Source organism: Coffea arabica, chromosome 1e (assembly GCF_036785885.1).
Source record: "Coffea arabica cultivar ET-39 chromosome 1e, Coffea Arabica ET-39 HiFi, whole genome shotgun sequence".
Classification (NCBI taxonomy): Eukaryota; Viridiplantae; Streptophyta; class Magnoliopsida; order Gentianales; family Rubiaceae; genus Coffea; species Coffea arabica.
Genome location: NC_092311.1, coordinates 9,759,563 through 9,903,741, shown reverse-complemented (window position 1 = coordinate 9,903,741; position 144,179 = coordinate 9,759,563). Strand labels below are relative to the sequence as shown.

Genomic DNA, 144,179 nt, shown 5'->3' with positions numbered 1-144,179 from the left:
AGCTGCCAAACTGCAGGAGAGAAACCTGAGGGCTCTACAGAAAATCCACAAAGGCCCTTCCTATAATCCCAGCTACCAGAAACCCCTGTTTAAAGTCTCGCAACACCCTAAACTCCCTGACAAAACCCCAAGCTACCCCAAACCACCTGATAAACAGATTCCTAAAACTTCCAATAGCCACTATACTTCCCAGAACCAATTCAAAAGACTCACACCAGCAGAGCTCAACCTTAGGAGGGAAAAGGGACTTTGCTTCAAATGTGCTGAACCATATACTTTTGGTCATGTTTGTAAGCAATCCCATCTAAACTTGTTAATTATGGAAGAAGAGGAGGTACCAGCCACTGAGGAAGAAGGGGGGAGGAAGGGGGAGACTGAGGTATTCTGTGACTGTATTGAGGGAGAATTAGAAAATGAGCATATAGAAGTTTCTATTCATGCTTTGGCAGGGGGGAGTGAGCACAAAACTATCAGGATAAAGGGGATGATTAAAGGGAAGACCATTACTGCACTGGTTGACAGTGGCAGCACACATTGCTTCGTGGATGAGCAAATGGCTAAGGTTCTGAACTTGGAAACTAAAGGAGGGGCTCTGCCAGTTAAGGTGGCCAATGGAGAAAGATTGCAGTCCAGGAGCATCACCAAACCTGTGACATGGAAGATGCAGGGATATGAATTCCAGCATCACTTCAATACTCTAAGACTAGGGGGGTGCGATATGATACTAGGAGTTGATTGGTTAGCTAGATACAGTCCAATGGAGTTTGACTTCAGAGGACTAAGTATGAGGTTCAAAAAGGGAAAGCAGCAGGTTGAACTAAAGGGGGAAGGCAATGCAGTACAGTTGAAGCTGATAAGGGGGAGTAGGCTATACAAATGGTCCAGGAAACAGGCTTATGGAATCATGGCACAGGTGAGTGCAGTGGTGGATCAGGATTCAGACCAGAAGCCAATCCCACCAGAAGTAGAGAAGCTACTGCAGGAGTTTAGAGATGTGTTCCAGGAACCTCAGGGATTACCCCCTGAGAGGAGCCAAGATCACCACATCACCCTTCAGGAAGGGGCAAAGCCATTCCAAATCAGACCATACAGGTGCCCTTACATCCAGAAAACTGAGATTGAAAAGCTGGTACAGGAAATGCTCCAGACTGGGATTATCCAACTAAGCAGCAGCCCTTTTGCCTCACCAGTACTTCTAGTCAAGAAGAAGGATGGCTCCTGGAGGTTCTGTGTGGATTATAGGCAGCTCAATGATCTGACAATCAAGAATAAATTTCCATTGCCTCTCATTGATGAGCTGTTAGATGAGCTGCATGGATCCAAATACTTCACCAAAATTGATCTCAGAGCTGGATATTTTCAGATAAGGGTAAGGGAGGAAGACATTCCCAAAACAGCTTTCAGGACACACCAGGGTCTATACGAATTCAAAGTCATGCCATTTGGGCTGCATTGGGCTGACAAATGCCCCTGCAACCTTCCAAGGCTTGATGAATCAGGTTTTTCAAAAACAACTCAGGAAATATGTTTTAGTGTTTTTTGATGATATTCTGATCTACAGCCCTACTCTAGAAGAACATGAGAAGCATGTCACTGAAGTCCTGGAGATTCTGAGGCAACACCAGCTCTATGCAAAAGAAAGTAAATGCTCCTTTGCTCAACAGCAAGTGGAGTATTTGGGACACATAATCTCAGCAGAAGGAGTCAGGGCAGACCCCCAGAAAATTACCAGCATGTTGCAGTGGCCAAAACCAGTGAACACCAGACAACTAAAGGGATTTCTTGGTCTGACAGGTTACTACAGGAAGTTTGTCAAAGGATATGGAGCTATTGCAAAACCATTAACCACCCTCCTCAAAAAGGATGGCTTCAACTGGGGGGAGGAAGCTGAGGATGCTTTTCAGAAGCTGAAGTTGGCCATGTGCAGCACCCCTGTGCTGGCCCTCCCAGACTTCTCCCAGCCCTTTATAGTGGAGACAGATGCTTGTTATGGGGGAATAGGAGCCGTCCTAATGCAAAACAGAAGACCCCTAGCCTATCTCAGCCAAGGCTTGGGACAGAAGAATCTGGGGTTATCAATTTATGAGAAGGAGTTGCTGGCCTTGGTCACAGCAGTCACCAAGTGGAGGCACTACTTAGAAGGACATCATTTCATCATCAACACTGACCATCAAAGCTTGAAATATCTACTGGAGCAAAGGATCACCACCCCTCTCCAACAGAAGTGGTTGACCAAGCTGATGGGCTTGAGTTATGAGATTTGCTATAAAAAGGGGAAGGAGAATGTAGTGGCTGATGCACTATCCAGGAAGGGAAGGGATGAAGCTGAATGTGCAGCCATATCCACAGTCACTCCAGAATGGATGAAAGAGGTAACAGATAGCTACCTGGGTGATGACTGGGCACAGGATATCATCAGAGGACTGTTAACACATCCAGAGCTGAACTCAGATTTCACCTATCAGAGTGGAATCCTAAGGTATAAGGGGAGAATTGTGGTAGGCCAGGGGGGAGAGATAAGGAAGAAACTCATCTCCACACTTCATGACTCTCAGCTAGGAGGTCATTCAGGGATACAGGCCAGTTGGATGAGAGCAAAGCAGCTGTTTCACTGGCCAGGCATGTTTAAGGAAATCAAAACAGCTATACTACAATGTGATACTTGCAGGAGGTGCAAAGATGAACGTGTGGCTTATCCAGGCCTCCTCCAACCACTACCTATCCCACAACATTCCTGGAGTCACATCACCATGGATTTCATAGAGGGACTGCCTAAATCAGAGGGGAAGGACACCATCATAGTGGTGGTGGACAGGTTCACCAAATATGCCCATTTCCTGGGCCTCACTCATCCTTTTGATGCTTCTAAGGTAGCTCGACTTTTCTTAGACCATATCAGCAAACTGCATGGCATGCCCCAAAGCATAGTCTCAGATAGGGACAAAGTCTTCATCAGTCATTTCTGGACTGAATTGTTCACATTACAAGGAGTAAGGTTGGACATGAGCACTGCTTACCATCCACAGACAGATGGCCAAACAGAAAGGGTCAACCAAGTCTTGGAAATGTACCTCAGGTGTATGTCCCACTTGGAGCCTAAAAGATGGAACACTTGGCTGTCATTGGCAGAATGGTGGTACAATACTACCTACCATACTGCCATCCGGATGACCCCTTTTGAGGCCTTATATGGATCTAAACCCCCTCAACTAGCCTTAGGCCCCTATGAGCAAGCTAAGGTGGCAACAGTGGGTGATTACTTAAGGGACAGAAAGCAGATGGACGAGCTGCTACAACATAATCTGAAGGCTGCTCAAGAAAGGATGAAAAAATATGCTGATGAACACAGGAGTGAGAGAGAATTCCAGGTAGGTGATTGGGTCTACTTAAGGTTACAACCTTACAGGCAGTCGACAGTAATGATGAGGAGTAACACCAAGCTATCTGCTAAATATTTTGGCCCCTACCTCATTAAGGAGAAAATTGGTAAGGTGGCCTATAAGCTTAAATTACCTACTGAGTCCAGGGTACACCCTGTGTTCCATGTCTCCTTGTTGAAAAGGAAACTAGGAGACAGGACCACACCTATCTTACAGCTTCCAGATACTGACGAAAGGGGACTGTTCAGAGTTGAACCAGAAACTTTGCTTGGTAGGAGAATGATCAAAAGAGGGAATGCTGCTGTTTCACAATGGCTAATACAATGGTGGGGAACTGAACCTGCAGATGCAACTTGGGAGGATGCTGTGACGATCAGAGAGAAGTTTCCTCAATTTCAACCTTGAGGACAAGGTTTGCTACGAGGGGGAGGTATTGTAATGGAATGGAAAGCTTATCTAAGGACAGGGGCAGGAACCAGCTAATTGAAACAATGAAGGCGTGAAGATCAGCAGAAGAAAGCGTGATCACTGGACCAGAAGTCATCAAAGGCGTGAACCAAGAACCACGCCTTTCCTGGGTTTCAGCCTTCATAACAGAAATTCAAAACGCGCAGCAACTTGCAGATGCTTGAGACACGTGTAGCGCCCTCAGTGGTCTAGCTAGAATTAGTTAGGATTTGTTAGTATTAAAGAGCAGGCATGTCTGCTCTGTGAGGTAGTTTTTTTGAAATCATTCTTACGGATTCATCTGTATTGGCTTGAGGAGCAATCCTCAGCTTCCCTCCCAATTTTCCTTCAATTCTTTCCCCTTCTTAGCTTTTACCGCCATTTCTGTTCTTGAAATTGTCATCAGAATTTGATTAATAAAGTTCAGATTCTTACAGCAAATTATTCTATTGATTCATTGTTTATTGATTCATCCAATTGGATTCATTCTCCCTAGTTCCTGCAAAGGGACTCTGGCTTCTCTGGTTTCTGGTCCATAACAATCTAGTGATACACCTATTCCACGTAAGAGAGTTAGGGGTAATCATATTGCTCAATTTGACAATTTTTTATTCTTAAATGAGGAACGTGAATAGTGGTATCGAACCCGCATTAATGTTAAAGTGATGGCAGAAAAGGCTCTAGACCATGTAATTGAGGCAATTTTCCACATTAGAGAATCTTTTCGCTCCTTGGGGTGGGAACCTATTCTAGATTTACCATCTGTTTACTATCCTCAACTTGTTCGACAATGTTACGCTAATATTATTGATAAACAATTCCGAGAATCTCGTTCTATTGAAAGTTATATGAAAGGTATTCGAAAAAAGGTTATTCAGGATCACTTAGCTGATTAGTTGTAGGTATCTAAACTAGCCCTAATTTTGCAATAAAAAAATATTCTGCTATGAATGATGTGAACTGGGATGCCTCTGTAGCTATACATAGGCTCAAGGTTAGTCATACTGGAAAAATCGGTCATAAGACTTATTTGGTCAAGGTTCTCAATATTAAGAGGTGTCTTTTGTTTTACTTCATTTGTCATAATCTCCTGCCTAAGGAGAGTAATAAGCATGCCCTTCGTTTTAGTGATATGTACTTCATTGATAAGATGGAGCCATACTATGGTCCATATATATATGGTATTCCACTTGCTTCTATTATCATTGGGGAGATGCAACATACTTGTAGAACTTTACGAAAGTTGTAGGTATTTGGTCATGCTCATGCCTTTAATTGTATTTTTCGAGCATGTGAAGTGGATCTCATAGGGGAAAAGTATATCAAGCTTAACTGCAGAGCATGTTTCTCTGATCACACTTGCTAAGCTCAACTATGAATCTGTTGGTAGTGTTTAGAGAAACACAGATTGCTATCCATTAGGACCAAATGAGTTTGTGGATGTCATTCTAGGACAATCATAAGCAGCAAGGAAGGTTTCTTCTACTGATTCAGATGATTTCCATGCATCCAAAGAAGGTAGTGAAGCAACTCTTGGTGCCCGACCTCATGTTCCTACTAGCAGCTCTACTGTTTCTTCATCATTGACTCATGCCATGCTAGACATGTTGCAAGGTTTGCATTTTGATGTTCAAGTTAATACTCAAGCTTTTTATCATTTGGAGGAGCGTGTGATTGCCTGGCTTTACTTGCAATTTGCCCCTAAGAAGCATAAAATCTAGTGATGCACCTGTTCCACCTAGAGAGTTAGGGGTAATCAGGTTTCTCAATTTGACAATTTTCGATTCTTAACTAAGGAATGCGAACAGTGGTATCAAACCCACATTGGTAATAAAGTAATGGCAAAAAAGACTCTAGGCCATGAAATTGAGGCAAATTTCCATATTCTTCTTCATGTAGGAACCTATTCTAGATTTGTTGTCTATTTATTATCCTCACCTTGTTCGATAGTTTTACACTAATATTCATGATAAGCAGTCTCGAGAACCTCCTTCTATTGAAGTTATGTGAAGGGTGTTTGAATAGACGTTACTCAGGATCGCTTAATTGATTGGTTGCAAGTATTTAACACTAGCCTGATTTTGCAATGAAAAGATATTCTGCTATGAATGATGTGAACTGGGATGCCTTTATAGCTATACACAGGTTCGGACTTAGTCACATGGGGGAAATTGGGTGTGAGGCTTGTTTGTATTTTCTAAGCATGTGAAGTGGATCTCATGGGGGAAGAGTATATCAATGTCTCACCTACAGAGCATGTTTCTCTGACCCCATTGCTAAGGTTAACTATGAACCTATTGGTGGTGTTTAGAGAAACACAAATTACTATCCATTAGGACCAAATGAGAGTGTGAAAGTCATTTTAGGATGATTATCAGCAGTACGGAAGATTTCTTCTACTGATTCAGATGAACTTCTTGCATTAGAGGTGGATAGTGAAGTAGTTCCTAGTGTTTGGCCTCATGTTCCTGCTAGTAGCTCTGGTGTTTCTTCATTTCGACTCATGCCATGCTAGACATGTTGCAGGGTTTGTGTCTTGATGTTCAAGCTAATACTTAAACTTTACATCATTAGGAGAAGCATGTGATTAGTTGTGATGCATGGATGTAGCATTTGGAGACTCGATTGGATGAGTGGAGTCAACAATGGCAGCCTCCTCTTCAACCATAGTTTTTTTCCCTTTCTTTCTTTTTATCATATTTTTTATTTCTTTTCTTTGTCTAGAGATTTCTTGTGATAGTACTTACACTGTTATCTTTTCTTCTAGTCTTATTAGGTTTATGTGTTAGTATGTTTTCTTTACGCCAACTTCTCATGGCCATGTCTCTTGACAGTTTTCTTAGGTGAGTATACCATTTTTTTGCCTAAATCATTGAGTACAATGCTTCCTTTAGGTGTGGGTGGAAGTTTGGTGGAGTTTGTTATGTTCCTTTAGTTGTGTCATTTATGTTATTTATTTTTTTGGTTATTTAAAGTTGTCAAAATAATGTAACAATCATGTCTAATGCCTGGCACAATGTTGTGGTGATATTTTGAAATCTTGAGTTAATTGATGCAATGGATGTTTCTACTCTAGGGTTGGCCTAGTGTGATAAATGATACCCTTGTGAGTTTGTGAGGATCCGAATTTTTATCTTACTTACTTTTATTTTATTTTACTGGCTTATTTAATTATTTATTTATTCGTTTACTCCAATTAATTTATTTCATCCATTTTAATTTCATTTGCATGGAACAATGTCTCATTTTACATTTTAAAATGTTTCGCTAGTAAAATTGATTTTTCTGCAACTCGTTTAGTAAGAAATAGCGATTATACGTTTTTCGAGGTAAAGTTCGGTCTGAGAGTGCATTAATCTTGGAGAATTAAGGATGATCAATAGTAGACTAAGAAAAGTTAATTGAGGGATTAGAGGTGAGTGCGTTAAATTAAGCTCAATTAGGAGCACTAATTGCTCACTATTCAATTGTTGATTTTTGGGTACCAAAGCACCTTTATGCCATTCTTCCTTTCACTCCATCAAATCACCAACTAACTGTAGACACCAAATTTTTAAATAATTTGTATGTTGCATGTAATTCATGATTTTGTTTTAGATTATCTGCATTTTAGTTGTTACCTTTTTATTTGTCTTTTATTTGCTAATTATTTGTCATATTAATTTTGTTCACGTTTTAGTCTTAGTTTTAGTTTTAAGTTTTAACGTAAAATTTGTGAAAAAAAAAAGGAAAGAAAAGAGGAAATTGATGAAAAATGGAAAATTGTGCTTTCGTGGATTCTAGTTTATTTAGATTTAGTTTCTATCCAATGTTAATTAAATTTTTTTTGTTGTTTTTGTTGTTTGTTATCTATTTTTATTATCTGTTTTATTTAATTAATTAAAAAAAAATCAATCAAAAAAATCACAATCCTATTTCTGCCGAATCCATTTCCACTTCACATTCTAGTATTTTCTATCCTTAGTGCCGGTTTCTTTCTCCACTACCACACACTACTATATCAACTACTAATTACCACAACACTTCCGGATCTCTAGAGGACACACATCCATTTCCATTTGCTGCCGTGAGCTAGGGAGAGAGCAGTGTCATTGGAATTAACGACTGAAAGAGAGCCGAGCCTTTTGTTTCTTTTTTTCCTGTCCGTGAGCTAAAAAAAGAAAAAAAAGAAACCTGCTGCTTTGTATCCTTGTACCCGTGAGCTGGTGAAGGGTCTGAAAACCAGGCCTCCTCCATCCTAGTCGCAAGTTGGAGCAAGGGAGAGGAGGAGCTGGCAGGCGGCATTTCTGGATAGCCGAGAGGAAGAAAAGATTGCAGCTGCTAGTCGTGGGTTTTAGGCTTCAAGCCAAGGTAAATTCTGGACTTAGATGAATTGTTTATGGGTTGACGCAGCTGTCTATACGCATGCATGTGGGTTTGTGAGGTTAGATGAGGAATTGAGACTTAAGAAATCTGGTTTGGAAGAATTGGAGCTGCCGAAAGTTTGAGCTGGAATTTGTAACTCTAATTAGCTAATCTGTGATAATCTGAGCCTAGATGCACATTTAATCAACTAAAACCTGGATGATTAAGATTTGCATGAAGGTAGTTAACCTTGATTAAGTCAGAAAATTGAAAAGATACAAAATCAGGTTGCATGCAAGCCAACCGGGAGCAGGATTGTTTGAATTCTGGTTGAGTAATGTTTTGATGTTGTCCGAATTTGCTTATGGATCAAAATTGATAGATAGTTTCTTATTTGATGTTGCATGTAAGCTACGTGGTCTGAATTTCGGTTACATGGCTGGAAATTTTAATGGAATTTGATGGATTGCTGAAACAATTTTTCCAGTTTAGCCGTTGAAGTTGTTTTGGAAATTGCATGGGTATTTTAGCATGAAATTTGCTGGAAAGTGGTTGATTTTCACTTGGTTAGGTGTTTGACTAATTAAAATTAGATGATTAAGCTTTGCAGGAAGTTTATTGGTTCGGCTAAGCAAGAAAAAAAATGAAATAGTGAGCGGCTACATGCAAGTTCATCCAAGAATGGTGAACAGAATTTCTGGATTTGTGGATGTTTATAGTAGCTGTCCGAATTTGATCTGAACTAGAAATGATAGTAATTTCATTAAGTAGCCTTGCATGTTAGTTTTGGGTACTTAACACAATGATTCAACCGAGGTAAATTCGGATTCATGCCCAAGCACTTGCTGGAAAATGCATTTCAACTTGCCAAATCAGTTTTATATGTTCCAGATTTTTCAACTTGCTGAACGTATTTTATTTGTGTTTGCACTGGATTTTGCTCAGTTTTTCTTTCTATTTGTTTGGATGATGGCTTGCTGCCTAGTTTAAAGCCTTGTGTTTGGATTTGATTGTGTTTGAAAGCTGGATTTTGTAAAGTGCCGAATTGCAGAAAGTTTGCTGCGTTTTTTTTCTATTTCATTCTTTTGCTGTTTAGGCTTTGTTTGGATTGCCCGTTTCCGTCGAAAAATTACGTCGTTTTCCGTGATCACATTTCCCTATTACCTTTTTTCCTCACATATATCAAATCGCTACAGTAATTTTTCCATGAAAAATCACGGAAAATGCAATCCAAACACAACCTTAGTTTTCTTTCTACCTTTGATGATTAGCTCCTTCGTTGTTCTTGTTGGTTTGGAGTTAAGTTAAGCAGCTTGTTAATTAGTTAGAGTTAAGATGTTGTTTTGAGAAATATCTAATCAAAGCTTTGTATTTGAATTATAAATCTGGTTTGCACGATTGAAATGGAAAGAAAAGCTGCGGCTGGAAAAATATGCTGAATGCATGAGCTGCCTTCTGTCTTTGCATCAGTTTTCTTCTATATTTGAGTTTGTTTGATTTCTGAATGTGTGTGTTATGATGTTTAGATTAACTTTGAATGTTTGGTTGAAAGATTTTTGATCAAAATGAGTGTTGAGGTTGATATCTGTTCGTGAGAATGCAAGTTGCGATGGTTTCTTGGCTGCAGAAATATTTGTTTTGGTTGCAGAATGTTTGCTCACGTAGCTTGCATGAACCTGCATGGAAATTGTTTCAAAATTGCCTTTGAACCCCCCAAGTCCCCCCTAGCTCACTATGGCCCAAGTAATTTGAATACTTAATCAATTTAGTCCCTCAAGCTTCTCCATGTTCCACAAAAGCCCAAGCATGTTCTCATTTCTTTACAATTAGGTCCTAAGGTGGGTGTACTTTGAGTCATCATTTGGCCTTTCATTGTTTTTTTGGGATTTTTGAAGCTTTTAAATTTTTCAATTAGTTTTATTTGGTTGATTAATGGTCGCTATCGAGTTTTCAAAATGCATGTTTAAATCATTCATGGACCCTTGTTCACTCTTGGACCTTCAAAACTCCATAATGTTTGTTTGAATCTTGTTATTTACTTGGGGAACTTTTTGTGTTTTTAAAGGTTTCAATTAGGTTCAAATGATTGAGTAGTGCTTGCTTTTGGGTCTTTAGTAGATGTTATGCTTAGGGATCGGATGATCATGCCTTTTGCCTTGGTCTTTAAGTAGTTTTGACTTCATTGAGTTGCAATTGAGGGAAAGTTTGATGTTTTGATGGATTCAAATTGTTTAGTTTATATCTTATCACTAAATTGGTGCATTAATCTTTTGTTTTTGGTGATTTTAGCCTAAGTTAGTCTTTTCTTGGTTGAATCTAGCCAAGTTGAGTTTGTTTACTTCCTTAGTATCACCAACGGGGAGGTATAATCTCTTTTACCCCTTTTGTTTCTCTCCTATGTGGACTAATGTGCTAATTGAGAATTACATGTTTACTTGGCTTTCTTAAATTTGCTTTAATTCCTTTCATTTTAAGTATTTCTTTTATTTATTCATGGGGTATGTGTACACCTCTTGGCTTGTAATAGATAGGGCGTAGCAAGTAATTTGGTCCATTTTCCCTTTCCCTTTTGTTTTAGTTAGCAAATGTAATGGTTGCATGCCTATGTGTTATATGTTAAATGCTTTATTAGGATTTTGCATCTAGTCAAGCATGCTAAGTGTTATGTGCTACGTGTTTATAAGTGATTCGCATGTCTACTCGCTTTTTATAGTGTGGATGAATGGAATGAATGAATGTACGTCACCGCACTAGTCCAACGCTAGTTGTGGCTTCTTTTATCGTTTCCACTAGTCCAACGCTAGTCGGAATTCATAGGAGGGGCTAGTCCAATGTTAGACCCAATAGATTTTTTTCCTTTTTCATGAAGTGCATGATCACCACATATCACGCATTTTTCCTTAGTTTATCATTTGGTATGTTCCTCAAACCCCTTCCCCTTCACTTTAGGACTTGCATCTCATGCTAGTTATAGGGTTCATTTGCGTGAAAACCCCCTTGGGTAAGGGAAACGAGCGAGTGTGGCTTCAAAATAGCCTTAGCACGCTAGTTTTCCCTTCTAATCAAAGGGAAAATTGAAATCACAAAAAAATAGAGGTCATCCCCGTACCCGACCTGATGCGTTCCTCTAAGTTCATGCATTTTCATATCATTTTCTCACTATTTCTCTCACTAAATATATATCTTAAATCCACATGCCATAATCACACACTTCTTCACTTTCTTTATTTTGTCCTTTCACACATTGCACCCATTTTACTTATATTTACTATTTTCGTTCACTTACACACGAGCACTTATATTTTCATCCATTTGCACACAAACACTTTTCTCAAATTGCACACATGCACTTTTCTTACATTTTTCACACTTGCACATATTTGAGTCTTCATTTGCATTATTTGCGATTTCTATGAGGGCTTTCCTTATTTGGCCGTCACAATTCATGTGAATGGGACCAAAAGCCTCATAAGAGACATTTCTTAGATTTAGGATTGCATTTCTCATCCATTAGTCATATCCAACTTGCAATACATACCTTGGGTAGAAAAGTTTAGGAAAATTGGCTTGAGTCGCGCAACTAGCCTTGGCTAGGTCAAAGGGGTGCCTTGGATTCTATCCTTGCCTTCCCCTTTGTCAAACGTGATCCCCGAACCTTTTTCTTTGGCTTACGTGGACTAGGAGTCGTTTTAAAAAGGGTTTTACTACTTTGTCTTTAAAAATCATTTTTTGGGTGACTTGGTACACCCTAACTCTATACCAAGTGGCGACTCCATTTTTGATACAAAAAACCCTTTTGAACTTCACTTGGCCAAATCGTCGCATTCTAAGTCCCATGGCCTTTCGCTTTTCATTTCGCACACGTTCACATGTATATCACGCACACTTACACCACACACCACAACACACAACATCACACACTCGATTCGAAAAGTGGGGCGCGACAGTTGGCGACTCCACTGGGGACTTCCTAAGTGGGTCCAAGCATTTGACTTAGCCATTCGTTTCCTTTTCTACCCTTTTTATGCATTGCACTTGGATATTAGGTTTGCATTTTCCATTTTTAGGGCCTGTTGCCTCGCGCGCGTATCAAACTTTTCCCTTACTCACGAATGTGTGATTGGTTGATTGGATGTATGTTTACTTGTTTATCTCGCGCTTGCATTGCATTTGGGGGGGGTGTGTGTCACCTTTAGAGCCCCGCGTGGTTCTCAACCCCTTCCCTCAAAATAGGGGAACACTTCATACGTGCACGTTTACTTGCTTTTATCCCATTTTATTTTATTTTTCGTGGGCGTTTCCCACACCGCCTTGTAGGATTAGGATCGATTGCCTTGGGTAGGCGGCTGGTGTGCTCTGCGCCCATAGCGCTACCTAAGGGATCACTCGAGCCACCGATCGAAGGCCCTGGGAGTGATGACCCTTCGCCTTTAGGTCTGAAGGCTTGGGAGCCGAAGCCTTATCGAGTCTAGTCGCATTAGCGAACCCCAGCCTCATGCATCCATTATAGAATTTTCCTAGGATAGAGTCAGCCTCACCCTCTTTTAAGCACATTAGGCACGAGGGAAGGGGTTCCACCCCTTTTACCTGCTTTATTGTATTTCTTTTTTTAATTGCTCCCAATGTGTTATGTGTACTATCAACTGCACTAACCATTTCTTTTGTTTTCTTGGTTTGCATTCATGTGCCTTAGCAATAAGAGGCCTCTTGGGCACTCTTTTAGTGACTCACCCACTAGATAGCTCACATGTCTAAATTTCAGTCTTTGCACTTACTTTCCAGTAAATACATTTCATGTTTAGACCTTTTCCCCCCGTTGCATTATTTATGTCCTTTAGCTCACATTTCATGTTTGTCACATATTTACATAGCTTTAATAAACTGGCATCATGCATAAACCCTAGAAAGGGAATGCCATTTAGGGGATCCCGTGTTAGGAATAAACCACCCCATGTCTCGGATATATAATCCAAATGAGACTTGCACGTTTACCTTTCTCGTACCGTCCGAAGGGGTAGTGCACAAGGTAAGGTAGGATCCGATCATTTTCATAGAGCGATCTTTGGAATATGAGCGTCTAATAATCACCTTTTGGCCACTTTATCAAAATTGGTAAAAATCCCTTGCGTAAAGGACATTAATTTGAAGAAACCCAAATAATTCTTCACTATTGAGACGATAAATCAATGGAGGCCAAATCTTGATTTTAGGAGGCTCATAGACTAAGGCATTGTAATGATTTCTTGAAACTACCCAATGGGTAGAGAACTCAATCGATTTTTGAACAAATCATCCATTTTATCCAATCCATTTTTGTCAATTCATTCAATTTTAGTAAATTCATTTCATCCAATTCATTTGACCAATTTACCCTTTTTTAGGGTCATCCGGTCAATTTTTGAATAAATCAATTCATTTGACCAATTTACCCTTTTTAGGGTCATCCGGTCGATTTTTGAATAAATCATCAATTCATTTGACCAATTCACCCTTTTAGGGATTTGGCCGATTTTTAAAATAAATCATTAACTCCATTTCATCTCTTTGGCCAATTTACCCATTTTAGGGCGAAATCAAGTTGATTTTGAAGAGATCATCAATTTCATTCAATTCAGTTGACCAAGTCTATCTATTCGATCAATTTTGAATAAATCGTCAATGTTATCCGGCTTACCTATTTTTAGGTAAATCGGTCGATTTTGAATAAATCACCAATTTTATCCATTTGACTCGCTTTTTCCCCTTTAGGGTTCATTGAATAAATTAATCGAGACATGGCAATCCCTTTCACAAATCATTTTATGTGTAGATCAAAGCAAGCAATCCGTTCCGACTTCGTCCTCATGTTTTAGGGCAAATGTCTCTTCTCACTCCAAGTGGCCAAAATTTTCAAATCATTCCTCACACGATCAGTCGATCGGATCCATCAGGTATTGTATAGTGCCTGCTCTGGAGGACTGCGTTTTCATGCTAGGCCTGCCCTTGGCACAAAAGGGTTCCCCCATAGGACATGCATCCGAATTTTCTGAATATCTACTAACTCTTGTTTTTTCTTTTCTTTTTCTTTGTTTTTATTGGAATAACTAAGCGAGGGTTAAATCTAAAGGCAATCTTTCAAAATTTCTCAGGTAATATTTAAATATAGCTTCTCGTCGAAGCCCCATCATAACGCGATCCCGTAGTCAAGCCCAGAGGAGTCGTGTAAACATGAGTTCTCAACCGGAACAGTCAGATAGGTCTGCTACTACCGCTCAACCCGAGACTGCAAGTTTGGGGATTCAGTTGACTGAGATGCTTACCAAGTTTGGAGAGATGGCGTCTGAGATGGCCGCCCAAAGGAAGTTGAATGATGAGCTAATTAGCAGCGGGGTTCAACCCGAACCTGTACCCGCCAGACAGCCTGAGCAAGAGCCGTTTGTCCTACCTTCGGCCCATACCACTGTTACTCCATCATTTCCTATTGCACCCGAAGAAACTTTCACCTATCCCACCACAAATTTGCCATACACTTACCCTCCTCATCCTTCATTTTTTCTTACTCACACGCGAGGTCCACCACCCCAAATCATTTCAAATGTACCACCTGAGCCACATACCTTTTATCACCCTGTTGCTGAGCCATTCCTACCAGACCATATTGTTCAAACCAAGGCAGAAATGGGGGAATCTTCTGCTCCCGTTGATATAAAGCTGCTCAAACGCCTTGATCATTTTGATGAGTTTATGAGGAAGAGTCAGGGGTTGAACAAGCAAGGAGTCCTGGACTACGATGAGCTTTGTCTCTTTCCCAATATGCAATTGCCCGAGGGGTTCAAAACCCCTAAGTTTAACAAGTACGATGGGACGGGTAATCCCAAGACACACCTCCGACTATTTGCTAACAAGTTGGTAAAGCCTGTAGACGACGAGAACCTGCCTCTAAGGTTGTTCCCGGAAAGTCTGGAGGGGGATGCCCTCGACTGGTACTCAAATTTGAAGTCCGAAGAAGTAAAAACCTGGATTGACTTGTCCAATGCTTTTGTAAGGCAATATGAGTATAACTGCGAGCTGGTTTCGACACGAACCACGTTGGAAGGAACAAAAAGAAAACCCTCCGAGGATCACAAGACTTATGCCAAGAGGTGGAGGAAAATAGCTGCCAAAGTCGAGCCACCGATGACTGAGGACGAAATCATACGCACTTTCATTAAAGCACATGATCCCCCGTATTTTGAAGAAATTTTCCGCATGACTGGATGCTCGTTCGCCGCCATTGTCAATAAACTTGAGGAGTATGATGATTTCGTAAAGGCTGGAAAGATTGTTAATGTGTCTACCCTGAAAACTCAAGTGGAAGCTTTGCAAAGCCAAGGTAGTAATGGAAAGAAGCAGCAATTCAAAAAGCAAGAGGGGGAAACTGCTTTTGTCTGGGATCGAAACCCTGTCCCAAGACCCAGACCTCGACAATACCCTACCTACTCAAACCCTTACTCCTACTACTCAAATCCTCATCCTGTTTACCACACCAATATCACTCATCCTCGACCTCGCCCAAATTATGCCAACCCGCCTACAACCCCTTTCCAAATATCTCAACCAAGCTTTCAACAAGCTCGTCCTCGGCCTCCTTACCACCAAAGATTTCCCCCACCAAATAGACCCACCTACAACTATCCCCGACCCACTGAAACTTACAATCAAAGCCGTACCCGAACCTTCACCAACCTAGGCAGGCCTTTGGACCAATTGTATGAGCAATTGAAGGTTGCCAACAAAATAGGCGTGATTCCCCCTCCAATTTACCTTCATGGCATGCCTGCTGGGTACAATCCACATGCTATTTGTGCCTATCATTCGGGAGTACCTGGCCACTCAACCGCCGATTGCAGGGCACTTAAGCACAAAATCCAAGACATGATCGAGGCAGGGGAAATATTGCTAAAGAAAAGAGGTGAACAAGGGCCGAGCATAAGTACAAATCCTTTCCCTGAACACAAGGACACTTTTGAAGCATCCACTACAAATGACGAAATTTGAAAATCCTGAAGGAATTCTGCGCAATTTGGATGGCTAACTATCTTCCCTCACAAAGGGAATTTCGATAAATTTAGGGGTTGTCATTTACTAAAGTTCACGAAGACTTTTTCTTGCATATGTAAATAGTTTCATGAAAGCGTTTTTTTTTGCAATCAAGTTTTGTTTTGTTTCTGCTTTGATTTGGAGTTTCATGAAATGCTCATTTTGATTGTTTGTTTGTCTGGTTATGATTCTGATTTTTGAGAGGGCCAAAGGTGAGGTTATTTGACTCTTTGAATATCACTGTTCTGGAATTTGATGAAACCTTTTATTGGAAATTCCTCCATTAAAAAGCCCTCATTGAGAATGCCTTCATTGAGAAATCCTTCATTGAGAAAGCTTTCATTGAGGAAAACCATTGAAAAATCCCTTCATTGAAAATCGCTTCACTGGAAAAATCCCTTCATTGATGAATCCCTTCACTGGAAAAATCCTTTCATTTGGAAATTCCTTCATTGATAAATCCCTTCATTTGAGAAAATCCCTTTCCAGCCAGGTTGAAAGTTGATTGGTTAAAGCAGTATCATTAACGATTGATTCTGATTAATGGAAAGCAGTTGAATGCTATATACCATGACTAATTTTGTCAAAATTCATGGCCTATGTTCATAACAAAAGGATCTGCCACCGATCTTCTGAAAAAGGAAACAAAGTGCTAAAGCGATGAAAGATGAAGTCGAAGGCAAATTTGCTTCAAATTGACAAAGCTTATTGGGTGTTCAAAGGAGGGATGGAAGGACAGACATTCCCTCAACCTATCAACTCGGACATGTGTAAGAAATTCTTTATTTGATTACGCAAATTTCTTTTAGGAAATCAAGCAAGAGACGAGGCAAAAGTCAGGCCATCTTCCTTTCCAATTGAAACATTTTATCCCTAGTCACCCCTTTTGAGCTATCAGAACAATAATTTTCGTTTGGCAGCCCCTGAGGATTGCAAACCCTACACTGGGGCAAATTCATTTTGAAAAAAGAAAAGAGAAAAAGAGAAAAGAAAAATGATCAAGGCAAACCCCACACTGGGGCAAATTTATTTTTGAAAGAGAAAAAAAAAAGAAAAGAGACGACAAGAAAACCCACACTAGGGCAAATTTAGCTTTGAGGAAAAATGTAAAAGTGAGGGAAATGCAATGAAAAATGCAAAGAGAGAGAATTCAATCAAACTGGGGCAAATTTCCCTCAGTTTCGTTCGAAATTGAAGATGATTTCAAAATGATGCAATCTCAGGTTATTTCACACCTTTCATCATACCTGCTTTCAGGCCTCAACCTTTCTTGAAACATCCCACCTGACCTCATTACAAAAGACAAAAGTCCTGACTTTCGTCCCTTGCTGTATTTCTATCAAGAAAATTTGCTAATCAACTGGCAAGTGATGTCCATAATGCCTTCGCTTAGGTTTATAAGAGAAGCGCATTTTACTGATGTCAGCAATCTTCAACTTACCTTCCTGAGTCGATCATGGTCAAGCTCTCCCATTGCTGCCGTAGGTGAAAATCCGAGAGTGCACCTCAAAAAAAAAAAAAAAAAAAAAAAAAAAAAAAGTGGGGGCAACCTTGGTGAAAACCCGAAAGGGCGCTAGGTAGGTTTCTTCAATGAGCAAACACGAGGAAGAACAGTTGATGACTTGGTTCATTTGGAATTTCTCTTCATAATACTTCTGCCAGTGTCGAATTGCAGAACAAAGATATTCAGGGACTCGAATATGACATCCGTTGGCCAAAACTGTGTCGTTTTGTAAAAATATTTCTTTAGCAAATTCATTCTTAGGAAGCTCATTTTTTCTCAATTGCTTGTATTCATGGCATTTTTGTAGGCTTTAAGCACAAATGGTTTGTGTTTGCGTTCTTTCACATATTCATTTCTGCATGATAGGTGAAATTACTTTTTAATCATCGAATTTTGGTGAATGATAACCTCATGGTTTATTCAAAGCATACTTGGGTTCAGTCATCTTGCGAAAATGGTTGAAATTCAGCAAGGTCGGTTACGCAAGCTTCACAATGTGGCAAAATGCACGCTTGGTTAGTCGGGAAAAATCAGAGACGTTTAGAAATGACAAATCCAACCAAGTCAGATGCCACGGTCAACTTTGACGAAGGCATCCAAAGACTCATGTTTACACGATTCTCAAGGACAAACGGATCAAATAATGGTGGCAATTTCTTTGTTTTTTCTCTTTTGCAGGAAATTTCATGCATGGATGAAAACAATCACACCTTGCACTGAAATCGGTGTCGGAAAGAGTCCTAATGAACAAAGGCAGATTGAAAATGTCGCAAGCAAATTTCATCCAAAAATGCAACAGCATGGCGATACAGAATCAACTCTGGACTCAAATAGCAAAAATTCATCATACTGGGGCAAATTAATTTTTTGTAAAGATTTTCAAAAGTCAAAAAGAAGCAAAAATCATCAATCAAAAACCAAAATCGAATCAAATTTCATCACGGCAGGATCGGGTTTAATCCCACTGACCGATTGTCAAAAGCATTTTCGGGTCAGTCCCTCGATCAAAAGCTCATTCGGGTCAGTCCCTCGATCAAAAACATTTTCGGGTCAGTCCCTCGATCAAAAGCTCATTCGGGTCAGTCCCTCGATCAAAAACATTTTCGGGTCAGTCCCTCGATCAAAAGCTCATTCGGGTCAGTCCCTCGATCAAAAGCATTTTCGGGTCAGTCCCTCGATCAAAAACATTTTCGGGTCAGTCCCTCGATCAAAAGCATTTTCTGGTCAGTCCCTCGATCAAAAGCATTTTCGGGTCAGTCCCTCGATCAAAAACATTTTCGGGTCAGTCCCTCGATCAAAAGCATTTTCGGGTCAGTCCCTCGATCAAAAGCTCATTCGGGTCAGTCCCACGATTCAAAAGCTCATTCGGGTCAGTCCCATGATTCAAATATTATTCGGGTCAGTCCCACGATTCAAAGCTTATTCGGGTCAGTCCCGCGATTAAAGCTTGTTCGGGCCAGTCCCATGATTTGAATTTCCTTCTCTAGTCAGTCCCAATTTTAAATTTCTGCTCGGGTCAGTCCCGTTTTACTTTCCTGTTTGGATCAATCCCATTTAAAAAAAAATCAAAAAAAATCAAAAAAATCAAAAAAATCAAAAAAAATCAAAAAAATCAAAAAAATCAAAAAAATCAAAAAAATCAAAAAAATCAAAAAAATCAAAAAAAAAAATCAAAAAAAAAAAAATGTTAAAGAGGTCGATCCTCATTTCAGAAGCGTCCATTGCAGCCGAATAACGCAGGTAAGTATTTGGTGTCTACTTCTTTGTCTCAAGTTTTTTCAAAACTCAGACAAAGAGGGGCAAACTGTAGACACCAAATTTTTAAATAATTTGTATGTTGCATCTAATTCATGATTTTGTTTTAGATTATCTGCATTTTAGTTGTTACCTTTTTATTTGTCTTTTATTTGCTAATTATTTGTCATATTAATTTTGTTCACGTTTTAGTCTTAGTTTTAGTTTTAAGTTTTAACGTAAAATTTGTGAAAAAAAAAGGAAAGAAAAGAGGAAATTGATGAAAAATGGAAAATTGTGCTTTCGTGGATTCTAGTTTATTTAGATTTAGTTTCTATCCAATGTTAATTAAATTTTTTTTGTTGTTTTTGTTGTTTGTTATCTATTTTTATTATCTGTTTTATTTAATTAATTAAAAAAAAATCAATCAAAAAAATCACAATCCTATTTCTGCCGAATCCATTTCCACTTCACATTCTAGTATTTTCTATCCTTAGTGCCGGTTTCTTTCTCCACTACCACACACTACTATATCAACTACTAATTACCACAACACTTCCGGATCTCTAGAGGACACACATCCATTTCCATTTGCTGCCGTGAGCTAGGGAGAGAGCAGTGTCATTGGAATTAACGACTGAAAGAGAGCCGAGCCTTTTGTTTCTTTTTTTCCTGTCCGTGAGCTAAAAAAAGAAAAAAAAGAAACCTGCTGCTTTGTATCCTTGTACCCGTGAGCTGGTGAAGGGTCTGAAAACCAGGCCTCCTCCATCCTAGTCGCAAGTTGGAGCAAGGGAGAGGAGGAGCTGGCAGGCGGCATTTCTGGATAGCCGAGAGGAAGAAAAGATTGCAGCTGCTAGTCGTGGGTTTTAGGCTTCAAGCCAAGGTAAATTCTGGACTTAGATGAATTGTTTATGGGTTGACGCAGCTGTCTATACGCATGCATGTGGGTTTGTGAGGTTAGATGAGGAATTGAGACTTAAGAAATCTGGTTTGGAAGAATTGGAGCTGCCGAAAGTTTGAGCTGGAATTTGTAACTCTAATTAGCTAATCTGTGATAATCTGAGCCTAGATGCACATTTAATCAACTAAAACCTGGATGATTAAGATTTGCATGAAGGTAGTTAACCTTGATTAAGTCAGAAAATTGAAAAGATACAAAATCAGGTTGCATGCAAGCCAACCGGGAGCAGGATTGTTTGAATTCTGGTTGAGTAATGTTTTGATGTTGTCCGAATTTGCTTATGGATCAAAATTGATAGATAGTTTCTTATTTGATGTTGCATGTAAGCTACGTGGTCTGAATTTCGGTTACATGGCTGGAAATTTTAATGGAATTTGATGGATTGCTGAAACAATTTTTCCAGTTTAGCCGTTGAAGTTGTTTTGGAAATTGCATGGGTATTTTAGCATGAAATTTGCTGGAAAGTGGTTGATTTTCACTTGGTTAGGTGTTTGACTAATTAAAATTAGATGATTAAGCTTTGCAGGAAGTTTATTGGTTCGGCTAAGCAAGAAAAAAAATGAAATAGTGAGCGGCTACATGCAAGTTCATCCAAGAATGGTGAACAGAATTTCTGGATTTGTGGATGTTTATAGTAGCTGTCCGAATTTGATCTGAACTAGAAATGATAGTAATTTCATTAAGTAGCCTTGCATGTTAGTTTTGGGTACTTAACACAATGATTCAACCGAGGTAAATTCGGATTCATGCCCAAGCACTTGCTGGAAAATGCATTTCAACTTGCCAAATCAGTTTTATATGTTCCAGATTTTTCAACTTGCTGAACGTATTTTATTTGTGTTTGCACTGGATTTTGCTCAGTTTTTCTTTCTATTTGTTTGGATGATGGCTTGCTGCCTAGTTTAAAGCCTTGTGTTTGGATTTGATTGTGTTTGAAAGCTGGATTTTGTAAAGTGCCGAATTGCAGAAAGTTTGCTGCGTTTTTTTTCTATTTCATTCTTTTGCTGTTTAGTTTTCTTTCTACCTTTGATGATTAGCTCCTTCGTTGTTCTTGTTGGTTTGGAGTTAAGTTAAGCAGCTTGTTAATTAGTTAGAGTTAAGATGTTGTTTTGAGAAATATCTAATCAAAGCTTTGTATTTGAATTATAAATCTGGTTTGCACGATTGAAATGGAAAGAAAAGCTGCGGCTGGAAAAATATGCTGAATGCATGAGCTGCCTTCTGTCTTTGCATCAGTTTTCTTCTATATTTGAGTTTGTTTGATTTCTGAATGTGTGTGTTATGATGTTTAGATTAACTTTGAATGTTTGGTTGAAAGATTTTTGATCAAAATGAGTGTTGAGGTTGATATCTGTTCGTGAGAATGCAAGTTGCGATGGTTTCTTGGCTGCAGAAATATTTGTTTTGGTTGCAGAATGTTTGCTCACGTAGCTTGCATGAACCTGCATGGAAATTGTTTCAAAATTGCCTTTGAACCCCCCAAGTCCCCCCTAGCTCACTATGGCCCAAGTAATTTGAATACTTAATCAATTTAGTCCCTCAAGCTTCTCCATGTTCCACAAAAGCCCAAGCATGTTCTCATTTCTTTACAATTAGGTCCTAAGGTGGGTGTACTTTGAGTCATCATTTGGCCTTTCATTGTTTTTTTGGGATTTTTGAAGCTTTTAAATTTTTCAATTAGTTTTATTTGGTTGATTAATGGTGGCTATCGAGTTTTCAAAATGCATGTTTAAATCATTCATGGACCCTTGTTCACTCTTGGACCTTCAAAACTCCATAATGTTTGTTTGAATCTTGTTATTTACTTGGGGAACTTTTTGTGTTTTTAAAGGTTTCAATTAGGTTCAAATGATTGAGTAGTGCTTGCTTTTGGGTCTTTAGTAGATGTTATGCTTAGGGATCGGATGATCATGCCTTTTGCCTTGGTCTTTAAGTAGTTTTGACTTCATTGAGTTGCAATTGAGGGAAAGTTTGATGTTTTGATGGATTCAAATTGTTTAGTTTATATCTTATCACTAAATTGGTGCATTAATCTTTTGTTTTTGGTGATTTTAGCCTAAGTTAGTCTTTTCTTGGTTGAATCTAGCCAAGTTGAGTTTGTTTACTTCCTTAGTATCACCAACGGGGAGGTATAATCTCTTTTACCCCTTTTGTTTCTCTCCTATGTGGACTAATGTGCTAATTGAGAATTACATGTTTACTTGGCTTTCTTAAATTTGCTTTAATTCCTTTCATTTTAAGTATTTCTTTTATTTATTCATGGGGTATGTGTACACCTCTTGGCTTGTAATAGATAGGGCGTAGCAAGTAATTTGGTCCATTTTCCCTTTCCCTTTTGTTTTAGTTAGCAAATGTAATGGTTGCATGCCTATGTGTTATATGTTAAATGCTTTATTAGGATTTTGCATCTAGTCAAGCATGCTAAGTGTTATGTGCTACGTGTTTATAAGTGATTCGCATGTCTACTCGCTTTTTATAGTGTGGATGAATGGAATGAATGAATGTACGTCACCGCACTAGTCCAACGCTAGTTGTGGCTTCTTTTATCGTTTCCACTAGTCCAACGCTAGTCGGAATTCATAGGAGGGGCTAGTCCAATGTTAGACCCAATAGATTTTTTTCCTTTTTCATGAAGTGCATGATCACCACATATCACGCATTTTTCCTTAGTTTATCATTTGGTATGTTCCTCAAACCCCTTCCCCTTCACTTTAGGACTTGCATCTCATGCTAGTTATAGGGTTCATTTGCGTGAAAACCCCCTTGGGTAAGGGAAACGAGCGAGTGTGGCTTCAAAATAGCCTTAGCACGCTAGTTTTCCCTTCTAATCAAAGGGAAAATTGAAATCACAAAAAAATAGAGGTCATCCCCGTACCCGACCTGATGCGTTCCTCTAAGTTCATGCATTTTCATATCATTTTCTCACTATTTCTCTCACTAAATATATATCTTAAATCCACATGCCATAATCACACACTTCTTCACTTTCTTTATTTTGTCCTTTCACACATTGCACCCATTTTACTTATATTTACTATTTTCGTTCACTTACACACGAGCACTTATATTTTCATCCATTTGCACACAAACACTTTTCTCAAATTGCACACATGCACTTTTCTTACATTTTTCACACTTGCACATATTTGAGTCTTCATTTGCATTATTTGCGATTTCTATGAGGGCTTTCCTTATTTGGCCGTCACAATTCATGTGAATGGGACCAAAAGCCTCATAAGAGACATTTCTTAGATTTAGGATTGCATTTCTCATCCATTAGTCATATCCAACTTGCAATACATACCTTGGGTAGAAAAGTTTAGGAAAATTGGCTTGAGTCGCGCAACTAGCCTTGGCTAGGTCAAAGGGGTGCCTTGGATTCTATCCTTGCCTTCCCCTTTGTCAAACGTGATCCCCGAACCTTTTTCTTTGGCTTACGTGGACTAGGAGTCGTTTTAAAAAGGGTTTTACTACTTTGTCTTTAAAAATCATTTTTTGGGTGACTTGGTACACCCTAACTCTATACCAAGTGGCGACTCCATTTTTGATACAAAAAACCCTTTTGAACTTCACTTGGCCAAATCGTCGCATTCTAAGTCCCATGGCCTTTCGCTTTTCATTTCGCACACGTTCACATGTATATCACGCACACTTACACCACACACCACAACACACAACATCACACACTCGATTCGAAAAGTGGGGCGCGACACTAACCACACAAAACCTTTCTTCTTCCTCTCCTTCTTGGCCGGCTCTCCCTTCACCCATTTCTACCAAAAATTTCAGCTAGCTTTCTTCCCTTTTTGCTCCAAGAAGACACTCCAAACTTGCTTCTTTTCTTGGTTCATTGCACAAGCTTGAAGGGTGACTTGGAGGAGGAAGGAACTTTGGTGGTTTAAGAGCTTATACACTAGTGGTTTGTCTTCATTCTTGGAAGCAAGGTAACCCTCCAAGCTCTCATCTTTTCCTCTCAACTTATAGTAGTTAGATAGTTATATCTAGTTAATCTTTGGGTTGTTGATGGGTTCACAAGAACTTTGACACTAGGTAGAGGACTTGAGGTGGTTTCATAGGTAGAGGCCTTGAGGATTTTTGTGTGTTTACTTGTTTGTTTGGTGTTTGTTTTGAGGAATTATGGCTTAGTTTTAGTTGGGAAGCTAAAAAGAAAACTTGAAGAATGATAGAGGCTTGCTGTCCAAAATTTGGCTGGTTGAATCCCTCATGTTAATTTCAAATTTTGTTCTTGTTTTGGTGCTATAATGTTTGTTATATGGTGGTGTTTATGTGGTGTTTCTCCCAAAAAGCTTTACAATTGGTTGAGTTAAAGTAGGGGAAAGTGAGGTTGCAAATCTGTAAAATTTTCTGATCAGGAGACCCGACCAGTATTCACGTTTTGGCCCATAACTTTTTTTCTGGGAGTTGAAATCAAGTTCCATTTCTGGCATCTGAAACTAGATTCCGAGAGCTTTCCAACGCTATAAAATACATCTCCTATGAGCTGTAGTGAACCGGCAAAGATGACTGATTTTCCTCACTGTTTTCATCCGAGAAGCAAGCATAGCTGCAATTTGTAACTCAATTTCACCTATCTTGCAAAATGAATTTTAAGATAGTTCCTTCTAATGACTTTTACCATTTTGAATCTAGTTTTCAACGCCACAAACCATGATAAATTTTGAGTTGTGTAGCTTTAGTTATGACCAGATTTTGAAACTCTGTCAAGTACTTCAGAACTGGAAATTCCGTGAATCAGGTTCCAAAAATCAGTTTTCTTAAAACCGTTGTATCTTGGTGTAGAAAGGTTTGAATTGAGTTTTGTTTGTTGAATTTGAAACTAGGTTTGCATTTCTATTAGTGATATAAATTTCAAGGGCTGATTCCATTTCTATGAATTTTTCCGAATTTCCAAATTTTACTGAAATTGCAAGCCTGTTTTGCCCTGTCCTGTCTGGAACAGTGATTTTGAGCTAAAATTTGAATGATTTTAAATTGGAATCTGGAAAAAGTGTCTTCTAGAGAGTTTTAGTGCATTAAATCTAGTTTCCAACGGTATAAAGTTTCCAATTTTTGGACTTATAAAACTCAAGATATGATTTTTTCAAGTAGTGTCACACCAAGTTGGAAATTTTCTGGTTTCAAACAAAGTACTCGTTTAAGCACTTTCAACCTTCCTTTGAGATTGTTGGACCGTTTTAAGTTTAGTTTCATGGTTGGATACAAGGTCTCTTTGAACTTTAAACCTTCATTTTGAATTTTAGTTTCCAAAGGATTAATTCTCTTTTGATGACTCTTCTTGGTTGCCTAACTTCCTTGGTTAATGGCACTTTTTTTTCATACTTGAGAAATGGATTTCAACCCCTAGTCTTATGCCCTCGATTCCCATGAGTTTGAACTTTAAAAAGGGAGCGTTTGGACTAGAGTAATTCTTGGAGAATTTCACTAGTTTTATACTCGAAACTTGGAACCTTTAGCTTTGATATTTACTATGAAAATGAGTGAAATTTTGGATGAGTTTTGACTCCGTTAGTTTGGAAAATGTGAACGCTCTTTATATTCTAAAGTTTGGACATGAGAATAGAAGTTTTGAAAGATGAAAACCATCTACCTTTTTCTCGATTTTCGTGCCAAAAGTGAATATGGTACTTTCTTTTGAAATTAAGATTACTTACCATGACTTAAATAAAAAATGACCTTTGAGTTCTCTTTGAGCATTATTTCAATAATTTAGCGAGAAAAACTCCTTTAACTTGACTCGAACTTGTGACCTTGAGAGTGGGTAGCGAGAAAATATTTTCTTATTAACCTTGGTCAAGTACCTAAGTAATCGTGATTGTGCATGTCTCAAGTGGTCACGAGGACGCCGAAGAGCTCGTCTGACTTCTCGTTTTGCTCTTGTTTTGCCCTTGACTTGTGGTGAGTATCAAGTGCATGTTCAATGCTAATGTGATTGAAATGATATTTGTACAAGTGCTATATGATATGTGAACTTGCCAAGGCGAGGGTGTACTTTATCGCCCTTGTCCTCTCTCTCTTGTAATTGAATGATACTTGTTAAATGAATGTATATGACTTGCACTTGTACTCGAAATGTTTTAACTCGTGAGCACTGAGCGGTAGAATGTATCACGCCCAATTCGAGTGGGAGGTACCACTCATCCTGACTCAGTGCTATGAACGATTTTAAGTCGATTGGAGCGATGTCTCAACAACCATCATGCTTGTGGGGACGCCCCAACCCATTGGCTAACCTCGTAATTCGAGCCGGCAAGGGATTGGTTGAGAAGCTTGGTGAACCATGAGAAATTTTATAGCTTGATCTTTTGAGATCTTACTTGGCATACTCGATTAGTATTGCCACTTCATGCGTGTTTGGTTCTGGATCCAAGAGGGTGTTATGTTGGATGGAGGAAGTAAGTGGAGCACTACGGTCATATTATTACTTGAGTTGACGGAGAGTCAACCCCGGATGGCTTGAATCGATCGAGACGTGGAAATAGCTCTGACAGCTCTTGTATCCTTCTATATGTTTTTATTTCTTACTTGTGCACTTAAATGAAAGTTTATGTTAAAGTTGCTCTCAAGAATGCTATTTGATTAATTGGTGCTACTTGCTTACTTGCTTGATTTTTTTGACCTCACTGAGCATTAGCTCATCCCTTTAAGTTTGTTTTCCTTAACAGGCTTGGAGATGGAAGTTGGAGATTCTAGACTAGCGACTTTTGGTTGAAACTAGTATACTTTTGTATGTTATTGGAGACCATTAAAGTGTAAATTTTGTTATACTTGGATATTTTGGATTGTAATTGTAATGGTATACTTGGGAGTTTTGGACTTGTATATTCGAAGTATTTCTTAATTAAGTCAATGGTTGACTTGTGGTTCTTTATTAAGTTTGAATGAATGCGTGAGTCTTGACAAGAGTTAGGCAGGCGTTCCGTTGATACCCTAGGGTTCGTTTTAGGGAGAGGTGGGGGCGTCACAGAGTTTGGGCCTTAAGATTGAGTTTTATTGTCAATCTATTCTTTCTTGTTATGTGATGTTGTTCGTAAATTTGTCACTCTACAACTTGCTTAGTATCTTTTTGGAGTTATCTTGGAATGTATATACATGACAGTGATTAGGACCATCTTTGTTTAACCATTTTGACTTGAGTAAATATACCAACCCATTATTTTGACCCTAGTTCTAAGCCATTGAGCAATGTGACCCTCTTTCTTGGTTTTGTATTTGTGTTTACCTTTCACCAATTTAACTTTCTAATATTTCCTGTCTTTAGTAACTGGTAGAGCATTGTTATGTTGAAGGGTTGAGGTGTGGTGGTTGAGTTAAGTATTGTTATTGAAGGCATATTATGTTGAGATATTGGGTAGGATTGTAGTGCTTCAAATCAAGGGGATTGTGTTTAAAGATTAATAAGGATTTCACCAAAAAAAAAGAGAAAAAAAGGAAAAAATTTTGGCAAAAAAATGAAAAATGAAAAAAAGAAAAGAAAAGAAAATTTGTTTTTCCCTTGGCGTTATTGCAATTGTTGTGTTGTTTTGTCAATTGGGAAGGTTTATGGTTGAACAATGATTCCGTGTCTGTAAGGATATGTTTGGTTGGGTTGTGAGGTGCTTTAAAGAGTGATTTATTCAATATTCTTTGCAAAGAGTTGAGGGAGTTGCCTTTGGCGGATAATTGCTTAGATGCTCTACTAGTTCCAAGGATTATTAGCCTTTGATTTTCTTGTTATCTTACCGTAAATGTTAACTTCTTGTAACCAAATTCAAAGTCCTTATGATTCATGTAATGCATGTATTGGGGTGACTAAGGGTTAGATTCTTTACAAGTTTATGGTAGTGCACTTTTATGTAATGCACTTGAGTGAAATTTTGCCCTTTTTTTGTGGTTATTGCATGTGCTTGAGAGAGTGTGAGGATAAATCTGTGAAGTCTATCACTTAGGTTCACTATGTGTCGGGTGCATTTATTGTGTTAAGAGATTCTCGGTTGTGCAATATTCCACTGGCATTGTTGTAGACACCAAATTTTTGTCAAAATTTTAATGTTTTCTTGAATTTTTTCTATTTAGTAATTTATTTATTTTCTTGCATTTTAATATGCATTTTTCTTATTTTTGCAAGTTTGTTTAGAAAAAAAATAAAAACAACAAAAACAAAAACAAAAACAAAAAAAGAAAGAAAAAAGAAAAAAAGAAAAATCATAATCATTTTGTTTCACCAAAATCACTATTAACCCATTTCACACTCAATGGCCATGGACTTGTCTTTTCATTAGTTGAAATCATCAGACAAGCCACAACAAAAGAAACACTCCATTCTCTCCCTCTCTCGGACTAGGGCAGAAAAAAGAAAACAAAGAAGAAGAAGAAAAATTCCCTATCCCTCTCGGTTCTTCTCTCTTTTTCCCCCTCTCAATCTCACACACACACCTACTAGCAAGTCAAGCATATCAAAAAGAGGACAGCTATCGGTCAAGGCTTGGAAACTTCATCAAAAAAGCTTCAATCGAAAGATTTCCATATTTATTGAGGTATAGTTTTAGTTTTTGTTATATTAAATCAATGCTTCATTGTTTAGTTTTCTTTCGTTTCTGCTGGCTGCCTTGCATTGTTGTTGTTGTATTGTTAAACAATTGGGAAATGGCATGAACTAGATTGAGGAAAATGAAATGTTTCTTATGCATGCATATTAACCGTTTGAAAAAATGCCAAGATAAAAATTCGATTAAATGCTAATTTTGTACATGTATTGTGGCTAAAAATGAATAATCATGACTAGTTAATGGTTTGGGGAGGTTGTTTGATTAAGTTTTGTGTCACTTTTGTAGCATAAAAGGCAACAAAAAATAAATAAATTTTAGGGGCTGTTTTGCTTTATTTTAGCCGTTTTATATTATTTTCTTGTCAAAATAAAATCATATTTGTATTGTAGGAGTTGTAAGGGTGTTGTAGTATAATTTTCATGATTTTTGGGGAAAGATAGGGTGATTTGAAGAAAATAAAAACTGGTCTGTTTTTTGCTTTTTTGGCCACTTTAAGGTCACTTTTTGTTAAAACTAAACCAAAAAATGGAATCTACGCGAAAAATCGAGTGGGGGAATAGATTTTGGTAATTTTTCACGACCGGAGATGTTGCCGGTGACCGGCGGCGGCGACGGTCCGGTGGCGGAGGCAACCATGGCCGCCAGCAAGGAGAAGCTTCAGCTTCTTGGTGGAAGAAGAAGAAAAAAAAGAAGAAGAAGTAAAGAAAAGAAAGAAAAGAAGGAAAAAAAAATGATTTGGGCTAATGTTTTATTTCGGTTGGGCCAAGAGTTAGTTTTGGTTGGGTTTTGAAAGTGAGTTTTGGTTTATTTCTTTTGGGTTTCGGTTGGGATTGAGGGATAAAAGACGGGCTGACCTGCTCTTTTCTTTTGGGTTTCGGCTGGGTTTAGGAAGCATCCGGCCCAAATAAATAAAAATGATGGCCCGATAGCTTTTTTCTCCCAAATCAGAAACCGAAATTTTCACTTTAGCCCCTGATCTTTGGAGTAGTTTCACTTCGGCCCAGAACATTTTAAATTTGTTTCACTTAGGTCCTTAAATTAATTTCACTTTGGTCCTTGAATTTTATCTTTCATTTAATTTTGACCTCTAAACTTTAGAAAAATATAATTTTTATCCCCAAAAGTTTTTCGATTTTTGCAATTCAGTCCCTGATGAATTTTGACTCTCTTTATTATGATTGTTTCTTTTCTTTAATAGCTAATTATGTTACTTTTGAGTATGTTTAATTTGTAATTTTTAGATATTTTTAAATTTATTTACGTTTGACATATTAAGGTGAATTTTCATCATTATTATTATTATTATTTTAATTAAATTAGTGCCATGATTCTTTTGTTCATTTTGAGTATAAATAGGGCAATTTGACTCCGTTTAGTCACCACTTCAAAAGGGAGGTACCCCATTATTATTATTTCAATGTCAATTACGTGCTCTTATGTGCTCTTACGTGTTCCTATGTATTTATATATTTTTATATGCTTTGTTTATTTGATTTGAATGTTCATTTAAATTTTCTTATGTTTGTTTAGTTAATTTTATAATTATTTGAGAGGCATTTAAATACCTCAAAAATGTAATAGATAGGATAATTAGATTTGTTTTATTTTATTTTCCCTTTTAGATTGTAGTTAGGCGCTCCCCGATGTAATAGATAGGTTGTGTGCTTATGTGGTTTATGTGTTACGTGCCTTACCCGCTTTCCTTAGAATTTTTTGCATTTAGATATTATGCTTATGTGTTTCGTGCTACGTGCTCTTATGTGTTTATTTGTTTTAATTTATGCCTACTTGTCTTATTATGTATTAAGAATGCATGACGTCACCACACTAGTCCAACGCTAGTTGTGGTTTCTCCCTCCGTTTACTTGCTAGTCCAACGCTAGTAAGGACTTTTAGAAATGGACTAGTCCAATGCTAGACCCTTGGATCATTCTTGCGTTAGACTCATTTTTGTGTGATATTCATTACATTTTCACGCATATTTTCATTTTTAGGATCTTTTCCCATTTGCATGATATTTCCTATTATATTATCCCCTATCCTCTATATGTGTTAATCATGTCATTTAGAATTGCATTTCATTTAGGACATTGTATAATAAGTTAACTCATTTGCTTGTGCATATTAGGAGAATTATTTTTCAAACATGGAAAATGGGTGATTATAACTTTTTAGTTTAAATATCTCATTAATCCCTGTACAAGAAAATTATTGTCACGAGTTTTTGCCTCCCGTACCCTTTATGTTGCATTTCCTTTTTCTTTGATCACTTATATCTATGTACATAATTTAATTTCTTTTCTTTTAATTTCATCATTCGCATACTCGTGGCACATTCAAGGAATTATTTTGATCTTCGCGATCATTGCGATTGGTTCAATTAAACCCTTGAATGAACATTTTGTCCCTTGCGATATTTTTATAAATTTAGATTTGCATCCATGTAGGAAACATCCAAACATGATAAAATTAAGGGTTAGATTAGGAAAATTTTGACTAAACCTCGCAACTAGTTTAGACTAGGTTGAAAGGGTGCCTTAGGTTTGAGTTGATCGAACTTTTGCCTTTCCTTTCTTCAACCGTGACTCCCGAATCCATTTTCTCTTGTTTTTCGAAAATCTGGAGTTGTCAAAAAGGGTTTTGTTTTATTTTATTTTTATTTTTGTCAAAAAATATTTTTGGGTGATTTGGTACACCAAAACTCAATACCAAGTGGCGACTCCTATTTTTTTTCTTAAAAACCCTTTTAGACTAAATTTTGGACCCAAATTGTCGCATTTTTTTTAAGTCCCATTCTAGGTCCTTTTCATTTATTTTAAAATAAAATCACATCCCTTGTAAACACCATCTTTTGTAAAAATCTTTTATTTTTTCATCGCGAAAAATGGGGCGCGACAATTGTGTTTTGGTATTTGGAATATTGATTGTTTTGTTGGGAGCGGTCTAACATTCTGGTTTTGGAAGTCGAGTGAGATAGTCATTTAGATTTGTTTTTAGGCCTTCTACTTGAGTTTGCTCGGGGACGTGCAATTATATGATATGGGGGAATTTGATGTGTCATGCTTGATATCCTTTTATGTTCTGTTGTCGCTATATTTTATAGAGATTTTATCTTTAAAAGTGCTATTTAGGTGTTTCTTATGGTTGGACAGGTTAAAAAGCACTTGGAGAGAAAATATTGTGAAAGGAACTCAACTAGAAGGAACTTGTCGAGTTCAAGAAGTCAGCAACTAATGGGTGCTAGAATGGGGGCCAAACACAGGGCTGATTTATGGTTGAAACTGATTTTAGTTAAGTTGATTAGTTAAGCAATGATGGGTGCCCGTCATAGAACTCAATTCAGGACTCGATAAGGTCTGGACGAACGATCTTTAATTTTAAGTGGACTACTCGATTCCAACCTAAAAACCCTACTTCAAGGGGCTTTATAAATATGTGCACTATGAGTCATTAGAAGAGACCCGTGAGAAGAAGCAACAACTTTTCTTTGCAAAATTGTTCATTCTCTAGAAGTAGCGTAGAATAGTTTAGAGATTAGTTTTTTTATTCACTTATGAACATTTCTCTTGATCTTATAATGATGATGTCTAGCTAGTTTCTTTATTCAGGTCAAGGATAGAAGTGGTGACTCCAAGATTTGTGAAACAAGTTTGATCTTTTCAACTTTTAATTAACTATCTATGATTCCTTAATTACTAATTTTTGTTTATGCATATATAGTAAAATAAGTTGCAAATAATTTTCTATATGTTTAATATTCATGCCAAAATACTAATCTCAATCTGTAATTGTCTTGTATTGGTATTTTTTACGAAAAATAAGGCTAGTAATTGGTTATCACATTTTATGAACCGTTAGGGGGAATTGTGGTGTAGATTTGATGACTGCGTGCATCACGGGTTATCATCATCTTTGGTTGGTTCTTAGTTTTTAATGCTATTGTTAGATTAATTTAGGATTGCTCCAATACCTAGATAATTTGATAATAAGAATACAATTAGAGTTCATCATTCTAATTATTGAATTTAGAGAATTTGCGAGTTAATACTAGCATTTGGGTAACTTAGGCCAAATGGTTAATTAAAAGCTAGACCTTTAGGAGTTAATAATCAATCAGAGCGAATCCCTTCATGTTCTTGGCTTGGCTTTCGTTATTTGATTAAACTACTCACTTTTGACATTGCCTTCTTAATTTTGTTAGTGATTTCCTCTTAATTACTTCTAGTTAATTTCATTGATTTGACATTAAAAAACAAAAGTTTCAATTGTTCTCTTTGAATTCGACTTGAACTCTCACTACTACAAGTTTTGAATTTCTAGTAATTAATGTTTGACACTTGCGACAAATGATCAATGACAGAGTAATTATCCTTATAAACTATGCTTTAAACTTATTTCTTATGATTTAAACGTCAAAATCAAGATCATTCTCTTAATGTTGACAAGTGGTATCAGACTTAATGTCTAATATGTGGTGTCAAAGTATAGGTTTAATTACTTAGTGTCTAATATGTGGTATCAGACTTATGACTAGGTTGAAGTTAATGACTTGTAAACCAATTATGTCATTCTTAATTCTTGATTTATTTTGTCCATAAAGTTTAGGAGAAATTTATTAGAATTTAGGAATGTATTAATCTTTTATGCACTGACAGTATAGTAATTTTTTTCGCACTAGTAGATTTAGATATATGTCACATGTGTACGATTTGAATTTTAAATATGAATTCATGTTATATAACATAATCTAAACCTACTAATGTAAAAACAAAAACTTATACACTAATAGTATATAAAAAGTTATCCTCTAACAATTATTATATATATTTAGATGTGTGTATGAACCCAAAATTCGAGTATAAATTGACAGTGTTACTGCACCTATAATGGTGATATATGGTCTTCTACTGAATTTCTTTTAATCGGATAGATTTCTGATTGTTCACATGTAAGATAATTCTATGCCTCACATGAATTATTGTCTGCAAATTACATGTGATGGTCTTTTTTTTTTTGAAGGACATGTGATGGCTTCACGTAATCCTAATGAATTTCATGAGTAGGTCATTATGATATTGAAATTTTCATAGGAATCATTCAATTTGTTGTATGGAGGCCCTGTTAACCTAGTCCTTCAATTCCTATTGCTTACCTGTAGTTGACTACGGACTCGACAATTAAGTATAGATGGCACAGATGTCGCGATGTTTTTGTGGTAAAAGAATAGAATTTTTGTGTTTTTGGGGGATCAGACCTTTGGTCTTTCTGCGAACCCTTGCATTGACCGTGGGTGGAAGCCGTTTTGGACTGGGACTTTTGTCTACATTTGGCTGCATGTTTGGTCGATTCTACACCCTTTTTCCCATTTTCCCTTCTGGGAATTGACCATCGGGGGCCGGAAAGACTCGTTCAATTCTGATCAACCCTAATCCTTTTCGGCTTTTATACACCGGAATACAGGGAACGGGACTTCGACAAGGAAAGTATTGGAGGGATATGCTTTCTCGATTCCTGGCGGAATTTTGGGCAATCTCAAAGATGCCTTTGACATAGGTTCAATTATGGAATATCAATTAATCAAGTTGTGCTAGGCACCAAGTTGAGAAAATTTTTTGGGCCCAAAGGCGAGATATATTTCTTTGATTTATCATTTTTGGCTTCCGAGTTTGGATTCTATTGTTTCCGTTAATGTTATTGTGACACAAAGTAGCATCATTATGCTTTATATAAGTACTCATATATTTTAACCTGTGCAATATTCTAATGATTTATAATTATTCCTTATGTTGGCTATAGTGCTATGTTCTCTTAATTTTATGTGCAAAATTTTACTTAGCAAATGTGACCATGAATCCCATTTTAACTTATATATATATTAATATAATAGATGGATACAATTAATGGGGGCAATTAAAATATTGGGAAAACTGCACCAATCATCCCATACATATGATAGATGTGAAAATTTAGTCCCTCAAAACAAAAATAATCAGTTTTAGTCCCTAACAAACAAAAAATGATCACCTTTAGTCCCTTTTCACTTTTGTGAACAAATTTTGGCCGAAACTCACTGGGTCCACATGCAATATCCAATTTTTAAAGGTAAAAGTGGCAAATCACAGTTGACCAATTATGCGAGGGACCAACTGTGTGAGAACCCGTAATTTTCTTAATTGCTAGGTTTTATTTTCTTTTAATTGCATGCTTTTCCATATTTTATTTATTCAAAAAATTGTGAAAATAATTTTTATGAGTAAAGATGGTTTTGAAATCATTTTTTCTAGTATAAGTTAGTTTATAAGATTGTAAGAGTGTATACCGGATGTGGGACCCACTAGTGCGGCAAGTTCGATAAAATTCGGCCAATTAGGTTAAGTTTTGTATACCGGAATTAATTTACTAGGTGTTAGTAAGATAAGGGAAAGAATTGGAGGATAGGAACATGATTTGGTAAAGATTAGTGAGAGAATGGCCAAGATGGTGCCAAGTGGCAAGACACCAACCATGCAACTTATTTGACCAAAGAATTTGATGAATTAAAACCATTTTTTTGCTCCATTTCCTTCATAAGCTGGCCGGCCATCTTGGAGTAGCAAAGGAGAAGAAGAAACTTCATTTTCTTTCTTTTTACTCTTAGTTTAATTTTAGGAAAAAAAACAAAAGTGAAGGAGTGAGTTAGTGAGTTAGTGAGTGAAATCCATCCAACTCTAGTGTGTGATCTTCAAGCCTTGAAGCTTTTGGTTGGTGGTTGTTTTGGGTGACTTAATCAACTTGTAAGAGAGGTATGTGATCCTTAATCCTTGCTTTTATGGCGTTATATTAAGTATTTAAAGATTTGAGGGTAAACTAGAAGTTGTTTGGATGCTTCCTATGGCTAAATCTCTTGAATTAGTGAAGTGGTAGTTGGGTTGGTTAAGTGGCCTACCATGTGTTTGATTAATTGTTAAATCTTTGATTCATGGTTTTAGTTAGAGTTAACACTTGGCATGTTGGTTAAGAGGAAAACAATGAAAGGATGAAGCAAGAAAAGTAGTGGTATGCACTAATAGCCCAAATTCCAGATTTCTGGAAATTTCAACTTCAGTTCTGCCCGGTTCCATTTCATGATTTTAGAGACCGAGTTAGCCTTAACTCAAAACATGAAAGTTGTATATAATGATGTTTTATAGTTGCCTGAAAAATTTCAGCCCAATCGGAGCAATTTATCCTGTGAAAAGACCGAAATATCCCTGCTGCCCTGTTTCTGTCCGAAACTGATAATCAGCTTCTGTAATTGGTTAGTTTGACTGGGAATACTACTGATTTGGTTGTCTATGTCTTCTTAAGAATAATAGCCTTGTATCTTAGCTTTCAAATGGCTTTGGAATTACCTGAATCGGAGTTGTGTGTGCTGAGATATGATTGAATATCACAGTGAGCTTTGAACTGGAAAATCTGGGGTTATTTTGGTAACTTTGACCTAGTTAGGATGAGAACTGGACTAAATAGTCTTCATCAAAGTTATAGTCCTCTGTCTTAGCTTCGAAATGGTATAACTTTCACTTCAATCCAATAAGCATAGTTTCGGTTAGGTCCGATACGCTAAATAGCAGTGAATCTGCCTTTTTGGTTTCCTAGCTTAAAGCTCATTTCCAGTCATTTTCCTAGCTAAATCTTGTACTTGAATGACTTTGAGCCTATTGAATGACTGTTGTGATGAATTTATATTGCGTATAACTTTAAGATTGATTGAGGAAAATAATGAAGCCATAAGTGGCTGGAAAAATAGGTAAATACAGAGGGCATGCTGCCCAAAGTTTTAGGGCTACGCAATTTCTTCAATTGAGTTGATCTTAGTACAAATGAAGGGTTTTGGGGGTTGTTTGTAACCCTAGGACCAACTGTTATCTTTTTGCTCAAAATTCATATTTTATTCTTTTGTACTAGTACTTAACCTGGAAAGACGTACGACGTGTAGTCGAGCCTCACTTGTGCATTCCGTTTACTCGATTTTGGATGTGAAACCTTCAATTGGTTTACTTTGATGATTTTAAAGCCAGTTTGAAGTGAAAACTTTTCAAGTATCTGTACTTGAACCGGTGAGTGTACCACTCCCCTCATTTGCTGTTTAACTTGGTTTCTGCCCCTGCAATCTGCGATTTAAATGATTGCACTATCTGTTTATTCTGTTGGAGACGAGGGTGTACTTTATCGCACTCGTTCTCTTATCTGTCCATATGCCTATTTATTGTGTATAATCTGTTAACTGTATCTGAGTCTGTTCGGACGTCGTTTAGAGGTTGGTATCCAACGACCTTTCTGTGACCTCTGAGCTCAACACCTGTGGTTAGTTACTCAAGTCAGGCCAGCATGGGCCTGGTCGATTAGATAACGAACCACGGTAGTCTGTTTTGGGAATCTTTGGGTATTGATACTCTTGATTTCCGGTATACTCGAGTATTACCAGTACTGTTCCTGAATGGAGTTCGGGCCCGGTAGGGGTATGTTTGGTAGACGAAAATTGGTGTAAAGTGGAGTCTACGGATATGTTGGTTCTATTTACATTGACGGAGAGTCAACGGGTTCAGATCAAGTACTGCAAATGGAAATCTGGCTCCTGAGAGCCACTTGTATCCTTTCCTTTTGAATCACTGTGTCTAAATGCTTTCTTTTATATCTGGTATATGTATCTGATTGATTAAACGTGAAAGGCCATGATTTTACCCCTATATGTTTGGTACCTCATTGAGCGTAAACTCACCCTTTTCTGTTACCTTTGTTTTCCTTACTGGGTACAAACTTGAAAATCACGATTTTGGAAGAAAAGGGTCAAGCTAGTATATATGTCATGTTGTTAAACTCTTTTGAAAATGAAAACCTAATTGTGTTTTGTGTAGTATGAGTACCTCGGATCGCACTGTATGTTAATTTGTTCAAGATTTCAATGTAAATATATGTATAAGTGTTTAACCTTGTCTATTAAATGTATTCCATTAAGACTATGACATTATGATTTGGTAGGCATGTTCTCACCTTAATAGTTTCCGATTGTTCATTTTTTTTGGGTCCTATCGCGCGTACTATGTTGGGTTTGTGTGAATCGACTCCATAGTCCTGGCGAGAGTTGGGCAGGCGGTCCGCCGAACCTTTTGGTTCGCCTTAGGGTGAGGTGGCGCTATCACAGGTGGTATCAGAACCATTTCGCGTGGTCTCTGCGTGGAGTGAGATTGGACCAAGTGGTGTTATGGTCCTGCTTTTGTGAATGCGTCGAAAGGTATAAGTACTCTTTTGAGCATAAACTATGAACCGTGCATGTCATAAGTGTAAAGATCTTTATCATGGGACTTGAGGAAGGTAGGTTGGTATGTCGGGTAGAAATTTTTAATATGGATGATTTACGCTTGGGACCGGCCGGCTCAAGTTGTGAATTATCTTAGATGGGATTCTTGCACCCGGATACGAAAGAGATGAGAGTCTAGGTTAGAAAGGACTGGGGCGAACTAGAAATGCGATTCTATGGAATTTCGTGTGGTTTGTTCGGGTGTGGTTAAGCGTGATCAACCTTGATTAAGATATAAATGGTGTTGTTCTCGTAGATTATGGACGGAGCCCTAGAGGGGGAAAAACTTTTCGTTAGTTATTTTTGTACTTGTGACCTAGTCTGTCTATAGTACTTTTGGATGACCCCGCTACTTTCATGGATCTCTCATATTTGTATCTAATTGACTGCTACTGTGTGACTGGTTCAGTACAGTTGTGTGTATATATGCTTTTGATCTGTGTGTATCTCTTGTTATTTGCTTATGTCTATAATTATCTTTAATATTATCTTTGCACCTCGACCTTAGATTGACTTAGATCAATGGAGGGCACTCGTAGTGGACGAGGCCGTAGGCGTGGAATTAGGCAACCCACGTCTGAAAGGGGCACTGGGGAAACCTCGTCTGGACCAAACCCTGAACCTAGGGTTGATCCCAAAGTCCAAATAGCTGCTGCCATGCAGCAAATGACTGATTTGCTAGCCCAACAGGGTCACAACCCTAACCCCAACCCTGGGAACCCTGGTAATCACGTGGAGAGCGAGGACCGGGCTCTCGAGAGGTTCCAGAATTTTGCCCCATCAAAGTTTATTAGGGGACCCGATCTAGATGTAGCCGAAAGGTGGCTAGAGAAAATGGTGGATATCTTTGCTGCCCTGCACTGCACGGAGGAACGACAAGTGACTTTTGCTGTTTTTCAGTTGGAAGGGGTGGCCCGTTCCTGGTGGAACGTAATACGACAAAAGTGGGACCGAGAGCAAATGCCCAGGACTTGGGTGAATTTTATGCGAGAGTTCAACGCTAAATTCTTCCCTCCTCTAGTTCAGGAACAAAAGGAGGATGAATTTATCCGGTTTCGTTAAGGGACCCAGACAATGGCCGAGTACGAGAGCCAATTTACTCGGCTATCCAAATTCGTGCCTGAATTTATCGTGACCGAGAAACGAAAAATACGGTGATTCGTCCAGGGTCTGAACGTGGAGATCCAGAAAGATCTAACCGTAGCCTAAATTAACGCCTTCAGCGATGCCGTAGAGAAGGCTCAACGAGTAGAGAATGCTAGGCTGGAGGTGAAAAACTTCCAAGTCAAGAAAAGGGGCTTTCCTGGGAGTAGCTCTGAGCAAGAAGGTATAAGTACGCCTTCTAAGATTGGAAGGGAAACGGGGGAGTACGACAATCGGGGGTGTCGCGTGATGTCTCTCAGGGGGGACCGGTCTCTGCTACTCGCGGTCCCTGTGGATATTGCGGAGGGCCAAATCATACGGAGGCAAATTGTTGGAAAAAAGAGGGAAAATGTCTGCGCTGCGGAAGTGCCGATCATCGGATTGCTGACTGCCCAGTTCGATTGCGAAAAGGAAAAGGGACCCCGCAACCAACAAAGACTAACCCTGGACAGTCAGAAAAGGAAGGGACTGGATTAAAGGTATCGGCTCGGGTATATTCTTTAGAGCACCATCAGGTCCCTGACTCGTCTAAGGACGTAGAAGGTACGATCCGTTGGGTACCTTAGATTTTGAAAAATTCCGTTGATAAGAAAATTTCGAGGACGAAATTTCTTTAAGGGGGAGAGAGTGTGAGAACCCGTAATTTTCTTAATTGCTATGTTTTATTTTCTTTTAATTGCACACTTTTCCATATTTTATTTATTCAAAAAATTGTGAAAATAATTTTTATGAGTAAAGATGGTTTTGAAATCATTTTTTCTAGTATAAGTTAGTTTATAAGATTGTAAGAGTGTATACAGGATGTGGGACCCACTAGTGCGGTAAGTTCGATAAAATTCGGCCAATTAGGTTAAGTTTTGTATATCGGAATTAATTTACTAGGTGTTAGTAAGATAAGGGAAAGAATTGGAGGATAGGAATATGATTTGGCAAAGATTAGTGAGAGAATGGCCAAGATGGTGTCAAGTGGCAAGACACCAACCATGCAACTTATTTGACCAAAGAATTTGATGAATTAAAACCTTTTTTTTTTTGCTCCATTTCCTTCATAAGCTGGCCAGCCATCTTGGAGCAGCAAAGGAGAAGAAGAAACTCCATTTTCTTGCTTTTTACTCTTAGTTTAATCTTAGGAAAAAAAACAAAAGTGAAGGAGTGAGTTAGTGAGTGAAATCCATCCAACTCTAGTGTGTGATCTTCAAGCCTTGAAGCTTTTGGTTGGTGGTTGTTTTGGGTGACTTAATCAACTTGTAAGAGAGGTATGTGATCCTTAATCCTTGCTTTTATGGTGTTATATTAAGTATTTAAAGGTTTGAGGGTAAACTAGAAGTTGTTTGGATGCTTCCTATGGCTAAATCTCTTGAATTAGTGAAGTAGTAGTTGGGTTGGTTAAGTGGCCTACCATGTGTTTGATTAATTGTTAAATCTTTGATTCATGGTTTTAGTTAGAGTTAACACTTGACATGTTGGTTAAGAGGAAAACAATGAAAGGATAAAGCAAGAAAAGTAGTGGTATGCACTAATAGCCCAAATTCCAGATTTCTGGAAATTTCAACTTCAGTTCTGCCCGGTTCCATTTCATGATTTTACAGACTGAATTAGCCTTAGTTCAAAACATGAAAGTTGTATATAATGATGTTTTATAGTTGCCTGCAAAATTTCAGCCCAATCGGAGCAATTTATCCTATGAAAAGACCGAAATACCCCTGCTGCCCTGTTTCTGTCCGAAACTGATAATAAGCTTCTGTAATTGGTTAGTTTGACTGGGAATACTACTGATTTGGTTGTCTATGTCTTCTTAAGAATAATATCCTTGTATCTTAGCTTTCAAATGGCTTTGGAATTACCTGAATCGGAGTTGTGTGTGCTGAGATATGATTGAATATCACAGTGAGTTTCGAACTGGAAAATCTGGGGTTGTTTTGGTAACTTTGACCTAGTTAGGATAAGAACTGAACTAAGTAGTTTCATCAAAGTTATAGTCCTCTGTCTTAGCTTCGAAACGGTATAATTTGCACTTCAATTCAATAAGCGTAGTTTCGGTTAGGTCCGATACGCTAAGTAGCGGTGAATCTGCCTTTTTGGTTTCCTAACTTAAAGTTCATTTCCGGTCATTTTCCTAACTAAATCTTGTACTTGAATGACTTTGAGCCTATTGAAAGGCTGTTGTGATGAATTTATATTGCGTATAACTTTGGGATTGATTGAGAAAAATAATGAAGCCATAAGTGGTTGGAAAAATAGGTAAATACAGAGGGAATGCTGCCCAAAATTTTAGGGCTACGTGATTCCTTCAATTGAGTTGATCTTAGTACAAATGAAGGGTTTTAGGGGTTGTTTGTAACCCTAGGACCAACTGTTATCTTTTTGCTCAAAAGTTATATTTTATTCTTTTGTACTAGTACTTAACCTGGAAAGACGTACGACGTGTAGTCGAGCCTCACTTGTACATTCCGTTTATTCAATTTTGGATGTGAAACCTTCAATTGGTTTACTTTGATGATTTAGGGTTTCTTGGCGATTAAAGCCAGTTTGAAGTGAAAACTTTTGAAGTATCTGTACTTGAACCGGTGAGTGTACCACTCCCCTCATTTGCTGTTTAACTTGGTTTCTGCCCCTGCAATCTGCAATTTAAATGACTGCACTATCTGTTTATTCTGTTGGAGACGAGGGTGTACTTTATCACACTCGTTCTCTTATCTGACCATATGCCTATTTACTGTGTATAATCTGTTAACTGTATTTGAATCTGTTCGGACGTCGTTTGGAGGCTGGTATCCAACGACCTTTCTGTGACCTCTGAATTCAACACCTGTGGCTTGTTACTCAAGTCGGGCCGGCAATGGTCTGGTCGATTAGATAACAAACCACGGTAGTCTGTTTTGGGAATCTTTGGGTATTGAAACTCTTGATTTTCGGTATACTCGAGTATTACCATTACTGTTCCTGAATGGAGTTCGGGCCCGGTAGGGGTATGTTTGATGGACGAAAATTGGTGTAAAGTGGGGTCTACGGATATGTTGGTTCTATTTACATTGACGGAGAATCAACGGGTTCGGATCAAGTACTGCAAATGGAAATCTGGCTCCTGAGAGCCACTTGTATCCTTTCCTTTTGAATCACTGTGTCTAAATGCTTTCCTTTATATCTGGTATATGTATCTGATTGATTAAACGTGAAAAACCATGATTTTATCCCTATATGTTTGGTACCTCATTGAGCGTAAGCTCACCCCTTTCTGTTGCCTTTGTTTTCCTTACAGGGGACAAACTTGAAAATCACGATTTTGGAAGAAAAGGGTCAAGTTAGTTTATATGTCATGTTTTTAAACTCTTTTGAAAACGAAGCCCTAATTGTGTTTTGTGTAGTATGAGTACCTCGGATCGCATTGTATGTTAATTTGTTCAAAACTTCAATGCAAATATATGTATAAGTGTTTAACCTTGTCTATTAAATGTATTTCGTTGAGACTATGACTTTATGGTTTGGTAGGCATGTTCTCACCTTAGTAGTTTCCGATTGTTTATTTTCTTTGGGTCCTATCGCGCGTACTATGTTGGGTTTGTGTAAGTCGACTCCGTAGTCCTGGCGAGAGTTGGGCAGGCAGTCCGCCGAACCCTTTGGTTCGCCTTAGGATGAGGTGGGGCTGTCACAAACTGTGCAAAACTTTAGTTAAACATTCATAAAAAAAACACACACACATAAAACTAACCCACTATTATTTGCAATTCTTCTCAATCCAAAATCTTAATACCTAGCAATTCAAATAGTATAGCATTAGCGTATTCCACTGTGCTAGATTAAAAGAATATGCCGGGAAATCATAAAGAAAGGACTGAACTTAATGAGATGAAGACGATCAAGGAAGTAGATAAAACAAATTTTAGTGTTGGAGCAAGCACCATTACCGCAGGCATACGATTTACCAAGTTTAGATGATGACCTTGTTAGCAAGTACCACGTCGGAGCAAGAGAGCAATGTATGCCCAAACTAGCCGAAAAAAAAAATATCCCAACAGTAGTTCATATTAACAGAGAAGAGTACAAGACCAGTTCAACTAGCAAACAAACATGAGTCCATTGTTTAAACCAAATAAACCAAAAGAAAAACTTGCAAAAAAAGCCTTGGCAGCAAAAAAAACATCCTAGAATCTATCACCAGTAGGTAAATTGTGACCATGAAACGAAAATGTAGACAATTGAAGAGGTTGCAGTTAAAACTAAAAGCTGGGATCGGCCCGATCTTGACTAGACGGATTCAAACTCCAAAACAAGACTTGAGCACGACAAAATTAGCACAGCCAGTAATGCACAATGATGCGACAACCAAAAATACGGTCCGAGCTGAGCTGCCACAAGCGGGACTGACTGGGTGCAGTCGAGCTGAGAGGGGGAACCGAGGGGGCAGTCCTGCAAAGAAAGAACAACGGCGGGACTGAAGTTCCCGGAGTAGTTCCGACGATCAAGTCAGCAGAGTTTAGGAGTAAGGTAACAGTATAGAGCACTGTAGATAGCGTACATTGTGTTGTCGCGTGGTATTATATTTATAGGCTTGCGGGTAGTAGTAGTTTCCATATAGGAGTCAGAGTCCCCTTAGTGTTCGGAATTGTTCTAGGGTTTCATATGACTGCCCCTAAAAATTCGGAGGCAGCGGCCCACGAGGCATGCTTCATAGAGAAGCGGCGGCCACGGCCGAGCTAGCCCTCTCCATTTCCCGAGCTGATGTATCCAAACTGTTGAATATCTATTGCCGAGCTCGGGCACCAAGCTGACACGCGTCACGCGCGGATTAGCCTCGCTACACTAGCCCCCCTTTGAGTCTAGAGTCACCGAAGGGTCGCGTGAATTTGGACCAAATTTTGAGGCGACGGGTTGGTTCAGCGAGGGGCCCACAATCCCTTGTTCGTGCAACTGCCATATCCGCTGGCGTAACCGGCGCTCCAGGGGTCACGCTCCCTCATAATGGCGGTTGTCAGCTCAACTGTCTTTCGAGGCGACGATTTTTAAATAATAAATTTGAAATTTCAATTCAAGACTCTTTACCTTCCCGCCCAGGTGGCCTATAAATAGGCCCTTCCAAACGTCGCTTTCAAGCTTCCTTCCTCATTTTCTCCATTTTCAAATCTCCATCAGCTCGCACCTCACCTAGTGAGCTCGTACGAGAGTAGCTTCCCCTCCTAAGCACCCATCAGCTCTTCTTCCTTACCTGCCAGTAAGTCTTTTTTTCCTTTTATGTCGTCTTCTTCCACACACTCAGACATTACTAGCTCGGCACCTAGGCGTAGAGTAGTCCGACTTGCCCCCATAGAAATAATTTCTTCTTCCAACTCCTCTTCCTCTTGTTCCTCAGAGTCTGAGTACCTTCCTTCTCCAGTCCACTCCCCCACCTTAGGTATGAATCAGCCCGACCAACCTGCCCAACCTGACGCAGGAGCTGCTGCCCCAGAGAACCCTTTGGAGGCAGTTTCAGCTTGCGTCGGGGCAGGACCCTCCAGGGGGTTCGATATCAACTTCTGGGAAGTCGAGATCATCCCTCCCTTTTGGACCAAGGGGATGTAGATGAACTGGTTGGGAGGTATGACATCCCTCCCCAGTTCGAGGCTAGGGCTGCCCGGCCAGGGGAGTACGCGTGCCAACCTCCTCTTGAGTTCATGGCCATCTACAGAGATCAGCTTATGGCTGGTCTCCGCCTTCCAATTCCTCACTTCTTCTACCAAATTCTGACCTTCTGGGAAATTCGGATAACCCAGTTCGTTCCCAACGCCATTCGGTCGATCCTTGGCTTCTTCATTTTATGTCGCATCCTTGAGATACCTTATTCTTTAGACCTGTTCAGGTCATTTTTTCAAATGAAGGTGAGCGGCCCGGTCCACGGTTGGTTCTACTTCGCTCGCAGGAGCGGGAGGAAGCTCCTAACCCGTGAGCTGTTCTCACATGTACCTTCCTCTATCAAGGGTTGGAAGGCCCAATTCTTCTTTGTGAAGAACACAGGGTTTCCTCCCTTGACCTGGAGGGAGGAGACCCAAGTATCTGACCCCATTCCTTCGTCTCTGCCAGCGGTCGAGCTGGACCGTCTGGTCAGTTCGGAAACTCGGTTGAAGGTGAAGGAATTCAACAATACTCAACTCTGGTCGGCGGGGTTGATTCGGGCAGAGGTAAATGACCCTGCCCCCGATCTCCGACCTCTCACCCCAGAGGAGCTGACAACTTGTAAATTCTTGATCTCATCTCTCCTTCTTTTCATGAGCTCCACAATGTTGTTCGAACTAACCTCTCCTCTCTATCCTGCAGTGAAGAAATTTCCCAGCTGCTGAACATAGGGGGAACAGGCGATCCCAGTACGCCTGTTACCGTGCCGTCCATCGTACCAAGCAGCTCTGTCCCCGTCGCTCCTCCTTCTGTTCCAGCCCTCTAGGCCCTGCTCAGTCATCTCCTGCGGAGGGGGCTAGCAAGCAAGAAAAAGAGGAAAAAATCAACGGCCAAGAGGGCCTGAACTGAGGCCACCTCTCCTACTGCCTAGGCGCCGTAACCAGCTCCTACCACTGCCACTGTGGAGCATTATGGGGTGAATTCGGCCGAACAGCAGGCCTCTTCCGACTCACCGCCCGCCATGTGGCATGGGAGGAATGTGATACCTCTGAACCCTCCCTCCGAGTTGAGCGCACATTCGTACCCCCTGCACTTCTACCCGAAGTGGGGATTATCCGTGAATGACCGTGCCCAATTTCTTGAAGCAGCTCGGGAGCTCCTTAGGGACACGATGCTTCCCCGAGACCACTACTTCGTTCAGCTCGCATCTAACTCTGAACTGCTGGAGCACTACTACCTAGCGCAGCTCAGGTAACTCTTCAACTAGTTGTGCCTTATTGGAATTTCTTTGCCTTGTCGGTTCTCACCCGGTACTCGATCTGCAGTTTAATGTTGCTGGTGCCGAGCTGTTGCAGCTGTACGAGAACATGGGAGAGAATCTTTCCCAGGCTGATGCGGCCAAGGACAGGTTGTCCAGCCAGCTTGAGGCAGCTGAATCAGAGCTGGAAGTTTTGAAGAAACAGCTTGCCGAGGCCCAGTCCGCCTGTGAGCTGGAGAAGAAGAATGCCGCCGAACTGACCTCGCAGCTGGAATCCGAACAGAAGAAATCCGCGGAGCTGCCTGGTCAGATTGAAGCTGCTTAGGAGGGTCGTCAACTTGGCGTTAGGGACTTCAAGAAGTTTGAGGAGTTCCTGAAAGACCTGGCCTTCCTCAACGGGCCAGTACTGCATGTGAGGTATACTCAGACTATACACGACGTGCAATCCCTGAACCTGCCTGGGTTTGACCTGGGCAGATGGTCTGAGTACAACCCACAAGCAGTCCATCAGATTGACAGGATCGTGGAGGGCTATGCCCGCGATTGGTCACAGATCCTTCCTTGCCTGCGACCTCCCCCGATCCTGAGCAGGAGCAACAGGGGAAAAATTAGGTAGCTCCTAGCATAGGTATAGATAGGGTGTAGGGCAGGGTAGGATCCGAGCTGGCCAGCTCATTTTTGTATGGCCCCCTTGTGTACATCTTTTTGCCATGGAATAGATGATCTTTTAGTTCAACACTATGTAAAAATTCTTTATTTTTTCATAGAATCTTGGATACATTCTTGTGAGCCCAAGCTTCGAGCTAACAGATCACCGAGCTGACGTTTACATTTTGTTACCTAAGCCTCGCGTAATGATCCTTCTAGCTTACTCCTGGTCAGTGCGAGTTCTAACGAAAAAGCTTTAAATTCAAATTGTGCCAGGTGCGTGGAACTTCTTCCTCACTGAGATGGGCTAACTTACAGTACCTCGAGCGATCAGCTTCTCTAACCACATAAGGACCTTCCCAATTTGGGTCTAACTTGCCTATGCCCGCAGCTCGACTTACTGAATTTCTCCATAGCACCAGGTCCCCTGGTTTGAAGGAGAGATGCCTTGCTTTAACGTTGTAGTACCGCACGATCTGCCATTTGTACTTGACCATTCTTATGATCGCTTCTTCCCTCCGATGCTCAACCAGGTCTAGGTTGAGCCCGCATCTCTTCATCATTATTCTGAGTCACGAAATGTTGAACCCGGCTCAAAGGTACCCCAATTTCGGTCGAAATTATTGCTTCGGCCCCATACGTCAAGACGAATGGAGTTTCCTGGATGGCCGTCTGAGGTGTAGTCCGGTAAGCCCACAGTATGATAGTCAACTCATCCATCCACCTAGTTCGGGCGGACTCTATTCGTGTCCTCAAGCCGTGCAGAATGGTTCTGTTGGCATTCTCGACCTGTCCGTTGGCTTGCGAGTGCCCCACAAAGGTAAAGTGCTACTGAATACCGAGCTCAGAGCACCACTCCTGAAGGAAACTGTCAGCGAACTGTCTGTCATTGTCCGAGATCAGGACCTATGGTATGCCAAATCGGCAAACTATACTTTTCCAAAGAAACTTCTGGATGACTCTATTATTGATGGTGCTAAGTGGTTTAGTCTCTACCCATTTTGTGAAATAGTCAATTGCCACCACCAGATGCTCATAACCTCCCGGAGCTCGGAAAAAAGGGTCTAGCAGGTCGATTCCCCATTGGAAGAACGGCCAAGGGCTATGGAGGGGAACCATCTCCCGAATTGGGGAGTGGTGAACTGGAGCGTGCAGCTGACAAGACCTGCACCTTGCCACTAGTTCGGCCGAGTCCCGGAAGATGGTGGGTCAATAGTACCCAGACAACATCCCTTTCTTGGCTAGAACTCTTGAGCCGACGTGATTATCACAGATGCCCTCATGCAGCTCGCGCAAGACATAATTCCCCTCTTCTGGTGTTACGCACTTTAGCCAAGGCTGCAAGTAGGACTTCCTATATAACACTCCCTCTATGAGCACGTACCTCTGTGACTTGAGAAGGACTTGACAGGCCTCTATTCTGCTTAGGGGAAGCTCGCCATTGGCTAGGTACTGGACAATGGGGTCCATCCAAAAGCTAACTATTCGAATGACTGATGGATCTATTTGCTCATACGCCCGATTTTTAACGACCTCTACCAGTATCTCTCGGTTTAAGGTGCTAAATGAGGTAGAAGACAGCTTGGACAGGGCATCGACTCTCTTATTCTGGTTTCGCGGGATCTGCTCCTGTATGAAGTGCCTGAACCGATCTCTTAGCTCATGTGCCTTGGCGACATATCTCCTTAGTGGCTCTTTTTTGACCTCATAGCTTCCTCACACTTGGTTTACTATTAGTTGCGAATTGCTGTAGACTTTTATTGGCTCGGTTCCCAATCTCCGAGCCATCACCATCCCCGCAATCAGGGCCTCATACTCAGATTCGTTATTAGAAGCTCTGAAATCGAACCTCAAGGCGTAGACCAACTTTTCCCCCGTAGGACTGATTAGGAAGAGCCTGACTCCATATCCTTCTTTGCTTGATGTGCCATCCACGTATAATGTCCAAACCGGACCAGTTCGTCCTGTAGCCTCTATAGCCTTTTTGGCCTGGGCAACCCCTCTGGCCTGTTCGATCTCGACTGCTCCTTCAGCCTGCGCGATCTCGGCAGCCTCTCTGGCCTGTTCGGCCTTAGCTGCTTCTCCGGCAAGCTCGACCTTAGCAGCCTTTCTGGCCCGTTCAGCCTTAGCTGCTTCTCCGGTCTGTCCGACCTCTGCTATCTTATTGACCTGAGTAACCTCGGCAGCATTTTCAGCCTGCAAGGCCTCTACTGCTTCTTAGGTCTCCGTGGCCTTGGTAGTTTCTCCGCGTCGTTGGGTTTCGGCTGCTTCTCTGGTAGGTGCGACGTCGACAGCTTCTCTGGCCCTCCCGGCCTCAACTGCTTCTCTGGCCCTCCCGGCCTCAACTGCTTCTCTGGCCTGGTCGGCTTTGGTCTCGTGTGACCCGAAGAAAACGCCTTCCGCTATGAAGTCTGCCAACGCTTGTGCCTTGATGGCCGTCCTCGCCTGGTACCCCAGATCGTACTCCGACAGCTCTACAGCCCACTTCACCATCCGTCCTGAGACATCGGGTTTAGAGAGAATCTGCTTTAAGGGTTGGTCCGTCACTACTACAATTGGGTGAGTTTGGAAGTACGATCTGAGCTTTCAAACTGCATGAACTAGCGCCAGGACATACCGCTCTACTACAGAATACTTTGCCTCCACCCCTTGCAGGGTACGACTAACATAGTATACAGGTTTCTGGACATTGTCTTCCTCTCGTACCAGCACCGCGCTAACTGTCTCCTCTCCCACAGTTAAGTAGATGAACAGGGTTTCACTTTGTGCGGGAGAAGTTAGGGCCGGCAGCCGAGCAAGATGGACCTTCAGCTCATTAAACGCTTTTTGACACTCCGGATTCCATTCGAATTGTGGACCTCTTCTTAGGGCTTTGAAGAATGGGGAGCCCCGAACTGCCGATTTGGACCATAACCTGTTCAAAGCCTCCATCCTCCCTGCCAAGCGCTGTACCTCCTTAATATTTCGGGAAGGAGCCATGTCCATGATGGCCTTGATTTTGTCCGGGTTAGCTCTTACCCCTTTTTTAGAAATCATGTAACCTAGGAATTTTTCCGACCTGACCCCAAAGGTGCATTTCTTGGGGTTGAGCCGCATTCGTGATCTCCGAAGGACGTCGAAAATCTCCCTAAGGTTAGAGATGAACTGCTCCTGAGTCCGGCTCTTCACCAGCATATCGTCCACATAAACCTCCATATTTCGTCCGATTTGGTCCTCGAACAGCTTATTGACCAGCCTCTAGTAGGTCGCGCCCACATTTTTCAATCCAAACGGTATAGTGACGTAACAATAGGTGGCGTATTCGGTGATAAACGAGGTTTTCTCCTGATCCTTCTCGTCCAGGGCTATTTGATGATACCCTTTGAAGGCATCCAAAAAGTAAAAAATCTCATATCCCGAGGTTGAGTCCACCAGTTGGTCAATCCGCGGAAGGGGGTTGTGAGAACCCGTAATTTGCAGTTTCTAGGTTTCGTATTTTTCATGGCTTGATTTTTGCATTTTCGTGCTTAGGAAAAATTTCTAGATAACTTTAAGAAGCAGATATAAATTTTAGATGATTTTTCTAGTATCGAATAGGTTTTGAGAAATTAAGAGCGTATACCGGACATGGGACCCACAAGTGCGAAAAGTTCGGAAAAATTCAGTCAACTAGGTTAAGTTTTGGATACTGGAATTAATTTACCGGGTGTTAAGAAATAATGAGAGGAGGTTAAGTGGATTGGTATAAAAGAGACAAAAGTTAGGCAAGCAATTAATGCAAGTGACATGTGTCACTTAGAGATTAAATCCTACTTTTGACTTACTATTCATGCTTTTACCATTTTACCAAAATAACTCAAGAATTTGACCCAAAAATCCCCACAAATATCAAGCTCATAGCCGGCCCTCATTAGAGAGAAAAGAAAAGACAAGCTCTCCAAAAATTTGATCCAAACTTGCTCAATCTTCTACTCCTACCGTTTAATTTTGGTTTTGCTCCACAAAACTCCTCCACTTGGAGATTTTGAAGTGATTGGTGAAATTGTTTGAAAAGCTAAGGTGACCAATTGCTCTCTCTCTCTTGTTCCTAAGGTGAGTTGTGAAGAACCACTCTCCTTTCTTAATTGATGCTTAAATCATGATTAGTGGTAGTATGAGATGCAAGTTTATGGATTACTTCTTGATTTGTGATTGAAGTGATGAAGTTTTATAATTTTTGGGGATTTTTCTGTTTTAATATAAGCATGATTGTGTGGCTATCTATGATGATTGAAAATGGTATATAATGATTCTAGAAGGTGGAAAAAGTGATTAATTGCAACCAATTTCTGGTTTGGAAGAAATTTCAGAAAATTAGGGTTCTTGTGGGAGCATTCTGTCCGAATTTTTAGCTCCTATTTAGAGGCCGAATTGGCCTTATATTAAAACATGAAAGTTGTAGGGAATGACATTTTAGAGGGTCCTACAAAATTTCAGATCAATCGGAGTAGTGTGGAATGAGAAAAGTCGAAATTACTATTGCTGTTCTGGTTTTACCCGAATGTAAGAATTGCGCCGGTAATTGGTTGTTGTGGTCAGGATTGCTTCCGAATTGGTTGTTGAGGTCTTCTGATGAAACGTAGCCCTGTTTCTTAGCTTTCATTTGGTTTTGGAATTTCTGGATTTGGACTTGGAGAGCCTCAGTTATGATGTTTCCGCTAGAATGCGTTCTGTGAATCTATTTTTACGGTTTTGATGTAGTATCTTGCATTTTTGACCTGTTTGCACTCAAAACTGAGTTGAGTGACCTTCTGTGATGTTGTAGCACTGTCTTTTAGCTTCGAAATGGTGGGTCTTGCACCCTCATCCGATAATCGTAGTGCATTTGGTGCCATTACCGCAAAGTAAAGTCAAAAACTATTTTTTCAGGGCCAAAGCTAATTGCATGTCCGAATTTTCTGGTTTCCTCTAGTGTTTGTGTATGCTTATGGAACCCTATTGGGGTCATATTTGGCATTGGGTTATGACTCGTTATCGAGTCTCATTGTACTTGCTTGCATGTTTTAGGGCTTGCTTTCATTCCGGTCATTTCCTAACTAAATTTTGTACTTGTATGCCATTAAGCCTAGTGAACGGCTTTTGGGAATGAGATTATTTTTGTACAAGATGTTGGGACTGATTTGAGGAAATAATGAAGCCATGATGGCTGAAAATTAGGTAAACACAAGGGATATGCTGCCGAAATTTTACTTGAAGGCTAGTTGGATTTACTTGTGATTTGAGCGAAGGACTTTTGGGTTGTTTGAGCCTAGGTCTTCATGTTACCTTTTCGTTTTCAAGAAAATCATGTTTTCCACCCTTGCATTAGTATTTATTTGGCAAGGCGTACGACGTGTAGTCGAGCCTCACTTTTGCATTCCGTTTACTCGATTTTGGATATGAAACCTTCAATTGGTTTATTTTGATTATTTTAGGGTTTCTTGGCGATTAAGGCCAATCTGAAGTGAAAACTTTTGAAGTTGAGCCGGTGAGTGTACCACTCCCCTTATTTGTTGAGTAACTTGGGGTCTGTAAATGCAATCTGTAATATGCCCGAATGTACTATCTGTTCATTCTGTTTGAGACGAGTGTGTACTTTATCACACTCGTTCTCTTGTCTGTTTATATGCCAATTTACTATGCAAAATTTGAATCTGTTATTTGTATCTGTTCGGACGTCGTTTGGAGGCTGGTATCCAACGACCTTTCTGTGATCTCTGAGCTCAACCCCTGTGGCTAGTTACTCGAGTCGGGCCGGCAAGGGCCTGGTCGATTAGATAACGAACCACGGTAGTCTGTTTTGGGATCTTTGGGTATTGAGACCCTTGATTCCGGGTATACTCGAGTATTACCATTTCTGCTCTGATTGGATTTCGGGCCCGGTGGGGTATGTGAGGTGGAAGGAGTCGAAAGAAGTGGAGTCTACGGTATTGGTTACTTCTTTAACGTTGACGGTTGTCAACTATTATTTCGATCAAGTTCCGGTGAAGCAAATGGGAATTTGGCTCCTAAGAGCCACCTATATCCTTCTGATTTGAATCATGGGTTCCTTTGCTTTACATCTGGCATGTGTACCTGATTTGCTAAACGTGAAATGCCATGATTTTATTGCTATCTGTTTGGTACCTCATTGAACGCAAACTCACCCCTTTTTGTTCCTTTTTGTTTTCCTTACAGGAAAATAAACACTTTTGGACTGGATTTGATAAATGGTTGCCGAATTGAACTAGTTGGACATGTCTTTTGTATAGCTCATTGATTGAAACCCTAAGTGTACTTTTGGGTCCGTTTCTCTTTTGGATTTGGCAAACCATCCATGTATCCCCTTTTGAATCACTTTGGTATGCCCATTTGGGTTGTATATACTAAATTTTGAAATGTAAATATTTGCTTGACGTTTGTTTGGGTTTTGACGTGTCGGTTACTATTCATGGCCGACTCCGACTTCGTTTTTTTTATTTTGTGATTTTGATTTGTTTACGCGCGTTTGTATGATCCGAAACGTATTAGATCGCTCTAAATTGACCCGTTAGTCCTGGCGAGAGCTGGGCAGGCGGTCCGCCGAACCCTTTGGTTCGCCTTAGGGTGAGGTGGGGCTGTCACAGGGGGTATCGGAGCCACTTCGCGTGGTCTCTGCGCGGAGTGAGCTTGGGGTCAAGTGGTGTTATGGTCCTGCTTTCGTGAATGCGTCGAAAGGTATAAGTGCTCTTTTGAGCGTAAGCTATAAACTGTGCATGTTATAAGAGTAAGGATCATTATATTGGGACTTGAGAAAGTTAGGTATGTATGTCGGGTAGGAATCTTTAATATGGATGATTTACTCTTGGGACCGGCTGGCTCGAGTTGTGAATTATCTTATTTGGGATTCTCGTGCCCGGCTACTAACTCAATGAGAGCCTAGGTTAGAAAGGACTTAGGCGAACTAGAAAGGCGATTCTATGGAACTTCATATGGTCTGTTCGGGTGTGGTTAAGCGTGATCAACCTTGATTAAGATATAGATGGTGTTGTTGTCGTAGATTCTGGATGGAGCCCTAGAGGGGGAAAAGCTCTTCGTTAGTTATTCTTGTACTTGTGACCTAGTTTGTCTATAGTACTTTTGGATGACCCCGCTACTTTCATGGATTTGTATCTAATTGAATGCTACTGTGTGACTTGTTTGATACAGTTATGTTATATATGTATACTTTTGTTCTATGCGTACCTTTTGCTACTTGCTTTTGCCTACCTATGTTTAATATTATATTCCCGCTTCGACCCAAGATTTATTAGACCAATGGAAGGCACTCGTAGTGGACGGGGCCGTGGGCGTGGAAATAGGCAACCTACGCCTGAAAGGGGTACTGGAGGAATCTCCTCTGGACCTAACCCTGAACCGAGAGTTGACCCCAATGTGCAAATAGCTGCCGCTATGCAGCAAATGACCAACTTGCTGGCACAAGTAGTGCAGCAACAGGGCCAAAACCCAAACCCTAATCCTGGAAACCCGGGCAATCATGTCGAAAACGACGACAGGGCACTTGAGAGGTTCCAGAAGTTCGTACCACCGAAATTTATCAGGGAACCCGACCCGGATGTCGCCGAAAGGTGGCTCGAGAAGATAGTGGATATTTTTGCGGCCCTGCATTACACCGAAAAAAGGCAGGTGACTTTTGCCGTCTTTCAACTAGAAGGGGTGGCTCGTTCCTGGTGGAACGTGATTCGGCAAAAATGGGAAAGAGAACAAACCCCGAGGACGTGGGCGAACTTTATGAGAGAATTTAACGCCAAGTTTTTCCCTCCTCTAATCCAAGAAAAGAAGGAAGATGAATTCATTCGGCTTCGCCAGGGAACTAAGACCGTAGCCGAATATGAGAGTTAATTCACTCGGTTGTCTAAGTTTGCACCCGAACTGATCGTAACCGAACAAAGACGGATAAGGCGTTTTATACAGGACTAAATGTTGAGATTCAAAAGGATTTGGCGGTAGCTCAACTTAATATCTTTAGTGATGCTGTGGAGAAAGCCCAGTGGGTTGAAAGTGCGAGGCTACAAGTTAGAAATTTCCAAACCAAGAAAAGGGGCTTTTCTGGGAGCAGCTCAGAACAAGCGGATAATAGTACAACCCCTAAAGTTCGAAAGGGAAACGGGAAAGTACGGCTACCGGGGGTGACAGGTGGTGTTCCACAGGGGGAATCAGTCTCTGCTACTCGTGGCCCCTGTGAATATTGCGGAGGGCCAAATCATACGGAAGCAAAGTGCTGGAAGAAAGAAGGGAAATGCTTGCGCTGTGGAAGCGCCGAACATCGGATTGCTAACTGTCCAACTCGCCTGCGCGAGCGGAGAGGGACTCTGCCACCAATCAAGATCAATTCTCAGCAACCAGCCAAGATCAACCCTGGACAAATGAAAGGAGAAGGGACTGGGTCGAAGGCACCAGCTCGGGTATATTCTCTGGAGCCGCATCAGGTCCCTGACTCGTCTGAGGACGTAGAAGGTACAATCCATTAGGTACCCTGGTTTAAAAAAAAAAAATTTTCGTTGATAAGAAATTTCGAGGGCGAAATTCTTTTAAGGGGGAGAGAGTATGAGAACCCGTAATTTGCAGTTTCTAGGTTTCGTATTTTTCATGGCTTGTTTTTTGCATTTTCGTGCTTAGGAAAAATTTCTAGATAACTTTAAGAAGCAGATATAAATTTTAGATGATTTTTCTAGTATCGAATAGGTTTTGAGAAATTAAGAGCGTATACCGGACGTGGGACCCACAAGTGCGAAAAGTTCGAAAAAATTTGGTCAACTAGGTTAAGTTTTGGATACTGGAATTAATTTACCGGGTGTTAAGAAATAATGAGAGGAGGTTAAGTGGATTGGTATAAGAGAGACAAAAGTTAGGCAAGCAATTAATGCAAGTGACATGTGTCACTTAGAGATTAAATCCTACTTTTGACTTACTATTCATGCTTTTACCATTTTACCAAAATAACTCAAAAATTTGACCCAAAATTCCCCACAAATATCAAGCTCATAGCCGGCCCTCATTAGAGAGAAAAGAAAAGAAAAGCTCTCCAAAAATTTGATCCAAACTTGCTCAATCTTCCACTCCTACCGTTTAATTTTGGTTTTGCTCCACAAAACTCCTCCACTTGGAGATTTTGAAGTGATTGGTGAAGTTGTTTGGAAAGCTAAGGTGACCAATTGCTCTCTCTCTCTTGTTCCTAAGGTGAGTTGTGAAGAACCACTCTCCTTCCTTAATTGATGCTTAAATCATGATTAGTGGTAGTATGAGATGCAAGTTTATGGATTACTTCTTGATTTGTGGTTGAAGTGATGAAATTTTATAATTTTTGGGGATTTTTCTGTTTTAATATAAGCATGATTGTGTGGCTATCTATGATGATTGAAAATGGTATATAATGATTCTAGAAGGTGGAAAAAGTGATTAATTGCAACCAATTTCTGGTTTGGAAGAAATTTCAGAAAATTAGGGTTCTTGTGGGAGCATTCTGTCCGAATTTTTAGCTCCTATTTAGAGGCCGAATTGGCCTTATATTAAAACATGAAAGTTGTAGGGAATGACATTTTAGAGGTTCCTACAAAATTTCAGATCAATCGGAGTAGTGTGGAATGAGAAAAGTCGAAATTACTATTGCTGTTCTGGTTTTACCCGAATGTAAGAATTGCGCCTGTAATTGGTTGTTGTGGTCAGGATTGCTTCCGAATTGGTTGTTGAGGTCTTCTGATGAAACGTAGCCCTGTTTCTTATCTTTCATTTGGTTTTGGAATTTCTGGATTTGGACTTGGAGAGCCTCAGTTATGATGTTTCCGCTAGAATGCGTTCTGTGAATCTATTTTTACGGTTTTGATGTAGTATCTTGCATTTTTGACCTGTTTGCACTCAAAACTGGGTTGAGTGACCTTCTGTGATGTTGTAGGACTGTCTTTTAGCTTCGAAATGGTGGGTCTTGCACCCTCATCCGATAATCGTAGTGCATTTGGTGCCATTACCGCAAAGTAAAGTCAAAAACTATTTTTTCAGGGCCAAAGCTAATTGCATGTCCGAATTTTCTGGTTTCCTCTAGTGTTTGTGTATGCTTATGGAACCCTATTGGGGTCATATTTGGCATTGGGTTATGACTCGTTATCGAGTCTCATTGTACTTGCTTGCATGTTTTAGGGCTTGCTTTCATTCCGGTCATTTCCTAACTAAATTTTGTACTTGTATGCCATTAAGCCTAGTGAACGGCTTTTGGGAATGAGATTATTTTTGTACAAGATGTTGGGACTGATTTTAGGAAATAATGAAGCCATGATGGCTGGAAATTAGGTAAACACAAGGGATATGCTGCCGAAATTTTACTTGAAGGCTAGTTGGATTTACTTGTGATTTGAGCGAAGGACTTTTGGGTTGTTTGAGGCTAGGTCTTCATGTTACCTTTTCGTTTCCAAGAAAATCATGTTTTCCACCCTTGCATTAGTATTTATTTGGCAAGGCGTACGACGTGTAGTCGAGCCTCACTTGTGCATTCCGTTTACTCGATTTTGGATATGAAACCTTCAATTGGTTTATTTTGATTATTTTAGGGTTTCTTGGCGATTAAGGCCAATCTGAAGTGAAAACTTTTGAAGTTGAGCCGGTGAGTGTACCACTCCCCTTATTTGTTGAGTAACTTGGGGTCTGTAAATGCAATCTGTAATATGCCCGAATGTACTATCTGTTCATTCTGTTTGAGACGAGGGTGTACTTTATCACACTCGTTCTCTTGTCTGTTTATATGCCAATTTACTATGCAAAATTTGAATCTGTTATTTGTATCTGTTCGGACGTCGTTTGGAGGCTGGTATCCAACGACCTTTCTGTGATCTCTGAGCTCAACCCCTGTGGCTAGTTACTCGAGTCAGGCCGGCAAGGGCCTGGTCGATTAGATAACGAACCACGGTAGTCTGTTTTGGGATCTTTGGGTATTGAGACCCTTGATTCCGGGTATACTCGAGTATTACCATTTCTGCTCTGATTGGATTTCGGGCCCGGTGGGGTATGTGAGGTGGAAGGAGTCGAAGGAAGTGGAGTCTACGGTATTGGTTACTTCTTTAACGTTGACGGAGTGTCAACTATTATTTCGATCAAGTTCCGGTGAAGTAAATGGGAATTTGGCTCCTGAGAGCCACCTATATCCTTCTGATTTGAATCATGGGTTCCTTTGCTTTACATCTGGCATGTGTACCTGATTTGCTAAACGTGAAATGCCATGATTTTATTGCTATCTGTTTGGTACCTCATTGAGCGCAAACTCACCCCTTTCTGTTCCTTTTTGTTTTCCTTACAGGAAAATAAACACTTTTGGACTGGATTTGATAAATGCTTGCCGAATTGAACTAGTTGGACATGTCTTTTGTGTAGCTCATTGATTGAAACCCTAAGTGTACTTTTGGGTCCGTTTCTCTTTTGGATTTGGCAAACCGTCCATGTATCCCCTTTTGAATCACTTTGGTATGCCCATTTGGGTTGTATATACTAAATTTTGAAATGCAAATATTTGCTTGACGTTTGTTTGGATTTTGACGTGTCTGTTACTATTCATGGCCGACTCCGACTTCATTTTTTTTATTTTGTGATTTTGACTTGTTTACACGCGTTTGTATGATCCGAAACGTATTAGATCGCTCTAAATTGACCCGTTAGGCCTGGCGAGAGCTGGGCAGGCGGTCCGCCGAACCCTTTGGTTCGCCTTAAGGTGAGGTGGGGCTGTCACAGGGGTAGCAGTCTTTAGGACAAGTTTTATTTAAGTCAGTGAAATCCACGCACATCCTTCAAACTCTTTCTTCCTTCTTGACTAGCACTGGGTTGGCCAGCCAGGTCGGGTAGTAGATCTCTTTCACGATTTTGGCTTCTAACAGCTTGTCTACCTCGCTCTTGACAACCTCATTTCGCTCTGGTGCGAAGTTCCTCTTTTTCTGCTTCACAGGTCGGACATTGGGATCCACGTGTAGCTTGTGAACTGCCAGCTCAGAGGGGATCCCTGGCATGTCATCCGCACTCCAGGTGAAAATCTCCGCGTATTCTTCTAAGAGAGATTCTAGCGAGTTTCGAGTCAGCTCGCTTAAGCAACCCGGACTGTGCGCTTCGGTCGTTCTAGGTGGACCGGCAGCTCGATCAATCCCTCATCCGTCTCCAATCTCTTCCTTTTCTCCTCGGGCTCCTAGCGCTCCAAACAAGTTGTTTGAGCAATCAACTTCTCTTTGCCCTTGAGAGTTGCGATATAGCATACCCTAACTACCTCCGGATCTCTGAGCACTTTTGCCACCCCCACGGGCGTGGGGAGCTTCATGCTGAGGTGCAAAGTCGAGCAGACAGCCCGGAGGGCGTTCAGGGTGGGCCGTCCCAAAATCATGTTGTACGATGAAGGTTCTTTTACCACCGCGAAATTCACGGGAACAGTTCGGCACTTTGGTGACGCCCCTACTATGATCATGAGGGTTATCATTCCCTCTGGCCTTACCGGGGGACCTACGAAGCCGATCAATGGAGTTCGGATAGGGACGAGCTGTTTGTCCTCCAGCTGCAGCTCTTTGAAGGTTTTGTAGTACAGCACGTCTATGGTACTTCCATTGTCGATGTACACATTTTTCTCCTTGTAGTTGCATGTGATGACCTCTATCACGATGGCCTCGTAGTTATTAGAGGCCAGGGGTACGGTATCTTCGGGTCCATAGATGATTTCCTCGTACATTTTCAGTCGTTTACTCGAGCTCTCTCCGCTGGGTGGAGGTTGGTTGTGCCGCCGAGCTGTGTGACTATCTCCTCCAACTGGTCCTCCTGCATTGGTATTGATCGCCCCAACTAGGTTCTGAATTTCCTGCTCGGGAGTTCGGCCACGGGGCCTCTGAGGTCAGTCCCGGGAGTAGCCCAGGCTCTCCTGCTTGTGCATCCCCTGCCTCTGGTCAGCTCGTTCATCACGTATGAACTGTTCGAGATGGCCACGTCTGATTAACTTTTCAATGTCTTTCTTGAGGTGGCAGCAATCCTCTGTATCATGTCCCACATCGCGATGATATGCACAGTACAAGCCCTGATCCCGTTTGCTTTTGTCCCCGGCCGCCGAGAGAGCCCTTCTTGTTCCATCACCGTGAGGACTTGAGCTCGGGGTGTTGTGAGGGGAGTCCAGGGCTTATCTCCTCCCAGAGGCCGACTCCAAGGCTGGCGGTCATAGGTATTCTTTCGCCCCTGATTGCGCTGCCCGTCTCCCTGATCGGCACCCATTCTGCGTTTGTCGTCCCTCTGCCTTTCCTGCGCGCTTTTCAGGCGATTGACCTCCTCAGTGTTGGCCTTCTCATGAGCTCGGTCCAACATCTCCCCCACCGACTTGGGGGGTCTTTCCACGAGTTCGGTGTATAACTTCTGCTTACGCATGCCGTTAATGAAAGCGGCCATGACCACCTTGTCGTCCCGGTCAAGGACCTGGAGGGATTCGTTGTTGAAACGTACCATGTACTCGCGTAGTGACTCCTCGGGCCTTTGCTGGATAGTCATCAGATGAGCAGTGCTTCTGGAGAAGATTCGCGACGAAACGAACTGTGCTGAGAACAGTCGCGCGAGTTGGGTGAAAGACCGAATCGACCTGGGGGAAAGTCCTTGGAACCACTGACGTGCCTTTCCCTCCAAGAACATTGGAAAGGTCTTGCATCTGACCGCATCTGCGGCTGTTTGAAGGTGCATTTGCGTCAGGAATGCGAACAGGTGGTCCTCCGGATCCGTGGTTGCATCGTAGGATTTCATGCTTAGTATTTTAAACTTCGCGGGCAGCGGGTAGTCCTCAATATCGGGCACAAAGGGGGAAGCAATGTACCTGTCCTCCTCGGGGTCCAATAGTAGGTCCAACTCGTCCTGTACCTGGTGTTGCTCCTTCCGAGGGGAGAGATCTCCCCTTGAGAACCTTCGGAAAGGCTCTGGGTGCTCAGTCCGGGAGTTCTTGAGGGAGGGCTCCACGACCTCGATCTGTTCACGTGTGAGCTCCCTGCGAGCCAGCTTCGGCCGGGGCTTAGGGCTCCCTGTTCGAGATTCTGACAGCCCAAGTCCTTCCACTCCTTGGACCTTAGGCTCCTGGTCATGATGACCTCCCGTCTGCCCCTTGAGGTAGTTCATGATTGCCTCGAAGGTGGGTAGATTTTCTGCCACCGTTTGAACCAGCTGTTCAGGCGGGATTCGTGAGAGCCCCGTCCCCTCGTCCCCCGGAGTCGGACCCCGATGAGGGTTTTGGGGGCCACTTCGTTCGGTCCTCTTGGATCCGTCAGCGTTCCTCTAAGACCTAGTCCTTGGCATGATTCACAAGAGAAGAATTATATGTTTTCCCACAGACGGCGCCAATTGATGTGACAGCCAAAAACACTGTCCGAACTGAGCTGCCACGAGCCGGGCTGACTGGGTGCAGCTGAGCTGAGAGGAGGAACCGAGGAGGCAGTCCTACAAAGAAAGAACAACGGCGGGACTGAAGTCTCCGGAATAGCTCCGGCGGTCAAGTCAGCAGAGCTTAGGAGTAAAGTAACAGTATAGAACACTGTAGATAGCGTACCTTGTGTTGTCGCGTGGTATCATATTTATAGGCTTGCGGATAGTAGTAGTTTCCATATAGAAGTCAGAGTCCCCTTAAGGTTCGGAGTTGTTCTAGGGTTTCATATGATTGTCCCTAAGAGTTCGGAGGCGGCGGCCCACGAGGCCCGCTTCATGGAGAGGCGGCGGCCACAGCCGAGTTGGCCCTCTCCATTTCCCGAGCTGATGTATCCGAGCTGTCGAATATCTATTGCCGAGCTTGGGCACCCAGCTGACACGCTTCACGCGCGGATTAGCCCCACTACACACAACAACCCTTTTGAACCATGCAATCAGTATAACATATGCAAACGCTCGAAACAAGTGATGAATACTGAACAAATCAGTGCAAAGTTGTAGCAATAGCAATTAAATCAAAGAACTCACCCAGAATCTATAAAGGAAGTCACTATAGAAAACAGTATTAAAGCCCAAAAAAAAAGAAAAGAAGAAAAAAAAAACAACGTACTTACTAGCCTCTTCACGAGTCTCTTCTCCTCTCCCATTTTTGACCACCCCTTAGTAGCTTTGACTCTGTACAAGAATAATAGAGGGAGAGAAGAGAATAAGAGCAGAGGAGAGAGGCGAAACATGTGTGATTTTGTATTCTAGTGTGGGCTTTGTATTGTGTTGTTTGGGGGAATAATAGTAAGAGTGGCAATTAAGAAGAACGAATTATTATGCTAGTAACCCCAAAAAAATAAAATTCATGGTAAGAGAAAGCGACAGGACGGATTAGGAAAATGACAGATCGTGATCTTAATATATTTTGCATTACTATGTTGTTGCCTTTATAGGATGCTAAGTGCAGCGTTATGGCAATTTTGGTACTAGTATCACATTTGTGGTCAATAGTAAGGTGATTTGCCACTTTTACCCTTTAAAAATTGGACATTGCATGTGGATTCAGTAAGTTCCGACTAAAATTTGTTTGGAAAAGTGAAAAGGCACTAAAGGTGATTATTTTTTGTTTGTTAGGGATTAAAACTGATCATCTTTGTTCTGATGGACTAAATTTTCATATCTACGATATGTGAAGAACGATTGGTACAGTTCTCCCTAAAATATTTTTATTAATATGCTCAATAATTTTCGTATTCACATAAAATGTAAGTTAATTACCCTAATTTGATTGAAATCAAATTTTCATTAAAGCAGTTGTGGAATCATAGTAAATTTTGACTAAATTACCCTTAATCATTTTTGTTGACACTTATAGATTATTTTTTTTTGAAGGACTTATAGATTATGTTTGACTACACTCTTTAAATAATTATTATTTTTCTATGTAACAAATATCACATATTGAAATTTTTTAATAAATTTTTTAGCATTTTATTTTTAATCATCTCTTGAGGTTTTGAACTACTAAAAAATTTTCATAATGCACATTAAAGAATATGGCTATTATTGACAATTAACCAACTGTTTGTGAAAGAATAAGAGTGGTTTAAATTTGAAAGTTGAGATATTTAAAGTTAACATTGTCTCTCATTAATATGGAAACGCAAATAGAGGTAGTAATGATTTCATAAGAGGATGAGAAAAATTATCATTATCCTTTTGGAAAACATTGAAAGATTTGCAATGTTAACGAGAAATAATTCAAGAATTTATTGAAAGTCTTATTTTGTACTTTATGATTATGAACAACACTAGGTGAATTATTTTACATTAAACGACTTATGTCAAGGTATCTATTATAGAAAATGAAGCCTTTACAAATACACCGTGGAGTGTTTTACTCATAGAAGATAATTCATTTTCCAAAACATATTTTGTCACAATTTAGAAATCACTTATTTTAAATTAATAACTATTGAATATAATTTTTATGCTGATTATTCAATAGTCCTTTTAAAATAACAAATTTATGTTTCTAGATTTTCAAATCACATTTGAAATTGAACAAAACTCCACTTGCCTTGTATAATAACATTGACATCAAGTGTGCTATTCGAAAAAACTTATTAAATATTGCTAAAATAAAGGCCCAATGGCTTTGGATTTTACTAGCTACACTGCATGTCTAAATTACATTACCGAAAGTAGACTGGTCAAGACCATTATGGATGGCAATAAGATTTTTTTTTCTCTACTAGCGATTATAATATCAGATATTGTGAATTTTCTTTTGACATTCTATTACACATTAGCTTGAGTAATAATTCACTATTTTTTGGCAATTAGTTTATAACGAGTTATTCGTTATCCTGAAAAATTATTTCTTTCCTCCAAAGCAAGCCATTGCCTTGCACAAAATCTTGGACTTTCTGAAGAAACAAGAGATGCTGTTTCAGAGGCCTGTGTTGCTATTCCACAGTTAGAGCGTGAACTTGCGGTAGCTAAAGCTACAGGTATTTGCTAGCCATTCCATTACATAGTATGTTTAACAGCAACATTCTATTTTCTGCCAATAAATTAGTGAGGAGATACTGCCGATGCAGAAAAAACATGTTCTTCCTCCAAAAAACACTCTTGTCCTTCCAAAGTGTTTGAACTTTCTGAGGAAACAAGTGATGCTGTTCCAGAGACTTGTGCTTCCATAAGCAACAAGAAGGCAAGAAAATAGAAATGCTTGATTCCTGGTCTTCGACCACCGCAGAAGCATTTCGTTCTTATTTTGGGAATCTCTTTTGGCACTCTATTTGATAATGTGTAACCTTGTTTAACTCTGTACTGCTACAAAGAACTCTGTTCCACGTTATTTCCCAGACTTATTATTGTTGCAAGGAACTCTGTTTAATGGTCTATAGTTGATCTTTTTGCGCTTGTAGGAATTTGCCTAATTTTGGAAGCTCATTTATGGTATCACAATGCAACGCTTTGCAACAAAAAATGACCATTACGCTGCTGCTAGATTTAATGTTATCCAGCACTTTAGAGTATCAGAGTTAATGTTTTTGATACTGCAGCTGAATAATAGTGACGCTTTAAAACAAGGTACAGCCACCATTAGCTAGCCAATGAAGCTATTCATATTCAGCAACATTATTTGTCTCTGTCTATGGCTACTTGCAATCAAATGCAGCCAAATTGATGAGTTTGTACATCTATGCAGGATCTGTATCCACCTGTATACCATTTTGTCCATGATAAATATTCTGCTTGTTTTCACCCCTTCAGTCCAATAACTATTCAGCTTCTTAAATGAGGACCGCAAATATTTAGAAATGTCCTTGGTTTATTGCACAGCAGAGCCCCTTCAGTCCAATAACTATTCAACTTCTTAAAACGAGGCCTACAAATATTCAGTCCAATAACTATTCAGCTGACCATTAAATTCATCCGAAGCATCCTTGTTTCTTTCCTTCAAAGTAAGAATACCTTGATAGATAAAGCGATTTACATAATTAATGATGCTCTACTCTTGGAATTTCCAGCTGTGTACTGTATAGTTCTGGCAATTTGTTCTTGCAGTAACTATGCCTGAGATATCCCCAGTAGAGTTACAGGTCTAGCACCATAAAGCTGGACACATCCACTGCTGTTTTAGCAATAGCTCTGTACTACACCTCTGAAACTTTACTCCTTAGTACTTTCATGCAGCTACCACATTTACTCCCATCTTGCTATGCTACGATTACGGCCAGAAAACTTCTCCAACATATAAGGGCTTATAAACATGTCAACAACTGCTCTTTCCATAGCTCTTATTGTTGATCACCTCTTAGCATTTTGTTTTACTGTTTCTTCCTCTTCTGCTTTCTGACTTACCAATGGCCAGACCAAAAAATCCCGTCAAGAAATGGCTAGCCATTCCGCAAGGCAGCAAGAATAGGTTCTTTCTATGTACTTGCAGTAAAACATGTCAACAACGGCTCTTTCCATAGCTCTTACTGTTGAGCACCTCTTAGCATTTTGTTTTACTGTTTCTTCCTCTTCTGCTTTCCGACTTACCAATGACCAGACCAAAAAATCCCGTCAAGAAATGGCTAGCCATTCCTCAAGGCAGCAAGAATAGGTTCTTTCTATGTACTTGCAGTAAAACAAAGATCCATGCGGCTTATCCACAAATACTAAAACCCAAAGGAGAACCATCTTTATATTCTTTTCACTCCATTACCCAATGGCTACAGAACGTAATCAGCCTTTCTCCTGAAACTTTTATAGACACAGGTATACTTATATCTTGCCTTTTCTATGTGTATTGCTACTAAGTATCTTTTGTATCTCACACTATAGCCTTGTCCATAGATACACCCATCACTCGTTTTGAAAGCATACCAGTAGTGCAACCGTGGTGTTTTGTTCTTTTCTGTTCAAATAGAACCAAACAAGTTAGTAAATCAAAAATATTTTTTCGATTGCTTGTTCCTCGCATAATAAAATTTTCTCTGTGGGGCTTTTCCTCTATAGGAAATCTCAGCTACTCTATTTGATTCAATTGGATTCCAAGATGACATAACAATTAAATTATATAATGGCATTCACTCCTGGAACATAAGAATCAAGGATAGATGTTTTGAGGAATGTTGGGAATTGTACTGTAACGGTAATTTGATTCGTGAGAATGACATGGTCTTCTTGAGAATCAAGGGTAATTTATCCTATGATTCCATGGCTTTCTGTACTTCAGAGTCCTGTGATGGACGCTTCTTTTGCCTATGTTCCCAAGCATTACACCCAATGTTGAAGGTTGTGATTTCTTGTTCAGACAGTAGCCTAACTTATGTACTATCACCTCCTTCATAAATCAATTCCTAAAGCACGATTGCGCATCCTTTGTTTCTTTCTATCAGTTTTATACACATTGTTCTAAGTACAGCTTGGTAAGTACTTTCCTCTATACAATTTGTTATGGGCTTCATTCTTTCGTGACCTAACTAACAATGGATGCTCTTTGGTGAATAGGTCCTTCCGCAATATGCTAACCATCGACTACATGAAGACACGACACCAACAGTAATTCTTACATGCGGCTATAAAACCTATTACATTGGTATGAAACTTTCGACAAGATTTGGGCCATTATCTCCGTCGAACATGCTCTTCACCCTGGCGACATATTGCTTTTTATTTCACAATCACCCGTCTCTTTTGCTGTTATCGTATTCAAGAGAAAAGGCACTAAAAAACTGTATCCATGGCATTTTAATTTCACTATTCATCTAAATTAGTCATACTAACATATTAAGAACTGAGATAATCTCTAACAAGAAGTTGTAGTGGATAAGTACTAGAACTAGGCTCTATATCACTTTCGATTATGTATCTTGTTGCTCTGTTCAGTTCAGTGCTTTCCTTATATGAAACTTTTTCGACTATGTATCTTGCTCTGTTCGGCGCCGAAATACATAAATGTCCTCAGTTATATCCTCCCCCCAGTATTTTCCCTTGGCATCATATGCTTGTCTGGGTATTTTCTGTTTCCATGCTACTGCGCACCGTGTGGTTTAGTATAACAAGGCCTAGAAATTTTGTTGAGGGGGATAAATTGATACACCATAATGCACTTGAGTTGTTGCTAAAATGCATGTGGTCGGAATTATTGGGCAAATCATCAAAATATAAGTGTTCGAAGGTGGTTTACCACGGATGTAAATAGAATGTTGATACGTTATTTTATCGTAGAGCTTTTTTTTTTCCCTTTACCCCCTTTCTTTGCGGTTGTTGTTGACAATGAAAGGCACCAATAGAAAGGTATTTCAATTTATAAACTTATATTAGCAGGTTAATTTTGAGCTCATGGGCAAAAAGAAGGGAAAATTGAGGAAGAAATGGTTGACTATAACAAGTCAATAATATTCATATAGTTCAGTCTACATTAATTCCAAGATGTCATCATTTTCTTTAATCTTCTTCTCTCTTCTTTTCAACTTTTGGTTTTTCCATCTATTGGCTTTTTGCTTCGGCGATGGGCATGGTAAATAAGACCAGGCTTTTGATTAAATATCTCTACAAAAAGTCTCACCAAATGCAATCTAAATGGGTCTTATATGGGGCTGAAATCAGAATACTAATACCACATCTAGATTCTATTAGTTTCATGGCCCCTCCATCTCCAATTGGAGAAGTAAAAGTAATTTTTTTGGTTGGGTCTCGCTTAGCCCAAAATGCATATTCTTTAACGTGTTTGGATACAGTTAAACATCTTGTTTTAAATGTGTATAAACCTATATTAAAGAGAGTTAAATTCCACTTACCTCATATAAGATTCAATATAATTATTAAAATCTCTTATCCAATTTCTATAATTCCCTCTCCCCCCTCTCCACAACTAGGATAGCCACAATTCAGATTAAATTGAGAGTGGACCAGCGATTTATTCAATCGGAATCAGAACCACAACCATGACTAAAAATTCAAAGTCCAGGTTCATTAAAAATATGAATCAGAATCGGAAATGGTAGTATGTAACCAATTCAAACCCTCAAAAAAAAAAATATTTGCTATTTAAATTTATTTGGCTAGTTTAGAGTTCAATATCAATAGTCAGCGCCTGATACTAACAGACTCAATCCTATCCGAGCAAGCCATTGTTCCATTTCATTAGTAAGTCTAGATCCCTTAGCTAACCCAAATCAGAGATCATTACAATCTAATCAATAATGAGGTATTCTTTATAAAATTTGCATTATTTTTCTTTTTTCTTACACTTGATAATGCAATAAAGTTCTCAATTTTTGCTACATTCATTGTCATATTTTTTAAAATCTATTTTATAATAATAAGTGTTTAAGTATAACTAAAAAAATCAAAATTGTAACCCAAAAGAATTGGAACTGCAACTGGAGTAAAATTAGAACCGAAACCGAAGGTTCATGAATCATGATCACAACTGTAACGGTTTCTAGAAGGGCAGGTTCTGGTTCCACTTTTCGAAAGAATTGGAACCATCAATCTTTAAATCGGAACTGGCAGTTTTGGAATCGTGGGGGTGGCAATGGGGCAGGGGTGGGGCGGGGGACATCTCCCCCAACCCCTGCCCCGTTGCATTTTAATTCCTCCCGCGCCCGCCCCGTCCCCCACCCCCGGCTTCCCCTTCCCAGCCCCGCTTCCCCCTACGGGTGCCCCCATAGGGTTAAAAAAATTTTATTATATAATTTCATGATAATGAAATTTGAGCAAATAATCAAGTGCTAAAATATCAACACATCTCCAAATTATTATTTATTGTAACTTCACAATTGAAACTCATAAAAATAATTAAACAAAGGCTATTTGAATACAATCTAATATGATTAAACAAATATAACTAAAATAATCAAGTTTTCACTTTTAATATAAAATACAATCACTAAATTATTATTGTGTTTTTTTTAGAAAAAAGTGTTATTAACATATATAGTAAATGTGTGAATGCAATTGCCCCAATTGAACCCAATTGCTGATGTGGCGCTCTCCCATTGGTTGATTGGTGGTAGTCCTCCAATTGATTCCAATTTGATGAGTTGTCGTCCTCTGATTCGTTGATTGGTGGTAGTCCTCCCAATTGCACATGAAAATGGTGATGTGGCGAGTTTTGATTGGATGGGAGGTGGTAGTTTTCTAATTGCATGCAGGATTGTGCTAAAATTTAGCCTTTTCTTCCCTTTCCCAACAATAAATTGTGTTAACAAAAAATTGGTATCCCAATTATTCACAATTATCAATGTTTTTTTTGGTTGCCAAATAAATCATAATTATTAATTATTATTTTTTATTTATTGTAATAATTGCTTATGTTATGCTCTAATTGTATTAATTATTATTATGTTATCTTTTTTGTAATTGCTTTTGTTATGCTCCAATTGTGAAAAATTTACTCTTTATTTGATTTTTTTCCAACGACAACCTAGCTAATCTCATTGAAAAAAATTGGTGCTCTTTATTTTTGTTTTTTTGGAATGAGAGGGGAAGACATTCAACTATTATTATCAAATTTCCACGATAATCTTTATTTAGTATTAATTCTATGTAAACAATCAACAATGTGGTGCCCTTCCATTAGTGTCATTTATTATTTGGTCACGCCACACACCATGTTTAATTATAGATTCCCCACTATTATTTGTTATAATTATTTATATATTTACTTTTTATTTGGGTTCCATTTTTCGGTTACCCAATAAATCACATTTAATTACCAAAATTTTACAATTCATTGTTAATAACTAATTAATAGTGTTATTTTTTTACCTAACAAATCACATTTAATTAATAACTTTTTTGCAATTATTAACAAAAATTTTGGCTTCTTTTTTGTGTTTGCCCCAAAAAACACATTTAATTACAATTTTTTTTTCAAATTTTATAAAAAATGTTCTCTTTTATTTTGGGTTGCCCAACAAATCAAGTTTAATTATCAATTTTTTGAAATTAATTTTTAATTAATTAAGTAATAATTTCGCAATTTTATTGCCTGACAAATCACATTTAATTATCAGCCTTTTATAATTATTAATATTGTTTTGGTTACCCAACAAATCGCATTTAATTATCAATTATGTGTAGTTATTAGCCAAAATTTAGCCTCTTTTTTTTGGTTGCCAATCAAATCACATTTGGTTGTCCTTTTTAACAATTAATTGATAATTAATTAATTAATATTGTTACTTTTTTGTTGCCTAACAAATCACAATTAATTACCAAATTGTTGCAATTAATTGTTAGTTAATTAATCTACCTTGCTCCACCTTGAGAAAAACGCTTCCCTTTAGTCTCTTTCTTTCCCCCCCCCCAATACCGATGTGGGATAGAAACCCACAGGCTTCCCTTTAGTCTCATTGTCCCATTTTTTTTTTTCACTTTTCTGAATAAACATGTGGTGGGTAGACTTCCTCTCTCTGTAACAGCTTTTTCTGGTGGGATTTGACGGGGGGTTGGGCTCAATGCATCAAAAGTCTCATCTTTCCCTCTTTGTTCATCGACCGTCACTCTCTAAACCTCTTAGAACAACTCTCTCTCTTCTTCTTCATCTTCCCGCCTCTCTCTGAGAACAACAACGAGCAAGATGGTTTTCTTCATCTTCCCGCCTCTCTCATCTTCTTAGAGAGGCTCTTTGTTTTAAAGTTCTTCCCTCCCTGCCAAAACTTATTTAGCCCTTTATTTTTTTAAATTTTTTATTTGTCTAATATACATAAATTTCTGATCTTGCAGGTGAAATATTACAAATTTCCTCCAACACTTTTATTAGATTTTGTAAGTTTTTGTTGATCCCTTATTAAAAACAGGTTCTATATGGTTAAATGTGCTTTGCTGCATCCTTCATTTTCTATTACTGACTTATTCTTGTTTTTCTTGCCATATGCATATCTCGATTTTTCCCATGGCTATGAAGCATCAAAACACATGTAAGAAATTTGAGAAATTTTTTCCCTAATGCCTTCTAATGTTATGGGTCGAAATAATAGAACTATGTCTGCAGTTTGTCTTGCCTATGCCTTATTCACATATCTTGCTCCAAGAAGATTGTCACCCTGCTTCATTGCTATTCTATAAATGGTTATATGTAGGTAAATCGCTACTCTATTTAAGATTGGAGAGGTCTTCTATTTAAGATTTTTTCCCATGAGTGCAAATGTGTAATCTTTGTCATGGTGCAGGGTTTTTACCATAATATTTTGATTGGTTTATTTGTTTAGACAAAAGAAAAAGTGTGAGGTTGAATATTATATAGGTGCAGTCTTCCGATGAGTTTTTCCCTTCAACCTTCTGTTTTATCAAAATACCAGATTTTGAACAAATGTCATGAATCAGAAATGTCTATGCTCAATTATAGACTGATATGTGAAAGTCGGCTCTAATAATTTGAAATTCACTCCTTTAATTCATTAGTGAACAGTTTGATAATAGTAGCCTTCCTACCTTTTATCATGCAACTTATTTTAGACGGGTTTTCCTTCTGGGTTTATATTGTGTATGGCATTTTTAGCAATTAAAGGATTATTATATGACTAATTAAGATGTTAACAGGTTAGACAAAATAAGTTAGAGCGAGACTAATTGGCAGTGGAGTGAGAGGAGTCTTAACATGGGAAAGAACAAGTATAGAAGACATGTTAAAGATTTGTCAATTGACAGAGCAACTTTGTATGAACTTCAACTAGATGCTGCCTAAGGTATATGTAATTTGGTGATAAAACACTGCATTCTGCTGAATTATTTTGGTGGTTCTTGATTCTCATTTTGCAGAATTTAACTAGTGAACTCTACCACAAATCCTTGGAAGATGCTGCTAAGATATAATTGCTCATTATCTTTCATTTGCTAATCACTGGATAACATTTTGTTCCATGTGTGTTTCTTGTATTAGGAACAAAAAGAGGTTTACTTGAAATATCACACCTAGATAATCAGTTATTACAAAAATGCCTGGTCTGTGTGTCTATCTATTTTTTGCATATGATGTTTTGACTTGGACAAAAGATTGAAATGTTTAGTCCAGATTATTATAGACCAATGGTGAAGTATGTATATGTGTGTGTATAAAAGACTATTACATGTGGTGAGTTTATTCCTAGCATGTGTTTAGAGACCATTAACAGGTATAAGATTAGGAAATTATGGCTGCATATTTGCTCAATCCAGCAGTTTTGCTAGAGAAGTTTTGCTCAGTTATACTTGGCTTAGTGTCTTTAGATCTCGACATATTACTGTTGCTTGGGAAAATATTTTTGCTTTAGGAATCAGGGTTTTTTTATTGCCTTGAAGACTGCAGGGTGTAAAAAACATTTACTCATGTTGATATATTCACCAAGATTTATTATGGCTATAGCACAACGTATGGTAGCACAGGCGTGATGTGGATATGATTTGCTTCAAACAAGCAAATTTTTGTTTGGGAAAAAATCATATGATTTGCTTTAGTATTTCTATTTAACATGTATTTGCATTATATATGTTGACTTTTTTTTTGAGATTTTAATATTTTAGGTTCCAATCTTGGTCCTTTATGTTTTGCATTGCTGGTTAAGCAGAACCACCCAAAAGAAAGAAGAGGTTTGGCTGGTTGAAATTCATCATATGTGGAATTTGATAGTTTTCTTTGATGAAAAAATCTGGATTTGTTTTTTCTTTTCCTTTTTCCGGTTTTTTTAGTTGGCTTTTTCTTTAATTTTGGTTTCTTAATCAATTTGGATGTGAAACTTTGGAAATGCATTCAGATGTTTAGTGCTTAATGCCTATTTATGGTTTGGCAAACACAAGTTCTTTGCTTCCTGCTAATCCTCAGGCTTTTGTTGCTATTGTTTTGTTTCGTATTGTAGTTTCACACACCCTATGCTAGATTTGGTGGTCTAACATATTAATTATAATTATCTTTTATGCTCTAATATGTTCCAAATGTTTATTACAAGATATTAAGATATGCAACAAAGGATTGGAGAAATTCTTTTCTCAAAGTGCACATTATTTAGACTCTCTGTTTTTTCCCCTGGAAAAAAGTTAATCTAATTTGATTTTGTCTTTTCTTTTTCCTAATTAATTTGATTTTTTCTGCATTTGTTTGTTCTATATTATTTCTAGATAAAGGAACAAGGAAAAAGGAGGCTACTTTTCTCCATTCAACCATGAATGTGTGTTTTAATGTTTTTGTGTTCTCTTCATTCCCCCCTCTTCCTCCTTAGTAGTTTATTGTAATTTTTTTCTCGCTTTGCCCTATTTATTGGTCTTGAAAAAAGTGGAGGATGATTGTTTGGGAAGGTTATCCTATTTCCTCTAGATTTAAAGTTAGTAGATTACCTATTTCGTTTTTATTTTTTATGTTTTTCTCTCTCTCGTATTTTTTGCATCATATTGAAGCATTCCTTGAAACTGCAAAATGGATTGTAGGAATTAAAAGATTAACCTCCAAGTGAAACTTCATATATAGGGGAATATCTAACTTTTTTGCTAGCAATACAAAATAAAAAACAATTGGTTGTGACCAGATTATCTTTGCATTTTATCCCTTGGTAAGTGTTTAGTTGTAAAACAAGACATTGTACTGATGTTGGAATCTTATTGATTTTGTGTAAGTATGACTAAATATAATGTATATTGATGATATCTTGGCGATGAATACTCTTTCTTAGCTCTTTTTGATGAATCTCCTCACTACAAGAAAATTGCGTTTCTGTGACAGGCAAAAGTCGTCACTAAAAATTCAGAAGTCGTCACAAAAAAAGTCAGTGACGACTTTTACTGCTGTCATAGAGCTGTCACTAGTTCTATGTCACAAAAGGGGGTCCATGTGACGACTGTTGAAAGTCGTCACAAACGATTTCGCTTTTGTGATGACTCTTGTCGTCACTCATTGTTGTACATTGTGTGACGACTTTTATTGTCACTAAGCTGGCTAAATTCTTGTCATAGTCAACCCTTGGAGTTGTCACATTATGCTTCCGTTCAGTGACGACTTTTGTTGTCATTGTTTTCCATCCATAAAAAGTGACGACTTTCTGGTGTCACTAGTGAAACTTGTTGGCAGTGACAACTTTTTTATTGTCATTTATTTTTTTGTAAAAAGCAATAATCTGATGTTAATTACGCAACATAGCTGCCAACAATCACAAAACGTTCATTGAGTAGCAAGGAGAAAAAAAAAGCCAACATACGAAAAGAAAGCCAACATTCATTTCCAATAGAAGATCAACCCAAATACATATATATATAAATGTTGCCTCAAATGAGTCATAAACCATGCACCATCCAAAATAAGCCATTCAGTTACAATACTAGTGATTTCCCATCCACAATAGAGAGTAGTAAAGTTCTATACAAAAATATGAGCACGATTCTCATCTAGAACAAAACATGAGCACGATAGGCCTTGTAGTCTTCAATTCAAAAACCATCTTCACAGCAATGACTGGCTTCTTCTTCTTGGGAATCGTGTTAGAACCTACACGTTACCAAAATTGAAGCAATGATCACTGGTGTTAAAACTGGAACTACACTTCTAGATAGGCACCATATTATAAAAACTAATGTCACTCTAATTTGAAATTATAGCAATCTAAGTAAATTGCTTAACACAAAAATAAAGTGAAATTATAGCAAATAAGACATTGAATGTATATTCTATGAAATATAGAATAACAATACAAACACAATAAATATCTGCATGTTCACAAATATATATGCAATAACAATAACAATAATAACAATAAAATCCTAAAATCATTGAGAGCCTAGATGATCGTGAACCACACAGTATATCAAGAAAAAAAAAACACACACACAATCACAGGTGCCTCTTTTTCCTTAGCACAAAAAAGAAATTCTGATACAGAAAAATTTAGATGAGTTCGACAAAGAAAAAAGTGGAATACATCCCAACGTTCAAACACATTTGCTTTAAAAACACTAAAGTTTTGGTTGCAACATCCAGCACCTCAATGGCTGTAATTAAACATGAACAAGATTTCAAGCACCTAAATCAGCCCCAAGCAACTCAATTGCATTAAACAGGAATCAGATTTGGTGGAACCAGATTTCAAGTGCCATCAAGCAACTAAATTGACATCAAGCAACCCAATTGTATTAAAAATGAATCTCTATTTTGTAGAACCAGAATTCAAGTGCCTCAATTGTAATAACTATGAAGAGCAAACAATTTATTTATACCACAAAAGAAATTAGACATCCAGGCAAATGATGAAATACATTCCTAAGCACAATATGCCAAAGTAAAGACCATATTCATACCTCTTGAACCAGCAATAAACAAAGCAGACTGAACAAAGAAAATCATGTACCCAGGATACAATCCCTGCGACACAACAGATACATTTAATTATGTAATGAGGTGATATTCAGATTATTTATTATCTAAAAAAAGGGGGAAAATGAAAGGTCATATGGCTAGTGGACATGTTGCGTCTCAAGGGAAGGGAGAAGTATTATCACCAAAATTGGGGTAACAAAGATGCATTTGCTTTCAGATGGCAATAATACAAAGGATAATGCAATTAGGAAGAAAATGACCTGGGGACTATTATCAAAGAATATAAGCATCAAACACAGGTCATCATAACAGCCCGAGATCAGAGCATCAAAGATATAAAGGAATGTGGAAACACATAGTAAATACAAATATAAATTGAAAACATGCCTTCTTCTCTTTATTGCATTTGACAAAGTTTCCATGATGTTAAACATGGTGATAATCAGGAAGCCAAGAACACAACCAAGACTTTATCCTATTCAATCTCACCCTTGTACATCAGCCCTTTACTTCTATTCTACCCTTTTTTGGTCATGCTCTTCCATAAGCAGCAAGACCACATATTAATTAAATTACTAACATTCCACTGTGGTTTTAGTCCATCTTTTCCTCCAGCCTGCAATTGTCGTCCTATAACTCTTTCCAACATTGCAACTTTTGATTATATGGAAACATCCGGATTTCCATATCAATTTGTTAAGTTAGCTTCCAAAGATAACAACTATATTCTTTTCTTATATCACAATAAAATCAGTAAATAGGACCAAATGGATGGCACCAAAATGTGCTCCATGCAGCTCAAGAAACAGCAACATATTGCATCGACCAATATTCCTGATTCAGGAAAGCCAAGTATATAGCCAAATCATAGAAGATGGCCAACACAAGCAATCAAGTTTTATTTGCCAGTACCCTACAGAATCATGTTGTTGAAATTGTTAGCATGCACAGGTTATCAAAACTAATTAGACCATGCAAGAAAAATAAGCTGCCCTTGTTCGATTCAGCTTTTCTGAAGCTGATTAGAAAAGGTGATCATCCAAAAGGTGAACTCCAAAAATTTGGAATTACGTTTCACTTTTAAAATTTCTCCAACCTAAAAAGCTGTTTTCAAAACTAACTAGAAGACTGCTCCTCATAAATAGCCTTTCTGCATAAAATCGATTTTGTTACTCAGATGCTTTTAGCTTAAAAGAAACTATAATTAGCTGATTTTAAGAAACCAAGAAGAGAGAACCTGTATTTAGCTAATTAATATATATTTTACAATAAGGACCCATGCACCTGTTAGGAACATAAATGTTTAACTTCCATGAATACAACTACTACCAATTCCGATAGTGATATATGATCAGAAATATAATACTAAACTAATGAAACCATGTCTTCTCAAAAGAAAGGAAATGAAAGAAAAAAACTATAGCTCCCATTTTGTAGGGCAGAGCATGTCATACCCTTCGGGGAAAAAAAAAAGAAAAAAAAAGAATCAAGATGACGGGATAAGCTCAGGTTCCTATTACCATGTAGTATACGCTTTGCTTTACTGTAAAAAAAGAAGAAGATGGAAGGATCCTATTCCCTTACGCATTGTCACGGATATAAAAGGTAGCAGCCTCATGATTTTCCAGGTGTTCAGTATCAACCTGCTGGAATATTTCCGGCATTAAAAAAAAAAAGAAATTCGTCAAAACCATGTCCTTTTTCTACTGTTTTGTAACTAAATAAAGTCCAGTTGCCTACTTTGAATCTTTGCTTTATTCAAAGTGTTTTTTCGTATGATAAAATTGTGAGTTGAGTAAACTTGACCTATCGTTTTCTGGAATAAAATCGCTTTTTTGGTTGCTGGAGTCTTTTCGAGTCAATAATATGGATAGGGAAATGCAGCAATGAGCATTGAACGAATGCCCTGTTACGGCCTGCTGTTAGACCACTTGGGCATTTCAACAAACAGTAAACGAACATGAAAAATTCCAGCAATTCTTTGCTCAAATGAAGCCACGGTTGGCCCCAAAATCATCAGAAGTACAAGGGATTTCAAATTCAATCATGATATAAACATGCGCATGCTAAAATTTGAACAATCAACGGGACAATTGCAATAAACGAAGCCATGGCAGACATGCTTAGAGGACTTGGGAAGGAACTGAAATTCAAAGAAAAAGGGGCGACTTATAGTGCTCTTACTTGAGCGGTGGCGACGGCGATTATGACGAAGCTGAAGACGGTGAGTTGGAATTGGAAGATGACTAGGTCTGACTTCCTCCGAGAGCCTTCATCTAGTGTTACAGAGAACGGCAGCAGCCCAGGAGGTTGTGCGCGGTGTTGGCGATGGCAGACAGCAGCAGAGCGGACGCGGACTGGTGGTGACCTTGTTCTTCCTCCTCTGTCCGTTGCCGCGTCTTTCTCTCCTGATCTTCCTGTCAGCCGCCACTCTTCCTTCACTCTGTTTTTTTTCTTTTCACGCTCAAGGCCTCCCTTCCAAGAACCCTAGCTGCTTCACTGCTCTTCTGTTTCTCTTTTTCTCCTCTAAAACCTAGCCGCCCTTTCTCAGGCTTCCCCCTCAGCTTTTCTTGCTCACTTGTGCGCCGCCCTTTTTTTCTCCTCTATTTTGTTCTTTTTTTCTTGTTTTGTTCTTTTCCCTCTGTTTTGTTCTACTGCCAAAGCCCTCCTCTATTTTCCTTCACCTGAGCTGGTGCTAAAGAGCTCGACGCGGTTGCGGGTCAATAGAGGGGAGAAAGGGCTATCGTCAGTGGTGAAGGAAATGCTGAAGAAAAAATTATGGTGCTGGATAGCTCGGACTTCAGCGGCTGATGGTGGTGGATTGCGGCGGACTTCAGCGGCTAACGGTGGCTAGCGGCATTTCGAATCTACGGGAAGGAAGGGTTAGTTCACCATAGGAAGGAAAGACTGAGAATGAAATTTGTCTAAGTGTTGGAAGAGAGAAGTGGCGAGACTTTTATTTGTGTGTGAACAACCAAAACGACGTCGTTTTGTAGAGATTTCAGCCACCCGCCTCGCGCCTCTTTCAGATTTCAGACTGGCGCTCTTTTTTTTTTGGCATCTAAGCACGTCTTTGAGATTCCAGGATTCACGCCTTTAGCTTCATACATCTTTTTTCTTTTTTTTTTTAGCCAATTTTTTTTTTCAGGTTTCTTTTTTCATACTTAATCTCTTTTTTTTTTCCTTAATCTCATCTATAAATATCAAATAAATTATTTGATATTGGTTTCTTTTTTGTGCATGTATATATATGTGTGCTTGTTTGTGTCTATATACATCTTTTTGGGTTTGGACAACTCAATACACAAATTATTTAAGAAATTACCTTACAATAAAACTTACACAATAAAACATGTTTAAAAAATTTAACATGCATAGAATCGCTTATATACAGTATAGCACTTCTTACTCATGCTTATCCTACTCTTTGTCTATTACTTAGTTTTTATAATAAATTAAAAGAAACATGTAATCAAATATTCTGTTAAATGTGTTAAAACTCTCAATCTTATTGCACGACAGATATTTTACTGAATAATTTTAATTTCGTATATACCCATTCCATATGAAAATAATTATTACTTATGATGTATTACACGTTATACTAATCTTTCACAGTGCTAACATTAGACTACAAATTATATTCAATTACACTTTTTCAAATTATTTCAGTTATTGATTTTTGGAGGTTGTTATAAGGAATAATAAACAATTCGTGAAAACATTTTTATGCTCAGACATGTCTATTATGTCAACTTAGCAAAAATTACAAATATCTAAAAATAGTTTGTTATTATATCATTTGCATTTTGCTAATACGTAATGAATAGGGGCTAAATTATAAAATTAGGGTGTCATATCTTCGGTGTTTTTGCTCATATAAAAGAATTGGGGGCTAAATAATAAAATTAGGGTGCCATAGTAGAATTAGTGAAATTTGATGAAAATACTATAGAATTGCTTATATACAGTATAACACTTCTTACTCATGCTTATCCTACTCTTTGTCTATTACTTAGTTTTTATAATAAATTAAAAGAAACATGTAATCAAATATTCTGTTAAATGTGTTACAACTCTCAATCTTATTACACGACAGATATTTTACTGAATAATTTTAATTTCGTATATACCCATTCCATATGAAAATAATTATTACTTATGATGTATTACACGTTATACTAATCTTTCACAGTGCTAACATTAGACTACAAATTATATTCAATTACACTTTTTCAAATTATTTCAGTTATTGATTTTTGGGGGTTGTTATAAGGAATAATAAACAATTCGTGAAAAAATTTTTATGCTCAGACATGTCTATTATGTCAACTTAGCAAAAATTACAAATATCTAAAAATAGTTTGTTATTATATCATTTGCATTTTGCTAATACGTAATGAATAGGGGCTAAATTATAAAATTAGGGTGTCATATCTTCGGTGCTTTTGCTAATATAAAAGAATTGGGGGCTAAAAAATAAAATTAGGGTGTCATAGTAGAATTAGTGAAAGTTGATGAAAATACTGTAGTATACAGTGATGCAAAAAGTTGTCACAAAATTGGAATCGGGTAGACTTTCAATGACAACAAGTTATGTTGTCACTGTAGAGAGAGCGTTTGTGACGACTTTACTTGAGTTGTCATAAATTCATTTCCCACGGCATCAAATGAGATGCGCGCCAACTATTTCGTGACGAGTTGAGAATGACAACTTCCAATGTTGTCACTGATTATGCTTGTGCTGTACTCATCTGTGATGACACCTAATGTCGTCACTGAATTAGGTTATCTGTGACAAGATTTTTGTTGTCACATAAATTTTTGTCACTGAAAAACATATTTCTTGTAGTGCCTCTTGTTCCCATCATGATTCTGTTGTTTGGTGATTTCTCAAATCATTTTCTTGGTTTTGTTCTTGCTCTAGCTTTTATTTGTTTAAGCTATCATGGGACATCCTTTTTGGTTTTAACCCTTTTGATCATTTTTTTCTCATGGTAGATGGCTACCAAAGCACATAGAAATAAGGTAATTTCTTCCTGACAAAGAAGAAAATAGTTATGGCTTAAGATATGCATGTTAATAATTGTACTTCTTGCTGCAATTTAATTTGTTTTATTGAAGTGTATATAAGGTTCCTAAGCAAGACACAAAGAGCATCATCCAAAAAGCTAATTCTTTTGACTTTTGAATCTTTGAATACCTGTGCATCGTGGCAATGGTAAAAACTTGGTTCTAAATTTCTTTTTTGCTTTTCAAAATAGAAGTAAGAAAATTGTGCCCAACATAAAGGTGCAATGGTTTATGTATACGCGGTCTACTATGAGAGATAGGTAGCCAGCTATTTCACACTTTTGGATAACATTTTATAACTCAAGTAAGTGAAATTAAATTCTTGGCTTCTTGTTTTCTTGTTTTCTTAGTTTTGTATCAATAAGTTTGATTATGCCTACATAAGTTTGATTATGCCCACAATGTGCTGCTTGCTTTAGTAAGATGTTGGTGTGCTATGTAAATAAGTTTCTTAATCATTGACTTTAAAAATTTGGCTACTAAGATAAGCACAAAAATTAGGACGAGAAAATTCCTATGGTAGATTTAATATAAATTGGGAACTTAAGTGGCGTGCCACTTTTGCTGTTTCATTGGAGCACAAGGACTTGACAATTTAGGAAGTTGTTTAACTAATTAAATGGCTGAAATGGTTTAAAAAATGTCTTTTTCAAAAAGGTGAAACATATTTAAATTGTAGCACTAAAGAAGTTGTCATTTTCTTTTTATTGATTTTTTTATACAGTATGTATTATACAAAATTTTTTTTTGTCTTTCTTCTTTTCTCGAATTCGATTAAAAACTTACATACAACTCATAAGTAATGACAAAAAGATGCAGAATATTGGCCGACTAATATCTTGTCCTTTTTGGAGGGCACAAGTGGGAATGCAAAATTTGGTTTAAATCCATTTGACAAGTGTGCAGTTTCAAACCTTTAAACATGAGATACACAATTTTTATACTTAGTCTAACTCAGCCAAATAAATAGTTGTGTATCTGCTTGGTGACTTTTAAGTGTAGAGATGTTTTATTACATTTGATGAAACAAGAGTATGAAGCCTCCTTGGTGAGTTCTTACTTTATATTATTTAAATAGTCAAAATTAGTTCAAAAAATAATATTGCAAGTCTTCTATTCTACAAGTTCCTATATTCTTTTCTTTATGTGTCTACGTTTTATGAATTCCAAAGAAATTGAACTTCTTTCGTCTTTTGGTGATTTTAATTCCAAGATTCAAAAACAGTTTTGAACAAGTTTCAACTATTGTAGGAAAACAAGATTAAAGTGATAAAATTTGTTGGGTCGGTGGATGAATATTTTGGCCTCAAATGCCATTTTGAAAGGTATTAATACCTTTCTTTGCTGTTATCATGCGCCCAAAATATTTCCATTATGTATCTATTTCATTTGCTTTATCATATCTCATTTGCTATGTCAATAAGGTTCTAAACTTGAGATAATGACTTGTTTATCTTATCACAGACTGGAAGCATATGCAGCTCTCCACTCCCAATTGTGTCTGAGTCTTGTATCTCTTACTATTTACATTAAAAAAAAAGGAGTCTTCATGGGTGTTAGTAGTTGAGAGAAAAAGGGCATTTCATAGCTTTTTTGTATTTTTATAATTTATACCTTTTGGAACATTAAGAATATTGTACTGATACTGCTTTCTAATGGGAAAATCTGGTGGAGAAAGAAATCCAACAGGTCCTGTAACTTACAATTATACTATTCGTTTTCTTTCTAGATGAGAGTCCATTTTCTTAGTCTGCTAACATGGATGCACTTCACGGTTACAGTATCATCGAAAATTACTTTTACTAATTGCTTTAGAAACTTTTGAATGGATAAATACGATACAGCTTTATCTAATTTTGAATGGATGAATACAATATTTATGATTTAGCTTAATATAATTTGCAACCATTATGTACTTTGTATAACTGGAAAAACCTAAATAATTGGGCAAACTTGAAATTATGTATGATGCATAACTGGGCAAACACGAAAATTTTCACCGCGCATCGCGCGGTGTTCTCCTCCTAGTTGTATTAAATGTAGTTAAGAATTTAACATAAATGTATAAATAAATTTAGTATAAATAATTAATAATTTTTATTAATAGACATGTATAATTAGTAGTATAATTGATAATATATTATATATATAATGATGTACATATATATTTTTTCAAACGGGTGGCGGGGCGGGGGGTAGGGCGGGGGAGTAAACCCCCGCCCCCGCCCCCGCCCCGTTTCTAAACGGGGGGAAAAAATTCCCCCCGTCCCCGTCCCCGCCCCATCCCCCGCCCCAACCCCCGCCCCAATGACCCCCAATCTATCCATAACTTTTCCAACCCCAAACTGTAAAACTCAAAATTCGAACTCTGAACTTGACAGCAGAAAAACTCACGAACCCTCTTTTGGTCACTGGATCGACCCTAATGATTAGTAGATATGGTTTAAATCTCATATTGTAAATAACTTTCCCTGAATATCAATGCCTGAAAAGATATTCATATCACCCTTACGAGAAATTAGAAGTTTGAAAAAAAGTGTAATATAATTTAGAACTAGATTTTAACTCAAACATATAATCAATATTCGTTATACAAATTGCATCTTGGAATGTTGACGTATTTTAAAAATTTATTTAGTTTTTAAATGACAAATTGTCATGTCAAATTGTAATATATTTTGTTATGAAACAATTAAAAGTATGGATGTCCCTTTGTATTCCCAAGAGGATTAATTCTTGATTTATGGTTACATTATGTATAGAAGTTACAATCCATAAATCTATTCATGTAGTGGAAGAATCGTTTCATAGGTTTCTTCATATTCTTGTAATAATGGGTGTTTAATAGGATTGATTGTTCCTTTAATCTTGTAGTACCTATATATAGAGGTACATTGACACCCTTTGGAATGACTTTTGTATCTTATTGGAATATAAGAATATCACTCTCCATTTCTCTACTTCTTTCTCCAATATTTCACTTGATATTATAGTAGCTTATTTTATTAGTTTTATAACACGTTATCAGCACGAGTCTCTACTTCTGAGCAAAGGTGAAACACGAGACTCTGTCAAGATTCTGCTAGTGTCAAATCAACTGTTGGTTTTTTTTCGAGCAACTCTTGACTACCTATTGAGGTAAATCTCTAACTCAAAAACTTATTTCAATTTCTTATGGCTAATATTTGAATTATCGCAAAATACAAGTACCTACTGTTGAACAACCACTAAACACAAACATATATTGTTTGACATCTTTGAGGTAATATTTCTCCTTTTAATTCTACTTGTTTACCTTTATAATTATTCGTTATAAATACTTATATTCTGATGCATTGAGTTTTAGAGATGTTATTATAGAAAATCAATTATATTTGAGGATCTACTTGTCCTTTGAAATATTTAAAGAAAAAAATTCGACCACCTGAAGATGGTCGTTGTTTAACGAAAATATTTGCCACTAGAAGATGGTCATTATTTCAAAAGCCTGGTATGATAAATTTACCTGTGGCTACAAGAACATAATTATGCAATTTTTAGAATTACTTCTCAGTTGAAATTGTGTTGAGAAAATTTTACTTATAAGATATATTAAAAATAATACTCTCCACAATTGATTTCTCGAATATGCTCCTGTAGTATCAATATTAAGAGAAATTTTGAGAAGTATTTTGTACTTATTGCATGCTAGTTCTATTCCATTCCCAGAAGTGAATGCGACTAAATTTCAATTTATTAGTTATGGTTGTTGCCATGACTATGATTTTGGTAAATATATATTTTACCATGACAAGAGAAAAAATTACCACTTGAAGTGAGATAATAATGATAAGGACAAGAAAATAAAGGTCCTAAAGATAAATGTCCTGAAGTACATTTGACAAATCAAAATTATAATCGTATCTTCACATGGCCAATTTCTTTAAACACCCTGAAGGTGTATGATGTTTGATTTAATTTATGATAGTAATTAGCTTTTCTTCCTGAAGAAGAAATGAATGTTAAATATTTGGGATCAAAAAAAAAATTATGGTGATTATATTTGTCCCATAAGAATTATGGTGACAATGATATGTATCTCATTAATAAGTGCTACTATATACACTATATTCCAATGAGAGAGACAAATACAATCAGTTGTAGTGTATAAGTGATTGAAAGCTCCAGAAGAGCCACTACTATATTTCTCCCTGTAAGAGAAAAGTTTGTTATGAATAAAGTACTATTTTTTATCATGTCTCGAAAAATTTATTGAATTTGAATATCCGTTGAAATGGATATCAAATTGAGATATTAAATGAGACAATAATAGAGATCATGTTTAGAAATCAAATGAGATAAATGTTAATTATATCATAATAACCATTCGAGAGAGAAATGGTTATCGATATAGTTGTCTTCATTCTCATTTGATTTATAATTATCACCTGCAGTAAACCAGAAGTTTACTGATCCCAATGAATACATGATTTAACGAAAGTGAAAATATTTGAGAGCCGACAAATGTTTATACATACCCCCTTTATATTATATATGGCTCCAAAAAGAAATTTAGAATTTATGTCGGGTATGAATCACTTTTTACGATTAAATATCATAAAATATTTGATGGGTGATCTATTAAATGATTTATTTATTCTGATGAGTTACGATTCCCGACATTAGGGGGAGGAAGAAATCAATCGAAAGGAAATCATCTGAAAAAAATTAGATTTCCTCGATCCTCATACAAAATAACGTGAACTGGAAGTTCAAGAAATTATTCATTTGCTGAAAACTGCAAATCAATTGCCAGATATATTTATCGACTCCAGATGAGCCATTAAATCAACTATTCCTGCAGGGAATACTCTGGTTAAAATTGATGTCCCTGAAGGACATGTACAAGTGTTACAAATAAATTTAAGGCCGGCCTATCTAAATAAGGTATAAATTGATTTCAAATAACTCCGGAGATTAAATAAATGTCATGATAAAATTCAACCTCTTGAAGAGGTTGCTCCTGAAGAGCCAACTCCTGAAGAGAATGAAATCATAGAAAATTTAATTGGAGCCTAATGAAATGTAGCACTTGATATTATAGAAGTTGATGAGGATCATGAATCTAAATCGGTTGATGAATGTCGGTATAGAAATGATTGTTCAAAGTGGAAAGATACAATCCAATCTGAATTGGATTTATTGGTTAAAAGAAAAAGTTTTTGGACCTGTAGTCCAAACACTTGAAGGTGTAAAACTAATAGAATATAAATGGGTATTTGTGATAAAGAGAAATAAGAAAAAGGAAATTGTGAGGTATAAAGCAAAACTTGTAGTCCAAGGATTTTCACAAAGGCCTGGATTTAATTATGATGAAATGTATTCACCTGTAGTGGATGCTATCACATTTAGATATCTTGTGAGTTTTGCAGTAAATGAAAAATTAGATATGCGTCTAATGGACGTCGTTACTGCATATTTATATGGAAATCTTGAAAATGATATTTATATGAGAATCCCCGAAGGATTTAACATGCCTGAAGCATACAAATCAAATTCTAAAAATATTTATTCTATTAAACTACAAAGGTCTCTGTATGGGCTCAAACAATTTGGACGTATGTGGTATAATCGCCTCAATGAATGTCTGACTAAAGAAGGTTATACCAATGATCCAATATGTCCATATGTTTTTACCAAGAAAAATGGATCAAATTTTGTGATCATTGTTATATATATCTTGATGATCTAAATTTGATTGGAACTCCTGAAGAGAATCAAAATAATGTTGAATATTTGAAGAAGGAATTTGATATCAAAGATTTTGGAAAAATAAAATTCCTTGGTTTACAAATTGAACATTTGAAGAGTGGAATTTTTGTTCACCAAACTGCATATACCCGGAAGGTATTAAAGCGTTTTTATATGGATAAGGCACATATATTAAGTACTCCAATGGTTGTCAGATCATTAGATCCTAATAAAGATCCTTTTAGATCGTGAGAGAAAGATGAAGAGATATTTGGTCCTGAAGTACCATATCTCAGTACAATTGGCGAAGAATATTGGAATGCGACGATTAAAAGATCTCAAATGATGTTTGCATCAGGGGGAGAAATTAATACACAAGAATAGTGTACTCTTTTTCCTTCACTAGGGTTTTTGTCCCGATGGATTTTTCCCTAGTAAGGTTTTAACGAGGCATATTCTTTGTGTAATGGACATCCAAGGGGGAGTGTTATGAAACAATTAAAAGTATGGATGTCCCTTTGTATTCCCAAGAGGATTAATTCTTGATTTATGGTTACATTATGTATAGAAGTTACAATCCATAAATCTATTCATGTAGTGGAAGAACCGTTTCATAGGTTTCTTCATATTCTTGTAATAGTGGGTGTTTAATAGGATTGATTGTTCCTTTAATCTTGTAGTACCTATATATAGAGGTACATTGACACCCTTTGGAATGACTTTTGTATCTTATTGGAATATAAGAATATCACTCTCCATTTCTCTACTTCTTTCTCCAATATTTCACTTGATATTATAGTAGCTTATTTTATTAGTTTTATAACATATTTAAGTTATTAGAGAAATTTTCCTTTAAAAATTAGAAACTATAATAGAATTTAGAATTAGTTAAAATAGAAGATGGTTGTAATTTACAAAGCTAATTAAAGCCCAAATTCTAAGGTTCTGATGAAAAGTTCAATGTCATTCTCCAGGGTTTTAGTGGAACAAATTGTCACGTAACAAATAATTGGGATGCAGAGAAGGGTCCACAACAACATCTATAAGTTGCTTCCGACCAATCAAAGGATCCATTTTGGTGAATATTGGCCAAAGCCAAATCAAAGAGACTACTTACTGAACAATTTACCAGAAAATAAGGCATGAAAATTGGAGACCGGAATCTATATGAAATGGATGAAACACACCATGCTTTAGTTCAAAGGCGACGTATTTGAGATTATAAACACCATGCGCGGGCCACTGGTATTTCTTCCATTAAATGTTCCTTAACAAAGTTTTGCTGTTGACATCATTACTATATCTCAATAAAGAAACAAGCAAAGAGCGAAATTCAAAAGCATCCCTTCATTGAACAACAACCAGACACAATCATAGGCTTGGTGGGTTTAAAGCAATAATTATGCACCTATGACTCAACAAACGTCTTTTTCATTTTTTTTTAGGGTAAAAAATAAAAAATCCATGTGGTAAACCTAATACACAGAAAAGCCCCTCATAGTTTCAAAATATATAACACGACACCCCATTCTTTTAACTAAATTGTAAAGGTAACGGAATCCGTTAAATTTAACGGAAATGGACGAAATTACCAAAATGCCCTAATATAATTAAGTAAAAGACAGCGCAAAAAAATCATTTGTTTTATTTTCTAGATAGAGAGAATTGAGGGTTAAGGGGTAGAACAGGTATATTTGTTAAAAATTAGGTATAAAATTTTTTTTTAGATTCCAATAAGTCATTTCCGTTAAGTTTAACGGATTCCGTCACCTTTACAATTTAGTTCAAAGTACGGGGTATTATGTTGTATATTTTGAAACTACGGGAGGTTTTCCTGTGTATTAAATTTACCACAGGGGATATTTTTTGTATTGTACCCTTTTTTTAAATCCTTCCGCTCCTCCCCACACAAATGTCTTTTTTTTTTTTTTTACCCTCCCGCTCTTTCCCACACACTTTTCATTCTCCAACTACCGAACAAAGGATTTGAACTCTCGATTTGACAATTTGACAGCAGGAAGGATTCTAAAAATCCCCCCCAAGCCACAACTCAACAAACTTCAAGTTGCTTGTTCATCAACAAAGTAAACCACAACGGCAATGGCACAGATATGATTGCATATTGTTAAGCCTATTCTTTCAACAGTCGCATTAGAGTTGTATTTCACAAAAGTCAGAAATTTAATAGCAGCAATTCACAAGATTGACATGCTTATAAAATGAGTTGCAAGGAGATGCGGTAGAAGCATTGCAGAAAAAGGAAAACAGCTCGTTTCATTACTAAGTTATTCCCGCAAAGTTCGGAGAATATTGAATACCAATATAATAGATAACAACTCCTCCTATTTTTGAAACTTGTGCTAATACATTTAGTAAAATCAAATATAGCAGAAGCATTTAACAAAGATCATTACAACACGTTCAACACAAAGTCTTGGACCAAGTTCATCAGCCAATTATTCCAGGCCATGACCACATCAATCAGAAGACTAATGAACTTCTTAGACGAATCGATCAAGGTACTCCTCGACAGTGGTGTACTTGACATTAGGATAAAGCTCTGAAGCCTCTACACCGAAAGATGGCTCAATTGCAAAGTTGGTAGTATCACCGTTTACCAGAATTGCATGGTTAATTGATAATATGACATTGAGCGGAATTGGAGCCTCTGCGAAGAAATGGTCCATTCATACACTAATAATTCATACAATAAAGAATTAAGGAAATTGAAATCAAACTTCTTGTCACCTTGGATGTTCTTCAGGAGTTGTTCCTCAGGAATATATTCTTTCTCCAGAGTTTTACCAATCTTCTTCTCCCATACTGCCACTAACTCTTTAAATGATACACTATTCTTAGGAGGCCTAATGTAGACAACTTTGTTCAATGCTCTTGGATCATCAACAGTTTTGATGGTGAAAGTACCAATGTCATGTTCTTCATTAAAAACAGCTACAATTGAAACATTAAAAAAAAAAAATTTTTAAGCACCAGTACAATATTCACGTTCTTACAGGATAAATTCAGCAGAGGATAAGAAAATGATCAGGTGAAGTGGGTGAAAAAGAATAAAATAGCCAAGTGATATTATATGCCATACCTTTAGCATTTCCATCTCCCAAGATGACAACTTTATCTCGTGGTGGTGCAGTGGCTCCTGGCTGTAACAAGGTTGGAAGAAAATATCCAGCAAAAGCGTTAGACGAGATATAGGTGTAAGGGATCCCTGCTGCCTCAGTAGCTCTACGAATCTGAGACTTTCCTGCAAATGCAGACTTGGCAGGCTCAACTGCATTTTGGCGATCCACATCAACTCCAAACTCTGAAGGGTAGAATTTCTGAGAATTTCACCATATTATGTGTCAGAATTTGGGAACGATAGTAGATAAAAACTGACACAAATTATACTCTATTTCATTCCAATCTGCATTCTTTTCCTCAAATTCACAGATTGTCAAATCACTGTGGTTTTTCACGATGACTAAAAGAACCTCAATTAACTCTGCCCAATAGATAGGCTTAAAATCGACTGAAATTTCAATTAAGCAAATTGGCCAATTAATCTTAGTTGCTTCTCCACTCCGAAAATGTATCATCAAGCTCTACGAACGACACATGAATTTCGTGTGCATTATCAAAATTTACTATATTTCAACAATTAAATACCTATAATTATCTAAATTGCAGAGCTACAGATCTGCAACATAAGAAAAACAACAAACGTATTCAAATACAGTCCCCAGTGAGAATCATTAGTAACAAGACCACATAAACAACACACCTTGACATTTCCAGCTTCTTTAATTGCATCAATGATCTTCCTCTGATCATTCAATTGTCCGTTACCAACAGTTGATATGACCACATCCACCTGTTTTATGGCCTTCACTAAACTTTCATGATCATACAAGTCACCCTGCTCCAAGGAAGAATTCCAATATCGAGATAAAAAACAAGCATCACCAGCTAAAAGGGAAAAAAAGGAATCCCAATTGACAACACTGTCAAATGAATTGAAAAATTAACGCTGCTTACATGAACAAGAGTCGCCCCAGAGTTCTTGAAGCCTTCAACAAGTTTTCCCTTAACAGGATCAGAAACTGTAGATTCTCTAACCAATACAAAGGTGGGATGACTAGCCTTAGTGCTGGCCGCAACTATAAACTTGCCAATGTATCCTGTTCCACCAATGATCAAAATCTTGCTTTTTTCTGCCATTCTTGAATATTCTGAGATATCTAAAACTGAAGGGTTATGGAGAGTTTTTTAAACTGATGTAGAGGATCGGGAAAAGAATGAAGTCTGGGGACGATGGCATGCTGAGGAACGCTATTTAAGCAGTTCGAGGTTGGTTTGGAAGGTACTGAAGAGACCTTTCACGTCCCTCACTCAAGCAAAAGGGATCTATTAAGTCGAGTTGTATTTGATCCTTGATAAAGGTTAGGTTCATTATTTGAGTGACCAATGAAAATAAGAGTAACTTTACTTTGAATCTCCAAACTTGTACTTCTTTCTTGCTTTGCATCCTAAAATTTCGATTTAAGACACGTTACATTTTAAAATCCATTTTTAGACGCTTGTACTCCAAACTCTAAGTTTGTCTCATTTAATTCCAATAAATGACAAAGTTAGCTAAAATAACAAGATAAAGGGCACTGTAAATTAATAATTATTATTATGCCTTTATTTGTACATATTTTCAATTTATGAACACTTAAAACTTCATCTTAGAGGAGGAGGGGTATATTAGATGGTACAGAAGGAGGGAGTGTAAGTAGAGGTTCCGACTTCGAAATCTCCCATTTACACATAAAAAGAAAAAAGAAAAAGATCCATCTTTGGGGTGGGAGGGGGGGGGGGGCTATTTGCTTGGTTATAAGTTAGGAGGGATTGTAAGTATGTGGTTCAAAGTTCAAAACCTCTTACTTATCAAAAATAATAATAAAAAAAACTCTATCTTAAAAGCTTCATAACAATAGGAACAAATAAAATGACAGCTAAGAATTACCCTCCAAAATATTCATTTTTTGTTTCCATACCTCCTTCTCGGGTGAAGAATTTACATGAAACATTTGTCTATGTTTGGATAATAAATTATTTGGGATATTTTTTTAAAAAAAAATACTGTAACACTGTTTTTTATTTGATGTATGTGACATAAAAGGGTAGTTAAAAAATGTATTGATGATACAAGCAAATAAATACAATGCAAACAAACCAATTATCAAATTAGTGCTCTTCTCCCAAAAATAGAATCCATTTGCAGAGAGTTGGTTGGTTTTGTTACTTAAAAACAAATATGGGGAGGCGAGAGAAGAAGCGACTGCAGGACTAGGTTCTACTTATAAATGAATGGAGCCGGCAATGGTGGTCAAATACATCAACGTTAATGAAACTAACTGTGGATCAGAAACAAATACCAATACCATTGGTAAACGTTAAAGATCGGCACCCCGAAAAGAGTTGTGACCTGAATTGACAGGAAAATCTTACCAAACATTGCTCAGTTTTCACGCATCATTTATCGCACGAAATTTCTAGATTCCTTCTAGAACTCGTCCGCCGAACACTCGAAGAAGACAAAAGGGTGTTAGGTAAAACTGAAAAATAAAATCTAAAATCTGAACACTAAGAAATTCAAATGCTAAAATATTATTTTGGTAAATCTATTAAGTGATACATGTTTCATAATCAGTTGAATTTAAGCATCGAATTGCATGTATATTATATAAGTTTGGTACTAATACAGGTTAGTAAATGAGTCGAGCCGAATTGATTGTTAGGCTTTGAGCTCGATTTAGTGATCTAACAATCAGGAAATAATGGATCCTATAACTTATTATTTCCTTGATGTTGGAAATATGACTTATAAAGAAATTATGAAATTCTTTGCTTGCTTTTGAGTCTAGAAATTAAACTCTTGCATGAAGGTTTTAAGTTAGATTAACTATCTTTTACATTCTATTTTGTGAATATCAATGATAGAAGGGTTTCACAAATATCATGATTGAGAAAAACTCTTATAGTATTACTCCTACTAACCTTAATGTATATTAATTTACTAGAAAAAATTCTTCTAAGATCAAATGAAGAATAAATTAATATACTATGGGAAGAAACAATTTAAATTGCATTCTCTACAAATGTATTACGGTGACACATGTGTACACCTAATTATCAAGAGTCACATTAAGGGCATTTGTTTTCATAATTATCTAATGTAACTCTAATAGCGAGTTACTAGTGTCATAATTACCCTAATTAAAATCTCTCAAAATTTGGTAGAGATTTTGTGGTAATTTGTGACATTATTCCTGAAAATAGAGATTTCTCCATTTGTACCTTATAAAAACATTACCCAATTCATCCTTAAACTCTTGTAGGTATGCAACATAGTAACCAGAGAACTTCAATTCTCTATAGAGAACATTTTGCCTCCTACTGTTTCAAAGAGAAGTCAACCAGTAGGTTCAAAGTGGATTTATCTTTATGTGTTTATTTGACAAGGAGTTTTTCAATTGATTGCTTCTCTAAAATAATTAAATAATTATTTTGACAAAAGCTACCAATTTTCCATATGCAAAAAGTCAAAATATGAATCCTTACCATTTCAAAACTCCATTCTAGAGTCAAAACACTCCCACTTACTTCATGTTCTTAATAAATTTAAATCTCCAGTTCTAATAATTCTTAAAGTGTAAAGGAATCTAAATTTCTTGAAGTAAGAGCCTTGTTTCCTTTGTACAACTTCTTTATGTGTAGGTTGATTACCCTCACAAAACTAAACATAATATTTTAAACTTGATTTCCATCCATACCATAATCAAAGTGGTGTTTAAACAATATTGGAGGAAATTGTTTAAGTATATATTTCAATTTCAAGGCATTACTCACAAGATATAAAGATTGTCAAAATGCTGTACCCACAACTATCTCATTATTTCCTTAAGGTATATCATTTGGATGTAACTAATCAAGCATTGCTTTTACTCATTAGCAATGCTTCATAATTAAGGAATTTATAAAATGAGCACATATGGGATAATCCCCTAATTTTGTGTGCCTTCATTTTATTTTCTATCCCTCAAATTTCAAATTTCCTTTCTCATTTGAACACTTACAGAGGTATCAAATATTGATCCTTTATCAAATAAGAAAGGAACTTTATATTTGATGAATGGTTACCTAATAATGAGATAAATATCTCTCACCAATCAAAAAGGATAGAAAATAATTCACAAAATATTGGTGCTATAATGAAACTCTTATGGCATCCATAATGGTTGAATAGTCTGCTTTACTTATACAGTCTACCTGAAATTTTATAGTCAATAAATCTAAAATATTTAAAGATTTATGATTTATCAACTCTTTATTTCATTATAGAGATATATCTCAATCTCTTATGCCAAAATTTAAGGAGTTTCCCTAGTGATAAACATACTTACTGCCAATATAATTACTGTGGTCAAGTGCAGTATATTGCTCAATTCAAAAGATGGTACTGAAAACTTTAGAATTAATAACTTCACTATTTTCAAAATTTACTATTGGATAATGAGGTTCATAATCATACCCAATAGTAATTAATTTAAAAATAGAAATTCTAAAGTAATAAGAAAACAAATTTTCTTGAAATGAGCAATAATACATCACTTATCTTTATGTGAACATTTTTTTTAGTTTCTATAAAGAAACTTTTGTTCACTTTTCATATAATCAGAAACTTATTATACTAGCAGCGTAAATTGACAGCTTTAGCCAATTCACCAAATATATCACAATTTATAATACTCAACAATTGAGATTTTTCTTTTGAGTTACTTTCTCTCAAGGTCAAATATCAAATATCATTCTCTTACAAACAACGTTGGTCTTTATTGCTGTTCGACTTAATGAGAACAAAATTACCTTTCTTTCCATTTCTTCTTTCATGAAGGTTGAGTTTCTCTTAATTCTTAACCTCTTTATCCTTTCTTAATACACATGGTTAAAACAAGTAATTAACCATATATCCTTATGTGTATTATAAAGGTTTGAATGGTTAAGAAATTCTACAAGAAAGAATCAAGAATGAAATGCTATAAAAATAACTCAATCCCAATGTGATGGGACTTTAATTGATGATATAGCAAAATTCTCAACTCTAAGAAATGTGCTAAAATACGCTTCAATATTTAAGTGTCACAAAAGAAAGTCTTCTAATGGTGCTAGTTAAAACTTGTGACAATTTCTTTATGGTTTTCATGCAAGATTTAACTATAAATAATTAGGGTTTGAACCCTATTTTATATGAATATGAGACAAAATGAACAAACTATTAAATTGCTCCCAGTTCTCATACTCTTTTTTTTTTCTTGACGGAGGGGGTATCCGGGCCATCGGATAAATCGGACCCGACTAATCCACCACCGGCGCGAGAGGAGAGGCCCCATCCCCCCGAACACGTTAACCATGGGACTCGAACCCTAGCGGGCACTGGAAACGGCTCCTAAGGAGGCGTGCCGTGACCAATCGAGCTCCCAGTTCTCATACTCAACCTCTATATTAGCAAATATATCCACATTATGAGAATGGTTTGTTTATTCTCATGAAAGTGCTAATTTAAAACTTGCACCAAAACAAAAGAGAATGAATTTAAAAATCAAGCTAATAAGAACCATAAAATCATTGGAATGAAACACTGAATTAACAATCCAGAACTATATCATAAAAAAGCTATGAAAATTTGTACCTTTATTTTGAATCAACCTTATGTCAATTTAAATACTAAATTCAAAACTTTCTATGGACAAAGGTTGCAAACATGCATAGAATTTACTTTACTTAATCATAAGACTAGTAATCTAGGACAAAGAATTAAAGAAATAATTCGTACCGTGGGCATAAAAATATCTCTTAATTGACTGTCTAATTTACCATCTTATGTCAATTAATCTCACCAAAATAATTACCTCCCTGTGGGGCTGGATAACTATCTCAATGAATTAATTGCAACTTGATGATATAGATGCCATTTTTTTAATTTCTTTAATCACTCAATAATATGTGAAAAAGAAATACAAAATTTCTCCAAACACCAATATACTTAAGATGCTGTGGCTACTCCTAAGTATATGGCTTTATAAGAAAAATTGTCAACTAGTCAATATGTTGACTAAAAATTCATGATTTCAATCACCAAATTGTATGTGATGAAAAACTTTTCTCATCAAATATTTGGGATGCTGTGGCTACTCCCAAATATGTAATGTAAAAGTGAAATTCTTAGCATGGCATCTTGTTATTTGTTAATAGTCAAAAAACTTTATGTTGATTGAATTTCATTGAATTTTCCTTTCTTTTTATAATCACTTAATCTTATGTGATTAAAGTTATTTACACCACATATTTGAGATACTGTTGCTACTCCCAAATATACGATGCAAGAAAACTTCTAATGAAAATTCATAGAAAACGAGTAGTCAACTTGTTGACTAGAAATCCTTGATTTTAATCACTAAACTATATGTGATCAAAATTGTAGTACACCAATGTTTGAGATGCTATGGCTACTCTCAAACATAAAGTGTGCTAGACTTTATACAGATATCAAAATAAGCAAAAAGTCTGTATTTTGACAAAAGAATTTCATAATTTCCTTTTTTTAATATTCATTTTTAACCATCAACCTTTATGTGATTAAAATACTTCATGCATCAAACAATTGAGATGCAAGACACACTTTATAGAGGAAATTCTCTGAAATTTAAATGTAATCAATCATACTAATGTTGACATTATAATATGAGATAAATGAACCTAAGTGTAGTGCACAAAATGCTACATAATTCCAAATAACAACCGATTATTGGAGGAAATCTGGATGAATTGCATAACCAAATAAAATATCATATGAATGATACATATACATAGGATTAGTAAATAAATCTTAATTATTGAGACAATGGACCATAGATCCCATCGCAAATTAAATTCGATTCGTTTAAACTTGATACGACTCTCTAAAACTTTTATCAGATTACCAATAAACCATGAAATTATAAGTTGAACAACATGGTTAGAGGTTGACTTTGATACCACATGTTAAACTTATTATGTACATATGAATGTACTACGCAGTTAAAATCTAAATACACTTGCCTCTAACCATTATTGTCAAACACAAGTTGATCTTTCTTGTGTTTTTGACTTCTTCCTGTCTATTCTAAGAAAACAAAATATGTAGAAGAAGGAAAAGTAGAAGGAGAATTTAGAATCAAGATCTTCTAACCTATGTCTAACCCAAAAGTGTACAATTGATAGAATACCACAGAATATTTATAGACTAGGCTAGGGACCCTTACTAGCAAATACAAAAATTCCTAGGGTTTCCTTCCATCAAGGAAATCTTGCCAAAATTCATAGCTGAAAATAACTTTTTCTGACTAATTGATTGATTTGATTGATTAACTGATTGAATAAAATATCAATTAATCATTAACAAATGGGAGATACTAATTAATTATTGACAAAATGTCATTCAATTAATCAGGATGTCAATCATTATCTATTGCGAGATCCTAATTAATTATTGATAAAATGTCAATCAATTAATTATGATATCAAGTACTTTAGAATCAATTATGTGGGTCATAATTGCCTAAAAATGAGGTAAGTCTTACATAAATGAGCCCCCGTTATGCTGTGCACTTACTCCACTTTTTACTCACTCTCCCCTTGCTCCCACTGCAAACTCATTTACCAGCAAGATTCTACAAATTGAAAGCATAATTCACGAAAAATTTTGCAGTGGAATCATCCAATTTGATCAATTGAAAAAATCACAATATTGGTAGTTTGAATGGTGTATGCAATATCAATAGCTCTAATGACTTCTGTCTCTTTTGTTTTTAATTTTGTTTTGCTAGACAAACAAAATGTAATTGAACAATTGCAGTGAGTTAATTAATTATAAAAGAGGTATCTAAACAGTTTAAATTTTTTTCTTTTTGGTGACATAAATTTTCATGGCAAGTAAGACTCAATTTGTTGCATGTATAGATGTGTTTGTGCTATGCCATTATTTTTTTCAATGTTATTTGAGTAAACTTTTATTAGTGTTTTGATAAAGTTTTTCAATATGAAATGAGACGTAGAATCATCCAGGTTTAATAGAAGTATAATTTTTAAATATGACCTCTTTGCATTCTTTTGTGTGTTAATGATGGAGAGTATGTGATCCACTACATTTAATTAATTTTTTTCTGCCAGTAGGTAAGAAAAGCACGCTGTTTGGTAGTCTTGCTTATGGTTAAGTGTGTAATTTAATAATACATTGATTTGCAAGATTGTCATGTCATGGATGTAAAACTTTTCAGGAGATGCAAAAAGAGATACTTGAATTATGAATTCCATTTTAATAACAAAAAAGGCAAAATAAATAAACAATTATTGCGCAATTATCTAGTTCGGTTCATCTTTTCTTAGCCAACTATATGCTCCCAAACAAACATTCTGGTAAAGAAAATTATGCATGAATTAAGACACAGAAACACATCAGAAGGCCAAAAGGAAGCTAAATTATGTTATCGATGTTATACACGTATTAGGTTGAATTCCATCTCCCTTTGATTTCATATTATTAAACACTATAAAGATTATTAGAAGAAATTCTTATCTTATTATCCTATATAAAAATGAGTTGTAGTCAAAGGGTGTTTGAATTTCAACCGTATGGATAAGAGTTTTTTGGGAATGTTGTATAGTTTTTTTAAAATTTTTTGTACAACTGAGGGCAGCATATATTTAAATATATTTATCGAAATGTCATCATTTTGGTACATTTAAAGTTTTGATTTATGGAGACATCTGGGTATTTTTTTGGAATATGAAATTATTTTGTAACTGTTTTTCAACGAGTACAGCTCATATAAATTTCTGTGTTGGTATAATTACTGAAATGGTGCTATGACACATTTAATTGAAGTGTAGCTTTTGTTGTACAATAAACATAAAGACATATTAACAGGTTATGCAATTAACACGTTGCTATAACTAGCCATTGGAGGATATTTCTTTATCTGAAACAACTTATGTCTGGTCTTGGGTGATTTTCAACTGACATCTGTAGAGGTCTTTTGGAAATGGTAAAATTGTAAAACAATGATAAAGGAAAGTGTGCAAGTGTGTGTTGCAATTAAAATATACTATTATTAGATTTGTCATATTTGATGATTATTTCTTTTTAAAATATATTATTATTTGTCCAATGAAAAACTCTCTCTAACCACAGGTACCAAACACCCGCGCCATGCACGAGCACTCGCCCTAGTCAGTCTTTGATGAAAAGCACCAATGACGGTTCTAAACGTGTTTAGTAGAAAGTCTTCGTGGAAACTAAATAGAAAACCATCAACTAAATGTTTGGTGGAAAATGAGACAAATCGACGAGACGACTTGAAGTCTTCATGGAAAACTGTAAAACATTACTCCCTCCGTCCCACTTTGATAGTCATGTTTCTTTTTTCACACAGTTTAAGAAAAAATAATTAACTTTGTTGGAAAAGTAAATTTAGATTGCTATTTTCCTAAAATACCCTCACATTAAATAGAGTACAACTTTATGGGAACTTAAATTGATGGTAAAAAAAAAATCAACTCTCATTAAATGGGGTAGGTTTATAGTAACAACAACTTACATTGAATAAGGGCATTTTAGGAAAATTAAAATACAACTATATTCTTCAATTGAAAAGTGGACTATAATTTAGGACAGACGAAAAAGGAAAACAAGACTATCAAAGTGAGACAGAGGAAGTATGACAGAATTGTTAGGCATGGTTCCAAATATTTGTTGGATAAAGTGACGAATCGGCGAGATGACTTGGAAGTCTTCATGGAAACCTGTAACATGAACCCAGAATTGTTAAGCACGGTTCTAAATGTTGCTGGAAAAGGTCGCAAATCGACGAAACGACTTGAAGCCTTCGTTGAAGTCTGTAACATTATGACAGAAATGTTGGCATCGATCACTTAGTCAATGATTACTTAGTCAATGATTAGGTGGATATTGATTATTCGAAGCACCAGTCAGCAAAACATTGATTATTTTACAATCAAATTAATATGTTTTGCTAAGGAAATGATCTTGAGATTATTCTTCATTAAAGGGGAGGAAAACAGATAATAAATCTGCCTAGTAATTATATAAGATCCAGGTTTTACTGTGATTTTAACAGCCTTTCAAATAAATGTACAGTTAAAGAAACAATATACTAAAATAATGCTATTCTTTTTCTATATTAAAGGTAGGTAATTCCATATGTTAGCTACAAAATCCTGTAACAAACTTTTCCTTAAATCCTTTAATGTGTGCAGTCTTTTTTCTTTCATGAACATGTTAGTCTACTTGCTTAATTCTTATTTTAGATTTTAATCTTCGATTTATTTTGTGGAAGAATATTATTCATTGTGTAACTCATATTTGTCAAATTTAATTGTATCAACTACTTTGATTAGACATCAATTCATAACCCTACCAAGTATGTTAAAACTAAACAATCAAAAGAACGGAATTTCATTTTTAGAGGTCATATGTTAGAAATTTTTAGACATCAAACTGCAGGTCCTATCAATTAAGGTAGAATATAACTTACAACTGCCCATCTCCTACCCCTTTCTTAAGGTCATTAATAGAGGTTTTCAATTGAATAACCCCAATATCAGGGTTAAAAATTCAATACTTCACATATTCAACTGATAATACGTGAAACAGTGAGTTTGACATAAACAACAACCTCAATACATTTCTAAGACATTGAAAATGACATAGAGCAGACTGACCATTACCAAGACTAACATTGAGTATGACAGTACGTGCGTTACACGTCGTAGGTACCATGATTTGTGATACTTATTCATGTAATCATTCTCTTGAGATCAATTAAAAGAAAATTTAATTGATTAAAAGTGTTGTACTGATATCAATCTTCTTTTTCGATATATCATGTAATGTACTTTGTAGTTTTTTTTAACAAAACTTAATTAATTGTATGTCTTGGAGAGAATCTGAGGGAAAAAAGCAATATACGAGTAATTTCAAAAATAAAAGAAAATGAATTTACTGAAGAAGGAAAAAAAGGAAAAACTTTTTATTGAATGCCAATGGATATGCCTGTCGAGTCTCTTATTGTTTGATAAAAGAATTTAATAGCCCATTCAATAACTTAACTATATTTGATCACTAGATTTGATTACCAATGGTCTATATCGAAAAACTTTGCTCATGTCTGGCGACATTTTAAGTGTGGACATGGAAAGCAAATTAAAAAACCATGCTCCTTTTGTCCTCTGATTAATTCAATAACAAAGTTCAAAGATATTAAGGTACAATTTAAAGAGCCATAATGGTTTCTTTTTCTTCTATGACCCATGTTGCAAAACTTTCTTCCCTATTTTCTATGTGAAATTACTCTACTTTTTATTTATATTTGTCAAAATATATATTTTCTTCCTGTTCATAAATCTCAAAGTATGCTTTTATAAATGGCTATCTAAATATACTATGAGAAAATAGTATCCTAATTTTTTGTTAGTAATTTCCCTCTAATTCCTATGAAGAAGAAAAACCTTTTTCCAATCAATTCTCCACCCAAAAAGAAGTATATATTTCATTTATTTCCAATCAATTCTACACCAAAAAGCAGTATATATATATATATATATATTTCTATCATTTTCATATATCACGCCACCTAACCCAATTATTGGATACAATTGATCATAAACAAGAGTCGTAGACATTTTTTACTTGTATATCGGCTTATGGAATGTGCACATTTACTTATAAAGCTGAATATTTTTTTGTGAATACGGATGCTAACAAACTGGGTTTAATTTCTTGGTATAGTTGTTGCAGAAAACTTAGAAAACTTGATTGTTGATAGAATTTGCTACCATGTTTAATTTCCTTAACTAAAGAATATTGACTCATTTAAGAATCATTACAAAATTCACTATGGATTATTAGGGAATTCAGAGGTTGTTAGTTGGAGCTGAGTGGTCCTTTTTTCTTTAAATTTTTTTCCTAAATTATTCTTTTGCCATGATCTTTATTATTACTAAATAATTACTATTGTTTTGTGTTAATGGCTAGTAGCCAATGTTGTGGACTAGAATAATAACATTTATATTTCATGCTTATAATTTGATAAAGTACTTCTTCAACGATGGACCAATGTATATGAATGGGTTCAGTAATAGTTAATCTGAAATTAGATTGAAACATGATTTATAATGTTTTTTAAGCTAAAATTTCCGAGTGTAGAGAGAGTGTACATACGTACATACACAGAGGGACCTCTACACGTATCCATGCATTTGACGAATGTAGTGACGCAAGGCTGAATTCAAAGTTGTAATTTGTCACTTCCATGTGGCATTCATTTATTCTAGAACAAGACCCATTCATAGATCAGATTTTTGGACTGGAAAATGAATCAATCGCTTAACTGATGATTACTTTTGCTTAACTTGACATAATTCATACTAGTTCATATAACTAAAGCTCTTTTTCTTATTACTTTGAAATCAATATCATATAACTAAACCACCCGTTTGATGGATGAGTTTTGCACCCTTTAATGGGAGTGAGAGGGTAGCGATTATCATTAATGGTGTTTGGTACATCACTTTGGACTCTTTCATTACCTACTTTTGGGTCTTCCGTTACCCAAAATTCATTGCCAACTCGATTGGGCACTTTCACTTCCGTTATCCATCAATCATCAAAAAAAAAACAAACCAAAAATCAGGAAAGCAAGAGAACAATAGCTGCCTCCACCTTCTCTCATCTTTCCTCCAACTCTCCTACCTCCTCACTTCCCCCTTTTTGTTTGAACCCAATTTCTCTCCTCTCTTTTTTCTCCCTCTTTATCCCATGGAATTTTTCCTCCTTTTCTCTCTCACAAAAAAAGTCTTGGTGTGATGAGAATTTTTTTTACTTTCAGTAAGAATTTTGAAGTCAAAATTTGTTGAAAAAAAACAAATGGTTCAATGCAATGCTGGGATTATGGTGGAGGCGATGAGAGATGGTTGTGCTGTGGTGGCAGTGGCAAAGGGATAAAGAGAACCACCAAAACCCAAAACAAAAAAAAAAAAAAAAGAGGAAGAAAAAAAAGGAAAGCAAACATGGGAGTGTTAGGGTGGTTATCTAAATTTAACCATTGGTGAAAACCATCACCTTTAAACCCAAAATCTATATGGCGATTATTAAGAAATAAATTAACTATAAAATAGCGGAAGCGTACCTGAATCCATATTGATAAATTTGACACTTGAATCCCTAGAGATTTTGGGGTGGCCTTCCAGGTCAACGGGTATTCACCGATCCTTTGAGAGAGGTTTTTAGTTTCTCTCTGGTATCTTTCCTGACGATGGGATATCAGGGAAGAGCTATTTTGTGGTATTAGGAAATACGACAACTAAAACAATACCTGTGACTTGGGGACCATAACCCTATTTATAGGTAACATTCCTGTTACCCTTTGGAATCCTATTTCAACCCATCATTGAAATAGGAACCCTTAAATCTCTACACATTAAAGACCCACACCCTATTAGATACATTAAGCCCAAACTATATTTGATCACTTTAATTGGGCTTAATCTTAATTGACAGTTTGCAACACATAATTATTCACATATAAATCCAATGTTGGATTAAGGATCCAACAATCTCCCACTTGGATTATAGGTGTAACCTCATAATTATGTTTTGCAATTAACCGTATGAGCTCAACTTTACTGTCATTATCACAATGTATCTATAACCAATCCGGTCCATCAATTACACCAATATAGGATCAAAACGGCCTTTGTTACAATTTCATAACTCGACCCATCAATGGTCACATACACTGATATAATTGAATGACATGAATCATGATGTGGATGTGTAGCATAAAAATTTCATGTAATGTGATCAAAACATGCCTATTTTCAATTGGCCCACCTTAAATTTTCATGAGATCAAACCATACCAAAGTCAGAGTACAAATAAATCCAAACTTTATTTATGCATAAAATATCCTTAGATCATTAATAACCGAAACGTATCATAAGAGCATTTAAAATATCAAACTCCCACTAAAACTGTACATCATTTATTAATTTGACACCCATACGAGCAGTATGTTCATGAAATATTTTGGGTGACAATCCCTTAGTAAGCAGATTCGCAACCATGGAGTTTCCCGATATGCTCTATCGATAATTGTCCACTCTGTACTCTTTCTTTAACAGACAGGAACTTGATATCTATATGTTTAGATTTCGTCGAGCTCCTGTTGTTATTGGGATATAGAACTGCTGACTTGTTGTCACAAAATAATTTGAGTGGTCTTTCAATACTATCCACTACAAGTAATCCTGTGACAAAATTTCGCAACAAAATTCCATGGTTGGATGCCTCATAACAAACTATAAACTCTGCAGCCATAGTGGAAGATGCTATGAGGGACTGTTTAGCACTCTTCCAGGATATGGCACCTCCAGCCAACAAGTAGACATAGTCTGACGTTGACTTCATAGTATCTTTGCATCCAGTATAATCGGAATCAGTATACCCAATGATCTCTAACTCATCTGACTTCCGATACATGAGCATGTAATCCTTTGTTTTTTATAGATATCGTAAGACCCGTTTGGTTGCTTTCCAATGATCTAATCCAGAATTACTCAAATATCTACCCAACATTCCAGTAATGTACGCAATATCCGGACGCGTACATACTTGAGCATACATTAGACTCCCTACTGCTGACGCATAAGGAATCTTTTGCATCTCTTTTTCCTCAAAAACATTCTTGGGACACTGCTCAAGACTAAATTTGTCTCCTTTAGTCACAGGAGTGTCACCTGATTTACAATTTTGCATGCCATATCTTTTGAAAACCTTTTCGATATAGCCCTTTTGTGATAGTTCTAAAATACCCTGAGATCGATCTCGATGTATTTGTATACCTAGCACAAAAGATACATCACAAAGATCTTTCATCTCAAAATTCTTAGGCAGAAATTTCTTGGTTTCATGCAATAGACCAATATCGTTGTTGGCAAGCAAAATATCATCAACATACAATATCAGAAAAATATACTTGCTCCCACAGAACTTATGGTATATACAATCATCCACTAAATTCATCTCGAAACCAAATGAGATGATCATTTGATGAAATTTGAAATACCATTGTCGATACGCTTGTTTGAGCCCATAGATGAATTTTTTAAGTTTGCAATCCATATTCTTTGGATCTCCTGATACAAAGTTTTCTGGTTGTACCATATAAATCGTCTCATCAATGTTACCATTGAGAAACGCTGCCTTTGCATCCATCTGATGTAACTCAAGATCGAAATGCGCCACTAGTGCCATGATAATTCTAAAAGAGTTCTTTGAAGAGATCGGAGAGAAGGTTTCTTTATAGTCGACACCTTCTTTTTGTGTAAATCTCTTGGCGACAAGACGAGATTTGTATCTTTCCACATTGCCTTTCGAATCCCTCTTGATTTTAAATTTCCATTTACAACCAATGGGTTTCGTACCTTCTGGCAATGGGACAAGATCCTAAACATCATTGTCCTTCATGGATTTAATCTCCTCATTCATGGCATTGATCCACTTTTGAAAATTTGAACTTTCCATGACTTGACGGAAGTTGATTGGATCATTTTCCATCAATCCAATGTCATTCTCATGGTTTTGGAGAAAAATAATGTAATCATCCGGCACTGCACTTCTCCTTTCTCTAGTGAATCTTCTTAATGGCACTGGTTCTTGGAGAGGAAGAGTTTGTTCTTCTATAACAGTTTATTTTCGACATTGTTTTGATTTGTTATGTCATGATCTTGTTCAAAAATAGGATCCTAAACAAGATCAATGACACCTATGGGAATATTAATATATTCCTCTTTAAAGACAATGTCCCTTACTGTATTTTCTCCCTTAAACTCGACATCCTCAAAGAACCGAGCATTTTCTGTCTCAAAAATTGATTTGACTGTGGGATCATAAAACTTGTAACCTCTGGATCTTTCAGAGTATCCAATAAAATAACAACTAATCGTTCTTGAGTCCAGTTTCTTTTCATTTGGCCTGTCAGGCCTTGCCTCAACTGGACACCCCCAAACATGCATATGCTTTAAACTGGGCTTTTTTCCTGTCCAAAACTCATAAGGGGTTTTGATGGTTGTTTTAGTTGGAACTCTATTAAGAATATATGTTGCAGTCTTAAGTGTTTCACCCCAGAGTGACTCTAGTAAGGTAGAATAACATATCATACTCCTTACCATATCTTTAAGTGTTCTATTTCATCTTTCAGCCACACCATTCATAGTGGGTGAACCAGGCATAGTGTATTGTGGGACGATACCGCACTCCTCTGGGTATTTAGCAAATGGTCCTGAACGTTGTTCACCTGAACCGTCATATCTACCATAATACTCACCACTACGGTCAGATCTGACGCTTTTGATTCTTTTGTTGAGTTGATTCTCAACTTCAGCCTTAACATTTTTGAACACGTCCAGTGACTGTGATTTTTCTGAAATGAGATATATGTAGCCATATCTTGAAAAATCGTCTATGAACGTTATAAAATATTGTTGACCATTCCAAGTTGATGTAGGAAATAGTCCACAAATATCTGTATGTATAAATTCTAAGATGTCTGAGGACCTATTAGCTTCAAATCTCCTTTTATTAGTTTGTTTCCCCTTTATACAGTTAATACAATCATTAAAATCTATAAAATTCAAGGGGTCGAGAATTTCATTTGACACAAGTCTTTCCATTCTGCGTTTGGAGATATGTCCCAATCTCTTGTGCCATAATGCGGCTGAATTCTCATTGATTAATTTTCTCTTTATTCCTCTAATACTCAAATGCAGAGATTCATTAAATGAAACAATCGTATCAATTAAATATAGATTATCGTAATGCATTAAAGAACCAGAACCAACCAATTTTGAATCATGAAACAATTCAAAATTTTCATTTCCAAATGAACAAAAATAACCAAATTTGTCCAAAGCAGAAATAAAAATTAAATTCCGTCTAAAAGACGGTACAACAAATGTCTCATAGAGATCCAAATAAAATTTGATTTTTAACAATAATCTAAAAACTCCAATTGTCTCAACTTGAATGTTTTACCATCGCCCACGTAGATATATCTTTCATTATCATTAGGCTTTCGGCAATTCAGGCAACCCTGCATAGACACACTGATGTGAGTTGTTGCACCAGAATCTAACCACCATGTGTGTCTAGGTACCGAAGTTAAATTAACTTCAGAACAAATCAAATTAAGAAGCATACCTTTCTTAGCACGCCAAACGTGATAGTTGGTGCAATGCTTCTTTTGATGCCCTTCAACTCCACAGAAGAAACAACTATTCTTTCCCTAATCATTTGATTTCTTTTGTTATTTCTTTTGTGGCGCTGTACCTGCAGCTCCTTTTTCTTTCTTTCTCTTAAGTCCCTTACTTTTATTATTAGTGGTTGACACCAGATAGGCACTTTCTGTCTGCTCTTGCTTCAACCTTTTCTCTTCCTCTACACAGTGTGAGATGAGTTCATTTAGAGACCAAGTCTCCTTTTGACAGTTATAACTCACCTTAAACTGGCTAAACTGTGTAGGAAGAGATATTAAAATCAAATGCACTAGTAACTCTTTAGAGAGTTTCAACTTAAGTGCATTTAATTTCGAAACAAGATGAGACATCTCCATGATGTGTACTCTCTGATATTGTCTTTACCACTATATTTCATTGAAACTAGGCCTGTCAAGAGCGTACTAATTTCAGTCTTTTCGTTCTTGACAAACCTTTTTTCAATGTCCTGAAGGAACTCTTTAACGGTTACAGTCGTTTCTGACATTGTACCCCTGAATGCTTCTGGAACGGCCTTTTTAATGATCATCAGACACAAGCGATTTGATCTCTCCCACATCTCATTATTTCTCTTTTCATCAGAGGTACTCTGATCTGTAAGAGGTGGGGGAGAATCAATCCTTAACGCAAGGTCAAGATTCATTACTCCAAGTACTATCAAGAGATTTTCTTTCCAAGATTTGAAGTTTATGCCAATCAACATAGGAATATTATTGATGTTGGAAGTGATATTTGCAAGATCATTCGCAACTGAACAGAAAACATAATATAATTAAAATATGCTCACATAAATCAAAATAATAATAAATTTAAATAAAGGTAATCCTATCTCAAGATATCGATATTCCATTAATATTTTGTCTTTGGACAAAAATACTAATTTCTAAGTGATATCTTGGTGCAGTAATAAATACTGATAATAATAACATGTCGAAAAATAAATTTTCCTTTGGGCCAATTTATAAATCACATGTAAAATCCAAATAATTATCACGTATTTATTACCACAAGTGCACATGTAATTTTATTAAATATGGACCTTCCTTTGGGCCGATCAATATTCATAAAATTACAAGTACTCAACTAGTTATATTCTAAAATAAATTAATTTTCATAATAGATGTCACTTTGGTGGCATATTATTTCAATTAATTTATTCCAAAAAATATATAATCATACCAATATTCAAATTTAAAATTATACAAATTAAACAAATTTTGATCAAAGTCAACTTTAGTTAACTCTGATCAAACCAATCAATTGGATCAAACTTATTGGATTAAAGGTCCACATCCATAATTTGACCTAATTTATTATTCAAGCCCAAAATTTTTTTTAAGTCCATAAATACTTTATAAAACTATATGGACTTTGTAGGGTTTAAATATCTTATTAGTTTTATTAGGGTTCACTTAAATTAAAGAAACCCTAATTTTGTCAACATAAATATATATGTATATCCTCTTATATACTAAAACAAGTCAAAAGGAAAATACAAATCACGGCACAATCAATGCAAGAAATTGTGTACCCGAAACTTAAACCATAGATCACCATGTTAATAATTTATTTGAGAAACTCTTGGCTATTTAAGAGCGCAGAAACAGTTACTGGATTGCATCATACTTCGACAGCTTAATCATTAACAGTGGAGGAAAAGACAAACCACTTCCCGAAGCCAGAAAACAAGAGGATTGCGGGTCCCACGTAAATCATCACTTGATTTACCAATTTGTGAACATTAGATTGAAAGCCGTGTGTGAAGACTTATGTAATCAAAAGCATTGAGTTATTTGACCGAAGACGAAAAGTCCATTGTTAAAAAAAAAAGAGACCAGAACCGAGTCAAAAAGGAAAAACTTTATGCAACAACAACTCCATTGTTAATTGCTTATGGGGCTCATCATCTATAATACATATTATGCTTTAAGGAATAAAAAAAGTACTCTTGCCGTTTGGTCTCTTAACCTTATGCTTTTACAATTTATGGAACCTGGAGCTTTGGTCAACCGAAAATAACATACAAACAATCGACTGGCAATCGAAAATTTAAACACATAACAATCATGTATTTAATCGCATCAGAGTCCGCAACCAGTAGTTATGAAAACATAATCAATAGTAATAAAACTATGAAATACTAACACAAGATTATTTCCTAATAATCAACCATAAGGGCTCTGATACCACTTGTTAGGGTGGTTGTCTAAATTTAACCATTGGTGAAAACCATCACCTTTAAACCCAAAATCTATATGGCGATTATTAAAAAATAAATTAACTATAAAATAGCGGAAACGTACCTGAATCCATATTGATAAATTTGACACTTGAATCCCTAGAGATTTTGGAGTGCCCTTCCAAGTCAACAGGTATTCACCGATCCTTTGAGAGAGGCCTTTAGTTTCCTCTCTGGTATCTTTCCTAACGATGGGATATCAGGGAAGAGCTATTTTGTGGTATTAGGAAATACGACAACTAAAACGATACCTGTGACCTGGGGACCATAACCCTATTTATAGGTAACATTCCTGTTACCTTTTGGAATCCTATTTCAACCCATCATAGAAATAGGAACCCTTAAGTCTCTACACATTAAAGGCCCACACCCTATTAGATACATTAAACCCAAACTATATTTGATCACTTTAATTGGGTTTAATCTTAATTGACAGTTTGCAACACATAATTATTCACATATAAATCCAATGTTGGATTAAGGATCTAATAGGGAGATCTGTCAGCAACATGCAAGAAATCAAGGGAAAGGAAGCAGAATTAAAAAAAAAATGGTGGAAGGAGGAGCCGGGGGGTGACGGTAGGAGCTGCTGGAGATGAAAAGAAAGGAGCAAAGAAAAGATAACAATTTTCCTTTTTCTTTTTTACTAAGAAAAGTCATTGTCATTATGGTGACTACCAAACACAAGATTTCATCAAAAGGAATCTTGACGAATTCATCATCATTGAGAACCAACAAGAGACCCCCTCTCTCTTGTAGGGGACCTTCTCTCTCTAAAAAGAGAGCTTTTCTTTCCATTGTGGAAGATCTGAAAAGTTACTGAGTAGCAATAAAGAATTAAAAGACTCAACCTTTTTCACTTTCAGACAAATCTCTCATCACTTCCACTTTGATGTAGAAGGTTCTGTGTCGGATTCCTATTTTAGCAAGTAGGAGGGAAGTGTCACTATTCTGAGGAGCAGTTTGTACTTGACACCCATAATACTACATCATGGGGTTCCATTAAAGCTGCTGCAAAGGGAGGTTCCAGATCTAAGGGAGAAGACGATGCAGCAATGGTGTGGGTTTTCACTGGCAGGTCAGCTCACGGACATTGTCTCTTCTTACCTTGTTTGGTAATGTAGGTGCATTAGAGGTAGGTTCATCTTGTTTTGGTCTGTCGTTGTCTTTTCTGTGTCTTACCTTGAGAATAACAGATTTGTTTAATCTCCCAGTTTGGGGTTATCGGGTTTCTGTTCAGTTTCGTGTGTGTGTCAGAATTTTACCATCTCTACCTCCTTTCAAGCCCAATGGCTGAGGAGATAGCGGATATTCTGAAAGGTTTCACCCTCTCCAGTAAAGAAATGCAGGTTACTGAGGTTGGAACAGAGGAGTTAACACTAGGTATAAAGGAATGTCAAGGCAGCTTGCTAGGGAAGATTGTGGGAGAGAAGATAGCCAACTATACAGGAGTCAAGAACTTTGTTACTGCTGCATGGGGATACCCCAAAGATATGATTGTTGCGGAGTTAGGACCGAACCTGTTTCAATTCTTTTTGCCTAAGGAGGGTGATAGGGATAGAATAGTTAAGGGAGGTCCTTGGATTTTGGATAACCAGTTATTAGTGATGAATAAATGGTATGAGGGGATAGAAGATGATGTTAAAGCCTTTAATACTGCATCATTATGGGTGCAAGTCTGGAATCTTCCTGTCCATTGCATTTCTAAGGAAGTTGGTAAGAAGATAGGCTCTGTTTTTCATCTGGTTAGGGATGTCATTATACCCCAAACAGGAGGAAAAGAGGGTAGGCACCTCAAGTTAGCTGTTCAGGTCGACATAGATCAACCCCTGTTAAGAGGCACCTCTATTAAGGTGGCTGGTGTGACTAAATGGGTTCAATTTAAGTATGAGAGATGCCCGAATTTTTGCTATAGGTGTGGAAGAATAGGACATAGTGAGAGATCTTGCGGGATGGCAGGAGGGGTGATTGAAGGGAAAAAGGATAACGAATATGGGAGTTGGATGAGGGTGGGAAATGGGAACGCGAAAATGGGGCCACAGAAAAACCAAACAGGGGTTTTTGTTAATACTCCAAGTCAGCACTGGAGATACCAGCAGGGAGAATGGGTAGAGATCGAGAGGGGGGAGAGTCTTCCCAATATACAGGGGGTGGAGAGCAATAAAGGACTGGCAGAGGAGAGTAACAGGAATAGGGGACAGGAGTTGGTAGTAGGTCAGAGAGAGGCGTCGAGAGTTACACCCGCTCATACCTTACCATTCCCTAGCCAGATAGGAGGAGTGAGGGTAGAGGTCCCTATGTCCACTTCAGAAGGGGGGTTAACAAAGAATGAAGAAGAGCTGGCGGGGAAGGAAAAGGTTGGACAACCGCTCATGGAAGTGGATAGAGAACGAGATACTATTTTGAGGGAGCAGCAGATGCATTTCGAGGTGCAAGCTGACACTAAGGAGGCAAAAAATGAGCCTATGGTCATGCAAGTAGATGATGTGAGCATCACTAAGCAGCAAGAGGTTGTTAGGAAGCATATTAGAAGGGCTCAGAGACCTCTGAGAGCTCCTAGTAAACGTAAACATGCTTTAAAAGGGATCAGTATTAATCTGGGGAATCTGAAAAACCTTGGGAAGAGAAAAATTAATGAATTGGAAGTGGATTTGGATATTGATAAGGGTGAATACCTGCAAAAGAAAAAGAGTAAGCTCGACATAGTTGGAGGTTCAGAGGATTTAGGGGCAGAGGGTGAAGGGTCCTTCCCTATAAGGACCCCAGGGGGTAAATGAGGGTCCAGGTGTGGAATTGCCAAGGAGTGGGGAGCCCCTTGACAGTTCCCCAGTTGAGAGAGGTTAATAACCTCTTCTCTCCAAGTTTAGTGTTTTTAAGTGAGACCAAAAATAGGACTAGATATTTAGAAAAAGTGAAAAACATTTTAAGATTTGAAGAAATGGTGGTAGTTGAGGCTATGCATAAGGCAGGAGGTATGGCTCTTTTCTGGAAAGATGAGTTGAAAATTCTTGAGGTCCTTATGACTTCCTTTACCATTGAAGCTCACGTGGAGGATATGGAAGCTAATACTGATTGGTGGTTTATAGGAATTTACGCGAGCTGTGATCATCAGATTAGAAAAGAACAATGGAAAGTCTTAGCTAATCGGAAAAGATTGTGGGGAGATAGATGGATGATAGCTGGGGATTTTAATGATTTAGTCTCCAATGACGAAAAGTGGGGAGGGATTCGTAGAGAGGAGAAATCCTTTCATGACTTCAGAGATTTTATTAATGGAAATTATTTGCTGGATATTGGATTTATTGGTCATCCGTGGACTTGGTGCAACAATTGGGAGGAAGAGGGAGAAGTCAAACAAAGGTTGGATAGAGGTCTTTGCACCTACCCCTGGTTTCAGGTGTTTGATAAGGTCAATTGCAGGCATATTGATTCTTATGCCTCGGATCATAGCATCCTGATGTTCGACACAATGATGAGCTCGAGCAGAAGGAAACACAGGTTCTTTTTCGATAAAAGATGGTTAAAACGAGAGGACATTGGGGAGGTAATCAGGATTGCTTGGGAACAGCAGGTGGAGGGGTCAAGGATGTATCAAGTGGCTACAAAGATTAAGAACTGCCGTGTAGCTCTCCTAAAATGGAAGAACAACTTCCAAGCTAACTCTAGGGACAAGATTGAGCTTATTAAAAAGCAGCTATGCGACTTGAAAGAAGTTAGAGGGAACTCTAGAAATATTAGTATGGCTGCCCTTAAGAAAGAGTTAAGTAAGGCTTACAAGGAAGAAGAGAAGCACTGGCAACAGAAATCAAGGATACAATGGCTCAAGGAAGGAGACAAAAATACAAAGTTTTTTCATGCATCTGTACAGGGAAGGAGAAGGAGAAACAGCTTGCATAAACTCCAGAGAGAGGATGGAACGTGGACAGAGAGTGAGGAGGAGTTGAGTACTGAAATAGCAGGTTACTATAGGATTTTGCTGGACAGTAATGAGGGAGGGGACTTAAATGAGGTTTTGCATGGTATTCCCCATACCATCACTGATGAATTGAATAGAAACCTGTTAAAACCAGTGTTGGAAGAAGAAATAAAATCTGTAATTTTCTCTATGAATCCAGAAAAAGCCCCTGGGATTGATGGTATGTCGCCACTTTTTTTCCAAAAATTCTGAACAACCATCAAACAACAAGTGATAAAGGCTATTCAGACGTTTTTTCATACTGGCCACCTCCTAAAGAGTGTTAATCATACTATCATCACTCTAATTCCCAAAGTGCAGATTCCTACATCTCTAAAGCAATTCAGACCCATAAGTCTTTGCACTACCTTATATAAGGTGATAGCTAAAATCTTAGCAAATAGGCTCAAAAGTGTCTTGCATTGTTGCATTTGTAAAAATCAATCTGCCTTCATTCCTGGTAGGCAGATTCTTGATAATATTATGGTCTCTCATGAGTACATGCATTATTTAAAAAACAAGAAACAAGGTAAGGATGGGTTTATGGCAGTGAAGCTTGACATGTCCAAGGCGTACGATCGAGTTGAATGGAGTTTCTTGGAGGCAATAATGGAAAAAATGGGCTTCGACTGTAAATGGAGGAACTGGGTTATGGAGTGTGTGAAGTCTGTGTCGTACTCGTTTAATATAAACGGGGAGGTTAAAGAGTTTGTAATTCCAAAAAGAGGAATTAGACAAGGGGACCCTCTATCCCCTTATCTATTCCTTCTGTGCTCTGAGGGACTATCCAACCTTATCAGGAAGGCGGCAGATTCTAAGAAGCTCGCAGGGATGCAAATTAGTAGACAGGGACCTAGTATAACACACCTTCTCTTTGCGGATGACTCTGTGATCTTTTGCAAAGCTAATCTGGATCAGGCAAATGAGTTAAGGAGGGTGCTGAAAGTGTATGGCATGGGGTTAGGTCAGGAGATAAATTTGGAAAAGTCTTCCATACTCTTCAGTAAGAATGTCAGGCCACAATTGATGGACGAGATCTGTCAAACCATGGGGAATATGCAAAGAGTTAGTCAGGGCAAGTATCTTGGACTACCAATGGTAGTTTCAGGATCAAAACAACAGCTTTTTGGATTTATTAAGACTTCCATACACCAGCGAATGCTAAAGTGGAAAAACAGGTTATTAAGTGCAGCTGGTAAGGAAACAATGCTTAAATCTGTGGCTTTAGCTATGCCAACGTACACCATGTCCTGTTTCCAGCTGCCATCCAAATTGTGTAAGGAAATTAGTTCCTTAATGGCAAATTACTGGTGGGGGGAGGCAAATGGTAAGAATAAAATACATTGGTGTGCATGGAAAAAGCTTACTCGAAACAAGTACATGGGAGGTTTAGGCTTCAAAGATCTGATGGCTTACAATACAGCTCTCCTTGGCAAGCAGGTGTGGAGGATGCTAACACAACCTAATTTGCTGGTTAGTCAAGTCATGAAGGCAAAATATTTTCCACGATCATCTATATTCAAGTGCAAAGTTCCCAACAATGCTTCTTGGATTTGGAGGAGTCTTATGGGGGCCCGGGAGTTGGTGGAACAAGGAACCAGACGCAAGATAGGAAATGGGAGGAAAACTAATATCTGGGAAGATAGGTGGATTCCGGATACACTTGATGGAAGAGTGACAACCCCGAGAAATTCTGATAATGCACTTCAGCAAGTACATGAGCTAATTTGCCAGAAAAGATGGAATAGAAATCTAGTCTTCAAACACTTTAATAAAAAAGATGCAGAAACTATCTTGACAATCCCTGTTAGTTTAGCAGGAAAGGAGGATGCAAACTTTTGGATAAAAGGGGCTGGTGGCCATTATTCAGTCAGCTCAGGGTACAAGCTACTGGTTATGAACAAAGATATCAGGCAGCAAAGGAACCAGCTGGAGGGTTCTACAACTCTGGAAAATCAATCCCAAAGGTTATGGAAGGACTTATGGAAACTGAAGGTGAAGCAGAAACAGAAGGTTTTCTTATGGAAATGCCTCAACAATGCACTGCCTGTGCGAGACATCATATTTCGTAGAATTAAAGTAGGTGATCCCATCTGCAACAGGTGTGGAGAAGACAGGGAAACTATTGAACATACCCTTTTGAATTGCAGCAAAGTTAAACAGACATGGAAGCTGGCCCCCATTCAATGGGAAGGTATGATGGAACACCAAGGCTGTTTCAGAAGATGGTGGATCGAAATTTTAGATGCAAGAACCAGAGCTGAAGGATGGCAACATATTGCTCTATCAGTCCATATTCTCTGGCAGATATGGAAAGACAGAAATGAGGAGGAGTTCAATGGTAAGGAAAGTCATCCATGGAAGACAATCCAGAAGGCGCACCAGGAATGGTTAGAACTTGGGGAAATAGATAGGAAGGGAACTAGTATGAGCACAGATGAAACAGAAGCTCTACATCAACAGAATCAGCAGCGAAATCCTGAACATGGGTGCTTGATATTGAGGATAGGAATAACTAGAGATATGACAAAGTCTTGCTTCGGTATTGGGATTACTTTGCAGGAAGGAAATCAAGGTGCAAAAAGAGGTTGGACACTACGAGAAAGCAGTTCAGGTTCAGGACTGCTAGACGAAGCAACTGCACTGAAGCTAGCAATGTGTAAAGCTGCGACTTTGCAATTCAGGGATGTGCAATTTCAAGTGCCAAACCGACAGCTCCTCAATCAGGTTCGAACAGCAGGTGTAAGCGATATCAGATTGGCTACTGTTGTGGACGATATTTTACAACTCAGAGATTTGTTTCATAAGTGCTCCTTTTGCCTAGTTCATAATGATAACAATCAACTAAGCACTAAGCTTAGTAAATATGCCTTGGGCATTATTCTAGATGAGGAACATTGGTTTCCTTAGTGGCAAGTAAAGCCGCTTGTAAAGTTCATTCGAGCCTTTGCTCGTACTTGTAAATCTTTTGTCAAGTAATACAACCAATTATCGTTTCGAGAAAAAAAAAAAAAAAGAATTCATCATCATTGAGGGGTCTTCTATAGTGACTGCCATTGCCATTACTTAATAGCAACCAAACGGGTAGTAAGTGCGATGGAAGTAACAAACTAACGCGCGTTGTGCACATACTCTCATACTTGATAAAATTCTGTAAAGAGACGTTTCATTTTTGTAATTTCTGCTGCATGTGAAGTACAATGAATATACCTATAGGACGAAGGGCATGTTAGCCCAACTATGAAAATTAGGAAATTATTTTTGTAACATTTAAAATTACCAAGATTTATGATTTTTTTTTTAGAGAGAGTACAGATCAATTGTTTAATACGAGTAATATACTCAACTAATCATGCAACCCTAGCTTTGTTATTTTTCAATTGTCCCTAAATGCTTTAGGTGCATCAACCCTAAATTTTTATAGTTGACGTTGTTTTATAAAATCAAAGGTAACAGACAGTAACAACTGCATTCAGACGCTAGACAGTAATAATTAGACCTTTTCATATTAAATACACACATTCCTAGTATCTTAGGTTAGATACACAAAACCACAAAACTGACCATTCTGTGTACATGATAAGCACTAGAAAACCACCATCACAACAGGATGTTTACATACAGAGAGAATCTTATACATTGGAATAAAGCAGAAAAAACAAGAACAAAGAAAAAAGAGGAAAAAACAGCATAAAAACTGTCCTTAGACATCAAATCGATTGACACAAATTAAACAATAATAGAACTAATCTCAGCCAGGGGTGGAAAAAGGATATGGACATGGGGGCACCATAACTTCCACAATTCCTTCAAGCATCCAGCTCACCTTCCTCATTGTAGGCCTAAGAGATGAGTTTTCTTGAATACACCAAATACCAACCATCACAAATCTCTCTAGCATCATCTTATCGTTTAGAGCTTCTAAATCATTTTCTACAAAAGCATCCAATCTTCCTTCTTGGAAGCAGTCCCAAGCCAAATCAGTCAAAATTAAAAATTCTCCATGACCAATTTCAGTATTCTCCATGCTTCTTCGGCAAGAAATGATCTCTAGTAACAAGACACCAAAACTATAAACATCAACCTTAGCATTAACTTGAGTGCTCCTGAACCATTCAGGAGCTACGTAGCCTTTCGTTCCTCGGATATTTCCAGTGATAGTTCGACTCTGATTAATCATCAAGAGTTTTGCCAATCCAAAGTCAGAAATGCGAGCATTGAAGTACTCATCAAGGAGTATATTTTGGGGCTTTATATCACAATGGATAATCTGAGTACTACATTCTTCATGAAGGTATACCAGCCCCCTTGCAATCCCAATAGCAATCTGAGTCCTTGTACTCCAACTAGTTTTGGGATTATTTAACAGCAGTCTTGCGAGAGTGCCATGGCTCATATATTCATACACCAATAGACGATGTTGTCCTTCATCACAGAATCCAAGCAGGCGGACCAAATTCTTGTGGTTAGTCTGGCCTATTGTTTCCACTTCAGCACGAAATTCCTTGTCAGCATCTTGATCCATTCTGTATAACTTTTTCACCGCAACAGTAGTGTTTCTGGATCTGATTTGCAAGGAACCTTTATAAACAGTACCAAAAGATCCCCTGCCCAACTCTTCATTGAATTCATTTGTAGCTTCTGCAAGCTCTTTGTACGCAAAATAACGCAAATTTGTGTTCGGTGCATCAGTATTTGGATGAGTTATTACCTTCTTTTTGTGGTATATGAAGTAAAAGCCCAAACAAGCAGTGGCAATGAACACCAAAAAAGAGCTTCCGAGAAGCACAGACCCCACAATTATCACAGTTCCTCGGTTTTTTGGCTTTGATCCTGCCGGAACTGGAGGAAAAGTTTGAGGTACAGGAGGAGCATCACTTTTGCGATATTTGATGAAAGCCTTTGCCTGAAGGCTAGTGTCCATCCTCCCATTAGAAAGTGGCAGCTTCTTCTTCCAGCAACTGTTGTTTCTGAAAATGGCCACAGCACAGAAACAGTCCTGCAAACAAGCTTGCCCACAAATAGTTTCATTTGAAGGATTTATTTGCTCGAAGTCAGACAGTGGCCAATCTATATCACTGGCCACCACAAAATTATAAAGGCTTTCTGCGGAGCCCTCCTCTACTTCATCGCAGACAAGAGAAGAGTTTGGCTTGCAGCTGCCGTTCTTGTCATTTGGATCAAGCAATATATACCCTTCTGGACACGCACAAACCGGTCTTCCAAGTTCGAGGTGGCAAACGCTGTTAAATCCACAAGCTCCGCTCCCTTTTTCTCCAGTAATGCTGGTACATATATTATCTGGCATAGACCAAAAAATTGTCCAGTTTGGGCTGCCAGAAGAAGTCCTAGGATGATAATAATGTGTGAAGACCCCATCAAAATCTATTGTTGCCCTATGATAGTTTTCTGATACTGATGGTAATGGTATTGAAACTGGATTGAGCTGTTTTGTTTGATCGTTCCCTTTCCTTATGTACATGGCCCCTCTGCCATCAAAAGTAACTTGGTAACCAGAATTCTGTTCACCTGTAGAATCAGAAGTCTGACTATTGTAGTAGGTAGCTTCATCATCCACATTTGTTGGCACACTTCTGGTAGCAAGCACTAGATTCCCGTCATCAAGAAAACGGAGATAAAATCTTCCTTGGGAGAAGTTTGTTGCTGACTGTCGAGAACAAAGAGAATCGCCAATTACCAAGTCTTGATAGGGCAAAATTGTATCAGCAGGATGTCTAAAGCTTTCCCAGAGCGGGCTACCATCACTCCCCTGGAGGATAAAATTGCCTGTATCATTCATTAAACCACGAACCAGTTGATTAGAACCAACATTAGCACTCCAAAGTTGTATGCCTCGAGGGTCACGGAGTACAAGCCCTGTCTGAGCATCAAGCTTTACAGTCGATCCTCGCAGCACTGGATTTGTTGAATTAACAAACCAAACTACAGTTTTGTCTGGAATTTTGTGATACCATATGGAAAACAAGAAAAGATCCTTATCCTGAACTTGCTGGAATCCAAATGCAAAATCCTCAGTAGGTGAAAGCCAAGGACTAGCAGAATTTTGCCCTGCAGTCAAAGTACTGCCCACAGGGACAATACCATTTTTCTGAGCCAAAGCAGAAATTGGGAAGAGAAATAGGAAGAAGAAGATGAGCTGTATGCATTGGCATGCCATTGCAATAGATAGTTAGTCGTGCTATGGATAACATGCACTACATGTTATGATATATAAATGGAACAATAGGTCGGAAGACTTTAGAGTCAACTCTTATCTAGTACTAGTGTCTGCTTCTCTGCCTCTCTGCCTCAATTTCTATCACTGATTACCCCTTTTGGACCACATCCACATACATAGCTCGAATCTGGTGACTATCTCTAGTGAGTGGTCTTGCCCTTAGGTCCAGTTAAAAAGTTACAAGGACCACCAATGCGGGTTCCTACCCAAAATTTGAAAAGTGATAGAATTATTTTGTAATTTAGGTTACAACTGATTAATCTTTTGTCTTCTGAAAAATGGACTAAATGAAGATTGATAAAGCCGCGGCAATATAATCTAGGAAGAATTTGAGATATAGGGAGATTTTAAGATATGGGAACGAGAAGTTTTCAACTTCATAAGTAGGGGCAGTTTTTGGATAATTTGGTTTTAAGATGTTTGGCACTGTTCAAGATTATCCCATTTCTCACTTTATCCCCTAACCTTTTTTGTCACTTAATCACCTATAGGATAAAATTATCCTTCCATTATTTTGACTTTTCATTTATCTTTTTTCCTTTCCCCTTTTCCTCTCTTTTATTTCTTTTCCTCTTTCTTTATTCTTCGCTCTTCCATCCTTCCCAAAAGAAATCTTTATCTCAACTAAAAACTTCATCTAGAGTTTATAATTGCATTTCCAAGTGAATCTTTAAAAGGCATCAAAAGCTAATTTCGATCTTTGATACGATGCCATGTGCCGCAAATTGCAATTAATGATTATTAATCAGGTCACAAATTCATCTTGTGATATTTTTTTGAGAATAAAATGAGAAACTAGTATGGAATGGGGAAAAGGCAAAAGAATTGAAAGGTTAAAAAATGGTATTTTGAGGATGTGGTTTGAATATTTTGTAATCATTTGAGGAGAAGATAGATCTATGCAATTCTTTATTTTTGGCTTCAATCATTAAGATGGAGTTTTTAGTGGGAAAGAGGAAGAAATAAAGAAAGAAGAAAGAGACAAAGAAAATAAAAGAGGAAAGAAAAAAAACAAAAAGAGAAAAAAAAAAGTTTAGAATAATAGAGGGGCAATTTTGTCCAATAGAGGATAAAGTGAGACAAAAAAAAAAGTTTGAGGTAATGTATGAGATGGGGTATATTTTAAGGAAAATAATTGTGACTAACCCTAAAAGAAATTAGATTTTATGAAATGACTTAACTACCCTTGATTCATCAACTGCTAAGCCCCTTGCAGAAGGCATAAAGAGCTTGCCACTAGACCACGTTGGTCCTTTGGTTTTCCAAATTGACTACCAATTATTTAACTACTCGTACGCATCATTTTAATCTTTACTTTCCCCTTCAAACTCTTTTCCAATAGGACCAAAAAATAATATGTCAAGTATGGATAAGTACATTATACAACTTGCTAAATTGTTAAGCAATTTTCAATTAAAAAATACATGCAAATAAGTAATTCTTTTTTACCCAGTTATTTGAGGATCTAAGGTATAACTTTTTCTAAATATGTTTTAGCCAAATAAATATGTTTCAGCATCACAATTTTTTATTTATACTTTTGCATAAGAGAAAATTATGAAGAAAAGAAAAGACATAAGAAGCCAACGCTCGTTATTGTTTAAAAATATGAACGGAAAGGGTGAACCAAATGGGAATGGGACACAAAGAAAAAATGAAAATGAAAAAAGTGAAAAAGGAAAAAAGAGTTGTACTATCAAGGTTGAGGGGGAGAGGGGGGCAAAGTGCTACTTACCCAAAAGTTCAAGAGGTTTAGAACAATTGATCTCTCTAATAAGATATTAGCACATGAGGAGAATCTCCAAAGATAATGTGACATGATGGTCATATATTGTTTTAAAATTTCTTAAACTTAATCTTTATTAATTAATTTGTACTTAATCTTTTTTTAATTTTTGATATTAGAAGTAATATTGGTCACAAAGTCTATGCTACAACAAATTATATGTTAGCTATGCACATAGTATTGAATTAATACATCTAAAGTTTAGAAGAAAAAATAATGTAAAGGGAGTAGTACTCCTTATTTCTTTTCCTGCATATTAATTTTTTTCCTTTGTTCTATTTGGAGGTAAGGTCTATGTTCTCCTCTTTTGTTTTCTGATTTGAATATCTAATAAAATTTAGGTGTGGCATCCTTCTTCTGTGTGCGGGACTTGCCAAAAAAAATCTTGAGTTTATAAATAACTAATTATTAATAGCTAAAGTAACAAATAAGCTTACGGTAATGGCAAATGCTTAACCAACATACGTAACAAAAAAATGAAAATACTTGCTACTTTGTTTATTTGGTATATACTTTTAAATTGTTAATATATGTTAAAATAGTTAATAGCTAATACATACTTTTAACCATTAAAAATTCTAGTTTGCTAATATATGCTCACATAGTTAAATTAATAGCTATATATGCTTTTGATTATTATAGGCATACAAAATTCTCTCATACCATATAATTTATCATGAAATCCCTGATAGTGTACAGAAATATATAAATAAATAAACTAAAACAATAATGAAATTATAACTAAAAGAAAACTAAAATAGTATAGTAAGCACAATGATAATATCCATAGAAAAGTGAAACATTAGAGAACCAAAAAAACAAAATAATATAATAAAGGTACTTTTTCCCAAAACATTAGTTAAAATGCAAAGTGTTTATTTCGTGAGTTCAAGGGTTAAAGTGTGTTGGGCTTGGTCCTCCTCCTTTAGTGGCCCACGAAACAAAAACCCATTAGTTGATCAAGTTGACTTGACTTGAAGCAAACCTAGTGATTAGTCTCTTGATTACTACTACATCTACGAGTTTCATTTTAGAAACAAGAGAAAAGCTTGAGCCATCGACCGTGGGTGAGAATGAAGAAAGAGAAAGAGGGAGATTGGGGAGAAAGAAGCTAGAGAGAGAGAGAGAGAGAGAGAGAGAGAGAGAGAAATTTTATAATTTCAAGGTCTTGATTGGATGGTAATTTGAAGTCCGATTGAGATGATATATTAGCCATGCGATCCTCTCATCAAACTTTACCCATCAACCGGTTTCAATTTTAGATTTTCATTTCACTTGATATCACTCCTCCAAACCCACTTCTTTGACAATTGTAGTTTTTGGAAAATGAATTTATAGCAATTTCACTTAATTGACATTGATGATGTTGCTGTCATTCAGATGCTCTAAATAGACCTGTGTATACCTATTATTGTGATAGCGGAGATTTTGACTAGATTAGGTCCCTTGGTTTTTCCCAATTTGGATTTTTTTTGCATTAAAAATCTTAGTGTCCGAGGCCTTTTACTTTTCTGCATTTGATGCCATTGCTTAGTGATTTGGTTTGTTCCTAGTTTAATTGGTATTTCGGAAAAGAGTAATTTACCCTGAATTAACTCTGATATTGTGTGCCTGTACTGGTAGTCCTTTTGCAACAAAATAGTATCAGAGCAGTCAGGTTGGTCGACTGATTTGTATCAATTGAAATGGATGATTCAGATAGTGGTTGTCTGATAAAATTGAATACAATTAATTATTAGATTTGGAAGTCTAGAATGGAAGACTACTTTTATTATAAAGATTTGTTCGAATCTGCTCTAAGGGATAAGGGTAGACCAAATGATATGAGTGATGAAAAGTAAACTATTATGCACAGAAAACTGTAGGTAATATTAGAAAGTGGATTGATCAGAGTATTTTTCAACACTTTGCTACTGACACTAAAGCTGATGTACTATCGAAGAAGCAAGCAAGTATGTATGAGAAGAAGACTGATTTAAATAAGGCCTCTTGTCTGAAGCCAATTACTTTGATAAGATGTAAAGACAGTGCAAATATGACTAAGCACTTGAGTAATTTTCAAGGCTTGATAAACCAAACAACTACGTTGAATTTGAACTTGGATGATAAGGTACAAGCTTTGCAGTTGTTCAATTCTTTGCTGGATGTCTGGAAGACAATGGTGCTTTCTGTTAGTAATTCAATTTCAAATGGTGTGTTGGACATGGATATAGCAAAAGCGTCTGTGATGAATGAAGAACTCAGGAGGAAGGAACGAAGAGTTGTGAATGGATCCCAAACCCTAGTGATAGAAAAAACAAGATGGAAGGGGAAGAAGCAAAGCAGAGGATCCCACAATAGGAACGACAGATCCAAAGTCACGAAAAAATGATGCATGCTACTATTGCAAAAATAAGGGACATTACATGAAATAGTGCAGAATCTTGAAATAGGAACAAGTTGAGAAAAAAGGCGAAGAAAAGGCGCAGTAAATAGAAAAAAGAAGAGACTATAGCAGTTGTGGCAACCAATAATGATATGTTTGTATTATGTGATGATAGTCATGTGAATATTATCTATCACGACAGTGATTGGTAATTGACTCGATTGCATCCTATCATGTTACCCCTCACAGGCATTTCTTCTCAACCTACACTGAAGGAGACTTTAGCTATGTTAGGATGAGAAATGAGATCTCGTCCAAACTTGTTGGCATGGGAGACATATATTTGGATAATGATATCGGGTACCAGCTAGTCTTGAGAATGCTTGATATGTTCTTGATATTCATTTTAATCTTGTTTCCACGGAAAACTTTGATGATGAGGGCTAGCATAGCTTGCAAAGTGAAGGCAAATGGAAGCTCAGCAAAAGGAATCTTATTGTTACCAAAGGAAAGAAGCAGAGTACCCTCTACTTGATGCAACCCAAGTTAGAGAAGGGAGATGTGAATACAGTTCGTGATTCTTCCATTAACCTTTGGCATAGGCGACTTGGGCATATGAGTGAAAGGGGAATTAAAAATTTGTTCGCAAGCAGCTTCTACCTGAAATTAGAGGTAATGTACTTAACCTTATATCAACTACATTTATGGGAAACAACACAAAGTTACATTTCAAAATATTTCTCCACCTAGAAAATTAAATCCATTAGAGTTGGTGCATACTGATGTTTGCTATGTGAAAGATAAGTTTTTTGGTGGTTATGCTTACTTTATAACTTTTATTGATAATTTTGTTAGAAAAGTTTGGTGTTTTACTTTGAAATCCAAAGATTAGATTTTGAAGGTGTTCAAAGACTTTTATAGCAAAATTGAGAGAGAAACTGACAAGCAGTTAATGTGTGTAATGATCGCACATCGGCTAGGGAGGGAGTCTGGGCTGCTTTGATAAGTCTGTAGTGGTCTCTCCCACCTCGACGAGGCCTTTTGGTGAGGTAGCCTGCGGGTGCCTATTGTGTTGTCCAGCACCGCTTAGAACAAAACCCACGGCCCCACGGGATGTCAAACTGTGGGACAATATTGTCGAGGGACTGCTAGAGTGGTATCAGAGCCGACTTCCGACCCCGATGTGCCAGCGAGGACGCTGGGTCCCCTAAGGGGGATGGATTGTAATGATCTCACATCGGCTAGGGAGGGAGCCTGGGCTGCTTTGATAAGTCTGTAGTGGTCTCTCCCACCTCGACGAGGCCTTTTGGTGAGGTAGCCTGCAGGTGCCTGTTGTGTTGTCCAACACCGCCAAGAACAAAACCCACAGCCCCACAGGGTGTCAAACTGTGGGACAATATTGTCGAGGGACTGTTAGAGTGGTATCAGCGCCGACTTCCGACCCCGATGTGCCAGTGAGGACGCTGGGTCCCCTAAGGGGAGTGGATTGTTCCACAATATTGTGCCTCGACAATATTGTCCCATAGTTTGACACCCCGTGGTATCGTGGGTTTTGTTTTTGGCGGTGCTGGACAACACAACAGGCACCCGTAGGCTACCTCGCTAAAAGGCCTCGTAGAGATGGGAGAGACCACTACAGACTTATCAAAGCAACCCAGGCTCCCTCCCTAGCCGATGTGGGATCATTGCAATTCACCCCCCTTAGAGGACCCAGCGTCCTCGCTGGCACATCGGGGTCGGGAGTTGGCTCTGGTACCACTCTAACAGTCCCTCGACAATATTGTCCCACAATTTGACACCCCGTGGGGCCGTGGGTTTTGTTCTTGGCGGTGTTGGACAACACAACAGGCACCCGCAGGCTACCTCACCAAAAGGCCTCGTCAAGGTGGGAGAGACCACTACAGACTTATCAAAGCAGCCCAGACTCCCTCCCTAACCGATGTGGGATCATTACAATCCTGTTGCGGTCCAAATCGAAACGTTTAGTGATGCCCTTGAGAAAGCCCAAAGGGTTGAGATTTCAAAAGCCAAATTGAGAGTGTTTCAAGTACGGAAAAGAGATGCACCTAGTAGTAGTCACCCTGAGGCATCTAGAAACACTGTACCACCACCTAAAGTTGGAAAAGGAGCTGGTGGGGTGAGACTACCACTTCCATCTTCTTCTCAGATGCAACAACTAAAAGGAACTCTGTCACAAGGAATTCAGATAAAAAGGGGTCAATCAAGGGTGACGCCCCAGGGAAGTCAAGCCATGAGTTTTCAACCAATCTGTGGATACTGTGGAAAAGAAAACCACACCGAAAATAACTGCTGGGTGCAGGAGCGAAAGTGTTTGCGTTGTGGGAGTGCAGACCATCAGGTTAGCAACTGCTCAAGAAAGCAACCACGAGAGAGTAATAATCGACAAGGATATGGAACTACTTCTGAACGAACTACTGAAGGAGGGAACCGACCACAAGTGCCAACTGGAACATATGCCTCTATTGGTCGACAGACTCTGGGGTCGACCGAGGTAGTTGAAGGTATGAATTTCGAGAACGAAATTCTCTTAAGGGGGAGAGGATGTGAGGATTCATATTTTAATTATTGCAAAATATTCTTAAATTGGTCATTTAAAAGTATTTTTGCATGTGAGTTACTTAAGTTTTCCCAAATTGCATGAATTTCTTGAAAATGAGTCTAAACAATTGGTTCTTTAAACAATTATTATTTTAATGACCAAATTGATTTGAGTTGAATTATTTATGGTGATTTTGATTGTTATATATACTTGAATTATCATATTTTAAAGTTTTAGAGTCGAATAAGTTGAATTTTAAAGTTCGAGTGAATTCCTTAAGTTCGACCCTTGTGCGCCCGCGTGCCGAAATGGCCCCGACAGGCGTATTAATTTGCTTAATTGGAGATTTAAGAATTTGATATTAGACTACTAAGAATATACTATTAATGCACTAGAGGAATTACCTCGGAGGTTGAGTGCACAAAAGTAGCAAACGAGAGCGAAAAGTGGTCGCGTGAAACCCTATTCGGACCTAGCGAGGTTTGACCTTGAAAACTTAGCCTTTAAGCTTCCTTTTCTCCCCAAAAACACACATAAAAAAAATCTGAAACAATCTCTCTCATCTCTCTCTCTAAATTTGGCCCTCACCAGAAAAAAATAAAGGAAGAAGAGCTCTCCAATTTTCTGCTCAAACCTTGCACCTAATCCATCAAAGTTCCTCATCAACTTGTGGGTTTTCATCCTAGCTAAGTGGAGGAGCTGATTTTGTGGCTTTGAGGGTGGATTGGGTGGTTGATGGTGGTGAAAATTGGGAAGGAAAATTCTGATTTTTGCTAGGTTTCATAGCTCCAAGAGGTAACACACAAAATCCTTGCTTTCTTGGTACATTTCTAGCTTTGAAGCTTGTAGCTTCCTTATTGTTGTTATTAGTTGAATTTGGTTGGTTGATGTGGGCTTTATGAACTTCCACCATTGTTGTTTAAGGGCTGTTAAGATGTTAATGTGTGTATGAGTGTGATTTTGATGAGTTATAATGGTAGAAACTAGAAGAGGAAGAGAAAAGAGGGAAACCGAGAGAAGGGAGGACTGCTGACCGAATTCTTGACCTTCTTGTGACAGCCCCATCTCCCCCTAAGGCGAACCAAAGGGTTCGGAGGGCTGCCTACCCAACTCTTGTCGGGACTCACTACAAAACTCAAGCATGAATATAATCGATGGTTCTTAAAAGCTCAAACGGAGTATATTATATCCACCAGTCCAACATATCAAAGTACCTCTAACAGTCCCTCGACAATATTGTCCCACAATTTGACACCCCGTGGGGCCGTGGGTTTGTTCCTGGCTGTGCTGGACAACACAACAAGCACCCGCAGGCTACCTCACCAAAAAGCCTCGTCGAGGTGGGAGAGACCACTACAGACTTATCAAAGTAGCCCAGGCTCCCTCCCTAACCGATGTGGGATCATTACAATCCACCCCTCTTAGGAGGCCCAGCGTCCTCGCTGGCACATCAGGGTCGGGAGTCGGCTCTGATACCACTCTAACAGTCACTCAACAATATTGTCCCACAGTTTGACACCCCGTGGGGCCGTGGGTTTTGTTCTTGGCGGTGCTGGACAACACAACAGGCACCCGCAGGCTACCTCACCAAAAGGCCTCGTCGAGGTGGGAGAGACCACTACAGACTTATCAAAGCAACCCAGGCTCCCTCCCTAGTCGATGTGGGATCATTACATATGAAGTAAGAGAAGTACAGTTATCATTGTGACAGTCAAAGTTCCATTCATTTATGTAAGAATTCTATATTTCACTTTCGAACCAAGCATATTGATATGAGGTATCATCGGATTCGAGATGTTTTGGATTCCAAGTTATTGACACTTGAGAAGGTTCACACTAATGAAAATGATACTGATATGTTGACTAAGTTATTGCCTAAAGAGAAACTCTTGTTTTGCAGATAGAAAGCAGGTTTAGTGGAGCTCCCAAATAAGTTGGAGTGGGAGATTATTTGACTTGTTCCTCATCATTTGGTGGCCCATGAAACAAAAACCCATTAGTTGATCAATTTGACTTGAAGCAAACCCAGTGATTAGTCTCTTGACTAGTACTAGAGCCACGGGTTTCATTTTAAAAACAAGAGAAAAGCTTCAGCTGCCAACCTCGAGTGAGAACAAAGAGAGAGAAAGAGGGAGACTGGGCAGAAAGAAGCTAGATAGAGAGACACAGAGAGATGTTTGAAACTTCAAAACCTTGATTGGATGGTAATTTAAAACCCGATTGAGACAAAATTTTAGCCTGCAATCTTCTTGTCAAGTTCTATTCTCTTCGCTTGTTAACACTCTTTCAAACCCACTTCTTTGACAATATTAGTTTTTGGGAGATGAATTTGTATCAATTTCACTAGGTTGACATTGATGATGTCGTTGTCATCTAGATGATTTGAATAGACGTATATATGCCCATTATTGTGATAGGGAAGATTTTGATTGGACTAAATACTGTGATTTTCTCCAATTTGGGTTTTTTATGTTAAAAATCTCGGTGTCCTGTGCTTTTAACTTTTCTGATTTTTATTATTATTGTTGGTTTCGTTGCTTGGTGATTTGGTTTGTTTCTATTTTAATTGGTACTTGGGAAAAGTATAATTTTTCTTGGGTTAACTTTGATATTGTATGCCTGTATCGATACCTCTTTTCCAACAAAGTGCAAGTGGAAACAAAGCTCAAAGATTTAGTGTGTTTAACCAGAAAAAAAGGTGAAAAAACCTAATAGCAACTTATAATTCAACTTACATTTTTAGCGTATAAGATGCTTGAAAAAAAAAGGCTATCTTATGATACAAAGTTTTTATTTAAAGAAAATAAACATTTTGAGACATATTAAAAGAGTAAGGAATAAAAGGACAAAGAGAGTACTCAAGCGGGATGTCAAGTGGAGGAAGAATCATCTGTTTTAGAATAAGCAACCAAGGAAAACAAATTTTTAGTTAAATTACTAAGTACTTGCTATTTCTTTTATTATCACTCGAATTTTTACCTAAAATATCCACATAAAACTTTAGGAAAAAAAGAAATACATCTTAAGACTAAAATGAAGTACTGAAAGACCAGCGTGCATTAACATGACTTCGATAATTAAACTTTGTTATACTTTTCAATTTTCTGCATTACAAATAGAATGTATGTTGTTTCTGTTGCTGAATCCTATAGTATGATTAATTTATTGGTTGAAAATATATCCTTGGTGAATTTCTTGATTTTTTGGTGACCATTGGGTGATCCGCCCTGGGGTTGAACCTGCAGAAGAAAGGCGCGGGCTAATTCCCGCAAAATAGGTCCATGCCAAAATCAATTTAGGGAGATTGGGGAGAATAGTTGGCCAAAAAAAGAGCATGGAAGTTAAAAGTTCTGGAGATCAAATCCTTCTTCCTCGAAGGTATGTGGTATTTGTACCGTGAGCTTGATAAGTGAGTGAGGTAATGGCACTATTTGCTATAGTATCCCATGCAAACATACGAGGTTGTAAGATGAGATGGCACGCGGAAACTTATTCAGTACTTAAACTTTTAGCTTATAAACTTTTAAACTTTAGTGACTCATTGAGTTACTTTTACTAGTTGATACTTGATAGATATGTCTATTGGCACATTATGTGACATCTATCCTTCTCAATTTTATATGTCATAGTACTAGAAAATTTCTGGCTGTGCAAGGCATAGCCAATGTCCAATATGTTAGGTCTAAATGATGGAAAACTTTCGTGACTTTCATTTCTAAATGTATAGATTGTCATATCTAAATTTTTATGTGATACGAAAAACAAACTACTCATTTGAAAGGGTAAAAAGTTTTCGTCAGAATAAATAATGATTCATCTAAATCCAATTGGACATTTAATTAATGTTCAACCTGTTATGTATGAAATATAGTTGTCAGAATCCAAATTATACATGAGGATTGATAGTTCATCTATAGATGTATATAAAGTCATAAGTTATTTTGTAGACAAATTTCTACAAATTTTAAACTGTTGACACAAAACTATAGATTCATCCTACTAGAAAAAGTTGTATCACATATAAGTATTAGAATGCACTATTCTATCAAAAGATATTGGACTAGATGATTCTAATACTGCATTTTGAGAATAACAAAGTTATAGACCTAACTATCATACTGTTCTATGGTAGTAACAATAGCATGCATTATTTTATCAAAAAGTATTGAAACAATAGATGCTGATATGATTCTAGAGCTACTTGTAGTAAATAATTGTTTCAAGTTGCTAAGCAAGGTGCTAGTATATCTAAGTAATAGAATACATTGCTCTATCAAAAGATATTGGAGCAATAGATGATATTGGAGCAATGGATTCTAACACTGCACTTGAGCTATGATAGACTTGTATACCAGAATACCAAATTCTTTTATAATAATAGCAAAAGATTGTAGTCAGAGTTCATAGGAGGTTAATTCTCTTCTTCTTGCTGTTTGAGCTTCTTTACTGGGCATGTGGTAGCTTTGTCAGTTGAAGCACTTTTGGATGAATTTATGACAGCAGCAGTGTCTTCAACTGTCTTGTGGCTCTGTGCTATAGTATTTGTGAGGGCTATCTATTAAGCCTCTACTTCAGTGAATGTCAGAACTCTTTTTGTAGCAGTTGGTTCAGCAATGAATATTCCTTTGTTAACAGTGAATTTAGCTATTTCTTCAAGCACCAACTTTGCAGTTGGTGTGAATATTTGATCTTCTAGTAACTGCTTTTGTTTGCTGCTTGATGATGTGGCAACTTCCAAGGGTTGGATAGTTATTGGTAGATCTAGTAGAGGTAGTGGTGCCTTAGGGAGCTCATTTGTGGTGTAGGTTTTGGTGATTGTGTTTCTCCTCTAACATTATCCTTGGAAAGTTGTCTCACATATTTAAAAAAAAAAAAGATTAATTTGTACTTTCTCATGATGGCAGAAATTTCTTGATTCATTATTAGCCCTTGATATTAGAATAATGAATTTTAGTATTTGTATATTCATGTTTGTACATATGAGCAACAAAAAATAACTTAAAAGTGAAGTTTAGTACTATACATGTTCTTTTGCTTCTCTAAGTTGGGTAGCAGTCAATTGTATTAATATCTATACTTCTTTCCATATATCAGACATTGAATGATTCCCATTGAATTAGTTAGTGTTATTCCAATTCGGCACCTTAAATAAAACATAATAGGTTTAGTATATAGTAGTATACAGAACGTGAAGGAATACTTTTTTTACAAGTTAAATATACAATGATACCTCAGTTCCACTTTAGTTTCTTGTTTGCTTGATGAACATCTTATGATTTAATCTGCGTTTGGCTCAACAGTCTTAATGTTAACTGGACATTTCCACTTATCCATGCTGCTTTTTGCTATAAATGAATTAAAATTTCAGTATATTACTATTTTATTTTTCAAAAATTTAAAGTATAAAATGATTAGATTGACTGGTTAGGCTAAGAAATTGGATTGTTCTAACAGTTGCAAATGAAGCCAATCATGAATGGTGTTGATATCCTCCCGAGTTGGTGGTGGCAGCAGCAATGTTGGATTCTTGTATGCTTTTGCTTCCAATGGATTTTTAACTTCTTCTTTATGGATGCTATACCTATACTATATTTTCATAATATAGAGTAATTAGGATGATTAATTGTATATGTATTTAAAGAATAGGGGATAGATAAAATACCATTGACAAGGTGACAATCCCCGTGGACTAGTGGATTGATGACAATGCCAAATAGTCTTATTGTGCTCAAAGATAGACCTATTGAAACGGAGAAAAAGGATTTTTATGTATGAGAAATATAAGTCATATATGGTTGGCATATAATAAATTCCTAAGGTAGGTAGGCTTACTATTGAAAATGGAAACTTTTACTCCATAGCAAACACCATAGGAACACTGGCAATGGTGTTAGCAAGGATGTTGCCTTCGTATTCTTGGAACTCATTCCACAGAGTAAGTAGTATCAGTTTTTTCCTTTGAATAGAAAGAAGTTAATCAAAAATATGATGTTAAAATATAATCATATGTTAAATAGTAGAGAAAAGCGAAATTTCTTACTCTTCATTTACAATTACAAAGTCACTTGTGATTGAATTTGGAGTTGTCACTTTGACGGGTTTCAAATATGTGTACAAGTTTAAATCTAAAATAAACCCGTTTGCTACAAGCATACAGGTCAAATTAGAAGTACGAGGTGCGTCAGGGTCGATCCCACAAGGAGCGTCTAATCAATTACTAGGTCCTTGGCTTACTCTATTATCTAGACTAATATCAATTAAAAGCAATAACAAGCAACTAATTTACTAATTAATACTTCAAACTACTAACTTGTAAAGAAAGACAAATGGAAAAGATACTCTAAATGCTAAGGTTCTAGGTTGTAGAGTCCACTAATGGTCCAAAAAGGCAAGTGAATGAATTTACCTTTTATTACTATTCTTTTCTAACTAGGGATTCATTTCCAATATTAACCAAAACTCATTCTTATGATGAAATGGTATTAACTAACCTAGTCTTCCCTACTCTCATGGTGACGATCTAAATCTAGTTTATTTACTACATGAAATGTTCAAGAAAATCCACTTAAGTATATCTCTACTCTCTTGAGCCTACTCCTTAAGTTCCATTTATCCCTTTCCATTATTATTACCAATTATCATTGAGTAATAACAACTAATAGCCTGCCATTGGTGATCAAACGACAAGTAATAGAGCAAGAATAAATGGACAAGTTATTACAAGAGATAACGAGTGTAAACCACATTCAATTCATATTCAAGGAATCATTAGTTTAATCTACTCTCTAAATCTAGAAATTTAGTTTCATGTATTAGATAAAACAAGTAAACACTAAGATTCATTGCTTAGACTCATATTGCACAAAAAAAATAAAGAGATAGTTGAGAAAGGTTAGCCAAATGATGAGCAAACTCCCAAAAATCTTCTATTTCTCAACCAAAATGAGTTACAAATGAAATATTTCTCCAAATTCTTCGTACACATTTCTCTATACTGGTGAGAAAAAAATACCTAGTCTAAGTGCTAAGAACTAAAAGCTCTTTTTTCTTGCTTAAGACATGAATATATAGATGTTACAAGCCAAGAAATGTGACTCAAACTATCATTATTATAGCTGCAAATGAGCTGCAAAAAGTTCGTAAAAAGAAGTGAAATTATGGAGGTGAAATCAAGTTGGACAAGTTGTAGCCTCAAAAGTTGACTAGAATCTCTCCAAGTAATCCCTCCAAAGTCCAGCTGGATTTCTTGACCAGATTCCTCCCTTGTTTTTCTTCAAATTTTGATTTTTCAAGCCAACTCATTGCCATGAATCTCTCCAAGCAATTCCTCCAAAAAATGGTTGGATTCCTTTGAGGATTCAAGTCGACTTCCTTTTTCGACAGGTTTCTTTGTTTTCTTTTTCTTGTGACTCGAATCACCCTTAAAACTCGCCATCCTCAAGAACTTTAGGATTCTAATCAACTTAATATAAACCTCTTTCTTGTCCAAAATGAAGTCCAGAGCCAATTCCTACATAAATCATGAAAATGATGCGAATAAAAGAGACATAAACCACTTAAGATTCTAATAAACTTATTAACCACTTTTTAATAAAAAAAAATGACTTGTTTCATCTTAAATATCCCAAAAGTGACTAACAATGACATGATTTCTCATCAAAAAGTCACTCAAGTTTGTCACTTATCAATTCCCCCTCACTTAGGTCATTGCTTGTCCTCAAACAATCGACACAAAATCAATAAAAATGAGTTAAGAGTTGAAACATTATATGCATTCTTTCAAATTCAAGTTCTGTTCAACTTGGCAATCAATCATCATACAATTATTTAAATCACTTCAAGTACTCATACTATCAAATAAAGGGAAGATAATTATACCCGAATTTCAATAATTTAAACACAATCTCTCACCTTAACTTAATTTCACAAATAAGCAAATCACATAGTCAATTGATGCTTTTCTCCTCTTACAATCATTTTCATCATTTTTTTTGAACAACTAAGAGGTACTTTATTCATAAAATTCTTACTCGAATAGCAAAAATGTCTTTTGATTCGAAAATTGACACTTTTCTATGAGGATCCCCAGTTACTTAACATTTCACTATTCAAGTTGCTTACATACTCTTAATTTGAGTATCTTTTTATGCTAGTGTCAATATTTGTAGATGGCAACCCCTGGTTACTTAGTACAAGAATCATTGGAGTAGGAAAAAAAACTCTTATTCTCACTTCTCTTCTCTTTTTTTTTCTCTCTTTTTTTTGATGAACAAGCTACAATAACTAAACATGCCTTCTTCGTAAAACATAATTAATATAAACAAAGGAAGAGATTAGATTTTATTAACTATACAATTGCCCACTTGTAAAATTTAATAAAGGGCAGAAATCTCATTCATCATGTAAAATATAGGCATCATTTTCCCCACTTTATAAGATATACTTTCTAAGAAACAAAAATCCTAATTGCATAATAACTAATTCCAAATGAAATGAGGACTAAATTTTCTAAGATGCACATAATTGTTTCAACATGTAGAAGAATTAAAATTATAATGGATGGAACAATTTGACCCAATTAACATAAGATAGCAAAAAGATAAAACTTTTTGGGCCAAAATGAAATTTGTCAAAATATTTTGGAAAATTTTTGACACAGTTTCCCCATAAGAATGGACGAAAGTCCCTACCAACAAACTCAAATTTGATAAAAAAAATCACATAACATTATTTCCAAATATCAATCCAACATTTCACAAGCATTAACAGGCATAAAATCCCATCACAAGGCATAAAATTGCAATTTCAAATAATTCCCCTCCCTCACACTTAAACTACACATGGTACTCAATGTGTGAGAAGTAGAGAACAAAATGATAAGAAATAATACTCCTCTTATAACTTGTGTTTTCTAAGTCCAATGCCTTGTGATGTTGTTCTAATCCCATCAAATCTCAAGCACTACTGCATAATTGAAGATGACTTGGATAAAAAGAGCTAAAACAATACAAAAAACAACTAAAAAGGAAACTAAAATGCAATGAGAAGGGGAATCATGCAAATTGGGAAAGGACAAGGGGAAATGAGATGATCACTCACTTAAGTAGCCACTTGGTCAAGCGAAGAGGGTGGAGTCAGTGGTGCATTGTTGCCAAGTTTAACCTTAGTGCATCAAAAATGCTCAGAGTTCCTTTTATGCTCTCTTCAACTCTTCTTTACCTTGGCCTCGATACAAAGCAATTTGTCCATCTTTTCGAAAAAAGATCAAGCGTCTTGAGGTGATAGAGGAGGATGTGAGGAGGAAGGAATGGTTGAAGTCGGTTGGGAAGTTGTCTCAACCCCTTGAACTTCTTTTAAATATGCAATTTCTACTTCTTTCTCCTGTCGAGCTTCACCTTGAACGTCACCTTGAGTTGAAGGGCCACTAATCTCTTTTGCCTTGAAAAGATATTTGCAAAAATCCAGTATAAACACATCTTTCTTCTTGAGGCGCGTAGGGATAGCATTAGTGAAATTCACTCCAGCCCTTTGAAATGGCAATGTTAAGAAACGAGCATATAGGAAAGCATGTTTGACATCATTATTTTGAACAATTGTCCACATGTGGTTGGTGATAATGCTTCATAATGGAATACTTTGGAGATTGCCTAATCCATGCTCCATTTTGTCTAAGAAATAGAAATCACTAGTGTGCGCCTCATTAGTACCACTCGCTCGTGGAATAACATTGGAGGCAAACAAACAGATGAGAAGACGATATGGCTCCTTCAAAGTGGAAGTTAATACGGAATATCACCCGATTTTGCAAGTGGCTTTATACTCAACTCCCAAGCGTACAAGTGCCTCTACCATGTTCCATGAGTCCGAGTCACGATGTTTAAATACTTTCTTCAAATCAACCTTATACCTAGCATCAGGAACATGAAGAAAATCTTTCAAATTAGCTCGATGGATTCAGCCTTTGGTTCATTGTCCTATACTCATAATTTCTCATAATTTCTCCTATACTCATAATTTTATACCTATACTCGTAATTTCTCCCCTGTTAAAGTGGAAAGACTGCTTGCCTTCCACGTTTGCATAAAATTCACGGACAAGGTCTTCATAACAACTGTTTGGAAGATTAAAGAAATTCTCCTATTTCAGCTTAGCAAAATATTCCTTAAGATGGTACACTTTCTCAACATCAGGAGTCACATTCTTCTCTAGTAATACCTTAGCTGCCAATCGGGGGTTATACCATACTTCATTTTTGGCCAAGGTGAACAGTGTTCTATCATATGTAACTTGCTCCACTTGTTCAACTTCTTGTTTTTCTTGTTGATGAATCTCCACTTCGAATGATGATTCCTCTTCAAGAACAAGACAACTACTCGTTTTTCTTTTGGTACGTGGTGGCCTAGAAGTAGACATAGAAGCTTCACCTTTTCTATTGGGAGATGGAGATTTCACCCCGACATTCTTAGTGCGAGCCTTGTACCTAAATAAAATTACAAACATTAATTTCATTGAATAGGTACTTAATTAAATTAAGTATAATAAGCATATGCTCATATTTACCCTTCTCTTAAAAGAGGCAAAATAGTTAACTAACTTACATAACAAGTATCAATCAATATCATAAGTAAGCACAACTATTAACTTCAACAAATGATCTATTAAATTCCCAAGTGAAACACACAAATACAATAAGAAATAATTCCCCAATAATTCAGGTGCAATAATTACAATAGAGGAAGCAATTATGCAAACTCCAATTGAGGCAAACACACTACTCACTCACTTATTAATGACCTAATTAAGCATAAATAAATGCTAAATAGCATCTTCGAACATGAAATTTTGGCTTAAAAAGATTATAAATTAACTATTCCATAAATCCTAGAACACTCATGCAAAAATCAAGAAATAAGCAAACTATGCACAATTTTAACATGTAAATATCATAGTACAAATAACCCATCTTCACAAAATTATTTCCAAGCAATTTAATTCAACACATTAGCGAATAATCATCACAATTATATCAAGTCACATTAAGACCAAAAATTAGCTAAAAATTACCAAATTCACTAAATAATCACATACCCATGTATTAATTATCACCAGTAATCATCAATAACCTCACCAAAGAATTTTGCTTCCCTTGCCAATGATTTTCGGTTGGAACTTGGCTGGATTTACTATAGAAACTTTGATTTCTACAGTTTTTCCTCCAATTTTCTATTTGGCTAAGTTTCTGCAGTTTTTCCTCCCTATTTGGTTAAGTTCCTGCTCTCGTCCGATTTTCAACTAATTTCATGTTCTTCAAGCAAAATTTGAATTTAGCCCGAGAAAATGCACTTTTTCAATCCAATACATTTAGAAACACAAGATCATGCATTACTATAACACAAATATGAACTACATTAAATGCATGGAATGCATGAATTAGACATGAAAGCTCCTTTTGCCTCAATGTATGCACTTTTGAACTTGAGATGATTTACATGAACCTTGTTATGGCCACCTACAAAGCACACAAAACACTGGTGAAACAACTAAAAATATATCAAAAACAAGAAATCGTTAGGTTGCCTCCCAACAATCGCTTTGTTTAAAGTCGTTAAGTTCGACTCAAAATGATTCTTCCTTTAATAGTAAATTGGGGAGCAATGCCTTCCCCATGGATCAAAGCTTCCAAACCACTCCACTTGGTGATGAACATGGTATGAATCTCCATCATTTAACACCCTCAAAAGCTTAAGAGGTAAGTTAGGCAAATCGTAATTTTGCTCATAATCACTTATAAGTAGAAAATACTTACCCTCCTCAAGATGATACCACTTTTTACCTATATTCTCTTGGACTTGAGTTGGTATAGGCTTGGATTGCTCTACAATTGCTTCATCCAAATGCTCAATACCTTAAATATGAAAATCATATTGAATCAAACTTGAAGAGTTAACCTCTTCACATACCTTTAAAGCACTTTTTTCATTACATGAACCATGTAAGTCAAGATCAATTGGTTCACTTTCCTTGGCTTGATAGAACTTGAATTCTACAATCTCACCATTGACTCAAAACATCATCTTACCTTCTAGAACATCAATTATACTACCTGTCATGGCTAAGAAAGGCTTTTCTAAAATAATAGGCATTTTCGCATCTTCTTCCATATGTAAGACTATAAAATCCAGAGGTATAATAACTTGTTTCACTTTTATAAGCACATTCTCCAAAATACCTATAGGATATTTAATAGACCTATCTGCCAATTGCAAAATGATATTCACAGCCTTTACTTCCTTCAATCCTAACTTTTGAGCAATTGAGAAAGGAATAAGTAAGACACTTGCACCTAAATAACATAATGCATTAGTAAAATTTAAATCACTAATAGTGCAAGCTATTGAAAAACTTCTACGATCATTCATTTTAGGAGGTAGTTTATTTTGAATCAACGTGTTATATTTCTTTATCAATGCAATTGTGTCATTATCCACAATCTTCCTCGTCTTGGATGTAATATCCTTCAAGAGCTGTGCATAGGAAGGAATCTGCTTAATGACATTAATCAAAGGAATGTTAATGTGCAATTATTTGAAATTTTGAAGAATTTTTTCAAACTCCCTATCTTTATTGTCTTTTGTCAACTTGCCAGGAAAAGGAATAGAATCATTAGCAACAATTGAAGTAGGATACTCAACGTCAATAGCTATATGATCTTTACCCTTCCTTTCTACCTCTTCTTTTGCTATTTCCTTATCCTTGGTCTCACTCCTCTTAGCAAGATTAGGTTCCTCTAAATGTCTACCACTTCTAAGCATGATTGCATTTACATGATCTCCAAGATTAACCTTGGTCCTACTAGGAAGCTCACCCCGGTTGCCTAACATTGATGGCATTGGCCAACTTCTATACATAGTTGTAAGTGGGTCCATCTTCTCCTCAGTTCTTTCAATCTTATCACTAGACCCATTAGCTAGCCACTTGAATGCCAATTCCTAAGCCAGTTTAGTCTCCCTAATTGGTTGCCTTGGTTGGAAGTCAAATGGGTTTGTAAGCCTTTGTTGATTATTTGGATATTTCCATCCAAAATTTAGATGATTTCTCCAACCCAAATTGAATGTGTTTGAGTACAGATTGTTTTGTGATGATCGATTGTAATTATTGACAAATTGCACCTATTCAAGATCAATACATTCATTAGTTTTATGATCCCCTCCATATGTGGCACAACAAGCAAAACTTACATTGGATGACGAAATAGCACCAACTTCGGCTTGTTTACTAAGCAACTTAATCACATTGTTCATTTGGGCACTCAACATGTTAAGAGTATCCATTTCCAACATACCTGCTTGCCTTCTTAGATTACCTCTCTCATTTGCTCATTGATAGTTATTGGCTGCCATTTCTTCAATGAAATTTTGGGCTTCCTTCGGTGATTTACCCATTAATGTTTCACCTGTGGCTGCATCAATTATAGTTTTAATTTGAAAAGATAAGCTATTATAAAATGTTTGGATTATAAGCCAATCGAGAAGTCCATGATGTGGACATTTTCTTAAAAAATCTGTAAATCTTTCCTATGCTTCATAAAATGACTCACCATCATGTTGATTAAAACTAGTAATATCCATCCTAAGTTGGAAAATATTTATTCAAAAAGTCTCGAGACAAGGCATCCCAAGTAGTAAAAGTGGTAGAAGAATGAGATTGCAATCATACCTTAGCTTTATCATGCACTGAAAATGGAAATAATCCATGTCTAATTGCATCTTCACTTACTCCATTCATCTTGATAGTGTCACATATCTCTGAAAGCAATTTTAGCACATATAGAAAAAATGTGGGAAGAGGAAGAGAATAAACACACAAACATATACTCAACTATTTATTAACTCAAAACTTAATAAAAACAAATATTAAGTCGTAGCCTTTCACTCACGATAATTCATAAATCTCAACTATGAGACTTTCTCTCAAACCTATTTTTTAAGACTCAACTCAACTCTCCAAGTAACAACCTACTAAACTGGTAGTATTTATAAACTACAAAGTTTCATAAAACAAAAACAATTGTAAACTGAAACTTATTTGGAAATTAATTTGAGATTTCTTAAACCAATACGGAAACTAAACATACAAGACACCAAAACAATAAACTAAAAGGATTAGGAAACTAAACACAGCTTGGTTTAATTTCCTTCAATAACAGTGAAGGAAAGTACGCATGTACATGTAACATTGTATGGGTCTGAAATAATAATCCTGAGAGAACATTACTCCCTCACTCCCATGACATTTGTCATGTTTGTCATTTTTTCTTGTCCCAAATTAATTGTCATCTTAGAGAAGTCAACCCACTTTTTTTAATGAAATTTTATCTTTATAATTCATATGTCATGGTGAATTTAATAAGTGTTTTTTTTGAGAAATTACTTTTGTAATTATGGCAAATTATTGTGCTAATCTCGTGATTTTTCTCATAATTTAACTTGGATGTTGAATTCAGAGGTTCATGATTAAAAGAAGTTTAAAAGAGGAAATTTCAGAAGATTTATTGAGAAAGGATGCAGGCCAATGTTTTAAAACTCGGATCGTTAATTGAATTGGTGAAATGTTCGGGTCAAGGTTCAACCGGTCGGACCGGTTCAACCCCTGGTTCAATGAATTTTTTAAAAATAATTTATATAAATATATATATGCACAAAATAAGACATGCAATGGACTAATTTAAAACTTTATATGATGAAAAGTTTAATATTTTAAAAAAACTAGGATTTTCAAAAATAAATTTTTTAAATTGTAAGTTGAAACAATCTCAATTATATCTACCAAAAAAATAATCTTAAATCCCACCCAACAATATCACAATATTTTAAAATTATACAAAATTCATGTCTATGAGAATTAGACATTGTGAGTTCAAATTTTAATTCACTTTTTGGAATTTAGAGATTGCATCTTAAAAAAAAGTTTGAAGTTTAGAGTTTGGAGCAAGTCAAGAAAATCGAAAATAGAGATGCAAACTTGATAAGAAGCAAAAAAAAAAAGAAATGAAAGTGAGTGATTGTGGCATTTAATAATTAGTTTTTATGGTTAAAGAAAAACAATTATTTTTTAAAAAAATTCAATTTAATAGACAAAAATAAAATTAAAAGATGTAAGAAAACATCAATAAATTAAAACTAAAGATGTTTGATTAAAAAAGGGTGACAAAAGAAAAGAGGAGAGAGAGAGAGTTGAAAATTATAAAGAAAAAGTTATGAGAGCATGAGATTTTGTAGGGAAAACGGAGGAAAGAAAGATGGAGATTTATATTATACAAATGTGGTATAATAAAAGACAAGTGGATATGATGGTGCAATGGTTACTATGTTGGTCTTGAGTAGCAAAGGTCTTGAGTTCAATCCTTACTAGTCACATTTTGCAAAACTTAAAAAAATACATTGAAGGAAAACTAAAAAACCGGAAATTAGCGGTTTGACCCGATTTACCGGGTTGGATGGTTTTGACCGGTCTTGACCGATTCTTGGACAACTTCAACTATAGCCGGTTTTGAAAACATTGATGCAGGCGTGTTCGTCAAGCCAGTGAAGCCAGGAAATTTGAGAGACAGGAGCGGTCATCAGAAGGACTTAGAGGTTAGATATTTTTGTTACAAATAATTTTATTAATTTTAAATACTTAATTGTTTTACCAAATAACCAAAGTGTTACAAAAAGAAAAAGAAAATAATACAAGGATTCTCTTGCTTCTCGTCTTTTCTCATGGCAAAATTTGTGCTAATAGTAGAAGAAGATTGCACTTATATGTATTTAATGCTTTGAGTATATACTTGGAAACTTCACTTTTGAAATAGGGATGCCCATTGGATATTCTTTAAAATATACTTCAGGTGTTAGATATTTGAAATGATAAAGTTAATTAAGAAAAAGTGTATAATTGTAATATAGGGTGATAATTGTTAGTGTGTGTATATATATGAGAGTTAATTCCCCCTTTGCACCTTTTAACTTTGACCTAACTCCCTCTTATATCCTCAAACTTCAAGTTGGGACATTTAACTCCCTAAATTACAAAAGGGAAAATCGTCCAAAATGTCCAAAACGTCCCTCACATTTTGTAAAATAACTTTTTTCATTTCTCACTTTTAAAAGTGTAATTTTATGTCCCTTACATATTTACATCGGTCAAATTTAGTCCCTAACTAGGTTTCCGATCATTTTTTGGCCGGAATCCATCATGTGCAAGGCATGTGATCATTTTTGAAAGGTAAATTTGTCAAATTATATTTTACATAATCTGATCTATAGTCCTCCACATTTTATAAAATAAAATTTTTCGTCCCTCACATTTTATAAAATGATTTTTTTCATCCCTCACATTTCACAACATGAATTTCTCCATCCCTCACATTTTAAAAATGAATTTTTCATTTCTCACTAATTATGTGTGTGAATACATTTTTTTAAACACATGTATATGTCTATTTGATTTTGCTTAATCATAATAGCACAAACACATGTATGTAATTGGGCCCAACTTGTGGGCTATTTTCTCTTTTTGTATGATTATGACTAATATTTACCAATAGAACCTTAATTTGTATATTCTTATTGTATTTTGACCGAAAATAGCTTTATTGGCCAACTTGACAATGAATGCAAGATTTTTTACTAGCTAATACCAGATGAAATCAAATGATCATGTATAATATATGGTATTCGTATTGTTAAGTGAAATCAAATAGACACATACATATATTTATGCTATTCGTATTATTAAGCAAAATCAAATAGACATATACATGTGTTTAAACAAAATGTATTCACACACATATTTTTTTTTTAGGGTTTCCCTACACACATAATTAGTGAGGGATGGAAATATTCATTTTTTGAAATGTGAGGGATAGAGAAATTCATTTTGTGAAATGTGAGGGATGAAAAAATTTGTTTTATAAAATGTGGAGGACTATAGATTAGATTATGTAAAATATAATTTAACAAATTTACCCTTAAAAAATGATCACGTGCCTTGCACGTGATGGATTCCGGCCAAAAAATGATCGGAAACCTAGTTAGGGACTAAATTTGACCGATGTGCATATGTAAGAGACATAAAATTACACTTTTAAAAGTGAGGGATGAAAAAAGTTATTTTACAAAATGTGAGGGACGTTTTGGGCGATTTTCCCATTACAAAATTCATCTCACTTGAGTGCAATCCGTGATTGAATATAGAAAACTAACAGAATAATTGGCATATTCCGTTAACTTGTTATTGTAAATTAAAAAAATCAAATTTATTAGGTACATAAATGTAAAATTAAAATCCCAAAGAATACCTCAAAAATTTTGAAATTAAGCAATAATTTCTTTTTCTTTTTTTGCTTTCCCTTTTCTTCCTTTTTCTCCAAATCCAGATCTACCACAATTGCCAATAGCTTCAATCAATAGATCTAACACCAGAATGCATATGCGTCTTTCTCGATCCCTGCAACTAAAGCCAAGAAATATTTTGTCACAAATTGCATCCATAAGGAAATAAAAGACAAAAAAATTTGATGCTCTCCTCTACATTGCCCATGATTAGAAGCCAGCTCCTTCCATCTCTACCTTCAAATTAATCAGCCCTTGTTCTTCCCCTTGTTACCTTCAATTTCCAACGAATAGTCCAAGTATTCTCAAAACGGACATAATTTTGTATAACCCATTTTTATTATGCCTTAAACACCTCTGCTAACCAAGAACTCTTAATTAAAAAAAAATCTTAACCAAAGTAGTGATGCAATACTGAAGATGCAGAAAAAAGAAACTTTTCAGTCATTATTGAAATTGATGTAAAAAGGGTGTCATGAATTTTTTTTTGTTTTTCATAAACCAATTCTAGTAATCTTGATGGAATTGGCAATTCCGGCCAATTTGACCAGTATCTTTTGTTGCTTCGTCAAATCAGCCTTATCTCTGTGAAGTGAACTGGAGCCTTCATACTATCATGGAACTTAGTGGCGGCAATTATTCAAGTCGGATCTTGAGAAGCTGGCAAATCAGTCTTCAATAATTGTACTAAAAACTAAAAAAGCTTCACATTAATATCCCAATCTATACTCACCGACAAGACACCACTTATATCTTCAATTCCTAGAGATAAGGAAATTTATGTAATCTTTTAGAGACTGGAGATTGAGTTGATAAGATGACACATCTAGATTTTTTGAATGGGTTTATCATTCAATGTGAGGTTAGATATTGTCAGGATTAGAGAGTAGAGATTGAGTCGAGACTTTCTTTTGAGCCTGAGAGGAAGAAGAAATACAAAATGAATAAGTAAAAGAAGAATGAAGAAGAAGAAACGGAAAAAGAAAAAAGGAAAAAGAAGAAGAAGAAAACTTACCTTTTTTTGAAGGATTGAAAGGCTTTATTCTTTTTGGTCTAATGAATTCACATTTATGTGCTCAATAAATTTGAATTATTTTGTGTATAACAACTAGTTAACAGAATGTGATAACATTTGTGTTAGCTTTCTCCATTCCGTCAAAGATTGTAGTTAAGTGAAATAGATTTTGTGGTTTAGGAATTTATGTGTCTAGTTTTGAAGTTTAAGAATGCGAGTGAGAATCGGGCTAAAATTAAAGGGTACAAAATGGAATCAACTGCATATATGATAAGTTGGGTGAAATATAGGTA

At 37.0% G+C, this 144,179-nt stretch overlaps 3 protein-coding genes, 1 long non-coding RNA gene and 1 other non-coding gene across 5 annotated transcripts; 2 read left to right on the top strand and 3 right to left on the bottom strand.

The window, feature by feature from the left end:
* Positions 1 to 59,100: 59,100 nt before the first annotated feature.
* On the bottom strand, positions 59,101 to 59,631 carry LOC140016081 (uncharacterized). The gene has a single exon (XM_072069118.1). It carries the CDS (start codon positions 59,629 to 59,631, stop codon positions 59,101 to 59,103), a length of 531 nt encoding a protein of 176 aa, XP_071925219.1.
* Positions 59,632 to 70,619: 10,988 nt separating this feature from the next.
* LOC113700794 (uncharacterized) lies at positions 70,620 to 81,918 on the top strand. The gene is made up of 6 exons (XR_003450750.2): positions 70,620 to 70,762; positions 71,385 to 71,501; positions 71,604 to 72,985; positions 80,382 to 80,494; positions 81,442 to 81,515; positions 81,655 to 81,918. It is a non-coding gene; the product is annotated as an uncharacterized lncRNA (long non-coding RNA).
* A 6,250-nt stretch (positions 81,919 to 88,168) lies between these two features.
* Positions 88,169 to 90,273, bottom strand: LOC113700787 (eugenol synthase 1). The gene is made up of 5 exons (XM_027221233.2): positions 89,956 to 90,273; positions 89,702 to 89,836; positions 89,021 to 89,258; positions 88,669 to 88,872; positions 88,169 to 88,588 (listed from the first exon to the last, which is right to left on the bottom strand). The coding sequence occupies exons 1-5, from the start codon at positions 90,136 to 90,138 to the stop codon at positions 88,422 to 88,424; spliced, it is 927 nt and encodes a 308-aa protein (XP_027077034.1). The 5' UTR covers positions 90,139 to 90,273; the 3' UTR covers positions 88,169 to 88,421.
* A 25,754-nt stretch (positions 90,274 to 116,027) lies between these two features.
* Positions 116,028 to 118,828, bottom strand: LOC113700780 (G-type lectin S-receptor-like serine/threonine-protein kinase RLK1). The gene has a single exon (XM_027221228.2). It carries the CDS (start codon positions 118,723 to 118,725, stop codon positions 116,299 to 116,301), a length of 2,427 nt encoding a protein of 808 aa, XP_027077029.1. The 5' UTR covers positions 118,726 to 118,828; the 3' UTR covers positions 116,028 to 116,298.
* A 20,198-nt stretch (positions 118,829 to 139,026) lies between these two features.
* On the top strand, positions 139,027 to 139,133 carry LOC113719559 (small nucleolar RNA R71). Its single transcript, XR_003454920.1, has one exon. It is a non-coding gene; the product is annotated as a small nucleolar RNA R71 (small nucleolar RNA).
* The last annotated feature ends 5,046 nt before the right edge of the window (positions 139,134 to 144,179 follow it).

Excerpts from the sequence above, each read along its gene's own strand:
- LOC140016081 (XM_072069118.1), bottom strand. The coding sequence starts at position 59,631 with ATGTACGAGGAAATCATCTATGGACCCGAAGATACCGTACCCCTGGCC.
- LOC113700787 (XM_027221233.2), bottom strand. The coding sequence starts at position 90,138 with ATGGCAGAAAAAAGCAAGATTTTGATCATTGGTGGAACAGGATACATT. Across the intron at positions 89,259-89,701 it reads AAGAAGCTGGAAATGTCAAG|AAATTCTACCCTTCAGAGTT; the intron begins GTGTGTTGTTTA and ends TGAAATTCTCAG. Across the intron at positions 88,589-88,668 it reads ACTCCTGAAGAACATCCAAG|AGGCTCCAATTCCGCTCAAT; the intron begins GTGACAAGAAGT and ends ATTTCTTCGCAG.
- LOC113700780 (XM_027221228.2), bottom strand. The coding sequence starts at position 118,725 with ATGGCATGCCAATGCATACAGCTCATCTTCTTCTTCCTATTTCTCTTC.